The following is a 130634-nucleotide window of genomic DNA, read 5'->3' on the forward strand; positions in this document are numbered from 1 at the left end:
ACCGTGCTGGATGCTGATGTTGGAAGGATGGATGGATGATGGATGGATGAGTGAGATTTATTGTCATTGTCATTACAAGTGCAACAACAACGAGATTATGTCCACACTCACATTTCCACAGACAAACAGCAATTTATCCACAATTATTACTTTTTTACCGTAATAATGGCACACATCAGAATTAAGACAACACATATACATTTGACATTGTTTATGTGCACTAAACTTGAAACAGTCCATTATCCAAATTGAGGCAATGTGTGGTAGCCGCTGCAACTGGAGTCGCACCGCCGCCAGCTTGGAGGGAACGGGGACCTGCCAAGCTAAAACTGCGTAGCACCCAAAGGCGAAGGGGTGGCGTGAATGGTGGCCGGGATCGGGTGTATGATGGGGGACAGGAGGTGAGGTGAAAGGGAACAGTGGAGCATGTTTCAGTCTTTTGTCCATGTGTGAGTCTGTCTGTCCTTGTGTACTGGAGTAAGAAAGATAAGGAGACAGCCAATCTTCCCAAGGCCATAGAAGTTCTTCTGGAGGATAAACAATGGCATTTTATCCTTGACAGGCTGATAAGCCTGCCGTGTTTGAGCAGTGAAAACACTTTTCTCGCTTCACATGAACAAACCAAAACCCAATTATAAAAAATTCCCCGGCCTTTGAAATCTTCTCCTGCAAGGCACGCATTTGCTCCGAGATGTTGTCCAATTTGCGTCTGAGTTCAAGGGTTAATGCAGTCTGAGAATGCATCGCCTTGCCCCATTCATTAATTCATGACAGACAAGCGAGAGGTCGTGGTTTTGGCGGCAGCCGTCTTGCCAGTCTTCCGGTAGGTCAGGGCAGCACATAAGCCCTCCTACTATAAATCCAAATATGAATAAATCCTCGACTTCCTCCACAGAGAAAGGCGGAAAGCATGCGAACCGCCAAGTCTCCCAGGCGTCGAGAACATAGCCCACAGGGTAAGTTCCGTCTGGGCACGTAGGGTCCCCCGGCCCTGATCTTCTTGTATAAAAAAAAAAAAAATGGTGTCAATAGTGTTCAGAGACCAGCTGTAAATGGGGAGTCTTCTTCACGGACTAAGGTTAATTATGGAGTTCCACAAGGTTCCGTGCTAGGACTGATTTTATTCACTTTATACATGCTTCCCTTAGGCAGTATTATTAGAAAGCATTGCTTAAATTTTCATTGTTACGCAGATGATACCCAGCTTTATCTATCCATGAAGCCAGAGGACACACACCAATTAGTTAAACTGCAGGAATGTCTTTCAGACATAAAGACATGGATGACCTCTAATTTCCTGCATTTGCGCAGTATCTCTAAAATTAGAAAGGTCTTGTCTCAGAGTGATGCTGAAAAGCTAATTCATGCATTTATTTCTTCTAGGCTGGACTATTGTAATTCATTTTTATCAGGTTGTCCTAAAAGTTCCCTGAAAAGCCTTCAGTTAATTCAAAATGCTGCAGCTAGAGTACTGACAGGGACTAGAAAGAGAGAGCATATTTCACCCATATTGGCCTCTCTTCATTGGCTCCCTGTTAATTCCAGAATAGAATTTAAAATTCTTCTTCTTTGTTGTGTGGGCCACTGAAGAGGAGGTACTGCTGGCCCACCACCACCAGATGGCGCCCTGCTTGAAGTGCGGGCATCAAGCACGAGAGGGCGTCATAGCAACCGGGAGTGACAGCTGTCACTCGTCATCAGCACCAGCTGTCACTCATCCACATCACCACCACCTTAAAGGCCGGACTGCAACTCCACCTCCCCGCCGAGAAATCAGCTACCTTGGAGGTAATTTCTCTGCTACACTTAACTCTGACTTAGAGTCTGAACTTCTTTGCAGCCGTTTTCCTGTGGTGTGCCTTATCTGAGGGATTGCCGTTTGGTGTGATCAGCGACGGCTTCGCTTCACACCCCAAGCAGATAAGTGGTTAGACAGGAGCTGCACGAGTGTGTGGCTGGAGGTGGAGGTGCTCCCTCCCAAAAGAACACAGACTGTGGGATTACTGAATGTGCGTACTCACACTCACCTGTGCTGTTTCTGTTCTCTGCCAGCAGTGCCAGGTCTGACAGCTGGAGACGGTGACCACCTGGGGACTCAGGACTTGGCGGCTCCGGTGTTCTTCAGATCCGTTGGCAGTGAGGGCCGTGTGGGATCCGGCTCGGTTGTGGACGGGCGTCTCCTATCCTCAAGCCTGCCCACACGTCACCCAACGTGTAATTGACTGTAGTTCCAAACTTGTTGTTGTCTGTATTCCGTTGTGCACAATTTACAACATTAAATTGTTACTGTTTGGCTTATCCATTGCCCGTTCTTTTACGCCCCCTGTTGTGGGTCCGTGTTCCTACACTTTCACAACACTTCTTACTTATAAGGTTTTGAATAATCTTATCTTAGGGACCTCATAGTACCATATCACCCCAATAGAGCGCTTCGCTCTCAGACTGCGGGCTTACTTGTAGTTCCTAGGGTTTGTAAGAGTAGAATGGGAGGCAGAGCCTTCAGCTTTCAGGCTCCTCTCCTGTGGAACCAGCTCCCAATTTGGATTAGGGAGATAGACACCCTCTCTACTTTTAATATTAAGCTTAAAACTTTCCTTTTTGAAAAAGCTTATAGTTAGGGTTGGATCAGGTGACCCTGAACCATCCCTTAGTTATGCTATCTATTATATAGTTTGAAGAGGATTTGCAAATCATATTCTGTTTTTATTTACATTTTACACAAAGTCTCAACTACATTGGAGTTGGGGTTGTATTTCATGAAGCATAAGCGACAGTCAATGTTCTGCAGAGTATATGTGTTTGCACTCCTTGTTTCATTTCGATTTCTATTTAGTCCTGAGATTTTTGTGCAAGTTTTCACAGTCCATCAAATAAGGCATGGAGTTCTCCTATTCCATCTCTACCTACTCACACTTGCTCAAAATATCACAAACATTTGTGAAATGCCTACACTCAAAAAAAGTACTTATTGCATGAACTCAATTTAATTGCGAGCAGGATTTCCATCTAATAAATTCAGATGTTCTGCTCTGTGTATGCTTGATCGCGTCAGACCTCAGAGGCTAAGCACTGTTGGACCTGGTTAGTACTTGGATGGGAGACCTATGTCGAACACCAGCGGCTGTGTGTGTATCTCCAGGTAAAACTGGAGTTGTGCCAGAAGGGACATCCAGCATAAAGCTTGTGTGTTATGGTTGGCCCCGGCTCAGGGTTTAGGTATTAGTTAATTGATTTATTTCCTCTGTGGTTCTCTAGTTTTATTTCCCATATGTTCATACTTTGTCTTTTAAGTCTCTGTTCAGTTTTGTTTATTGCTTTCCTTTGTGTATACTGTAGTAACTGGTTCATGCATTGTTTATCTATTAATGGTGCAGTCACCGGTTGTATTTTCTGCTCAGCATTTATTATCTGTTTAACCAGTAATATGCTTTGCCACTTTTACTGTATTCACTTTTGTATAACAGGGCGATCTAGTTTTAGTTATAATAATTAGTTTTCTGGGTTTCCACTTTTTGACTCACCACTTTAGTTCTTAGTTTTGCCCTTTTGTTTTGTTCACATTTATTATGGTTTGTCAAGCATGTCAAGTTTTGCACCACTGGTTTTTCTGCCACTTAGTTATCTTGCCCTAGTTCACTTTTCTTTTGCCTCACTGCACTCTCTTGCACTTACCTTTGTCTTCCCCGGTCAAGCCCCGTTCCAGCACCTTCTGCACACCTGTTTCTCATTTCTCACCCTGATTATTCCACTAGTATTTAAGCCCTCACAGTCTCACAGTGCCTCACCAGATTGATGTATTTTTGCACTTTCCAGCCTCACGCTATAGTGCTGTTTTCTTGTGTTGTATTTCTGACCTTGCTTTTGTTATCGATCTCAGCCTCGTCTAATCCCTGAACACTGCTCGTTTTTTAACTCTGCCTCTGCCTTAGCCCTGTGAACCCCTTGACGCTGTGTATTTGGAACTTTGCTTGTTTTTGGACTTTTCCTCAGCTTGCTACCTGCCTGTAACTCCATTATGTTGACTGATATCTTGTGTACAGAACCTGTTTGCCTGCTTACCAGATATAATCCTACACCTGTGTCTGTGAGTCTCCATATTCCTCCTACAACCTTCGGGGACAAGCCACCACGAATCATGACATTGTGCCAAATACCAATGCGGATCTGGCTGTGTCCACTGTGGTGGACACAGCCCTAAACAAAATGGGAGCAGCTGAAAGGACAAGAACAATTTCAATCTAATAAGTATATTTATTATATGGCTGTGATGCTACTCGTGCTCAGTTTGGCTGATTACCAGTCTGAAATAGGAAAATATCAGACCGGTTTTCATGACGGTCAGTCTGCAACGCGTATTTTCTTTAAAAATCAGGAAGCTAACAACGCGATAAAAAAGCACATTGGACATGAATGTACTCCATAAATATCTAAACAGCACCTGAAAACAAACAGATTGAAAGCTTACCAGCTAACGACCGGACGATCTGTTAGCAAGTTCTTCATGGAGATGAAGAAAGCAAATGACCTCAACATTGTCAGTAGCATATTTGGGTGATACTGTAAGTTTGCATGTTTATATATATAACAGCCATATAATAAACAAATGATTAACCTCGCTTAGTCAGTCTGTATGGGGATATCAGACTGACGTCTTGTCAAACACAGATGTGAAAAACAAGGGCGTGCTTGGTTAATAATCCTTTAATATCCCAAACTCAAATAAAGCACATCCATGCAAGATAATTCAATTTAGTTTAGTTGGGACTACATATATTTTTTGATGAAAATCCAATTCAATGAGTCAGTTTTTTTAGTGTAGAGGTGGTGAAAGTAGATGAGTTTAAATACTTGGGGTCAACTGTCCAAAGTAATGGAGAGTGTGGTAGAGAGGTGAAGAAGAGAGTGCAGGCAGGGTGGAGTGGGTGGAGAAAGATGACGGGAGTGATTTGTGACGGAAGAATATCAGCATGAGTGAAGGGGAAAGTTTACAAGACAGTAGTGAGACCAGCTATGTTGTTCAGCTTAGAGACGGTGGCACTAACATAAAGACAGGAGGCAGAGCTGCAGGTGGCAGAGCTGAAGATGTGATTCACTTTGGGAGTGTCAAGAATGGACAGGATTAGAAATGAACATATCAGAGGGACACCTCAGGTGGAACGGTTTGGAGACAAAGACAGAGAGGTGAGACTGAGATGGTTTGGATGTGCAGAGGAAGGTCCCAGGATATATAGGGAGAAAGATGCTGAGGTTAGAACCACCAGGCAGGAGGAGAAGAGGGAGGCCAAAAACGAGGTTTATGGATGTGCTGAGAGAGGACATGCAGGTAGGTGGTTGGTGAAACAGAGGAAGATACAGAGGACAGGGTGAGATGGAAATGATAAAAACGTGAGACTGGGCTGCAATGTGTTGTTCTTAGACATTGCAGGACACCACCCACAGTCAATTACATATTTGTTTTAAAGGTCCCCTCCCTGACACCTTATTGTGGTGGAGATGTTGTGTGCTCCAGTGATCCTGGGTGCGGTGTTGTCTGGAGCATGATCTCCTGAGTGGGTAGGTATCCTTCGGCAAATTTGTCCCAGGTGAGGAGACAATGCACAATTTAAAAAGACCCTTCATCGTTGACTCGAAAACGTACCTCAGGTTGAAAGTCATAGGGCTTGTCAGGATCAGTCTGGAGAAATGTGGTGTCACCTCTGTGTGGGCTCATTACCTGCAAGGAGGGAATAAAAGTTCTACAGGCAGTGGACAGGGGCAAAAGTCCACACAAGCTGATATATGGTAATGGCACATGTCTCTTGGAGTGTGGAATATCACCTCTGTGGTAAGAAAGGAGTCCAAGCTGGTGCTATAAATCTTTGGGTTGAACTACACGCACAGCATGGGCTCTGGAACCAACTCATGGAGAGCGGTGGGACTCTTTTTCTCCAGAGTTGTCCAGGGTGAGAGGCTGAGTGCTGTGATTTTGGAGTTTTCTCTGGTGAGAGAGGGGGCTGCCTCAGTGCAACTTTGTCTCTCAGAGATGACTCCAAGTGCTTGTGCATCTGCACCAAACAACAGATAAGAGCCTTCTTATAGACCAGGGGTGGGCAGCGAGGGCCGAGACACTGCAGGTTTTCCTTGCAACCAGTCACCTCAGCAGGTGGATTGCTGATGAGCTTCTCCCCTGAACATAAACACCTGATCGTCAATGAAATCACCTGCTGAGGTGATTGGTTGTAAGGAAAATCTGCAGCGTCTCGGCCCTTCATGGCATGATTGCCCACCCCTGTTAGACTGTACTCGGAAAGACACAGGACAGGCCGGAGGGATTGTACAGTTGTGTTCAAATTAATAAGAGCGCGAAGCTCACTCATGGTACACTGAGTCCCAAGCAGGAAGTGCCAAATTTTGTGTCCACAGTGAAGCAGAAAATGTCAAATGTTGAACACTTCCTGGATTGACAGTAGACAAGATCTAGTGGAATCTCACAAGAATTCAGTGGCAATTTCACACTGAAACAGGACGTGTCAAACTTTAAGCCCACAGTGAAACAGGAAATGTCAAATGTTGAACACTTCCTGGATTGACAACACAGGAGATCTTGAGAATTGAGTGGCAAGTGGAGACTGAAAAAGGAAGTGCCAAATTTTGAGTCCACGGTGAAACAGGAAATGTCAAATGTGTTTAACTTTGGAAAGTTTATATATACTCAACAAAAATATAAATGCAACACTTTTGGTTTTGCTCCCATTTTGTATGAGATGAACTCAAAGATCTAAAACTTTTTCCACATACACAATATCACCATTTCCCTCAAATATTGTTCACAAACCAGTCTAAATCTGTGATAGTGAGCACTTCTCCTTTGCTGAGATAATCCATCCCACCTCACAGGTGTGCCATATCAAGATGCTGATTAGACACCATGATTAGTGCACAGGTGTGCCTTAGACTGCCCACAATAAAAGGCAACTCTGAAAGGTGCAGTTTTATCACACAGCACGATGCCACAGATGTCGCAAGATTTGAGGGAGCGTGCAATTGGCATGCTGACAGCAGGAATGTCAACCAGAGCTGTTGCTCGTGTATTGAATGTTCATTTCTCTACCATAAGCCGTCTCCAAAGGCGTTTCAGAGAATTTGGCAGTACATCCAACCAGCCTCACAACCGCAGACCACGTGTAACCACACCAGCCCAGGACCTCCACATCCAGCATGTTCACCTCCAAGATCGTCTGAGACCAGCCACTCGGACAGCTGCTGGAACAATCGGATTGCATAACCAAAGAATTTCTGCACAAACTGTCAGAAACCATCTCAGAGAAGCTCATCTGCATGCTCGTCATCCTCATCGGGGTCTCGACCTGACTCCAGTTCGTCGTCGTAACCGACTTGAGTGGGCAAATGCTCACATTCGCTGGCGTTTGGCACGATGGAGAGGTGTTCTCTTCACGGATGAATCCAGGTTCACACTGTCCAGGGCAGATGGCAGACAGCGTGTGTGGCGTCGTGTGGGTGAGCGGTCTTCTGATGTCAATGTTGTGGATCGAGTGGCCCATGGTGGCGGTGGGGTTATGGTATGGGCAGGCGTCTGTTATGGACGAAGAACACAGGTGCATTTTATTGATGGCATTTTGAATGCACAGAGATACCGTGACAAGATCCTGAGGCCCATTGTTGTGCCAATCCAAGAACATCACCTCATGTTGCAGCAGGATAATGCACGGCCCCATGTTGCAAGGATCTGTACACAATTCTTGGAAGCTGAAAATGTCCCAGCATACAGTCCCAGCCGGCATACTCACCGGACATGTCACCCATTGAGCATGTTTGGGATGCTCTGGACCGGCATATACGACAGTGTGTACCAGTTCCTGCCAATATCCAGCAACTTCGCACAGCCACTGAAGAGGAGTGGACCAACATTCCACAGGCCACAATTGACAACCTGATCAACTCTATGCGAAGGAGATGTGTTGCACTACATGAGGCAAATGGTGGTCACACCAGATACTGACTGGTATCCCCCCAATAAAACAAAACTGCACCTTTCAGAGTGTCCTTTTATTGTGGACAGTCTAAGGCACACCTGTGCACTAATCATGGTGTCTAATCAGCATCTTGATATGGCACACCTGTGAGGTGGGATGGATTATCTCAGCAAAGGAGAAGTGCTCATTATCACAGATTTAGACTGGTTTGTGAACAATATTTGAGGGAAATGGTGATATTGTGTATGTGGAAAAAGTGTTAGATCTTTGAGTTCATCTCATGCAAAATGGGAGCAAAACCAAAAGTGTTGCGTTTATATTTTTGTTGAGTGTATATATATATATATATATATATATATATATATATATATATATATATATATATATATATATATATATAATTCCTCCCTAGTTTTGATCTGTTTTTTAAATTAACCTGTTCTTTGGTATGTTGTTTTTGTTGTTGTATTTAATCCTCTGTAAGGTCTCTGTGTAACTTTTCGTTTGTCTCATTAAATAATTTTTAAAAAACTCAAATGTTGCACACTTCCTATTTGACAAAAAACAGAATCTCATGGGATCTTGCGGGAATTCAGTGGCAAATTGAGACTGAAACAGGAAGTGCAAATTTTGAGTTCACAGTAAAACAGGAAATGTCAAATGTTGAGCACTTCCTGGCATGGGTGTAGCTGAGTTGCACTGGACTCCCCTGAAATCTGATTGGACACCCCAGGTTCCACCCAGATGATTGACATGTCACAGCACCACACATCTGGTTGAAAAGAGCCAATTTGAAATTGGTGACACATATTGACTGCTAGGTTCCTCATGAACAGTAGTTGGTGCTGTGTTCCACAAAAAAAGTTCTAATCCACCTTAGAAGAAGAAGAAAAATGTTTCAGCGAGATTTGAACCTGAACACGTCATCTGAACCACAGACTCCTAATGACACCAGTTATATTAGTGAGTAAACGGATATATTTTATGCCAGAAATGAGGTCCAGGTTGTTATAAGCGGCATTTGTCCTTTAATTCGGGTTGTCTTATATATACGTGTTTCCCCTATGGTTTTAGATTAATAGTGGCAAAGCCCCCCAGAAGCTGAAGTTTGAAGGACCTAAATTACATGGTGAGGACTCTTTGCCAGGCATGTGAGATGCAAAAAAGCTTAAAATGAGAAGGGCAAAGAGGGCCATACTTGGGGGATCTGGGGAGCGAAGCTCCCCGCCCCCCCAAGAAGCTGAAGATTTTTAGCGATGCTAATGTTCCCCAGAAGCATTTACTGAAAAAAAAGTCTGAAGGACTTAAATGACACGGTGAGATGTTGCAGAGCTTTGCTCGTTCATGTCCGCGACATACGTATACATAAAGCAGTGTGCTTAAAAAAGTGAATAAAGCTCAAAATCCTTATAATAGCTTTTATTTCCATACACATAAATGCATTGGGAACATTGTACATTCTATTCCAAATCAAATCATGAAGAAAAAAATGATCAAATTTGTTATTACTTTACAAAAAGTGAATAAAAGGAATATTAGATTGTTCAAAAAAATAGTCTGCATTTTTCTTTACAAACTCACATATACTGTATAAAGTAAAAAATGGTTAAAGATTTATCTTTCCTGTGAATCAGTGAACTAATATTTACAGTGCATCTGGACAATTCACAGCACTTCACTTTTCCCACATTTTGTTATGTTACAACCTTAAATCAGATGAATTTTTTTTCCTCAAAAATTCTACACACAACACCCCATACTGACAACAAAAAACAGTTTTTAGACTTTTGCAAATTTATAAAAAAAAATAAATCACATCACACTGTGAATACTTTCCAGATGCACTGTACACAAGTGCACAATTGCAGATTCTAAAATAATCAGTTAATGTTTATAACATCAGATATAATGTATGTAACACAACAGGTGTGGCAGATCCTGAACAATTTCATTGTATCATCAGACAGACAGTTTGATTTGTCTTCAAAGAATTACAGTGCCAGTGCGCGCATGTGCACGCTTGTCAATATAAGTGTTCCACGTGCCATTCTGCCGGCGAAAAGTAACTGTTCTGACACCGAAAACATGGTCCAGCAACGACCTGAACCATGTGGCTGTCAGTAGCCTGTAAAAACCCATAAATTAATGGGACAATTAAGATAATGGTTCCGGAGCTGACGACACTTCCTCCTCCTTCTTGTCCAAAGTGAGCATGCTGGGAAGTTCCTGGTTTTTAGTGGCACGCAGTTCAAAATCCAAATATTTATCTCTTCAAGAACTGCAAACCAGGAAAGGATAAATTTTAAACTGTTGTTTTAGTCTTAAATGTTAATGAAAACATGGCATTACGTGTCACTTACACTTTAACTCCATTTCTTGGACTGTGGATTATATTTCTTTTACGATGTCAACTGATTCTTTACAATTTACTCCTGTACAGGAGTTTTAAGGTTAGTGGTCCAGACGTGACCGGACCGATTCAGGCAATGGACCCAAATGCTAGGGAGCAAGACACAGAGTGGTTTGCAAAAGAAAAGATTTTTATTCATAAGGACAAATAAGAGTACTGCACTGGGGGTGCCTGCAGAATGGAGAGTTAGCCTGTTCTGGGTGGTGAAATAGGGAGCTGCAGTTTCCCAAGCCAGTCTTGAAGGAGAACTGAGAGCTGGGGTTCAGGGACCAGGACCAGGTGGGATGCATGGATCAGAGACCAGGAACTGAGGGAACGAAGACATAGATGGTGAGTGATTGCACTCTGGAAGCCTTAAATGATTCACAGCTCTCAGAAGGCTTAAAAGAGAATAGTTCACAATTCTGAAAATAATGTTCTCTTCTTAGAAAATAAGGTTTACTGTTCAGAAAGAGTTTGCAGTTCATAAATTGTCTCAGGAGGTTAGAGGTCAAGTACTGCGTGTTTGTGATACAGTTCCAATAAGCAGGACTTCGACAGATGGGCTCTTAATCGTTCAATGTCAGAGTTCATACAGTTCTTAGAAAGAGATCTTGGAACAGTTCTTTGTCATAGCACAGTTACAGACAGGAATGAGTGAGAACAGAATCCCAATGAGACAAGAAGGAACTTAACTGGTGTGAAGCAGAGCCGCGCTCTGAGCCGAGAGCCGTAGAGTTCCAAAGTGGAGTTGCTGTGCAGATAGCTGGGAGCCAGGGCAGCGTGGGAGCCACACAGGATAGTGTCTGGAACACCAGGAAAGACAGTTCATGCTAATATGGGAATTAGAGAGCTGGCCAGGTTACCTTGAGTTAAGCTGTGGGAAGCTCCGACGTGTTAGGCACACAACTGTTGGGCAATTTTTTTCACGCAGTTGTTCACAAAGTGGTGATCCTCACCCCATCTTTGCTTGTCAATGGCTGAGCCTTTTCGGGATGCTCCTTTTATACCCAGTCATGACACTCACCTGTTTCAAATTAACCTAGTCACCTATGGAATGTTCCAAACAGGTGTTCTTTGTGCATTCATCAACTTTCCCAGTCTTTTGTTGCCCCGTCCCAGCTTTTTTGAAATGTGTTGCAGGCATCCATTTCAAAATGACCAAATATTTGCACAAAAACAAAAAAAGTGTGTCAGTTTGAACATTAAATATCTTGTCTTTGTGATGTATTCAATTGAATACAGGTTGAAGAGGCAAATCATTGTATTCTGTATTCTGCAGTAATTGATTTTGTGGAACATATTACGAATGCATCTGAATACAAGCAATATACTGTAGGGTTTTTTCCGACTTACAGAAAGCATTTGATACCATAGATCACACCTTATGACTGGACAAGTTATGGAAGGATGGTATCAGAGGTTTAGCTCACGATTGGATAGCAAGTTATCTGCACAACAGGTATCAATGTGTTCTCATATTGGTGAGATAAATTCTGAATTTTTGAAGTGCACTTGTGGGGTGCCCCAGGGCTCAGTCCTTGGGCCTGTGTTGTTAATTTTATATATTAATGACATATGTTTGGTTTCTAAGTTTGTGAGCTGCATTTTATTTGCTGATGACACAACTGTGTTTTGCAGTGGGGATCATTTGGGACAGGTTCTGGACATGGTGGAGAGGGAACTACGGAAGTATCAGACTTGTTCATCAAAAGAAGCTGGACACAATTGCAGGACGCACACACGCAGCTCTGTAGGATGAAATTGTTTACTGCGGACATTTGCTGGAGTCAGTACATGGTAAGGCAGTCAATAATGAGCAACAGTACAAAAAAAACATTAGGCTGGATGTGTGGTCAAGAAAAACAATGAGGCAAACAAGGAAAGGCAAAAAAATACAAAACAGAGCTGGAAGGAAGGCACAAGGCACATCGATCTGGCAAGAGACTACAGCAAACTGTGAACCTTAAACACGCCCAGGTGATGAGCTGCAAATTAGGAACAGGTGTGCACCACCAGGCACCAAGAGAAAGACAAGAGAGATAGAGACAGAGAAAACCCAAGCAGAAAAATACCAGCAGGAGAACAAACAAATGACAAAAGCAAACAATAAAAATAAAACAGAGCAAATACAAGGCAAAATCCCAAATCCTGACAAGAAGTTCAAACAATCGTTTGATTCAAATAAATTATTGCTTCATTTTGGTAAAACAAAGTGTATATTTGGAAATCAACCCAGGAAGTTATGTAGAAATTTTACTAGTACAAAATACTGAAATTGAATTTGTCAATGAATCTAAATTTCTTAGGGTTGTAATTGACGATAAATTGAGTTGGAAAACACATACAAATTATGTTAAATCAAAAATGTCAAAAGCCATTGCCATTTTGTATAAAGCACAAGTCTTCCTCCCCCAACATTCATTAGTTACCTTACAGCATTCCTTACTTGTTCAGTACATGACCTATTATATTGCAGTTTGGGGAACCACCTACAAAACAAATACAAATTCAGTATTTTTACTACAAAAGAAGGCCATAAGAATTATTAGTAATAAACCATATCCTACTGATCCTGCTAATCCATTGTTTGTTTGTTTACACATTTTAAAATTTTGGGGCCTGACTGATTATAGGATAATACAAATCATGTTTTAAGTAAAAAATAAACTTTGACCATTTGTCCAGGACCTGTTCAAAATGAGGGACTCCAATTATAATTTGCGAGGAACATTACTATTTCAAAGATCAAAGATTCGAACAACTGTAAAAAGTCACTGTGTTTCTGTTAAAGGTGTTAATATTTGGAATTTGTGCCCGGATAACATAAAACCACTCTGTAACTTGGTTAGCTTGAAAAGACTACAAAAATCATCTAATTACTTATTATGGAGTGATGAATTAGGCTTATCGATTTTGTTTTGTTTGGAGTCGGGGGGTTGTGCATGGTGCTCTGCTTTTTGCATGTTTTTGTTTTGAAATTTTAGTTCAGTGATTAATTTATATTTTGTATTAGTTATTGTGGGCATATGTATATTCTTATATACATATTTTTACTTTTTTGGTTAAAGAGGTGGGCGTTTATAAGCTTTTGCTTCTGCCTACACCCTTTCGGGCACATGAGTGTGTTGTTGGATTGTTTTCTTTGAGAGTTTACTTTATTTTGGGTCTGTGTGCTGGATAAATTCATTCATTCATTCATTCATACTCACTAGATGTTTAGCAAAAAGAAAAACTGTCACTGCATGAAATAGTTAACAGTGTTCACAAGTGCATCTAATGTGTTGATTTTATACTCCTCAAAGCACTGTATGTAAACCATGTGATTGTGTGAAGAAGGGGGAGGTGATGGTCTAGTGGTCTAGTGGTTAAGGTGTTGGGCTTGAGACCAGAAGATCCTGGGTTCAAATCCCCGCCTGACTGGAAAATCACTAAGGGCCCATGGGCAAGGCCTTTAATCCCCTATTGCTGCCGGTGTGTAGTGAGCACCTTGTATGGCAGCACCCTGACATCGGGGTGAATGTGAGGCATAATTGTAAAGCGCTTTGAGCGTCTGATGCAGATGGAAAAGTGCTATATAAATGCAGTCCATTTACCATTTAAGAAATACATTATTTAAAATTAAAAAAATTACGGCAAGCAAGACTTAAAACATCAAGGTAAAAATGAGAATAAAACTTGGTTTTTAAAAATAAGAATTTATACCAAACTAAAAGGAAAACTTAACGTGTATTTAATTAGAGGAAACTTTTTTAAAGGCCAAAGAGCTCAGAAATAATGGTGTAATTGGGAAAAGCCACAAGCTATAAAAAAAAAGTATGACCTGACATGAACTGTACAGATGCCATGAGCAGAGGGGTTTTAGAGGGATTAAGGCAAAAAAAAAAAAAGTCTTCTAACTGAAATTCTTTTCACGGCCAAATCTATATACGTGGAGTACTGATTTGGTGTTTCAAATATTCTTAATGTTCTGTTTAGTTATCTTCCAATAACCTGTTTAATAGGAATCCTTTTATTTTCATATAATTGATAATAAAACAATATGAAATACTATATTCAAATAATAATTAGCAGGCGGTGGTAATGGCAGAAAATATTTTTTTTTTTTTCAAATATGCTTACATCCACTTCAGAGATTGTGCATTGTGTAATTTGGGAGCTATTTCATATAGAAAGTGGGTGTCTACCATGACAAAAAAAAACCCCACCCCATACAAAAAGAAAACTGCAATATATACTGTAATTTTAACATCTTTCAAAATATTAGAATGTAATTGTTTTGACTTCATGATTAGTTTATGATATATAATGCTCCTGACTAGTACTTGTTTTAGAGAAGTCACAAAGCTACATAAGTACTATTATTATTACAGTGATCATGCAATTACACATGTAATTTCAAGTCACAGCATGGCAAGTAGTAGTAAATCAAGTGTCATGGCCAAGCCAAAAACAAGATCTCAGGTTAAAGAATTCAAGGGGTGGGGGGTTATTTTCAAGATATAGGATTAATTCTGATGCCAAAATGCTGGTATTAATATTGTGAATCATTTCACAAGTGGATGCATTGAAATTCTGACTTGTGATTTTACCACCTCCTGCTATAATAATATAACATAACATAAGCACACCTCTTTCTACATCCCACCTTCAAACACAGCCTCATACAACCATCCATGAGAAATCTACTTAAGCTCCCAATTTTCTATAGGAATACAAACTTCCTACAGGCACTGCAGTGGTACAAATTAAAAGCTCAGGCCTGTAGCTGGGGGGGTGGGGGGTGAATGGGTTTCCTTAGGACAGTGGCTGGTGTCTCCCTTAGAGATAAGGGGAGAAGCTCTGTCATTCGTGATTAATTTAGTGCTTTAGTGAGTGGTGTCCAAAAAATGAGGTGGGCTTCATAGATAATTGGCAAAGCTTCTGGGGAAAACCTGGTCTTGTTAGGAGAGACGGCATCCATCCCACTTTGGATGGAGCAGCTCTCATTTCTAGAAATCTGGCCAATTTTCTTAAATCCTCCAAACCGTGACTATCCAGGGTTGGGACCAGGAAGCAGAGTTCTAGTCTTACACACCTCTCTGCAGCTTCTCTCCCCCTGCCATCCCCTCATTACCCCATCCCCGTAGAGACGGTGCCTGCTCCCAGACCACCAATAACCAGCAAAAATCTATTTAAGCATAAAAATTCAAAAAGAAAAAATAATATAGCACCTTCAACTGCACCACAGACTAAAACAGTTAAATGTGGTCTATTAAACATTAGGTCTCTCTCTTCTAAGTCCCTGTTAGTAAATGATATAATAATTGATCAACATATTGATTTATTCTGCCTTACAGAAACCTGGTTACAGCAGGATGAGTATGTTAGTTTAAATGAGTCAACACCCCCGAGTCACACTAACTGCCAGAATGCTCGTAGGACAGGCCGAGGCGGAGGATTAGCAGCAATCTTCCATTCCAGCTTATTAATTAATCAAAAACCCAGACAGAGCTTTAATTCATTTGAAAGCTTGACTCTTAGTCTTGTCCATCCAATTGGAAGTCCCAAAAACCAGTTTTATTTGTTGTTATCTATCGTCCACCTGGTCGTTACTGTGAGTTTCTCTGTGAATTTTCCTTTTGTCTGACTTAGTGCTTAGCTCAGATAAGATAATTATAGTGGGCGATTTTAACATCCACACAGATGCTGAGAATGACAGCCTCAACACTGCATTTAATCTATTATTAGACTCAATTGGCTTTGCTCAAAATGTAAATGAGTCCACCCACCACTTTAATCATATCTTAGATCCTGTTCTGACTTATGGTATGGAAATTGAAGACTTAACAGTATTCCCTGAAAACTCCCTTCTGTCTGATCATTTCTTAATAACATTTACATTTACTCTGATGAACTACCCAGCAGTGGGGAATAAGTTTCACTACACTAGAAGTCTTTCAGAAAGCGCTGTAACTAGGTTTAAGGATATGATTCCTTCTTTATGTTCTCTAATGCCATATACCAACACAGTGCAGAGTAGCTACCTAAACTCTGTAAGTGAGATACAGTATCTCTTCAACAGTTTTACATCCTCATTGAAGACAACTTTGGATGCTGTAGCTCCTCTGAAAAAGAGAGCCTTAAATCAGAAGTGCCTGACTCCGTGGTATAACTCACAAACTCGCAGCTTAAAGCAGATAACCCGTAAGTTGGAGAGGAAATGGCGTCTCACTAATTTAGAAGATCTTCACTTAGCCTGGAAAAAGAGTCTGTTGCTCTATAAAAAAGCCCTCCATAAAGCTAGGACATCTTACTACTCATCACTAATTGTAGAAAATAAGAACAACCCCAGGTTTCTTTTCAGCACTGTAGCCAGGCTGACAAAGAGTCAGAGCTCTATTGAGCCGAGTATTCCTTTAACTTTAACTAGTAATGACTTCATGACTTTCTTTGCTAATAAAATTTTATTAGAGAAAAAATTACTCATAACCATCCCAAAGACGTATCGTTATCTGTGGCTGCTTTCAGTGATGCCGGTATTTGGTTAGACTCTTTCTCTCCAATTGTTCTGTCTGAGTTATTTTCATTAGTTACTTCCTCCAAACCATCAACATGTCTATTAGACCCCATTCCTACCAGGCTGCTCAAGGAAGCCCTACCAATATTTAATGCTTCGATCTTAAATATGATCAATCTATCTTTATTAGTTGGCTATGTACCACAGGCTTTTAAGGTGGCAGTAATTAAACCATTACTTAAAAAGCCATCACTTGACCCAGCTATCTTAGCTAATTATAGGCCAATCTCCAACCTTCCTTTTCTCTCAAAAATTCTTGAAAGGGTAGTTGTAAAACAGCTAACTGATCATCTGCAGAGGAATGGTCTATTTGAAGAGTTTCAGTCAGGGTTTAGAATTCATCATAGTACAGAAACAGCATTAGTGAAGGTTACAAATGATCTTCTTATGGCCTCAGACAGTGGACTCATCTCTGTGCTTGTTCTGTTAGACCTCAGTGCTGCTTTTGATACTGTTGACCATAAAATTTTATTACAGAGATTAGAGCATGCCATAGGTATTAAAGGCACTGCGCTGTGGTGGTTTGAATCATATTTATCTAATAGATTACAATTTGTTCATGTAAATGGGGAATCTTCTTCACAGACTAAGGTTAATTATGGAGTTCCACAAGGTTCTGTGCTAGAACCAATTTTATTCACTTTATACATGCTTCCCTTAGGCAGTATTATTAGACAGCATTGCTTAAATTTTCATTGTTACGCAGATGATACCCAGCTTTATCTATCCATGAAGCCAGAGGACACACACCAACTAGCTAAACTGCAGGATTGTCTTACAGACATAAAGACATGGATGACCTCTAATTTCCTGCTTTTAAACTCAGATAAAACTGAAGTAATTGTACTTGGCCCCACAAATCTTAGAAACATGGTGTCTAACCAGATCCTTACTCTGGATGGCATTACCCTGACCTCTAGTAATACTGTGAGAAATCTTGGAGTCATATTTGTTCAGGATATGTCATTCAATGCGCATATTAAACAAATATGTAGGACTGCTTTTTTGCATTTGCGCAATATCTCTAAAATTAGAAAGGTCTTGTCTCAGAGTGATGCTGAAAAAATAATTCATGCATTTATTTCCTCTAGGCTGGACTATTGTAATTCATTATTATCAGGTTGTCCAGTTAATTCAAAATGCTGCAGCTAGAGTACTAACGGGGACTAGAAGGAGATAGCATATCTCACCCATATTGGCCTCTCTTCATTGGCTTCCTGTTAATTCTAGAATAGAATTTAAAATTCTTCTTCTTACTTATAAGGTTTTGAATAATCAGGTCCCATCTTATCTTAGGGACCTCATAGTACCATATCACCCCAAATAGAGCGCTTCGCTCTCAGACTGCAGGCTTACTTGTAGTTCCTAGGGTTTGTAAGAGTAGAATTGGAGGCAGAGCCTTCAGCTTTCAGGCTCCTCTCCTCTGGAACCAGCTCCCAATTCGGATCAGGGAGACAGACACCCTCTCTACTTTTAAGATTAGGCTTAAAACTTTCCTTTTTGCTAAAGCTTATAGTTAGGGTTGGATCAGGTGACACTGAACCATCCCTTAGTTATGCTGCTATAGACTTAGACTGCTGGAGTGTTTCTTTCTCTTTTTGCTCTGTATGCACCACTCTGCATTTAATCATTAGTGATTGATCTCTGCTCCCCTCCACAGTATGTCTTTTTCCTGGTTCTCTCCCTCAGCCCCAACCAGTCCCAGCAGAAGACTGCCCCTCCCTGAGCCTGGTTCTGCTGGAGGTTTCTTCCTGTTAAAAGGGAGTTAACAAGCTGTCGCCAAGTGCTTGCTCACAGGGGGTCGTTTTGACCGTTGGGGTTTTTCCGTAATTATTGTATGGCCTTGCCTTACAATATAAAGCGCCTTGGGGCAACTGTTTGTTGTGATTTGGCGCTATATAAATAAAATTGATTTGATTTGATTCATCCAGAACAATGATACTTGGTCTTATTTTTCATTGGTGTTTGCCTGACAGAGACATGAGCTGGACTTTATCTTACTTATTTTTCTTCTTTCTGTATCTGCAGGAAATCTACAGTATAAATTTTACATCAGTTTTTGGACAACATCCTGCTATTTTGAAACTTTCTAGAGAATAAACCCATGCATCCAACAACCTACTGTGTTGAGATCTGTGTCTGATGTGTGATGTACTCAATGCACCATTACTCTGGCATTGGAAACGATATGGCACCTGTCACTCAGGAAAACACAAGGATGCCAATATCAGCACTCTTGGTAAATAATCACTCTATAAATCAGCCATTCTGTGATGCTGCAAATGAACAGTGAACAGAGTTATCAAGAAAATATGTTGGATCTGTCATAATAATTTGGAAAAAAAATACTGATATTAATATTGTACAAATAACATGAGAGGTCTTCAATTCATTTACCAGGTAAATAAATTCATGTTTACATCAGCCACTTGTCCTTCTCCTTGTTGAAGTTTTCAGCCCACTGCCGAGTGAGCTCCAAGTAGTAATCTGAGTGGTTGGGTTGGTAGTCGAGGTACAAACGGGTCACAGTTTTCTTGGGTACAGCCCTCTCTATCTGTGTGCCTTCGTGCCACTGGTTAAAGGAAGTAATGGTGACTATTTCGGGTCTGACAGACAGCGCTGCCTGCAGGGATGTCTCATAGTAACGGCCGTTGACCCGGTTCCTGGTGTTATGGTTGTTCCACGGCCGGACAGCAGTGTCCACATACCCTGGACCGACACTGGGGATGAACAGCAGATTATTTGTGTCACAAAAGGCCTTGATAGCCTTCCAGTTCTGGTGGGAGGAGCCAAAGGAGAACCCATTGGAGGCAAAGTAGGTGTATATGCCATCAAAGCCACTGGCCAGGATGTCATGTTTGTGGTGCTCTTCAACAATGAGTGCGACAAAAACCCCATCGTAAGGTGTGCCTCTGATGGTGTGAGAGCCTTTGGATGTCAGAAGTTCTGCCCAGGACTCTGGCGGGGTCAGGTACGAGTCATAGATATAAAACAGAGGCAGCACTTGTCCTGTGCTGGACCTGAATCTGTAGAAGGCATTGTGTTTTCCATATCTAAGAGAGAGAGAGAGAGAGAAAAAAATTCTGAGAATTAGAAGTTAGCATGCAGCAAACAAAGATAAATGCCAACAGTAACCATTTAAACCATACTAACCCTCCTCTAACTGCTCAACTGTTTTACTGTCTAAGGCAGGGGTGGGCAACAAGGGCTGGGACAGTGCAGGTTTTCCTTGCAACCAGTCACCTCAGCAGGTGGGTTGCTAATGAGCTTCTCCCCTGAACATAAACACCTGATGGTCAATGAAATCACCTGCTGAGACACCTGATCTTTAATGAAATCACCTGGTGAGGTGATTGGTAGAAAGGAAAACCTGAAGTGTTTCGGTGCCCACCCCTGGTCTAAGGAAACTAGGACACTGACATTTGTTTTATGTCCACCACTGCATGTGTGTGTGTGTGTGTGTGTGTGTGTGTGTGTGTGTGTGTGTGTGTGTGTGTGTGTGTGTGTGTGTGTGTGTGTGTGTGTGTGTATATATATATATATATACACACACACACACACACATGCAGTGGTGGGCACAGCTAACCAAAAAGTTGGCTTTGATAATTGCTAATAGGCTAACTGAAAAGTTAACTTTTATAACAATAAACCAATAAAACATTTTTTGCAGAAGCTACAGCTAACCAATAACCATTAACTGTTAGTATTACACTGTCAGCTACTGATAAGCCAGTTTTGAATTTAAGCAGTTTTAAGTAGAATCAAAGGCAAATCCAACACAATGAGTCAGAGCTTCTGTCTTTGTGTGGCCTGCCCATGCTGTAAGAAAGAGTCATTTTCATTCACAGCATACAGAGCCCCACACTTGTGGCAAAAGGCATAAACAGCAAAGCAAGTTTGACTTGTGGTTTGATTTAAAAACCAAACTAATTCCGGACCGTTTATTTATATTAAATTTAACTGTCATTTTTACAAAATGAAAATATCACAAATATCTTTAAGTTTTAAAGTAATGCACTGATTCTGATTGTTTTGAGCATTACAACTCACAGATGCGCAAAGGCATTATCGGAAACTGAGCCTCCTCATCACTGGATAGTTGTAAAAAAAAAACACACAAGTTACTGTAATGTGTGTGTTGGTTTTTACAAATAAATCTGTATTTGTAAATATGTTTTTTTTTTTCATTTGAAAAAAGGCATTTGCAAAATGGAAAACTGTTTAAGTCTGATACAGGAGCACACCGAATGGCGACTGTATGACAGTTGGATGCTATGTACACTTACACTGCCATCCAGTAGATGGCAGTGTTCTATGCATTTTGGGTCAAAATGTCATACGGTCACCATTCAGTGCACTGTATCAGTCAGACTTAAACAGAATTTTCAGTTTTGCAGATGCCAGGTAGAGGACCCAAGCTTGAGGAACACACATACCACCCTCCCCACTACTTATGGGATATGAAAATGTTCAAATCCCATAAGTGACTGGACAAAATAAATATTAATATTATTTTTAATACAAATGGTCACCTTTACTGTCCGTTTTCTTTAGACAATTTAAGGTATGGTAAATTAACATTTTCAAGTCCCTGAATATGCCTTGGGCTATAACTGAGTAGGCATAATGGTGTACTGTAGGCAAAAAAAAGCAGTATAACCAGCTTCATAATGCACCACACATTTTCAATGGGCAACAGGTCTGGACTGCAGACAGGCCAGTCTAGTACCAGCACTGTTTTACTAAGAAGCCATGCTATTGTAACATGTGCAGAATGTGGCTTGGCATTGTCTTGCTGAATAAGTAGGGACGTCCCTGAAAAAGACGTTGCTTGGATGGCAGCATGAAAATTCAGTAAGGTATATCTTATATATTATATTCCAATTCTAAGGTGGAACTATGCTGGTATACAAAGGTATATCTAAATATCTAAAAAGGAAGAGTAAAATAGAAGAGTAGAAAAGAGTAGAGTAGAGCCACTCAATGCCTGGTCTTGAGAACCAGGGATGGCAGGTTTAGGGATGGCAGCTTGTATTGCTCCAAAACCTGGATGGACCTTTCAGCATTGATGGTGCCATCACAGATGTGTAAGTTGCCCATGCCATGGGCACTAACACACCCCCATACCATTACAGATGCTGGCTTCTGAATTTTGCACTGGTAACAATCTGGATGATCTTCTTCCTCTTTTGTCCGGAGGACACGACATCCATGATTTCCAAAAACAATTTGAAATGTGGACTCATCAGACCACAGCACACTTTTCCACTTTGTGTCTGTCCATTGCAAATGGGCTCGGGCCCAGAGAAGGCGCGGCGGCGTTTCTGGATATTGTTGATGTATGGCTTTCACTTTGCATGGTAGAGTTTTAACTTGCAGTTGTAGATGTAGCAACAAGCTGTGTTAACTAACAGTGGTTTCTGAAGTGTTGCTGAGCCCACGTGGTAAGATCCTTTACTCGATGATGTCGGTTTTTAATGCAGTGCTGCCTGAGACATTGAAGGTCACGGGCATTCAATGTTGGTTTTCGGCCTTGCCGCATACGTGTAGAAAGTTCTCCAGAGTCTCTGAATCTTCTGATTATATTATGGACTGTAGATGATGGAATCCCTAAATTCCTTACAAGTGAATGTTGAGAAACATTGTTCTTAAACTGTTGGACTATTTTTTTCATGCAGTTGTTCACAAAGTGGTGATCCTCACCCCATCTTTGCTTGTGAACAGCTGAGTCTTTTGGGGATGCTTCTTTTATACCCAGTCATGACACTCACCTGTTTCCAAACAGGTGTTCTTTGAGCATTCATCAGCTTTCCCAGTCTTTTGTTGCCCCATCCCAAGTTTTTGGAAATGTATTGCAGGCATCCATTTCAAAATGAGCAAATATTTGTGCAAAAACAACAAAGTTTATCAGTTTGAACATTAAATATCTTGTCTTTGTGGTGTATTCAATTGAAGGTTGAAGAGGATTTGCAAATCATTGTATTCTGTTTTTATTTACATTTTACACAATGTCCCAACTTCATTGGAATTGGGGTTGTACAAATCTACATCATGAACCATTTAAAGTCTAATAGTAGTAGTGTGGCTTTCAGTCAGTGAGTTCGTCAATTTTGTGGAACAAACAGGTGTGAATCAGGTGTCCCCTATTTAAGGATGAAGCCAGCACCTGTTGAACATGCTTTTCTCTTTGAAAGCCTGAGGAAAATGGGACGTTCAAGACACTGTTCAGAAGAACAGCATAGTTTGATTAAAAAGTTGATTGGAGAGGGGAAATATGCAGGTGCAAAAAATTATAGGCTGTTCATCTACAATGATCTCCTATGCTTTAAAATGGACAAAAAAAACAGAGACGCGTGGAAGAAAACAGAAAACAACCACCAAAAGGGATAGAAGAATAACCAGAATGGCAAAGGCTCACCCATTGATCAGCTCCAGGATGATCAAAGACAGTCTGGAGTTACCTGTAAGTGCTGTGACAGTTAGAAGATGCCTGTGTGAAGCTAATTTATTTGCAAGAATCCCCCGCAAAGTCCCTCTGTTAAATAAAAGACGTGCAGAAGAGGTTACAATTTGCCAAAGAACACATCAACTGGCCTAAAGACAAAGGGAGGAATATATTGTGGACTGATGAGAGTAAAATTGTTCTTTTTGGGTCCAAGGGCCGCAGACAGTTTGTGAGACGACCCCCAAACTCTGAATTCAAGCCACAGTTCACAGTGAAGACAGTGAAGCATGGTGGTGCAAGCATCATGATATGGGCATGTTTCTCCTACTATGGTGTTGGGCCTATATATCGCATACCAGGTATCATGGATCAGTTTGGATATGTCAAAATACTTGAAGAGGTCATGTTGCCTTATGCTGAAGAGGACATGCCCTTGAAATGGATGTTTCAACAAGACAATGACCCCAAGCACACTAGTAAATGAGCAAAATCTTGGTTCCAAACCAACAAAATTAATGCCTCGCAGATATGAAGAAATCATGAAAAACTGTGGGTATACAACTAAATACTAGTTTAGTGATTCACATGATTGCTAAAAAGGCAGTTTGAACATAATAGTTTTGAGTTTGTAGCGTCAACAGCAGATGCTACTATTATTGTGAACACCCCCTTTTCTACCTTTTTTTACTAATAGCCCAATTTCATAGCCTTAAGAGTGTGCATATCATGAATGCTTGGTCTTGTTGGATTTGTAAGAATCTACTGAATCTACTGGTACCTTGTTTCCCATGTAACAATAAGAAATATACTCAAAACCTGGATTAATCTTTTTAGTCACATAGGACTACTACGACCCATCACTCAGGGTGACCACACTGGTAATTATTCATAACTTTATGGCTTAAAATAGTATAAACTGGTGAGTTATATTCAGATTCACCCCAGTACAGTTGATTTGAAGGAGAAACAAAACTTCTGTTTTTTAATGCAGGTTGTAAAATTGGTATTTCTGCTGTAAATTTGGCAGTGCTGGCAAAGTAACTTTGAAAAGTTACTTCATTAGTTACTTTTTACAGTTATATTTTACAGGTATTTTATACAGTTACTTCATTAACACCTGCGGACAACTTGTCGGCAGCTGCTGAATGTAATTAATAAAGTAACTCATAATCTAACTTGGTTATTTTTAAGATTTAGTTCTCAGAAAATTAACCATTAGTTACTTAGCTGATTAGTTATTTTGCTGATTGCTCAATCTTAAGAGTAACCAAGTTAGATTACTAGTTACCTTATTAGTTACATTAGTTATTAGTTGCAAGTTTTCGGCAGATTCTAATAAAGTAATTGCATAAAGCTGCTAATGAAGTAACTGTATAAGGCAACTAAAAAAGTAACTTGTCAAAGTTACTTTCACAACACTGAAAGTTGGACATTTTAACATGGGCTTCTGTAGGGGTGGAACTCACTTGTAGAGCCAGCTTCAGTTGGCCCTTCAAGGAACTGCAATATTTGGCATGTCCAGGTTGGCTTTATTCTTCTGCACTGGAGATTGGAGCTGTGCACTCATCCAGCACTGAGTGACATCAGAGCTAGAGAATCATTTTGCAGGCTATATTTTGCTACAGCTTCCTCTTTTGCCGTCATCACACTTCACGTTTCACAGGATGTGCAAACTCCTAACATCATCTTACATCACAGCAGACGGCATGACAGTTGAGAGAAAAAACAAAGAAACTACTTACTTGTCTATGATGTATCTGATGTTGTCATGCATGCTCTGATCGGTCCGTCCTTTGTATGGCTGGATATGAAAGGCCACCTGTGCAAATCACAGGTAAACACAGAGGATCAGCTCCCTCAGCACAACATCAATGTAATTACAACCTCAGAAAATAAAAGCTTCTGTGCTGAATTTCAGGTGATGGCTGATTATTATTCCAGCACATTAATTGTTTTGGTAGATGGCAAACATGCAGGAAACATTTAATGAGTGATCTGTGGAGCCTGGTAATTATTTGGCTGCTCTGTCTGTGAATCAGTGGGACTTGAAGAACCGTGGTGTGCTCAACCTAAAAAAAAACAAAATAAAAAGAAAAACTGAGCCACTTCACTTTGTAAGGACACTCAAACACATCTCTTGGTAAAATCATTATTGAGCGCTGCTGAAAAGATAAAATAAAATCAGACATTTGCAGCTTTTATTCTTTCAGTGTTTTCATGTAGGTGAACACTGCATGACAACAGAGTGTGCATTTAAAAAGTCTATAGTCCAGATCAGAGTTGGATCGAGCTTCAGGTGAAAAGGTAAAAGGCTGGGGATGTTGACTACTGAACTGCAACCAGGTGCAAGTGTGGCTGAAAGGTGGCTGAAAGCCCCTGAAGCTCTCCTCTGGATCTGCCACTGTCCAGAGGAGGGGTTCAAAGAGGGACGGTCGAGATCAACAAATTAATAATGTGGATTAAATATTCATGACCATCTTTTGGACCACTATAGCAAGATTCCATAAGCTCCAATGGTGTGTCTGACTGAACAAATGTGACTTAGAATCCTGTAATGAGTCTAAACCATTGAACACACTGGTGATGAAGACTAATGTCTGACTACAGTTTTCTTCGATATAAAGATACTATCAAGGATATTCTGAAACGTGGTGATGCACTCCACAAATGGAAGGATTTTGTAACTGAGAGGCCAAAATGGCAGAGGTGCATTTATGACATCTGTGAAAAGATGCAGAAAGGAGAATAGAAAGGAAGATAGTAGAAGGAAAAGAGCCAAGTGCCATGAGAGGAGGGCTTTGACAGAAGGGAATCAGTGAACTCTGTGCCACAAAAACACATTCACTGGAAACATTTACATTCATATTCACCAGGGCTGTTCACGTTACTATATATAGTAAGAAAATAAAAGTAGTGAGAGACTTTCGGGCCACATGTTTTTGTTCCACTTGGGGTTTTATAGGTGCAGACCAAATTTGAACTCAATCAGGTAAGATTCAGAGGTCCCCCAGAGTCAGAGGTCCCCCACATTTTCCTCTCCCTCTGCTGGCAAGGCAACGTTACCCTAATGGGAGAAGACTCTGAGGCCATTATTTTTCTTTTACAGGTATATGTGATGACTTCTAATTGCAAAAAGTGGTGGTTGATTGGTCACCCAGAGGACAACATTACTGGACTTACTACATTGTTGCTTTGTGGGGGAGCCCTAAATAATGTCCGATTACAATAAAATTTGGCACAGATCTTTTGTTTTATTAGTGGAACAAGAACAACATGTGGCTCAAAAGATTTTGTAACATTTGACATTTTGAACAGGTTTAATATTCACAGCCATATAATTATGATGATGTACAATTACCTCCAGATATCTCTCTTGTATTCTGTAACCCTCTCATGATTTGTGTTTGCCCGTATCAGGTCTTACGGCCCCTTCACACATAGCATGAATAAGTACGAATCAGGGCGAATCACAGCAAAACAGCCCGAATGAACGAACCACAAAAACACTGAGCCGACGTTGGGAGGGACACACGGACTGGCAGGCGTGAACGATCCCACTGCAACAGTTTTGTGCATGCGTGTGCACGAACACAGTGCGAGCAGCTGGAATGTGTTGCACCACATTCAGGCATCAACATTGTCCGATTCTCAGGGACAAGTGTAAAATGTGATCGAACAAGCAATATGCTCTAATTGTTGTCCGACTGGACAAGTGCCATTTTTTTTGGTTTAAAACGTTCAAATTCTTTATTTTCATCACTCGGAAAATACCTGACCGCCGCCTTTTTGTTTTTTTTATTTACATCACGTCTTGTCTCGTACCTCGTAAGAAAGTGTCTTCGGTTTTTCCCGCCACTAACCCCGCAGCGGACAACTCGGAAAACTGATAACAATGTTGTGCGCGAGACCATGTATGGAGTGTGCATTCGTAGTAGAGGCTGACATTTTTTCAGGCATTCCCACAGGATGGGAGTCAACTTTGCTATTTATCACGTGATTGGGACGGTACGGGATTAAAAATTCACGGGAGCAGACGGGAGCGGGAACCAAGGTTTTAGGCAGCGAGCTATCCTGCCATCATTTGAGTGGTCAATTTTCGAAAAAGACGCCGAAAAAATAGTGGGTGGCTTTGCTTAAAGCCGTCTAAAATTAAGACTGGGTCCAATCGCTGCAGCCGTCTGTGTGTGTGAATGGGTGTGTGCGCGCATGAGTCGGCTGGCTGCAAGCAGGGAGGGGGGATGGCGGGAGGGGCGCGTTGAGCGCAGAGTGAAACGCAACACAAACTAAACTGTGGCGCTGCCTTTATTTGTCTCTGGACTGTTCTGACATCCTGTTCACACCGTGTGCACGTGTCGGTGACAGTTATAGTGAAATTATCAGATGAATTAAATTGGTCAAAATTCCTTAAAATGAGAATATATGAATGAACAGAATAAAAATCACACACGTGTGTTTAAAAAAAAAAACTGATGTGGAGAAACTCTGCAGTGATATTCAGAAGCAGAAAATCACACAAAGGCAGCTGAGAACTCTGAACTTAACAGGCTGATATTTTACAAGATATTTATTTTAGATGACTTAATGTAGTTGTTTAATGTTCAAGCACAAAATGTGACTGAGGAGGAGAAAAAAGAGGAAATGAACTCTAGTCAGAATAAAAATACAAGCTGCTGATTTTTAGTTTTCAAAATTACTAGGCTGCAGCTCTGCATTTCATTTATTTCAAAGTAAGTTACCGCTTATAATTTTCAAAAATCACAAGTCAAATCGGTCTGCATTGTTCAGTTGTTCCTGCACGTTTGTGTATTTTTTCCTTCTTTATTAGAGTTTGTTTTTTGTGTTTGTTCTACTAAAAAGTAAAAAAAAAAAATAAATAAATAAAATGTTAACACTTTTCTTTATAGCAGTTCTTTAATTTCAGAAATGGAACAAAAACAACCACAAATAAAAACGTAGGGACTGCATGTAAAATGAAGATAAAAATAAAAATGTTGTTATATTCCCAGTTTCTCCACTCACACCCACAGAAGCCAAACATTTTTCCAAAGTTGTGTCTTGGTGGCTTCCCTCACTTGTCTTCTTCCAGCATGGACATTTCGTTTTTGAGAACTGCCTACCTGACACAGATTTACCATAAAGTACCACACTGTTTGTATTTCTGAATGATTGATGTAAATAAAGTCTAAGAAATATTCAGTGAGTTGGAAATGTTCATGTATTCATCCTCTGACATTTCCCAAGAAAACTGGCTGTAAATATTAACTAATTCTTCCATTAACAATAAACTGCCCTGTCCCAACCTTTTTTCTTGGAAAATGCTGCAGGCCTCAACTGTAGGAATGGATATATATTAACAAAAAATAAATAAAAAATAAAGCTGATCTCACAAAACATGAAATATGTTGGTTTCATACAGTCTGCACTTACAGAAATAGAAGACAAAGTAAATGTCAGGATCATTACGTGTCCATCACCACCACATTTTGAAAAACTATAAGACCACAGGCCATGCATTATTTATGTTTTGTGTCTTTTAGTGACAATTTTTTTTTTTTTAATTTGGATTAAGGCAATAAGTGCCTCCCTGTATTACCACAGATAAACTGTTTCTGTTGCCACATCTTCTGAAATAAAACTGCAAAATTTTACCACCCACAAAGGAGAGTGACAATATTAACTTTTTAACACTTGGCGCCACAATCAGGTGCTGCGGGGTGGAAGATGACTCATCGGCAGACCACATGGTAACGAACTTTGCAATGGAAACAACAACGATTCAAATGTTCAGCATGGCAGCAGCTCTGGCAGGACACAAGCTACAAAGCTGCATCTGTGGCTGGCAAAAGATAACATCAGAGAAGGGACTCAAGATCCATCAGGGTAGGAAAAAATGCTTGAGAGAGCTTGGCGAGGGGCCTCGCATTGACCACTACTTCCTTAGAGGTGGGGCAAATCAGTCGATTGAAGCCCAGCGGCAGGATAATCACCACAGACCACAGGGTATCAGAACCCCAGACGAAGCTCAACCAAGCATGGATCCACCTACGGAGGTGAGCCCGGAGCCCATCCAGCCACAGACGGCAGTAGAGAGGAAGATGGAGGGGCGAAAGCCTCAAATCTTGTGGCCTAAATCTAGCCAGAAAAAGGAGTGGGAAACCATCAACATAGACATAGTCCATCTCCTAGAGGGGCTGAAAGGAGGTGTAGAGAAGAAGCTGGACAAGATGGGAGAAATCATCTACAGCTATGGGGCAGAGAGATTTGGGGTGAAAAGCGAGCGCCATAAGATACCGAAGGAACCAGCTCATGCCGAGTCCAGGAGGCAAAGAGAGATTGAAAGGCTTGTGAAGGAAAGAAGGTGCCTGAGAAAACACTGGAAGAGGGCTGTGGAAGATGAGAGGAAAGGACTTGAGGCACTGCAAGGTGACATCAAGCAGCGGCTGGCAATGCTGAGAAGAGCTGAATGCCTGAGAAAGCAGCACAAGAAGAAGGAGAGAACGAGGAGTGCCTTCTATAGAGATCCCAACAAGTTCGTGAAAGCCCTCTTTGTCAATGAGAAATCTGGAACCCTCAAAGCACCCATAAGGGAACTAGAGGAGCACCTGAGGAAGACCTACTCCGACAACCAGAGGCGCGTGCCAGCCAGCATTCCGGGTGACATGCCACCAATCCAACCAGCTGAACCCAGATGGAAACCAAGGCCCCCTACATGGAGCGAAATTGAGAGCACAGTAAAGTGGGCAAGAGCAGCATCAGCCACTGGGCCCAATGGCGTTCCATATAGGCTCTATAAGAACATGCCAGGAGTCTTGAGGTACCTCTGGAAGCTGATGAGATTGGCATGGGAAAAAGGAATTATACCAAAGGCATGGCGAAGGGCGGGAGGGATCCTGATTCCCAAAGAGAAGAATTCCTCAACCATCGAACAATTCCGCCAGATTAGTCTCCTGAATGTGGAAGGAAAGATATTCTTCAGTGTTGTGGCTCAGAGGCTCTCAGCTTTCCTGCAGAAGAACAACTTTGTTGACACCTCAGTGCAGAAAGCAGGGATAAGTGGATTCTCAGGCTGTCTGGAACACACAAATGTCATCTGGCACCAGATACAAACGGCGAGGAAGGAGAAGAAAGACCTGCATGTGGTCTTCCTAGATCTCGCCAATGCCTTTGGATCCGTGCCTCATGAGATGTTGTGGGCAGCGTTCAACTTCTTCCAAGTACCAGAAGCCATCACAAGGCTGGTCAAAGCTTACTTCCAGGACCTTCAGTTTTGTGTCACAGCGCAGGCTAGCACAACTGCCTGGCAGCACCTCGAGGTTGGCATTATGGCGGGCTGCACCATTTCCCCATTGGCATTTACTATGGCAATGGAGCTCATCATCCGAGCATCGCGATGGGTGGTTGGAGGGGAACGATTAAAAAACGGGCTGCATCTTCCTCCAATCAGGGCTTACATGGATGACATGACAGTAACAACAACAATTGCATGCACCAAATGCTTACTGGATAAACTCCAGTAACTTCAGGCATATCTTGGTGGGTTGTAAGACCAGCCTGACTCAAGGAAAATACACTTGGCCCCACAATCAGGTGCTGAAATGCTTGGCTGCCAAACTTGAGGAAAAAAGGGTAACTACCAATGCCATGCCTCCAAATTCCCAGCCTGTTGTCCCATGGAAGACGCCCTTTGTCCGGGAAGGGGAGAAAAGGGGGACCAAGCCAGCTCCTCTGGAGGCGGGCCCACTGACCATAGCCCGGGACTGGGAAATGCCGGTGGGCCTCAGTCAGAGGCTTAGCTTTCTACCCGAAATCACAGTGACAAACTTGCAGCCAGACCTGGTCCTATGGTCTAATTCCTGCCAGCGCGTCTTCATTGTGGAGCTCACTGTCCCATGGGAGGATGCGATCGGGGAGGCATATGAGAGGAAGAGGCTGCGGTATGCCGACCTAGCAGCTGAAGCAGAGGGGCGGGGCTGGAATGTGAAGGTGTGGCCTGTGGAGGTGGGTTGCAGAGGCTTTGTGTCCAGAAGTACAACAGGACTGCTGAAGGAAGTTGGCATCAGAGGGCAGGCCCAACGGAGGGCAATAAAAGAACTGTCCGCGGCAGCTGAGCAAAGCAGCCACTGGTTGTGGCTCAAGCGCAGGGACACAACGTGGGCTGCCAGATGACCATGTGGTGCCGCCGTGCGACACACACCCAGGTCTGATCAGCCTGTGGTGGGCCAACCCTGGCAGAGGGTGTCTTGTGAGGAAATGGCCGAAACACCCGATGATGCCAGGGTACACAACTGATGATGTGTCGCACAGGTGGCGCCGCATGGTCATCAATGTCAAATCCCACTCCACCATCACCTATCATGAACATGGAGGGACTTAAACACCTAGTCCTATAACAAAGTCAAAGTTTTTCATGAAGTGATATGTCACAGCAAAGTAGATGTGATAAATATTTAATCTGAATCTCAGTCCCAGAAAATGTTGAAATGTAATGATCTTTCTATTTCAGATGCAATTCTTATGTTAGAATATTAAAGTTAAAGTACTTACAAACAAAAGAAGTATGACAGGTTTTTATTAAGTGACAAGTCAGAGCAAAGTATATGTGATAAATATTTAATTTGAATCTCACTCATGGGCTGTCCAGACAACCAGCTTTTCCTACAGGACAAGTAAACTGCCAGGGTTGCTTGTCCTATGTACAAGTACATGAAAAGCTTAATGTCAATGCCTGACATTGCACCGCTGCTGTGGAGAAAAAAAAGAAAGAAAACCACAAACCATATAAAACACGGCAATTTCCAATATTTAATCCCACTTATCGAGCAGAAAATACAAGTATGATCCCTCTGTATATATGACCCACAGTCACAGACGTACAGTCATGAAATGACATGAATGAAGCACTGCGTTTTTACTATGTTTTATTATGTCCATCTGGGTATAGAAATAATTACTACAGTAACTACATACACAATTACATGCCAAAATAACTAAAAAGAATGATGACATGAATCAGACACTTTGGTGTGTGCGCAGAATGGACAGGGGGCGTAGCTGCCAACAGCAGCAGCTGTTTAGATCTCTGGGCGTCACAGCTGTAGAACACATACCATGTTTTGAAGGACTGTCCACGTGACACACGTGTGTATGCTTGCTGTCGTCACATGGAAATACATAAAACATGCATCACTTTTGCGACAGGCTGGAGCACGCGCACAGTGCGCACATTGACAAGTTGTCCCAGGTGAAACGGACCATCAGATCATGTGGACACGCAGTAGGCGATCTCAATGTCACGTCACCCACGAGTTATGTTACACATGACGCGGTGTCTGTCCTGCGGTGTGCCACTCAAAGGACACGTGTCGGACGCATATCCTGTCAGACAGACGTGACTTTCAGATCGCCTGCTGCTGTTTCTGTGTTATGTGATAATTTTTTGTTATTTTGGCATGTCACTGTGTATGTAGTTAGTGTAGTACTTAATGTAGTACTTATTTATATACCTGCCCTGGCTGTGGCCTTCGTGTTTTTAATGTCGTGTGCACTGAGCCATCATTTCCAGCTGTTACTGAGTCTCTGACCGGCGATCAGCTGGGAGGCAGCTTTGCTGTGCTGTGTGCACTGAGACTGGCTGGCTGGTCCCCATCTGTACATACATATCAGCATTTTATGCAACTGTGCCCCCCCGCATGCCACATGTGTTGTGGGGGGGAGAGGGGGTACACACGTACGCCACATGTGTTGTGGGGGGAGGGGAACACACGCAAGGTACATATTGTGGGGGGGGGGGGGGGCATGGGTACCACATGAAACACACACACATATTGTGGGGGGAGGGGGGTAGCCCGGGGGGGAGAGCGCAACACAGGCGGGATACAGATGCATGCCAAATGCATGTGTTGAGAGGGAGCCGACACTCTGGCACGCCACGTGTTGCTTGGCAACGCCACAGTCATAGGCGCACTTAAACAAATTACACAGCCAGCTTGAAAGTGGTCGCCTGCTCACTATATTCATCCTGACTGTGTGATTGCCACCACATCTCCTAAGTGCTCAGCGAGTGGTATTGGATGTGCATGTGTGGTACCTGGAATTTGGCTGACACCTGCCAAGAGAGGGATCAAACAGACACTCACAGGACACTCTCTGTCTTTCAGCTGCTGGTGTGTGTGAATGGTTGTGGCGGCGGCTCTACAAGGCGGTGTGTGATGGGGCAGTCTGTCACAAGGCCACAAACACAATCACACCCACACACACACGGACAATTTAAAGATCCCATGCCTCTGGCAAAAGGCATAAACAGCAAAGCAGGTTTGACTTATGGTTTGACTTAAATGATTTTGACCCTAAATGCATGGAACACTGCCATCTACTGGATGGGAGTGTAAATAGCATCCAACTGTCACACGGTTGCTGGCTGAATCACACTTAAACAAAATTTTCAGTTTTGCAAATGCCTTTTTTTTTACAAATGAAAAAAAAGACATATTTACAAATACACATTTATCTGTAAAAACCAACACACATTACAGTAACTTGTGTGTGTGTTTTTTTTTTTTTTTTTTTACAAATAAATCCAACCAACCAGTGTGATATTTTCACTTTGTAAAAATGACAGAGCTAACATTATCAATAAACCAAATTAGTTTGGTTTTTAAATCAAAACATAAGTCAAACCTGCTCTGCTGTTTATGCCTTTAGCCACACTTCTGGAGCTCTGCATGCTGTGAATGTAAAGCCTGGGTCCCACTGAATAATAAAGGATGAAGAAGGAGCCACGCAGCATGTTTTTTTTTGCATTGAGAGGGTTTCTTCAACTATCGTGGGAGTTTCATGCCTCTGAGTGGCTCTTAGAGGCATTATCTTCAGTTAACGAGGCTCCCCTCTGAGCGTGGCGCTAATTTTAAGAAGTTCAAAATTTAGCAACAACACCATGGCGCAGTTTGTGTACAAGTTACTGCGACGGCTTAGAGGCACCTGTCCGTGCACCTGGCAGCTTCGCAGGACCTGAGAGGCTATTTTTGGAGCGGCTCTCCTCTTGCGCACACAATTCCACCTGCTCGGTGCACTGGACTCTATATAAAATAATTATTTTGTAGCGGATTAATCATTTTCTGCCAAACCTTGGATGCTGAAAACACCTCTAATCACTTATGGAATCACAGAGGACTGTTTCATCTGTATGCTTTTTTCCTCTCTTTCCTGCTCCATGTGGAACAGGAAACTATTTTTAATGTTTTTTATAGCTTGATAAAACAGTTCCTAGCTGTAAAAGTATGTCTGTTGTATGTTGATGTCTGTTGTATGTAAAAGTATGTTGATTTAGTATCTTGTTAATGGATCACATGAGCTCCGCTGTGTGTGCACACTGACGCACTGAGGCAGTGAATCATCATCACGCTTCAAACAAGCATTCAGGCAGAACGCCAGCTCGCAAAGAGTGAATTTTCAGTCAATATTTGAGAACACAAAGTTAAAATTTGGGTGACTGCGTGAAAGTGGATGTGTGTTTAAAGCCATGGAAGATAATAACTCAAGCAGAGCTGTGCAGCAACACAAGAGGAGAGCATGCAAAAGACCGATTTTGAAGACATAAAGTTAAAAGTTGTATCATGGTGACTTGTAAGCTGCGGAAGAAATAAAGAAATATATATGAGGTCTGTCCAAAAAGTAACGGACCTTTTTATTTTTTGCAAAAACCATATGGATTTCAATCATGTGTTATTTATTGCATCAGCCAAGCTTGAACCTTCGTGCACATGCGTGAGTTTTTTCATGCCTGTCGGTTGCGTCATTCGCCTGTGAGCAGGCTTTGTGTGAGCAGTGGTCCACCCCTCTCGTCGGATTTTTATTGCGAATAAATGTCTGAACGATTTGGAGCTTTGCTGCATCAATTTTTTCCAGAAACTGTGAGAGACCTCCAGGTGGACACCATTCGGAAAATTCAGATGGCTTTCAGGGACGATTTTATGGGGATTACACAGATTAAGGAGTGCTCCAGCCGGTTTAAAGACCGCCCACAGTATCGAGCGGTGATCGACAGGCTGAAACCCTGCTGAAACAACCAGATCATTTCCAAAGTGAAGGCTTTGTTGATCCGGGACGTTGTCTGACTACCAACTAGGAAGAAGACGTGGACATAGGCACTTTTTCGGCACATTCCACTGTTACAGGAGTTTTTGTCATGGAAAGAGGAGCGGAGGGATTTGCGCATCGGGACGGAGCCGCATGGCGCAAAGCAACGCTGTGATGAAGCCTCACAGGACATGTTCTGGCATGTCCAGCTCATCCACAATTTCTCGGATAGTCACACGACTGAAAAGCCACCGAAAGCCACAGAAATTCAGACGGTTTTCGGTGAAAAGTTTAACGGCTGATGAGAGATTAAGGAGTGTTACTATCGTTTTAAGGACAGCCCACGGCACCGGACAGCGCGCCGCGCCCCGAGCCGCCGTCGTCTGCCTGTTTCGAGCTGAAAACTTCCAAATTTAAGCCTCTGTTGACCCAGGACGTCGTGAGAGAGCAGAGAAGTTTCAGAAGAGGTCGGGATCAGCAGTTTATCCAAACATTCCACTGTTAAGGGAGATTTTGTAATGAAAGACGTGCGGACGGATTCGCGTGTCGGCACGCAGCCACTCATTGCGCGGCGCCACAGAAAAACACCTCTGTGTTGATAACCATTCGCAAGATTCAGGCGGTTTTCGATGGCTTTCAGTTGAGTGAGTAGCCGAGAAATTATTTAACAGCTGGGCATGTTCAAACTTGTCCTGTGAGACTTCCAACGGAGGTGTTTTGCTGTGGCGCCGCGCCATGAGCGGCTGGGTGCCGACGCACGAATCCATCCGCATGTCTTTCATTACAAAATCTCCCTTAACAGTGGAATGTCCGGATAAACTGCTGATCCCGACCTCTTCTGAAACTTCTCTGCTCTCTCACGACGTCCTGGGTCAACAGAGGCTTAAACGGCTTAAACAGACGGCAGCTCGGGGCGCGGTGCGCCGTCTGGCACCGTGGGCTGTCCTTAAAGCGACAGTAACACTCCTTAATCTCTCATCAGCCGTTAAAATTTTCACCGAAAACCGTCTGAATTTCTCGAATGGTGTCCACTTGGATGTGCCTTACAGTTTCTGAAAAATTTTGATCAAGCAAAGCGCCAGTCTCTCAGGAAGTTCTCAGACAAAGGAATTCCGACGGGAGGGGTGGACCAGTGCTGACTCAAAGCCTGCCCACAGGCGAATGACGCAAACCGACAGGCGTGAAAAAACTCACGCATGCGCACGAGGGTTCAAGCTTGTCTGATGTAATCGCATGTGATTCAAATCCATATAGTTTTTGAAAAAAATAAAAAGGTCAGTTTCTTTTCTAATAGACCTCGTAAATATGAAATTGGTCACTGGATCCTTGATCTCTGGACATAAACAGAAATAAACAAAATCTGTAGTTTTTCTCAAAAGCATTTCCTACCTAGGAAGCTAGCAATAGCTACAACGAGCTTACTGTCATGGTCATCTCTTAGCAGCTTGTGTCTTCTCGTCTTCCAAAAGTCTGCTGTACTTTTAAAGTGTGTGGCATCTCGCCGCCTGCAGCCGTCTCTTAAAAACCCACACAGCAAGACGTCATGGCAGTTTCCCGCAACCGTGCCCTGATGACCCCACCTACATTGAGGAGGTTCTCAGTTGTAATGGAAAATGACGTGCCTGGTACCACGCAGTCGAGTTAAGCAGTGCTAGAACTATATAATGGAAATGGGCCTTAATGTTGCCACCCATGTCAGTACCTTTCTCAAAATAATGTTATATGTATATCATATATACAGCATAAATAACTTTTTCCACACAATGTCTCCCACCATATTATTGAGGGAATACAACTGTTGGCGTCTCTCCTAAATCACCTGGAGCGTTCATAGTTAATGGAAAACTTCATAGTAAAAGATCCAAGTCTCAGTTCAGACAGGCATGTTTGAAATGTGCCCTTAATCACATTATATGTATCTTTAAAATCCATCAAAACCTTTAGCCATGAAATCTCCCAAACCTCAAAGCCCAGCGAACCACCTGAGCAACGAATGATGTCACACATAATAAATGATGCTCTTGTTGTTTGCTTTAGTCACGAATCAGAAAAAGGTCTCCTGCAGAGCAGCGGTACATCGACAGAGCTGCCAAACAACAAACACACAATGCAGAACACCCACTCCATCTTTCCAAAGAGACAGCAAGGTCTTTATCAACAGTTTCCATAGCAACACAAAGTGTTTAGTGTCCATTCTCAGGCTTGACAGTCGCCTTTGCTGATTGGGCATCATGAAGATGCTGTTCCTTCTGTTCCTGTTTGGATGACAAAAGCAGGGACGGATTATAACGGTTGTGTTTGTTCACAGTCCCACTGTGACGTTATGCTGGCCGAGTCATTTTTACATTCCAACCCTAAGGTGAATAGTTGCTTCCACAGCATAGACACCTCTCGTACACTTTTTTTTCACTACTGTTTGGTTTGTCAACAGAAACACTAACCTGAGGAAACATTACATCGTGTTATGTGCTGAATGTAAGCAGCTAATTATGTTAGTTAACAGGACAAAACATGCAAAATCCTACAGCAGACAAAAGAAATGTTGTTTTTGTAGATCTATATCAGAGGTGCCCAACCTTTTTTGAACGAGATCTACTTTTAAAGTTGACAGTGTATCGAGAGCCACCAAGCCATATCGAACGCCATAGCGTAGCTACAATTTATTGTGCACCAATATAATAACACAATTTCCTGGGACAAAGATAACGTTTTAACAATAATAACGCATTACTGAAGTAAATGTGCAAAGAATAAGCACAAGTATGCTTAGGACTGGCCTGTAACAACACAACAACGAACAACTCAAATGACACAACGCTTAATTAGGGGAGGTGATGGTCTAGTGGTTAAGGTGTTGGGCTTGAGACCAGAAGATCCTGGGTTCAAATCCCCGCCTGACTGGAAATCACTAAGGGCCCTTGGGCAAGGTCTTTAATCCCCTATTGCTCCCAGTGTGTAGTGAGCGCCTTGTATGGCAGCACCCTGACATCGGGGTGAATGTGAGGCATAATTGTAAAGCGCTTTGAGCGTCTGATGCAGATGGAAAAGCGCTATATAAATGCAGTCCATTTTAATTATTGTTAGAAAAGTTGTTCTCTACCTTAGTGGGACTTCTGGCACTGAGAGGAGTCAAGAAGTAAGAAAGGCTAAATCCAAAAGCTGTGCATATTCAGCATTGTTTGAATGTTTCAGAATTTTTTAAATTTTGGGCAACAATTCATTAAACCATTCCACAAATTTACCTCTGCTGAGCCACCTAACGTCTGTGTGCAGCAGTCCTCCAGCCGCACATGGAATAATGAAAAATAAATAAATAAAAATAAAACCCCACACACACTGTCATCTTTATCAAAAGCAGGAAATCACAGTATTAACAGTCACAGTTTATCTCTGTATTATATTTATAAACTGTGCCAGAAACGGCTCACCCATGTCACTTTTGTAAACATTACATAAAATGAATGCTTAAAAAAATAAAATAAAATAAAATAAAATCTCAAACACAGTCATCATCTTTAACAAAAGCAGTAAATCACAGAATAGGTACGGTCGGACATCCGGGTCCCTGATGCACGCGCACATAGCAACACACAGAGTAACCAGCGAGCCACTGAAAACAAACCGCTGTCACGCTCATTTCCTACTTAACATCCATCACGCTAGCAGCATTCTGCCACGGCCTTTTCTACTTAATATACACCAGTTTTCACAGAGAATGCCACGATCATGTGTTGTAGTTGGCTGTACCAACCATGGTAAGTTAAAAGATCAAAAAGTGTGTTTTTTTTCGAGCTCCCAAAGCGCCACATTCTGCTTCTCTCCTCATTCTGTTCGGCTCGCAGGAATGCATTCTGTCTTCATCTGTGAGTTCTCCACTTTCAGCCGTTCCAACTCTTCCTTTTAGGACACCTGTTCCATGTTAACGTAATCATGTGACGTTGGACAAGGCGAGTCCTCATGGTCACTCAGGTCAGCTGGAGGCAGGAACTCTCTGGGTGAGGTTACTGCTGTAGCAGGTTGACCAAGAGAGGCAGCTGCAGGAGGTGAGCCGAAATTAAGCTTCGGTACTCGCCCCAGGCCAATGAGGGCCTGGGGCGTGGCTGGTCGAGACGCTTCACATTTCTGCTTTGGCTGCGGCCGTGGCGTTCCACAGCCTTTGAAGCACTATTACTGCAGCACACGATCGTGGCATTCTCTGTGAAAACTGGTGTATATTAAGTAGAAAAAAAATGTGGCAGAATGATGCGAGCGCGATGGACGTCAAGTAGGAAATGACAGCGGTTTGTTTTCAGCGGCTCGCTGGTTACTATGCGTGTTGCTTGTATGTGCGCACACATCAAGGACACGGATATCCAACTGCACCTACGACATTTGGTATGACCAAATCGGCAGGGCTTTGCAAATAAACAGCAGTAAAGACGACTATATCAACAGTGGTTGTGAGTGCGCGTACAGTTTGTTTTCAGCGGCGACCCAAAATGGCGACCGTAACTACGCGGAAGTGACGTAGGCCCAACCGTAACTATTAATAGTCACAGTTTAACTGAGCTAATGGCTCACTATATTTGTGTTCACAAACACAACAAATGCAAAAAAAATTAATTAATAAAAATACTGACTTTTGAACTGTTTACATACCGTTTTTGTCCACAGTGTAACTTATTTCAGCTCTTTCAGCTGTTATGTTGTTTCAAAAAAATTTTTTTTCTCTTTTTTTTCTCCTCTGCATACTGTACCATAGAAGAAGAAGAAAAGAAGAAGAATAATAATAAGAAGAAGAGCCTTCTTCTTCTTTTATCATGTTTAACAGCAGCCGACATTCTTATTGGTGCAGTGCTGCCACCTTCTGCATCAATCCGTTATAGCAGCACTGTCCGTTTCAGCACCAGTGTCATGCGATCGACTGGAACTCAGCTGGCGATCGCGATTGACTGGATGGACATGCCAGATCTATATTATAATAGCCAAATGGCCTCTATGTGCGTGTCCATGCATGTGTATGGCTTTGATCACGCAGAAACTGGGGAGAGCTGACAGTTGCTGTTTGGTGTGTTTATGTATTTTCGTCAAGGATGAATGCTGCAAAAACAAAGTTGACAGGACAAATATTTTTGTCCTGTCAACCCCCAGTCAGTTGACCCTGACTGGGGATGTTGTTGGGCGGTGGAAGGAGTACTTCGAGGATCTCCTCAATCCCATCGTCACGTCTTCCGAAGAGGAAGCAGAGACTGGGGACTCGGAGGCGGACTCATCCATTACCCAGGCCGAAGTCACAGAGGTGGTTAGAAAGCTCCTCGGTGGCAAGGCTCCTGGGGTGGATGAAATCCGTCCTGAGTACCTTAGGTCTCTGGATGTTGTGGGGCTGTCTTGGCTGACACGTCTCTGCAACATCACGTGGCGATCGGGGACAGTGCCTCTGGATTGGCAGACCGGGGTGGTGGTCCCTCTGTTTAAGAAGGGGGACCGGAGGGTGTGTTCCAACTATAGGGGGATCACACTCCTCAGCCTCCCCGGTAAGGTCTATTCCAGAGTACTGGAGAGGAGAATTCGACCGATGGTCGAACCTCGGATTCAGGAGGAGCAGTGTGGTTTTCGTCCTGGTCGCGGCACACTGGACCAGCTCTACACGCTCCATCGGGTGCTCGAGGGTTCATGGGAGTTTGCCCAACCAGTCCACATGTGTTTTGTGGATCTGGAGAAGGCATTCGACCGTGTCCCTCGGCGCACCCTGTGGGGAGTGCTCCGGGAGTACGGGGTCCGGGGTCCTTTGCTAAGGGCTATCCGGTCCCTGTACGAACGCAGCAGGAGCTTGGTTCGCATTGCCGGTAGTAAGTCAAACCTGTTTCCAGTGCATGTTGGCCTCCGCCAGGGCTGCCCTTTGTCACCGGTTCTGTTCATTATTTTTATGGACAGAATTTCTAGGTGCAGCCAGGGTGTAGAGGGGGTCTGGTTTGGGAACCACAGAATCTCGTCTCTGCTGTTTGCGGACGATGTGGTTCTGTTGGCTTCGTCAAATCAGGACCTTCAGCGTGCACTGGGGCGGTTTGCAGCCGAGTGTGAAGCGTCCGGGATGAAAATCAGCACTTCCAAATCCGAGGCCATGGTTCTCGACCGGAAAAAGGTGCTTTGCCCTCTTCAGGTCGGTGGAGTGTCCTTGCCTCAAGTGGAGGAGTTTAAGTATCTCGGGGTCTTGTTCACAAGTGAGGGACGGATGGAGCGTGAGATCAATAGACGGATCGGTGCAGCATCTGCAGTGATGCGGTCACTGTATCAGACCGTCGTGGTGAAGAGAGAGCTGAGTAGGGGGGTAAAGCTCTCGATTTACCGATCGATCTACGTTCTGATCCTCACCTATGGTCATGAGATTTGGCTCATGACCGAAAGAACGAGATCGCGAGTACAAGCGGCTGAGATGAGTTTCCTCCGCAGGGTGGCTGGGCGCTCCCTTAGAGATAGGGTGAGGAGCTCTGTCACTCGGGAGGAGCTCGGAGTCGAGCCGCTGCTCCTCCACGTCGAAAGGAGTCAGTTGAGGTGGCTCGGGCATCTTTTCCGGATGCCCCCTGGACGCCTCGCTGGAGAGGTGTTCCGGGCACGTCCCACTGGGAGGAGGCCCCGGGGAAGACCCAGGACACGCTGGAGGGACTACATCTCTCGGCTGGCTTGGGAACGCCTTGGGGTTCCCCCGGAGGAGCTGGAGGAGGTGTGTGTGGATCGGGAGGTCTGGGCGGCTTTGCTTGAGCTGCTGCCCACGCGACCCGACTCCGGATAAAGCGGAAGAAAATGGATGGATGGATGGACAAATATTTTTGGAGAAATTAACAAATCAGTTTTAGCTAATCAGTAAACAATTGTGCTGCAATGCACTATGGGAGTTCTGGGTTTTGAATGTTGTTATAGTTGTTCATGTTAGTTTAACAGTGTTATTAGTGTTATTGACTTATTGTGTTTTTGTAGTTCATTTGATTTAGTCGGTTTAGTGTCATGTTGTTGTTACCATGAGTGAGTTAAGCGTCATGCTCACTGTACCATAAGTGAAAGTGTAGTGCTGTTGATGTCTTCCACCACTATCTCTGTTTGTGTATCAAATTAAAAGTACTTGCTTATAGCAGAATGCAGAAAAGACAAAAAAAACAAACTGTGTGCAATTTCAATTATGCACAAACTGTGGAGAGCTGACATCTGCTGTTTTGGTATGTTTATGTATTTTGGGTCAAAGATGAATACTGTCGAAACAGAATGTTGATAGGACTAATATTTTTGGAGAGACTACATATATTATCTAACAACACTGATCAATAGACATTGATATTTAAATTGTGGACTCACAGGCAATTCCAGCAGGGGGCAATAAATCATCTGTGTATTCAAAGCGTTCATGCGTGCGTGTATGATTTTATTTAGTAAGTTCAATGTAAACACATAATATAATTATAAATATGTTAAAAATACATGGATGACACAAGAAAGTGAAAAAACTTCATAATTTGTGCTTGAAAAAGCTTATCCAGCTAGCTAAACAATCAAACAAGCTCAGAGAAGACTCTCAGACTGAAGAAGATGCGTTGACTTTGAGTTTACTGAGGGACATGACTTGACGGTGAAACTGTAATACAAACAATACAGAAATAGCAATGAATGCAGAATCTTCAACATAATTTTACAACCATATTCTTATCAGACAAGCTAAGGTTGTTTGCTTCAGCTGTCTACCTCACTTCCCCTCCCCTCCTGTTTCTCTGGGCTGTGTCACAGAGCTGATTGGACACACCTGCCTGCAATCAACCTTCACCTGTATTTATACCTGACAGGCGGGTTGGTCAAAAACATCTGGACACAAATGCGAGGCTCACACAAACAGCTCTGGTTGGTAAAAGGCTTGAGTGAGGAGGATAGCAGAGGTCGGTACACAAAAAGGCAGTCCAAAAAAAACAGCAGTACAAAAATCATCAGGCTAAAGCGAGGTCGTTCAAACAGGCATGAGGTCATAAACACAACGAGGCAGGCAGGACTATGGAACACGAAGAACAGAGCCTTCTTGCCTTCTTGCTCTCGGTCGAGACGGTCGCATTTTTCCTCCCTCCTTATCTTTCCTGCTTCCTTAGCGTGTTGTCTGTGAGGCTGCCAGCTCTGCTCTTCTGGAACCTCCTTTGAAGAACACTTCTGTTGCCTCACCTCTCTGTCTTCCCCGCCCTTCAGTCTCCTCCCACTCCTGAGTTGTTGACTGTGGGACCTTGTGGACTGATTCAGGACTGGGAGCCCCCCTCCCCCCCCAGGATGGACAGATAAGGCTGTTGATGGCGCCAAGGGCGGCCTTCTGGGCTGTCTGTCTGAACACTGGACACATTCAAGTCTCGGCTGTCATCTGTGTTTGTGTGACTGTCATTGTTTATCTGTGCGATGGGTTTTTTTTTCTTCAGGGCTGCTGCGTGGTTCAACACAGCAACACTGGAGGTTTTTCTTTCCAATTTTTACCTTGTGTTTGCTTTTATATGTGTTCATGTACCGGGCCGGTTTATGTGTGTTGTGTGTGTTATGTGTGTGTTGTCTGTTTGTCATGAGGCCAGTCAAGGTTTGCTCAGCCCTGCTTGTGACCTAAGGCAGGGATGTACATCTGGAGCTGGTCCCCGGGCGCCATAAAGGCGACCTCTGCTCCTAACTGGCAATTAGAATGGGTAAAATGCAGTAAACACATTTCATTGTGCAGGGAACATGTTCCTATGTGCATATGACAATAAATTATCTTGAACAGAGCTGGAGAGAAGGCACAAGGTGCATCAATCTGGTGAGGAACAACAGCACCCACTGAGCTTATAAAACCCCAGGTGAGGAGCTGCAAATTAGGAACAGGTGTGCATGGAAAGCACCAGAACAAGGGTGTGGCCGGAGAGAGAAACACCCACCACCAAGAATCCAGGGACAGACAAGAGAGATAGACACATACAGACGCAAGCAGAAAAACCCAGCAAGAGAATAAACACACAGTAAACCAACTAATCAAAGAAAATAACACAAAATAAAACAATCAGACAAAATCTCAAACCCTGACAATACCCTCGGTTCTTCATCCACTCAGATGCTGGAAACTCAGTTTTCCTTCGGGCTCTTGAACTCACTCAGCACTGTCACCTGGTCCTGCTCTGGTTCAACTTTATGCTGCTGCTACCTGGTCTGGGAGTCAGGAGTTTCCGGCCACAACATAGACTCGGCAGGAGCACACCAGATTTGTAAGGCCCTCAGCTCACATTTTAAGCCAACAACAACAAGAACAACAACTTGCTGCTCTCTCAGACCAACAGCTTGCTCTCGCCTCTCAGGTATCGAAACTTTGCACCCAGTTCTCTGTGCTTACTGATCGCTTCCCTACTAGTCCCACACCCCCCACAGCCACAGCCGCTCAGTTAACCCCCTCACTAGCCTCTATGCCCCCAGCAGCTTCAGTGTCTCATTCTTAGGAACCGTTCATCTGTCTCCCCAAACCATCTGCTAGAGCAGTAGATAGATGTGCCTCCTTTCTGCTTCAATGCTCTTAATTTTGTTTTCCCAAAGATAAAATAGCCTACCTCATCAGCCTGCTTAGGGGAGAAGCTCTGGATTGGGCCACAACCTTGTGGGAACAGCAGTCTCTGGTTCTAACTTCATATCCATTGTTTAAACAGGTGTTCGATCATCCGATGTGGAGGCAGGTAACCTCCCAGTGGTTATTAACCATCAGACAGGAAGCCCGTAAGGTGGCAGCATATTCCATCAAATTTCATATGCTTGCTGTGGAGTCTGGCTGGGATGCCGCTGCACTACAGAGCGCATTTGTTAACGGCCTTTCAAAAATGCCTAAGGGTGAACTGTCGATCTGAGATCCACCAAATTCCCTATATAACCTAATTTCTCTGGCTATTAAATCTGATAACCGTCTCCACGAAAGACGGCGAGAGAGAAGCCAAAGGGCCAAGTGCGCGTCTTCCCCCCACCTCCAAGTGCGGACCCCAGTCCTTCTCCCTCACACTCCACCGGGAGTACAATCCCCGTGTCTGCAGCACCCCCTGCCGAGGAACTGATGTAGCTCGGCAGGGCCCGATTGACTCCAGAGGCTATTGCACGGTGTCTGTCAGTTGGGGAGTGTTTAAACTGCGGCAACCGGGGGCACATCACTCGTGAATGCCCAGTTCGACCAAAAGAGAACACTCGCCAATAGAACCCAATTCAGGGGTGATCGCTCTCATCCGTCCTTCCTCATTGCTCTTAGGGGCAGGGTTTTTTTGTGGGTAAGAAGGACAGGACACTATGCCACTGCATTAATTATCGTGGATTAAATGTCATTACAGTTCATAATAAGTATCCTCTCCTTCTGCTCGATTCTTCATTTGATTTACTGCAGGGTGCATCCATATTCACCAAACTTGACCTCAGAAATACCTACCACCTCCTCCGCATTAAGGGCCCCTTCACACATAGTGCAAAGTTTGGACAAAGTGCACACTTAGTGCGCAAGATGCAGGAATTGTGTGCAAACCATGTGAAACTGTCCCTGCCTTTAACGCCTCATACACCCATTGCTATAACTATTTGCACACACCAGCGGCTGAAAGACAAGTGTGCACTGTGCGAAGTCATCGCACCCTCTCACGGCAGGTGTCTGCCAAATTCCAGGTGACACGCACGAACATCTAACACCGCTCGCATGGCACTTAGAAAATGTGTGGCCAGTCGTGCTCTTCACATGACAGCAGACTGCAGACAACCACTGTCGTACTGGCAGAGAAATCTGTCTAAGTTCCACATGACTGTGGCTTTGGTGTGTGCACTGAGAACTGACAGGAGGTGTGGCTATGACAGAAGCAGTTGTGGTGATCTGTCATTCTGGACATTCCAGCTACACGACACCTACTGTGTTTGGACAGACATGGACTACCAACTGTCCAATGAGGCACGGCGCGTGTGTCTGATTGCTGTATTTCCGTGGACATAAATAAAAACATATACCACGGTGGCGACAAGCTGCAGCCAGGAAGCGCACACATGGAGCGGACATTGACAGCCTGCCAGGTTGAAATGGATCATCAGATCAGAACACGTAGCAAGCGATCTGACCATCATCTCACCCACGTGAGCTCTGTTCCACATGACGTGGTGTCTGTGCTGCGGTGCGCTGTCCACAAGACACGGGTGTCGGGCACGACTGACTAATACTTCCATGTCCTTCCTGATATGAGGCAGCTTCCCGCAGCTTTCAAAGAACAGCTCTGTAGCTCAGTGGTAAAGTTGCTGACTGGCAATCAGAGCTTTTGAAAGGTGCGAGTTTGTGTCCCGGGTGGTGTTTTTATCTTTTTTTATTATTCCACATAAGTGGTGCAATGTGGTCCCACAGGTACCGGCTGGTTTTTATTTTTCTTTGTTGTGATTTGGAACTATATAAATGAATTGAAATTGAAATTGAAATCTCGCATCATGGAGTAATGATGATTCTGAGAAAGCCCAGAACAACATGGGGGGACCTGGCCAATGACCTGAAGAGAGCTGGGACCTACGTCGCAAAGATTACATTAGTAACTTAAAATCCTCCAGGGCACACAAGCTCCCCCTACTCATGCCAGCACATTTCCAGGCCCGTTTGAAGTTTGCCAGTGCCCATCTCACCACAAGACATTTTTTTCAAGAAAACAGTTCAAAATTAATGTGTGTAAAATTAATAAAAAAGCACTCATTGAAATACAACAATAAATAAGCAAGATCAATACATGCATTCTTTCTTTCTTTCTTTCTTTCTTTCTTTCTTTCTTTCTTTCTTTTTCCAATTTATGGGCAACCAAGCAGCCACCTCTTCATCCAGGTGCTGTTTTTCCTCTCTTCTGCCTATGAAGTTGCAGGAAATAGCTTCCATTGGTATTTAAAAAGGCAGAATGTTACAGCTTCTCATCCATTTGAATGAAAAAAAAATCCTCTGCAATATTTTATATATATATATATATATATATATATATATACGAGGGCTGTCAATAAAGTAACGGTCCTTTTTATTTTTTTCAAAAACTATATGGATTTCATTCATATGTTTTTACGTCAGACATGCTTGAACCCTCGTGCGCATGCGTGAGTTTTTCCACGCCTGTCGGTGACGTCATTTGCCTGTGAGCACTCCTTGTGGGAGGAGTCGTCCAGCCCCTCGTCGGAATTCCTTTGTCTGAGAAGTTGCTGAGAGACTGGCGCGTTGTTTGATCAAAATTTTTTCTAAACCTGTGAGACACATCGAAGTGGACACGGTTCGAAAAATTAAGCTGGTTTTCAGTGAAAATTTTAACGGCTGATGAGAGATTTTGAGGTGATTCTGTCGCTTTAAGGACTTTTCACGGTGCGAGACGTCGCTCAGCGCTCTCAGCCGCCGTCGTCAGCCTGTTCAAGCTGAAAACCTCCACATTTCAGGCTCTATTGATCCAGGACGTCGTGAGAGAACAGAGAAGTTTCAGAAGAAGTCGGTTTCAGCATTTTATCCGGATATTCCACTGTTAAAGGAGATTTTTTTAATGAAAGACGTGCGGACGGGTCCGCGCGTCGGGACGCAGCCGACGCGACGCTCCGCCACAGGAAAAACACCTCTGTTGAAAGCCTTAAGGACAAGTTGGAACATGTCCTGCTGTTAAACAATTTCTCATATACTCACTCCACTGAAAGCCATCAAAAGCCGCCTGGATTTTACAAATGGTTATCAACACGGAGGTGTTTTTCCTGTGCCGCCGCACCGCGTCGGCTGCGTCCCGACACGCGGACCCGTCCGCACGTCTTTCATTAAAAAAATCTCCTTTAACAGTGGAATATCCGGATAAAATGCTGAAACCGACTTCTTCTGAAACTTCTCTGTTCTCTCACGACGTCCTGGATCAATAGAGCCTGAAATGTGGAGGTTTTCAGCTTGAACAGGCTGACGACGGCGGCTGAGAGCGCTGAGCGACGTCTCGCACCGTGAAAAGTCCTTAAAGCGACAGTATCACCTCAAAATCTCTCATCAGCCGTTAAAATTTTCACTGAAAACCAGCTTAATTTTTCGAACCGTGTCCACTTCGATGTGTCTCACAGGTTTAGAAAAAATTTTGATCAAACAACGCGCCAGTCTCTCAGCAACTTCTCAGACAAAGGAATTCCGACGAGGGGCTGGACGACTCCTCCCACAAGGAGTGCTCACAGGCGAATGACGTCACCGACAGGCGTGGAAAAACTCACGCATGCACACGAGGGTTCAAGCATGTCTGACGTAAAAACATATGAATGAAATCCATATAGTTTTTGAAAAAAAATAAAAAGGACCGTTGCTTTATTGACAGACCTCGTATATATATATATATATATATATATATATATATATATATATATACACATACGAGGTCTGTTAGAAAACTATCCGACCTTGTTATTTTTTTTTTTAAACTATATGGATTTGAATCATGTGCGCTTGCATCAGCCAAGCTTGAACCCTTGTGCGCATGCGTGAGTTTTTTCACGCCTGTCCGTTGTGTCATTCGCCTGTGGGCAGGCTTTGAGTGAGCACTGGTCCACCCCCCTCATCGGATTTTCATTGTCAGGGAAATGGCTGAGTGATTGGAGCAGCGCTGAATCAAATTTTTCCAGAAACTGTGAGAGACAGCCACGTGGAAACCATTCGGAAGATTCAGACAGCTTTCGGTGAGGATACTTTGGACGTCACACAGATTAAGGACCATTACAACCGGATTAAAGACGGCCCACAATGGCGGAGGGCGCGCCGCGCTCTGAGCGGCCATCGACAGGCTGAAACGACCATATCATTTCCAAAGTGAAGGCTGTGTTGATCCGGGACGTCGTCTGACTACCAGAGAAATTGTGGAAGAGGTGTACATCAGCACTTTTGCGGCACATTCCACTGTTACAGGAGATTTTGTAATGAAAGACGTGCGGAGGAATTCGCGCGTCGGGACGGAGCCGCTAATGGCGCACAATAAATAGCACGTCCGTGTTGGAAACCATTCGGAAGATTCAGATGGCTTTCGGTGGCTTTTCAGTCGAGTGAGTATCTGAGAAACTGTGTAACAGCTGGGCATGTCACAACTTGTCCTGTGAGACTTCCAACACGGACGTGCTTTTTGTTTTGCGCCATTAGCGGCTCCCTACCGACGCACGAATTCCTCCGCACGCCTTTCATTACAAAATCTCCTGTAACAGTGAAATGTGCCGCAAAAGTGCTGATGTCCAACTCTTCTGCAATTTCTCTGGTAGACAGACGACGTCCCGGGTCAACACAGCGTTCACTTTGAAAATGATCTGGTCGTTTCAGCCTGTCAATGGCCGCTCGGAGTGCGGCACGCCCTCCGCCGCTGTGGGCCGTCTTTAATCTGGTTGTAATGGTCCTTAATCTGTGTGACGCCCAGAGTATCCTTACCGAAAGCCGTCTGAATCTTCCGAATGGTTTCCACCTGGCTGTCTCTCACAGTTTCTGGAAAAATTTGATTCAGTGCTGCTCCAATCGCTCAGCCATTTCCCTGACAATGAAAATCCGACGTGGGGGGTGGACCAGTGCTCACTCAAAGCCTGCCCACAGGCGAATGACGCAACCGACAGGCGTGAAAAAACTCACATGCGCACGAAGGTTCAAGCTTGGCTGATGCAAGCGCACATGATTCAAATCCATATAGTTTTTTTTTTTTTTAAATAAAAAGGTCGGATAGTTTTCTAACAGACCCCGTATATATATACATATGCATATACATGTATATTCTGCTCAATTCTGGCTGTCAGCAGCCTGAGGCCATCTCCAACAGAGTCTCCAAAGTAGTTTGGACTGAGCTGTGCAGAGGATTGTGTGTTCTCCTGTCTGTCTTTTTGATGCCTTAGACGTCTGATATAGGTCAGATCCCTCCACAAACCTAAGGGCCCCTTCACACATAACACGACTGAAGCCGACTAGTGCATGAAGAAAGAATTGCATGCCATTTGTGACAAATCGGAGCCACCTCAAACGCCTCATACACCTGTTGCTACAACCATTCACACACACAAGCGGCCGAAAAATAGCGAATGCCCTGTGCATACTCATTCAATCCCCCTCTTGGCAGGTGTCAGGCAAACTCAAGGTGCCACACATGACGCTGGACACTTAAATGGTAAATAGACTGCCTTTATATAGCAGTTTTCCATTTGCATCAGACGCTCAAAGTGCTTTACACATCAATGCCTCACATTCACCCGGATGTCAGGCTGCTGTTATGCAAGGCGCTTAATACACACCGGGAGCAACTAGGGGATTAAGGACCTTGCCTGAGGGGCCTCGGGCAAGGACATCACCTCCCCAGCCACCGCCTTAGAATAGGTGGGGCTATTCACGCTACTGGTACGATAGTAGACAGCAGGCGACCACATTCGACCTGTCTGTGAAAATTGTCTATGTGCAACACGAGTGTTGGCATCACCTAGCAACACACATGGGTGTAACTGTGCTGAACCCCCTCCCCCCAAAACACACACACACAAATGTTTTGTGGAGTGTGTCATTTCCACCACATGCAGTGCACATGTGTGGGCGGGTGCTCACGACCTCATGAGGACTGGCCAGCATCTGAGTGCGCGGCACGGTGTGAAGCGGGCCCGGTCGGCTGATGTCACTTCCACCACGTAAATTGTAGTTTACATGACAGAAAGAGTGGAAATTAAATAAAACAAAAATAAGGGTGAAGGCGTGAACTCATTATTGTGTGATCGCTTTGCTCATACGCTTTGCTGTAGACATACAGCGTCTGTCAGCTGACCGCTGACTGACAGCTGGACATGACCGTGCATGCAAGGTGTTACATGACAACACAGACAGACAGATGCAGGACAATACATAATAATACATACATAAAATTAAAATCACAGAACAAAACAACAGAGAGTGAGCCTTTTTGTTCTGTGAGCTGCTGAGGTCTGCTGACAGAGGGGGCGTGTCCCTGCGACATGCAGCTGTTCAGATATCTGTGCTCACAAGTCATAGTTGGGGAAAACCTGTAGTGGCTTGTAGGATATAACCTCACATAACTGTACTGTGAGGCGCGGACCTCACATGCTGTCCTCACGTGGGAATAAATGAAAACATATTGTTTCAGGCAAACATCGCATCAGTGCACTGAAATGGTGATGAGTATTATGTCATGTGGGAAGTCACCCCACGGGACACCCCCGCGAGGCGCGTGTCACTGCGGGATTTCCCCACATTGTAATAATTACGACACAGATCACATTTGCAGTGGATCACTGCTGATGCGTTCATGACGCAAGAACCTGGCTCTTCATGAAACAGGAGCCGACTCTTCATGACACGAGCGCATCAGGTAATTCATGAAAGACATAAAAGGGAGGACAGAAATGCATGTCATTTCATTACTTCCTGGTGTACGTCTAGGTGGAAGCTAAATCTGTTCTTTATAACAGGAATTAAGTATTATATTTTAAGTTGTTTTATTTTTTTCCTCCGTTGCTGTGTGTCTGACTTTCCACGTGCTTGCATTATGTTAGCGCTCACCAACACAAGCGTGCACAAAACCGTCACCGTGGTATTGTGCACGCCTGTCTGACTGTGTGTCCCTCCCGACAGCAGGTGGAATGTTTTGCGGTTCCCCATTTCGTTTTTGGTTTGTGGATTTTCTTCCGGTTTCTGCGTCTTTCGTATTATATGTGAAGGTGCCCTAAAACACTACTTCAGTCGATATTTGTCATGCGTGGGATACAGTGTGCCATGTGAATGTAACAAGTGCAACACCTGCTGACATTTCTGGGTAATCATTAAAAATCTTACGTGTGCGACATGCATGACTTTAATATGGAAACAGATTCTCAGACTATCTACTGTGTAAAAACCAAAGATAAATGTTCCACCCTTATTTTCACTCGCTGTTCAAAAACAAAGCTAAAAAATATGTTGTGTATTAACGTGTACAGCATATAAAGAGCTAATGTATTATACAAATAATGAATGTTTATGACTTCAATGGTACAAACATTTAATTCAGTGATGGAACATACCATATGTTCCAGCTTTCACTGAATTAAATATTCATTCCATTGAAAGAATGTAAAAACTAGGGATGTCCCGATCAAGTTTTTTGGCCCCGATCCGATTCCGAGTCATCTGATTTTGAGTATCTGCCGATACAGAGTCCTGATCCGATACTTTAAAAAACAATGAATGAACAATGAACAAATGCTAAATATATAATAATTTCATTTTAATCACCTTATTTTATTATTTATTACTTAAACAGTGCACTTCTCCTTGAGGTAGCTTGAACAATCAAGTAATAATCTACCAGACTTAAAAAAATGTACAAATTTCCATGTTATTTTGTCTAAAAATAAATATCCAAGGTTCTATATGTTAAACAAGAAATTATCTAATCTGAAATAACAGGTGTTTTTAATTTATAGATGAAAGGTTTTTAAAGAACCGTTTATTGATTTAGCTATTTTTATTACAGGTGTCCTAAACTTTTTTAAACAGTAATCAGAAATTTTGAGGTAACAAACAACAACAACAAAAAACATTTCCAAGGATTTTTCTTCAGACATGTGGTTTCTGCACTGATCTGTGGTTCAAATCCCCGCCTGACTGGAAAATCACTAAGGGCCCTTGGGCAAGGTCTTTAATCCCCTATTGCTCCCGGTGTAGTGAGCGCCTTGTATGGCAGCACCCTGACATCAGAGTGAATGTGAGGCATAATTGTAAAGCGCTTTGAGCATCTGATGCAGATGGAAAACCGCTATATAAATGCAGTCCATTTACCATTTGTACAGATCAGTGGTTTCTGCCACTAGTCTTCTGTGTTTTGGCCCGACGTGTCATTCCTATTGGACAGCGCAAAACTACGTCACAGCTCACAGCGTCGAAAGTTCAAAAGTCAACTTGAAAAGTAAAAGGAAAAAAAAAAACAACTTACATTTGCGTCCTGACAGTCCTCAGTGCCCCTCTGATGCTTTATCAGTGTTCAACATGTTCAGAGCAGCGCAGTGAACGTGAATGAAGACGGAAACTCTTTAAGAGGCGCTCCTAAATGTGATGAGTGTGCACGTCGCTCGTGTGCACACCATCTCTCGCTACGTTTTGCAGACAAATGATCACAGGACAATTTTTTTTTTCTTTTTATTAATCAGATGACAGGTTGTCGTCCTGAGGACTTGGTCAGCACCAGGTCCTGCTGCGCACGGAAGGATGACTGAGCAAGAGTTTCGGTGGGAAAGTGTCCATCATCCTCTTGTCATTCCATCGAGGTGTCAGGCTGAGCGCGTAAACACACCAACAGCAGTTCTGCAAAAGAAACTTTGCGCGTGTAACTCCCCCCACTTCTGTCCGGGTTACAATTTCTTCTCTTCTTCTCAAATTCACTGCGCAACTCTTGCTCCCTTTTCTCCTCTGGAATCGGTTTCAGCCGCACACGTGTGCGAGAATGTCCGGTTGAACTTATGTTTTTCTTTTGTTCAATTAAAAAAAAAGATTGGGTTGAACCTTTCACCGCGTCAGCCTGCCGACAAGCGGCAATGCGTGCTCCTGTCAGAAGCGTTGCATCAAAAGCCTCTAAAAAGCAACGTGTCTCACGCCTCTGATGCTTCTGACGCATGAAAGGCCCATTAATCTGCAATAATGAGCTTGAAATAGCACTGATCAAAATAATGATAAACTCTATATCGGAGTCCTGATCGGGATGCAACGTCCGATTTCGATCAAGTCTGAAACCACGTGATCGGGCCCGATTTCCGATCACGTGATCGGATCGGGACATCCCTAGTAAAAACATTCATTATTTGTTTTACATAATGGCTAAAATAGATCCTTGTCATTTGATATTTTATTAATAAATTCATAAACAGAAAAGGGACTTACATTTTAGTGTTCCACTAATTTTGACGTGCAGCCACGCAGTAAACTGACTTCGGACTTCCATTAAAAAAAAGTTTAAAACAAAGACTTTGTGTAGTTCCCCAGTCCAGCCAAAAATCAGCTTTTTCAGCTTTTCATCTGAACAGCTCTTCATGCATCCAGATGGCTTACAGAGGAGTGGATTTCCCCAGGTTTCTTTTCAGCACTGTAGCCAGGCTGACAAAGAGTCAGAGCTCTATTGAGCTGAGTATTCCATTAACTTTAACTAGTAATGACTTCATGACTTTCTTTGTTAACAAAATTTTAACTATTAGAGAAAAAATTACTCATAACCATCCCAAAGACGTATCGTTATCTTTGGCTGCTTTCAGTGATGCCGGTATTTGGTTAGACTCTTTCTCTCCGATTGTTCTGTCTGAGTTATTTTCATTAGTTACTTCATCCAAACCATCAACATGTTTATTAGACCCCATTCCTACCAAGCTGCTCAAGGAAGCCCTACCATTATTTAATGCTTCGATCTTAAATATGATCAATCTATCTTTGTTAGTTGGCTATGTACCACAGGCTTTTAAGGTGGCAGTAATTAAACCATTACTTAAAAAGCCATCACTTGACCCAGCTATCTTAGCTAATTATAGGCCAATCTCCAACCTTCTTTTTCTCTCAAAATTCTTGAAAGGGTAGTTGTAAAACAGCTAACTGATCATCTGCAGAGGAATGGTCTATTTGAAGAGTTTCAGTCAGGTTTTAGAATTCATCATAGTACAGAAACAGCATTAGTGAAGGTTACAAATGATCTTCTTATGGCCTCGGACAGTGGACTCATCTCTGTGCTTGTTCCTTTAGACCTCAGTGCTGCTTTTGATACTGTTGACCATAAAATTTTATTACAGAGATTAGAGCATGCCATAGGTATTAAAGGCACTGCGCTGCGGTGGTTTGAATCATATTTGTCTAATAGATTACAATTTGTTCATGTAAATGGGGAATCTTCTTCACAGACTAAAGTTAATTATGGAGTTCCACAAGGTTCTGTGCTAGGACCAATTTTATTCACTTTATACATGCTTCCCTTAGGCAGTATTATTAGACGGTATTGCTTAAATTTTCATTGTTACGCAGATGATACCCAGCTTTATCTATCCATGAAGCCAGAGGACACACACCAATTAGCTAAACTGCAGGATTGTCTTACAGACATAAAGACATGGATGACCTCTAATTTCCTGCTTTTAAACTCACATAAAACTGAAGTTATTGTACTTGGCCCCACAAATCTTAGAAACATGGTGTCTAACCAGATCCTTACTCTGGATGGCATTACCCTGACCTCTAGTAATACTGTGAGAAATCTTGGAGTCATTTTTGATCAGGATATGTCATTCAAAGCGCATATTAAACAAATATGTAGGACTGCTTTTTTGCATTTACGCAATATCTCTAAAATCAGAAAGGTCTTGTCTCAGAGTGATGCTGAAAAAACTAATTCATGCATTTATTTCCTCTAGGCTGGACTATTGTAATTCATTATTATCAGGTTGTCCTAAAAGTTCCCTAAAAAGCCTTCAGTTAATTCAAAATGCTGCAGCTAGAGTACTGACGGGGACTAGCAGGAGAGAGCATATCTCACCCATATTGGCCTCTCTTCATTGGCTTCCTGTTAATTCTAGAATAGAATTTAAAATTCTTCTTCTTACTTATAAGGTTTTGAATAATCAGGTCCCATCTTATCTTAGGGACCTCGTAGTACCATATCACCCCAATAGAGCGCTTCGCTCTCAGACTGCAGGCTTACTTGTAGTTCCTAGGGTTTGTAAGAGTAGAATGGGAGGCAGAGCCTTCAGCTTTCAGGCTCCTCTCCTGTGGAACCAGCTCCCAATTCAGATCAGGGAGACAGACACCCTCTCTACTTTTAAGATTAGGCTTAAAACTTTCCTTTTTGCTAAAGCTTATAGTTAGGGCTGGATCAGGTGACCCTGAACCATCCCTTAGTTATGCTGCTATAGACGTAGACTGCTGGGGGGTTCCCATGATGCACTGTTTCTTTCTCTTTTTGCTCTGTATGCACCAATCTGCATTTAATCATTAGTGATCGATCTCTGCTCCCCTCCACAGCATGTCTTTTTCCTGGTTCTCTCCCTCAGCCCCAACCAGTCCCAGCAGAAGATTGCCCCTCCCTGAGCCTGGTTCTGCTGGAGGTTTCTTCCTGTTAAAAGGGAGTTTTTCCTTCCCACTGTAGCCAAGTGCTTGCTCACAGGGGGTCGTTTTGACCGTTGGGGTTTTACATAATTATTGTATGGCCTTGCCTTACAATATAAAGCGCCTTGGGGCAACTGTTTGTTGTGATTTGGCGCTATATAAAAAAATTGATTGATTGACTGATTTTGTGTTTGTGTTTGTGTGTGTGTGTGTGTGTGTTACAAAAATTGGCACAGTCAGTTAGCTCAATCAAATCGTCCTCTCACTTGTGTTGGTGTCCTGTGTGTGTGCGATCACACAACCGGACTGGCACTTGTGCGTGCGTGCACTACTAAAAAGAAAAAAGACTGTATACATCCTCAGTGCAGCGAAAAAAAAAAAATGTCAGAAATTAGTCCAGCTTTTCATTCTAACTTCCTGCTAACAGCCTCCAGAGAGTGCAGTGGATTTGTTTTGTTTGTGCGCACACGTGCATGTGTGTGCGTGTGTGCATGTGCATGTGTGTGTGTGCGTGTGCAATGGTACCAAACGTATGGAACCAAGTTTGCACTCTAAATGGAACCAAACTGCACTCTAAATGCAATGCAACACAAATGGGACAAATAATCTATGTCATGTGATATACAAAGCACCAATCAAATGACAAGGATCCACTTAGCCATTATATAAACAGTACTGTAATATGACTACATTTTACTGTCAGAATTTCTAAGTGAATGAACAATTACAGACAATATCAAGATAAACGTGCTGTAAGACACCCCATTTAAAAAAAACAGGTGAGACTTAAGTAGGTACACATGGAAAACTTGCAGAGCAGGGGCTCTCCAGGAACAGAGTTGGTGGCCCCTGGGCTTGGAGAATACAAAATATATATTTAAACCTTTGGCAGGAATTACAGCCTCAAGTCTTCTTGAGTATTGTTATTTCTTCCGCCAGTTCTTTCTGTAATACTGCCCCTTACAAAGTACAAACTCGAACTATTCCGCACTTTTAAATTTAATTAAAGTCACAATAATCAGGCCTGGGCCCTGCAAGAACTTCTCTTTCAGACAAGATCCGCTCTTACAGAACCAAGAACAATGGATACATATGCGTAACAAAGGCGGACCTTATTTCGCAAAATCCTTCTCTCATTGGCCCCCATGGGCATTCAAGGGAGGTCCATCCCCCTGCCCGATGCCCGCACAATAACAGGAAACATATCATTTATGATTTATAATTGTAACCTGACTCTCTTTATCCTAAGTGGTATAACCTGGTTAAATCCGATTCTACACATATCAAGAAAGAAGAAAGGAAAGTGAGAATAACACTGAATCTAAAAGTATAATCCTGAATAAAATAACGACCGTAATGCCAAAACAAGTACAGAAAACAAATAAAGAAAACCATAATTGAACACACAAATACATCTAACAGTATGATCCCACAACCTTGGTGCACCTATCTTTGAGCAGTTTTGCACATTCCTCTTTGCAGCACCTCTCAAGCTCCATCAGGTTGGATGGGGAGCGTCAGTGCACAGTCATTCTCAGATCTCTCCAGAGATGTTCAATCGGATTCAGGTCTGGGCTCTGGCTGGGCCACTCATGGACCTTCACAGAGTCCTGAAGTCACTCCTTTGATATCTTGGCTGTGTGCTTCGGGTCATTGTCCTGCTGAAAAATGAACCATTGCCTCAGTCTGAGGTCAAGAGCGCTCTGGAGCAGGTTTTCATCCAGGATGTCTCTGTACATTGCTGCATTCATCTTTCCCTCAATCCTGAAATGTCTCCCAGTTCCTGCCGCTGAAAAACATCCCCACAGCAAGATGCTGCCACCACCATGCTTCACTGTAGGGATGGTCACTGGCTTCCTCCAAACATGACACCTGGCATTCATGCCAACAAGTTCAGTCTTTGTCTCATTAGACCAGAGAATTTTGTTGCTCATGGTCTGAGTCCTTCAGGTGACTTTTGGCAAACTCCAGGTGAGCTGCCATGTGCCTTTTACTATGGAGTGGCTTCTGTCTGGCCACTCTACCATACAGGCCTGATCAGTGGATTGCTGCCGAGATGGTTGTCCTTCAGGAAGGTTCTTCTCTCTCCACAGAGGAATACTGGAGCTCACAGACAGACAGAGTGACCATCGGGTTCTTGGTACCTCCCTGACTAAGGCCCTTATCCCCCGATTGCTCAGTTTAGACAGGCAGGACTCTAGGAAGAGTCCTGTTGGATTGGACCTTCTTCCATTTACAAATGATGATCCACTGTGTTCATTGGGATCTTCAAAGCAGCAGAAATGTTTCTGTACCCTTCCCCAGATTGGTGCCTCGAGGCAATCCTTTCTGGAGGTCTACAGACAATTCCTTCGACTTCATGGTTGGTTTGTGCTCTGACATGCACTGTCAACTATGGGCAAGGTTGGGTAGGATTACTTTGAAAGAATACATGTGGATTACATGTATGTATGTACATACATTTGGATTACTTGTAATCTGATTACTTTTGGATTACATTTCAAAGTAATCCTACCCAACCTTGACTATGGGACCTTATATGTAGACAGATGTGTTATGTCTTTCCAAGTAATGTCCAATCAACTGAATTTACCCCAGGTGGACTCCAAATAAGCTGTAGAAGCATCTTAAGGGCCCTGTCCCACTGGCGTTTAGGAGGATTTGCGCATGAAATGAGGAGACAAAAGCTGAGCGTCCGCAACAAAGGTGGGCAGAAATGACAAATGTCTCAGGGTGGATCAGTGAATACATGAGGAAGAAAAGCAGATATAACAGGGAACAGAAGCGAAGGTGACCGCGGAGGCGCCCCCATGAGGGGAACAGCGGCCGTAATGCACTCGCTTCATCCGTGCCCACTCTGTCTGCATGCTCGACATACCATTAGTGACTGTGATGTGGCTGTGCTGGGCACGCATCATATCTGTTTTGTACGCTGTCCCGGTCCGCCGCCAAGCCGCGCCAACCCGTCGGTTGCGGATATCAACGGATGACAGGGGATATGCGGCGCGTTGGTTGTGTATGTCCTGCGTATGTCTTCAGTATGTGTTCAGGCAGTGATGTGGATTTCATCCGCAGCAGGATTTTTGAGCCGCTCAAAAATCCTGGCTGCGGACTTGCGTGCCTCTGCGGATGATCACGGACGTGTTCGGATGGCGGCCGACTCATACAGGAATGTTACACGGTTATTGCGGTTGTTTGGCGGGTGTGGACTTTTGTGCGCATTCCATCCGCAAATCCTCCTAAACGCCAGTGGGACAGGGCCCTAAAGATGATCACTAGAAACACGATGCACCTGAGCTCAATTTGAGTGCCATATAAAGGAAGGCAAAACAGGGGACCTAAGATGGATCCCTGTGGAACCCTATATTTCATGTTGACAAGGTTAGAGGTCGTGTTGTTGTAAGGGGCACAGTGACAGCGACAGGTTAGGTAAAATGTCAACCACGCAAGGACATTGTGACTAATCCCAAAATGATTCTCCAGCCTATCAAGTAGAATACAATGCTGCCACACAAGGTACTCACTACACCTACTAGTACTACTAAGGGACTAAGGATCTTGCCCAAGGCCCTTAGTGATTTTCCGGTTAGCTAGTGATGTGTTCCTTTGGCTGATTATTCTTGTACAATGTTGGAACCCTAAGGTGCAGTCTGTGCTATCTATGCAGCCTGTGTTATCTATGCAGTCTGTGTTATCTATGCAGTCTGTGTTATCTATGCAGCCTGTGTTATCTATGCAGCCTGTGTTATCTATGCAGCCTGTGTTATCTATGCAGCCTGTGTTATCTATGCAGTCTGTGTTATCTGTGCAGCCTGTGTTAACTATGCAGTCTGTGTTATCTATGCATCTGTTATCTGTGCAGCCTGTGTTATCTGTGCAGTCTGTGCTATTTATGCAGTCTGTGTTATCTATGCAGCCTGTGTTATCTATGCAGTCTGTGTTATCTGTGCAGCCTGTGTTAACTATGCAGTCTGTGTTATCTATGCAGTCTGTGTTATCTGTGCAGCCTGTGTTAACTATGCAGTCTGTGTTATCTATGCATCTGTTATCTGTGCAGCCTGTGTTATCTATGCAGTCTGTGCTATTTATGCAGTCTGTGTTACCTATGCAGTCTGTGTTACCTGTGCAGTCTGTGTTATCTGTGTAGTCTGTGTTATCTGTGCAGTCTGTGTTATCTATGCAGTCTGTGTTACCTGTGCAGCCTGTGTTATCTATGCAGCCTGTGTTATCTATGCAGTCTGTGTTATCTGTGCAGCCTGTGTTAACTATGCAGTCTGTGTTATCTATGCATCTGTTATCTGTGCAGCCTGTGTTATCTATGCAGTCTGTGCTATTTATGCAGTCTGTGTTACCTATGCAGTCTGTGTTACCTGTGCAGTCTGTGTTATCTGTGTAGTCTGTGTTATCTGTGCAGTCTGTGTTATCTATGCAGTCTGTGTTACCTGTGCAGTCTGTGTTATCTGTGCAGTCTGTGTTATCTGTGCAGTCTGTGCTATTTATGCAGTCTGTGTTACCTATGCAGTCTGTTACCTGTGCAGTCTGTGTTATCTGTGTAGTCTGTGTTATCTGTGCAGTCTGTGTTATCTGTGCAGTCTGTGTTATCTATGCAGTCTGTGTTACCTATGCAGTCTGTGTTATCTGTGTAGTCTGTGTTATCTATGCAGTCTGTGTTACCTGTGCAGTCTGTGTTAACTATGCAGGAAGAAGGAAGGAAGAAAAGAGAAAAAACACAGGAACTTGATCATAACTGGGGAGGGAACTCAAGAATAATTAACATATTTTCCTGTTGCATGCCACTGATTTGACGTGACTTTTTCCTTTTGGTAATGTATAGGCCATTTCCTTGGGAAAACCAATGGCATGGTACTTCGCTTCACAGCACTTCAGCAATAAAACAGCACATACAAATAAAGGTTCTTGAAAACATAGGCCAATGTCATGGTATAATCACTATGAATAATTCAGTCATTCACCATTTTCAATCCAGTATTTTAAGTTGCACACACTACACTCCCTGCTTACATAACCAGACAACACTATTCTTTTTAATGATGACAAGCGCACTAACCACTTGGCCACCACCCCTGACTCATAAAGGTGCATTTACACATAACGATGACAAGTCACGAATGTCACGAAGTATACATTCTTGGCCGCTGATCACAAATTTGATGATTCGGGGCAGAGGCGTCAGGTGTCCTCAGGAACTGCTGCAACCTGGTACCACGTGTTACAATTAATGGCATGTGTTGCTGGAGAATTATCAGGAACCATTACGCACGGTCAATAATAAGTTGCTGCGCTGTTGAGGGCTATCACGCGTAACAGTGCATCGTTAAGTTCTGTCACGTTGTGAACGAGGTGAATTGTCTCCACACACACACCCAATTTCATCCATCAGCTGCTGAGATCGGTCCAGTTTGCTCCACAGAAGAAGAACTTTGTGACTGTATGTTTAGTTGGGCTCTGTGCCATGGAGGGAAGCAGAGAGGAGGAGGAGACGGAGAGAGCCAGATGTGTGGCTCCACGCGGCTCTCGTCTCGCTCGTTTTCCAAAAACAGGCACATGCAGCAGCAGGTGGAACACCTGCAGGAGCGTGCTGAGGAGCATTGGAACAAAACTTGGCATCACTGTCCTCCTTCAGCATACTGCAGCAATGAAACTGAATGCGGTGCAGCAGGGTTTAATTGTGCACACGTCAGAGAAGAATGCTGTCACACTCTATTAAGGATCACCACCTATCAAGACGGATCAACACGCTCAGTTGCGACCTCCATGACATGAGGTAAAATGAGGGTGGTGCGTGACATTCGTGGAAGATTTTTTGACAGCCAAAAACATGCTCCATGAAAATCACGAATATCACGCACTATTAAGAAACCTATTCAGATGCGTTAAGTCACATTAACAATGTCAGGAATGTGCCAAGAATGATGCAAATATGACATTCGTAACGTGTCTTGCCTATGTGTAAACGCAGCATTAACTCCTGTTATTAGGCAAGATGTCTAATAATCCAGTATAAAAATATGTATCTAGTATTTACATACTGTATCCAAAAATAATCAAAATTCTTTTCTAGCAATTCTAAAAGCTGCCACCATTTTTTATGTATTTTGTAACCAATGCATTACGTTACTTGTGCTTTAAAAGAAAACGTTTTACTTCAAACCTTTCACGCCTTCAAAATGACAAGGAAATGTACATTAATATAAAAATCAAAGGAAAGTTTGCAGAGCACTCAAAGGAGGAAAATGTTATCAGCTGAAGAACAGGAAGAAGAACTGACAAAATGAAGGAAAAGACTGCAAAAGTCATATCACCAAAAACCTGAGAAAAAAAGAGGAGCTCCTGCAGGACAAAAGAGAAAGAGCATCCAAGCTGAGGAAAGAAAAGGTTAATTCAAGAAGTACCACATAAGATAAAATAAGATAAGAGGAAATTCAAGTATCACATAGCATCCATAAAAATACAAAAACAAATACACAACCTAAAATATCTGAATACACACATACACACAATAAAAAATTGTGTGTATGGGTGTTTCTGTTTGAGTGACAAATAGCTATTGAGACAATGGAACAAAAAATATTGTATATAAAGAGACTTTAACAGGACAACATACACAGTAAAATCACCAGTGTAAATCTAACACTGACAGTGTAAATCTAACACTGTCAGAGTTAGATTTACACTGACAGTGAACTTATGGTCCAACTCTGGCCAGAGTGGGACCATATGAATTTAACACTGGTGATTTTATTGTGTAACTGCTCATTCTCTTTTTAATACATAGTATGATCAAAAGTAGCATTAACTGTCAATATAGTGACGGGTCAACATGCTAGTCTCTAAAATAATCATATATTTGCCACAGCCGGGCGTGCCTTTGGCCTTCTCCGGGCACTCGGGTTCCTGTGTGCTGGTTCATGGACAGAGAAACATGCCACATGGCCAAAATGTCGAAGCTGAAGCCCCCTCACACAAAGCAAGTGATGCTCCTCATCTTAGTCTCTTGAATTGACCGCTCATTTGACTGGTCACTTGACACAAAGTCATTCCAGTGGTATCTATCCAAGGATCTGTCAAAAACACATCCAGTCATCATCTTAAGCCCATGGGTAGCATCAAAGTCTCACAACCATACAGTGAGACAGAAATCACTAGGGGCCTCATGTACAAAGCGTGCTTACGCACAAAAACCTGGTGTATGTCCGTCTCCATGGCAATGTTCAGATGTGAAATGATTGTTGAAATGTGCAGTGCATCACACTAAAATCCTGGCTGGCGTACCCACGTTTCTACAGCTGTTGTTCCACTGTGGACATGTAAAGGTGATGCTGGGATCAGTTACTAGTGTGAAAACAAGAAGTCATCAGAGTGATGTGCACACCAGAGACACAGGGATGACCAATTAACACACCCACGTGTTTGCAATTATATGGATGGATATAAAAGCATTCGCAAAGTGATGCGTAAAATGGCACTAACAATGGCTGCGTTAGCATTGTTAAAACACCTTGCAAATGGTGCAATCTGACATGAGTGTGTACTCAGGGAACACAAGGATCTTCTGTGTTATAGTATGATCAAAAGTAGCATTGACTGTCACATAATGATGGGTCAACATGCTAGTCTCTAAAGCCATTGTGGGGTAAGAGATGATGGCTCTGAAACCGATTTCTATTACCAAGGCCACTGTTACTGGGGTTATGCACAGAACTGCAGCCAGCCCAGAGTGCCATATGGCGAGGAGCCAGGGGTTGTCTGTGCCCACACAGTGTTGACTAGTCTGGGCATCCTGGCATCAGGGGCATTCCAGTGTGAGCTGGCTGATTGGTCAGACGTGTGCCAGTCAACCTTGCACGGAGCCACCAGCTGTGTGGAACGCAATCATCCGAATCTTATCCAGGTACATCACATTCCAACATTTTGCTGTGAGAGCCAGTTTCCCGAATGCAATCGGAGCTATTTTGTAACTGCACACATATTGCTATGAAGATGCCATCACATGATGAATTTGTTTTTGTTAATAGGAAACATTTTCATTCCATCAATGTTCAAATCACGTGTGGTGTGCAAATGCACGTCAGGCTGGAGGCGCGGTGCGAGATGGGCTGCTGCTTTATTGGTTAAATAATTTATTTGTGTAATTGTTCCGAACGAAAACCAGCACAGACACATCTGGGCATGTGCACATTCAAAAAAAATTTTTTTTATATTATTATTATTATTATTAATGTTTTCTTTTCTTGATGGTGGAACTAGAGATGAGCTTCTTAACAAAGCCCTGACTGTCTTCAGTACTTGTCAATAAAAGCGTGTGTAATGTTAATGTCACACACCGCCGTGCACCTAAGGGCCCTGTCCCACTGGCGTTTAGGCGGATTTGCGTGTGGATTGCGCACAAAACTGGCTCATATTCACTTAACATCCGCAATATGCGTGAAACATGCTTGTATGAGTCGACTGACACCCGCACACGTCCGCAATTATCCACAGAGGCACGTTTTTCCGTTACCAGGATTTTTGAACTGCACAAAATTTTGGCTGTGGATGACATCCGCCTTACATACTCAATACATACACAAACATACTCATAATCTATGCGCTGTATATTCACCGTCATCTGCTGATATCCGCAACTGACGGATTTGCGGCTTGGCAGCGGATTGGGACAGTGTGTAAAACAGATATTTTGCGTGTCTATCATGTCCACATCACAAACTAAAATAAGTTGTAGCGACTGCATACAGATTGGCCATAAATAAAGCATTTTTATTACGTCTGCTTTGCATCTGATTTGCGGTGGATGCAAATCAGATGCGCTGTGTTCACAGCTGGACACCATTCTTTGTTCTGCCAGCTGCCACGTGCTCTGCGCTGTATAAAATAATTATTTTGTGGCGGATTAATCGAACGGCTCCAGAATGCATTTTGAGCCGTCTAAAAAGGTAATTATTTGACTTGTTTACATTGTCAAGGCTTGATAAAACAGTTGTGTGTTTTTTCCTTCTTGTCTGCAGCTGTTACAGTATTTATTCCTATGTTTATAACAGATTTAACTTCTTGTTATAATCATTGAGACGAGTTGCGCTCTGATGCGTTCCGATGCCGTCACCACTCACCCTGTTCACTGCTTGTTTACTCCAATCAACTTGTCCAAGTCCAGCAAATGCTCCAGAGCCTGTATTGTTGGTGTGAATAGTGATGCTGAAAGGAGCGAGTGCACTTCATTTATGACCACAATGCAGATGCCGTGCACACGCAACACGTGCGCGATGCATTCATAATACACCCATAATGCTGCCGTTATAATCTCAATGCGTCGGATCCGTTTCCTCACTACATGCGTTATACAACCGTGATTGTTCATCATATATTTGCTATATATTATTAATATATCAGTAATTCATACTGGGACATTTGTCATTTTTGGCCATTTTTGTTGCGGACGACAACGAATGCCCGTAATTTGTATACTCAATTCATGCGCAATTAATCCTCTCCCCAGTGGGACAGAGCCCTAATATCTTTTTACTTCAGTGTGTGTGCGCAGCTCAGTTCAGCATTTACACACAAATATACTTATTTAATTTCCGTTTTACATCACAGCAAGCTGAGAGAAGAACGATCTAACCTCAGCTTTCATTGATTTTGCACATTGTGACTGCAAGTTCTTTCATTTTTATACACAACAACATGGAGATGATAGCAGATGTCATCAAACACACAATACTCTACACTTATGGTGTTGTCTGCACAACACAACCAAACAATTTGAATACATTTGCATATTCAGATAAAGGTGTGGCCAGGGAGGAGTTTGCTGCGTGTGCACATGTGCTAAATTCCACGTTCAGTGGGATGTACAAACCGAATGTGCGTGGATTCATGCCTACACACACTTTGATACATCTGAATATATTTGTGCTTACTTCTGATTCAGGGTTTTGGCGTACGCCAACTTTTAGTAGAAAGTCAAAGCAAGTCTTTGTACATGAGGTGCCTGGACCCTAAAGACTTGGACCTTCATTCTCTTGCAGAGACATCAGCTTTGCCAAATAACTGACTACTGACCTCATGACCTCATAAGCTCTACATCAATAATTAAGAAATGAAAACAGGATGGTACTATTTGGTAAATCTGTCTTGCGTAAGCACCTCTCAAAAACTGAAGAAAAAAGTGAAGAAAGCCACCAAGACATCCATGAAAACTCTATAAAAGCTACAGGTTCTTGTGGCTGTTTTTGAAGAAACTACAGTGGAGAAAATAAGTATTTGATCCCCTGTCAGTTTTGCAGGTTTTCCCACCTACAAAGAATGGAAGAGGTCTGTAATTTTTATTGTAGGTACACTTCAACTGTGAGAGACAGAATCTAAAAAAAACAAAAACAATCCAGAATATCACATTGTATGATTTTTAAATAATTAATTTGCATTTTATTGCATGAAATAATTATTTGACCCCCCTATCAACCAGCAAGAATTCTGGCTATCACAGACCTGTTAATTTTTCTTTAAGAAGTCCTCTTATTCTGCACTCTTTACCTGTATTAACTGCACCTGGTTGAACTTGTTACCTGTATAAAAGACACCACTCAATCAATCACGCTCCAACCTGTCCACCATAGCCAAGACCAAAGAGCTGTCTAAGGACACCAGGGACAAAACTGTAGACCTGCACAAGGCTGGGATGGACTACAGGACAACAGGCAAGCAGCTTGGTAGAAGACAACAACTGTTATGATTGTTTAGTAAAAAGTGGAAGAAACACAAGATGACTGTCAATCTCCCTCGGTCTGGGATTCCATGCAAGATCTCACTTCGTGGGGTAAGGATGATTCTGAGAAAGCTCAGAACTACACAGGAGGACCTGGTCAATGACCTGAAGAGAACTGGGACCACAGTCACAAAGATTACATTAGTAACACATGATGCTGTCATGGTTTAAAATCCTGCAGGGCAGCAAGGTCTCCCTGCTAAAGCCAGCACATGTCCAGGCCTGTTTGAAGTTCACCAGTGACCATCTGGATGATCCAGAGGAGGCATGGGAGAAGGTCATGTGATCAGATGAGACCAAAATAGAGCTTTTTGAAATCAACTCCACTTACCATGTTTAGAGGATAACAACCCCAAGAAAACCATCCCAACCATGAAGCATGGGGGTGGAAACATCATACTCTGGGGGTGCTCTTCTGCAAAGGGGGCAGGACGACTGCACCGTATTGAAGGATGATGGATGGGGTCATGTAATGTGAGATTTTGGCAAACAACCTCCTTCCCTCAGTAAGAGCACTGAAGATGGGTCATGGCTGGGTCTTCCAGCATGACAATGACCCCAAACACACAGCCAGGGCAACTAAGGAGGGGCACCGTAAGAAGCATTTCAAGGTCCTGGAGTGGCCTGGCCAGTCTCTAGACCTGAACTCTATAGAAAATCTTTGGAGGGAGCTGAAACTCAAAACATGAAAGATTTGGAGAAGATCTGTATGGAGGAATGGACCAAAATCCCTGTTGCAGTGTGTGAAAACAAGAAGTCAAGAACTACAGGAAATGTCTGACCTTTGTAATGGCAGACAAATGTTTCTGCACCAATTGTTAAGCTCTGTTTTTCTAGGGGGTCAAATACTTATTCCATGAAATAAAAATGCAAATTCATTATTTAAAAATCATACAATGTGATTTACTGGATTTTTTTTTTTTTAGATTCTGTCTCTCACAGTTGAAGTGTACCTACAATAAAAATTACAGACCTCTCCATTCTTTGTAGGTGGGAAAACCTGCAAAACTGACAGGGGATCAAATACTTATTTCCCCCACTGTATATATTGCAACTTTTTCCAGTTGTATCACTAGTGAGATATTTCCATAGGTTCAAGGATCTTGTTAAAATGAAGATTTTTGAACCTTAATAAGAAGATCCTTAAGATTTCAGCTACAATGCACATTGGAGACTTGAGCCTAGATTTACTGATGAAGAAACCCGTAATTAACCAGCCATGCCTTTTTTGCCAAATTAACAAAAAGTTACTGCAATGGCCGCTGATTTAAAAACAAAAAACAGATGAATGTGACAAGCCTGTAGGTCAGGAGGTGTCTGGTCGACCCTCTCCACTGCCGACCCGCGCTGGCCGACTCGCTCCAGTTTTCTGGACGACCAGCTCCACTCGCAAAGCAGAGCGGGTCATCCTAGATATTGGAGTGAGTCATCCTGGGAAGGGGAGCGAGTTTCAAATACGAGAGTCACATTATACTAAAGGAGAAATAAAGTTATTGTCATTGTAATCACTCTGCTCTGGTTGTCACCATAGCAACGTGCAAATCAGTTGGCACAGATCAGCTGTGTTTTGACAGGTGAATAACAGAAATGCAATAAAACATGGATTTCCAAGTGAATTTTAATATTTTTGGCCAAAATAAAACATATGAGGAACGGAAAGAGGAGGAGAGCAAACGAGAAGAACAGCAAAAGCAATGGCATAAAGATTTAACATCAGACGAACTGGACAAGACTGAAGATGGGAAAGAAGAAGAGACCAGTTCTATCCTTGCGGGCTGCTGGGGCGCTCCGCATCAAAACAGCGAGTGTAGTTTCTGGACCTGTTGCCAGAGTTGGCCGCAGCTCCATACACCAGACAGGGGCGCGGTGCCGGAGTTGGCCGCAGCTCCACACAGCAGAGAGTGGGGCGGTGTAAGTGGCCTGCTGCGGCGCTTACTGAGCCTGCAGACTCGGTAAGCGCATCAGAGGCAAAATATCTTGAGAATGGCATAAAATAGTCCCAAATACTTATGCATTTTTATCAAGTTCTGTTAACTTAAATAAATATCTGTGTGTTAGCTCACTGTGTGGGACCATGGTATAAGCGGATTAAACAACTTGAAGCCGTGCATTATACGGTTTGAAAGCACTTCGTGGAGTAACACCACTCCGTTCCACGTCGTGCATTCAAATCGTATAATGCACGGCTTTGAGTTGTTTAATCCTTACATATAAAAACGTCATCTGCAGCACACAATGTCACGTTCACTCAGTCATGCTGGTTAGTAAGTGTTATTCCTTCTACATTTATATCATTAAATAAGAGATTCTTTCAACTGAGAAGTAGAGCGGGTTGCCTTGAGGCAGTGGAGTGGGTCGTCCTAGAAAGTGGAGCGGGTCGGTCAGCGCGGATCGGCAGTGGAGCGGGCCGTCTAGAAATCGGTCAGCATGGATTCACTGGGAAGCCGTTTGTATTAAGTCTTAAGTATTAAGTAGTATTAAGGAGCAGATAATATGATGAATGATAAATAAGCTGTGCCTTGTTGAATGGAACATTCCATCTTTCACCTATGAAATATTCTTTCCATTGTATGAATGAAAAAGCATTCATTACTTGTTTTATATGACACCTAAATAGATCCTTGTCATTTGATATTTTATTTATAAACAATTAAACAAGAGAAAAGAGACTCACATTATGGGGTGCGTCACTGGTCCTTTGAGGTCAACAGGTTCCAAACTGTCCAACACAAACCTATCAGAGTCCAATCCAATCCAAAATTGTTGACAGTCAACTTGCAAAAACAGTCAGATAGTTCAAAAACAATCCTGACGATGTAGTCCATACCTGATGCCATGCATTAACTTCTTTGTGCACAACCTGCCACCTGCTTTCCTCAGTCCAGTGAAAATTGCAACAAAAATGTGTTGAGCTCTTCATCTGACAGCGAATACAGCAAATGCCTCCAGATGCCGTATGTCGTGGTGGATTAATTTTTTTTGTGTTAGATGAATGAGCATTGTCTGTCATCAACACAAGCCCCACCATGTTTGTTTTTTAAGCTAAGCAGCATCGCTGCTTGTGTGAGCGTGCAATGGTACAAAATGTGTGGAACCAAATTTGCATGCTAAATGTAACAAAATAGGCACGGTAAATAGTACACAATGGCAAATGGAACGAATAGTCAGTATCACGTGACATACAAACCACCAATCAAATGACAAGGTTCTATTTAGGAGTTATATAATGGGAGATAATACACATAGTGCTAAGTGATTGAGCACCTTGGAAGGGTTCATGTGTTCATCCCCTGACTTGTCTCAAGTAAACTGGCTGTAAAAATGATGATTTAATCATTACATTTAAAGGTACGTATGTTTGTCCAGTTACTGCTGGTTGCTGAAAATGCAGAGATCATGTACAGTAGCTGTATTTCCTAAATTCCTTGATTTAAAGCTGAACATTGACACTACAAGAACTTTTTAACTGTTTCATTTCAGCTCCATTGTGATGACGTACAGAGACAAAATGAAGATCAAAATGGTGTCACTGTCCAAATACTCATGAACCAAACTGAATAAGTGGTTTCATTATTATTATTTTATTGTTGTTTTTGATGTTAGTTTTGTAGTAAATGTTTTGTAGATTAAGTAAATTTACTGTTGGGACTGAAGAGGAAATGTAAGAACAAACAGCAGACTGGTTTTCCTGACTGAACTACTTTTCAGAAGCCGTGCGATCTGTGATGACACTAAAGATTCTCTGTCCATCAGAAAAAAATAATTAGCAGCATGAGGCAGACGCTAAATGCATCAATAAAAATAATCAGATCATTGTTGGCCTTGGTTTAGTTTGTACAGACCCCCTGCACCATTAGTCACACAATGGGGGAGGTGATGGTCTAGTGGTTAAGGCGTTGGGCTTGAGACCAGAAGATCATCGGTTCAAATCCCAGCCTGACTGGAAAATCACTAAGGGCCCTTAGGCAAGGTCTTGAATTCCCTATTGCTCCCGGTGTGTAAGTGAGTGCCTTGTATGGCAGCACCCTCACATCGGGGTGAATGTGAGGCATTATTTTTAAAGCGCTTTGAGCGTCTGATACAGATGGAAAAGCGCTATAGAAATGCAGTCCATTTACCATTTACAATGTTATGCAGGAAAATATCAAAAGGGAAAAACATACCAGTTGTCTCACCAGTTACCTTGATGCTGTGCCTGTGAGCGGCATCCATGACCGCAGGAACCAGGTCCTCCGTGGGCTCGCCATGGTCATCAGCCAGCCCGGGAGGATACCAGGACAGCACCAGAACCCCTGCAACACCAAAGAGTTCAGGACTGATCCCAGGCTATCTGCCACAGTGTCCATGAGCAAAGAACTGAATAATACAGAATAATTCTTAGCGTCTTTCATGAAGCTTCCGATGCTGGAGCAACTGTGATTGTACCAGAAATAGCATAATAATGTTGTTTTATATTTGAACAAAGGCTTCGTTCCTCACGAGATGAACTATGACTGATTTCCAAACGACTTCCTATTCATTTTGTTACATTATAATAGCTAAAATTTTTCACTTAAAATCTCAAAACATGTAATGTGCTTTTCGTGGGTTTCATGTGGATCTAAGGAGGCTTCTGCTCACAGAACGTTCAGTCTCAACTGTCACATATTGCACTCAGATGTCCGCTCCAACATAGTTTTACAAAAGATTAGACCTTCATTTACACAATTTAAATTTAACATTTTTTGGATCACGATTTATCTTGCTATCACAATTTTTTTTTTTATGTTTAAAACTTTCCCGATTACTCATAAAGTTGTACAGTGCTACTTTTACCACTGATGACACACAATTTCAAGCCCCAGTCTGTGTATCTGGTTTTATTTATTAGACAACTGAATCAAAAATGGAAATCATTTACTTGGAGATCAAATTGAGCTGTATATGAAAATTAATTGTTTGGTGTTACTGATTAAATATTTGATTATTTGGCTGATTAGCCTCCCCAGGACAGGTTTGATTCAGAGACTGAAATGAAAACTTCATCTTGATTTTTTAATTTAAATTTTTTTTCATTTATACAGTGGTGGGCACAGATAACCAAAAAAATTAACTTCGATAACAGATAATAAGATAACTGAAAAGTTATCTTTGATAAAGATAAACCGATAAACCACCCAAAAATGTATCGGAAGTTACAGATAATCAATAACCGATAAATTCTGGCATTGTCTATGGGACATTTGCAGTTACTAAAGAGCTGAAATTGATTTTTAACACAATTGCTTTCAAAAGCGGTAAACGACCTAAAGAATAAGCAAGAATGTTTGACCATACTGCCCCTTGCAGGAAGCAGCACAGATAAATTCTGAGAACACCCATGAAATCAACTCTTTACTAATCATAATCATTTTTCTTTCAACATCCTGCCCCTGCTGAAAGCTCTTGTTTACAACAGCGCTCCCACAACAGAGGCACACCAAGACCAACCACAAAGCCAACTCCCTATCAATTTCAACACTCCTGTCAGGCGGAGGTCTTGAAAAATAAAGTCATACTAACTTATGGTTTTTTGAAAATACTGATAGAATAACTCCATTAATGTCAATTCTGTCATTTGTACAAAGTTAAAATATAACATATATCTTTTAATGTTGAATAAGGCACTAATTCTGAGGTTTTGTAACAAACACAGACCGCAAAGCATTCTGGGTAAAAGTGCTAAACAGTGATTGGTTCAGTAATCCATTATGTAAACCAACACGTTAATCAATCAATCAATCTATTTTTTTTTTATATAGCGCCAAATCACAACAAACAGTTGCCCCAAGGCGCCTTATATTGTAAGGCAAGGCCATACAATAATGATGTAAAACCCCAACGGTCAAAACGACCCCCTGTGAGCAAGCACTTGGCTACAGTGGGAAGGAAAAACTCCCTTTTAACAGGAAGAAACCTCCAGCAGAACCAGGCTCAGGGAGGGGCAGTCTTCTGCTGGGACTGGTTGGGGCTGAGGGAGAGAACCAGGAAAAAGATATGCTGTGGAGGGGAGCAGAGATCGATCACTAATGATTAAATGCAGAGTGGTACATACAGAGCAAAAAGAGAAAGAAACAGTGCATCATGGGAACCCCCCAGCAGTCTACGTCTATAGCAGCATAACTAAGGGATGGTTCAGGGTCACCTGATCCAGCCCTAACTATAAGCTTTAGCAAAAAGGAAAGTTTTAAGCCTAATCTTAAAAGTAGAGAGGGTGTCTGTCTCCCTGATCTGAATTGGGAGCTGGTTCCACAGGAGAGGAGCCTGAAAGCTGAAGGCTCTGCCTCCCATTCTACTCTTACAAACCCTAGGAACTACAAGTAAGCCTGCAGTCTGAGAGCGAAGCGCTCTATTGGGGTGATATGGTACTACGAGGTCCCTAAGATAAGATGGGACCTGATTATTCAAAACCTTATAAGTAAGAAGAAGAATTTTAAATTCTATTCTAGAATTAACAGGAAGCCAATGAAGAGAGGCCAATATGGGTAAGATATGCTCTCTCCTTCTAGTCCCCGTCAGCACTCTAGCTGCAGCATTTTGAATTAACTGAAGGCTTTTTAGGGAACTTTTAGGACAACCTGATAATAATGAATTACAATAGTCCAGCCTAGAGGAAATAAATGCATGAATTAGTTTTTCAGCATCACTCTGAGACAAGACCTTTCTGATTTTAGAGATATTGCGTAAATGCAAAAAAGCAGTCCTACATATTTGTTTAATATGCGCTTTGAATGACATATCCTGATCAAAAATGACTCCAAGATTTCTCACAGTATTACTAGAGGTCAGGGTAATGCCATCCAGAGTAAGGATCTGGTTAGACACCATGTTTCTAAGATTTGTGGGGCCAAGTACAATAACTTCAGTTTTATCTGAGTTTAAAAGCAGGAAATTAGAGGTCATCCATGTCTTTATGTCTGTAAGACAATCCTGCAGTTTAGCTAATTGGTGTGTGTCCTCTGGCTTCATGGATAGATAAAGCTGGGTATCATCTGCGTAACAATGAAAATTTAAGCAATACCGTCTAATAATACTGCCTAAGGGAAGCATATATAAAGTGAATAAAATTGGTCCTAGCACAGAACCTTGTGGAACTCCATAATTAACTTTAGTCTGTGAAGAAGATTCCCCATTTACATGAACAAATTGTAATCTATTAGACAAATATGATTCAAACCACCGCAGCGCAGTGCCTTTAATACCTATGGCATGCTCTAATCTCTGTAATAAAATTTTATGGTCAACAGTATCAAAAGCAGCACTGAGGTCTAACAGAACAAGCACAGAGATGAGTCCACTGTCCGAGGCCATAAGAAGATCATTTGTAACCTTCACTAATGCTGTTTCTGTACTATGATGAATTCTAAACCTGACTGAAACTCTTCAAATAGACCATTCCTCTGCAGATGATCAGTTAGCTGTTTTACAACTACCCTTTCAAGAATTTTTGAGAGATAAGGAAGGTTGGAGATTGGCCTATAATTAGCTAAGATAGCTGGGTCAAGTGATGGCTTTTTAAGTAATGGTTTAATTACTGCCACCTTAAAAGCCTGTGGTACATAGCCAACTAACAAAGATAGATTGATCATATTTAAGATCGAAGCATTAAATAATGGTAGGGCTTCCTTGAGCAGCCTGGTAGGAATGGGGTCTAATAAACATGTTGATGGTTTGGATGAAGTAACTAATGAAAATAACTCAGACAGAACAATCGGAGAGAAAGAGTCTAACCAAATACCGGCATCACTGAAAGCAGCCAAAGATAACAATACGTCTTTGGGATGGTTATGAGTAATTTTTTCTCTAATAGTTAAAATTTTGTTAGCAAAGAAAGTCATGAACTCATTACTAGTTAAAGATAATGGAATACTCAGCTCAATAGAGCTCTGACTCTTTGTCAGCCTGGCTACAGTGCTGAAAAGAAACCTGGGGTTGTTCTTATTTTCTTCAATTAGTGATGAGTAGAAAGATGTCCTAGCTTTACGGAGGGCTTTTTTATAGAGCAACAGACTCTTTTTCCAGGCTAAGTGAAGATCTTCTAAATTAGTGAGACGCCATTTCCTCTCCAACTTACGGGTTATCTGCTTTAAGCTACGAGTTTGAGAGTTATACCATGGAGTCAGACACTTCTGATTTAAAGCTCTCTTTTTCAGAGGAGCTACAGCATCCAAAGTTGTCTTCAATGAGGATGTAAAACTATTGACGAGATACTCTATCTCCCTTACAGAGTTTAGGTAGCTACTCTGCACTGTGTTGTTATATGGCATTAGAGAACATAAAGAAGGAATCATATCCTTAAACCTAGTTACAGCGCTTTCTGAAAGACTTCTAGTGTAATGAAACTTATTCCCTACTGCTGGGTAGTCCATCAGAGTAAATGTAAATGTTATTAAAAAATGATCAGACAGAAGGGAGTTTTCAGGGAATACTGTTAAGTCTTCTATTTCCATACCATAAGTCAGAACAAGATCTAAGATATGATTAAAGTGGTGGGTGGACTCATTTACTTTTGAGCAAAGCCAATAGAGTCTAATAATAGATTAAATGCAGTGTTGAGGCTGTCATTCTCAGCATCTGTGTGGATGTTAAAATCGCCCACTATAATTATCTTATCTGAGCTAAGCACTAAGTCAGACAAAAGGTCTGAAAATTCACAGAGAAACTCACAGTAACGACCAGGTGGACGATAGATAATAACAAATAAAACTGGTTTTTGGGACTTCCAATTTGGATGGACAAGACTAAGAGACAAGCTTTCAAATGAATTAAAGCTCTGTCTGGGTTTTTGATTAATTAATAAGCTGGAATGGAAGATTGCTGCTAATCCTCCGCCCCGGCCCGTGCTACGAGCATTCTGACAGTTAGTGTGACTCGGGGGTGTTGACTCATTTAAACTAACATATTCATCCTGCTGTAACCAGGTTTCTGTTAGGCAGAATAAATCAATATGTTGATCAATTATTATATCATTTACCAACAGGGACTTAGAAGAGAGAGACCTAATGTTTAATAGACCACATTTAACTGTTTTAGTCTGTGGTGCAGTTGAAGGTGCTATATTATTTTTTCTTTTTGAATTTTTATGCTTAAATAGATTTTTGCTGGTTATTGGTAGTCTGGGAGCAGGCACCGTCTCTACGGGGATGGGGTAATGAGGGGATGGCAGGGGGAGAGAAGCTGCAGAGAGGTGTGTAAGACTACAACTCTGCTTCCTGGTCCCAACCCTGGATAGTCACGGTTTGGAGGATTTAGAAAATTAGCCAGATTTCTAGAAATGAGAGCTGCTCCATCCAAAGTGGGATGGATGCCGTCTCTCCTAACAAGACCAGGTTTTCCCCAGAAGCTTTGCCAATTATCTATGAAGCCCACCTCATTTTTTGGACACCACTCAGACAGCCAGCAATTCAAGGAGAACATGCGGCTAAACATGTCACTCCCGGTCTGATTGGGGAGGGGCCCAGAGAAAACTACAGAGTCCGACATTGTTTTTGCAAAGTTACACACCGATTTAATGTTAATTTTAGTGACCTCCGATTGGCGTAACCGGGTGTCATTACTGCCGACGTGAATTACAATCTTACCAAATTTACGCTTAGCCTTAACCAGCAGTTTCAAATTTCCTTCAATGTCGCCTGCTCTGGCCCCCGGAAGACAATTGACTATGGTTGCTGGTGTCGCTAACTTCACATTTCTCAAAACAGAGTCGCCAATAACCAGAGTTTGATCCTCGGCGGGTGTGTCGTCGAGTGGGGAAAAACGGTTAGAAATGTGAACGGGTTGGCGGTGTACACGGGGCTTCTGTTTAGGGCTACGCTTCCTCCTCACAGTCACCCAGTCAGCCTGCTTTCCCGGCTGCTCGGGATCTGCCAGGGGGGAACTAACGGCGGCTAAGCTACCTTGGTCCGCACCGACTACAGGGGCCTGGCTAGCTGTAGAATTTTCCACGGTGCGGAGCCGAGTCTCCAATTCGCCCAGCCTGGCCTCCAAAGCTACGAATAAGCTACACTTATTACAAGTACCATTACTGCTAAAGGAGGCCGAGGAATAACTAAACATTTCACACCCAGAGCAGAAAAGTGCGGGAGAGACAGGAGAAGCCGCCATGCTAAATCGGCTAAGAGCTAGTAGCTACGCTAAGCTAGCGGATTCCTAAAAACACGCAAAGTGAATAATGTGTAAATAATTTAGAGGTGATTCAGCAGAATGAGTGCTTTAGTTAAGGCACGTAAAGATTACACTGGGAAACAAATCGTAATCTAGATAACTAGATCAATCTAACTGCGCAGATTAAACAGCTAACAGATACAGAAAAACACCGCTGTGCTCCGGAACAGGAAGTGATACAATACCGGAGTGAGAGCCAACCACCAGACGTTAATGTGACGTGTGTTGGTTTAAAGATAAATGTGCTTTTGTAAATATTCCATTTTATTTGTAAAAACAAGCATTTTTACGGAGCACTGGAAGTGTCATCACAATTGCATGTTTTAAAACTTTTATGATGTTGTAAAACGTGCACTCAATATTAGTAAGTAAGTAAGTACATTTATTTATATAGTGCCTTTCACAGACATAAGGCCATGTACACACGTTGTCGGGTATTTGTAAAACCGAATAGCTTACCCTTTCAGTTTGGGGAAAAAACTTAATCCACACTACGTCGTTTAAAAAAAAAAATCCATCCACATCGAACCGTATAAATGTGTTGTAATTAGTCTGCCAAACCTTTGGGTGGCGGTACTGATTAAAATTCTATCCAATCAGGAGCCTTATTCTCTTGTCGTCACTTCCACAAAAACTAAAAACATGGCGCCAACCTCGTTCATGTGGACCAATAAGGAGTCGGAATTACTTCTAACCGTAGTTTTAGAATACAAAGTTAACAAATATATGCACACAAAAAGCGCCTGGACAATGGACAATACCAACACTTTGAGAGCAGCCATGTACCCAGACGTTTAATACTGCCATGAACACTCCTGGCCAGTAGATGGCAGTAGTGGCCTTGAAAAAATGTCAAACAAAATTCCAGATAATCCGTGTCTGCTACATTTAAGATGCGTGGAATTTAACAAACGCAAATACACTAATGTCTATAAACCCAAAGAATATATTCACGAGAGTTTTAGGCACTAGAGTTTAATGCTGTTATCTGTGGACCCTGAACAGAGTGTCTGAATTGCATTTGTCCTGTCGTGAACGTCTGAGATTACCTTATGCTACCCATAATGCATTGCTGCCTGGCACAGCATGTGTTCACAAAACCTTAAAAATCAGCACATTACTTTAAAACGAAAACATATATCTGATATTTTCACTTTATAAACTTCAGACATGACAATAATTTTAAATAACTTGTCTAAAATGAGTGGTTAAAATTTGAACCATAAGTTAAACATGTATGCCTCTGGATGACTTGGTGACATTGCGATTATATTAGCATGGTGTTAAAGAAAATTTTTTTTGGTCACCAGTTCTCCTTTGCTTAGAACAACATGCCTATTAGGAAACTTTTAACAGATAGGTCTCAACAGTTTTAAAAATGTTTTTCACTGTTCACCTTAGTTTAGTACGTTATTGGTCTAAAAGTTATCGGACGGTAATTCATCGGAAGATAATTAGTCCGATGATGGTTTTTACATTTATCTAAAAAGATAATCCGATAATGAAAACATTATCTTCGGTAATTATCTGTTATCGGATTATCGGAAGTGTGCCCACCACTGCATTTATATAGTGCCAAATCACAACAAAACTGCCTCAAGGTGCTTCACACGAGTAAGGTCTCATCTTACAAACCCCTAGAACAAGCACACAGGTGAAAGTAAAAACTCCTGCTCATGATACTGAGGAAGAAACCTCAAGCAGGCCAGACTCATAGGAGGGACCCACTGCTTAGGCCATTCTAAAAGTTACAAGGCTTTAACAAAGTTTTACAAAGCTAAAGAAACAGAAAACAGGAAATTAAAACAACATTAAAAAAACATAAATACAATATGCATTTGATTAGAAGACCATGCAGGCATTCATGCCACAGGCAGGGGTCATCCAGCAGTCTTCATGCGGATGAGGAAGTGGGCCTGTTCCCATGGCAACATCCATTCCAAACGCGGAGCGCAGTGTGCTGCATCAGCTTCAGCCATGGCATCTCGCAGTCAGTCCAGCAAGCACCCTGTGGTCTGCAGCCGTCACTCCTATGTGATGTTATTCATACCTTGGATAAAGAGAAAAAGAGCAGAATCAGTAGGCCAGAAAAACTGCACCTAAGGTATAATTCATCAGTAGTAAATTGACAGGAAAGCAGCGAAAATATTAAGGTGATCGCCAGCCGCTAGCCCTAAGTTTCACTAACAGACCCAGAATTTAGATGAAGCTGAGGTCAGGACCCATTCTATTGCTAATAAAATTAATTTAAAAGGATAGGAAGCATAGTACCATATGACGCCAGTTTGCTAGCCATATGAAATGGAGAATAAATGCGTATTAAGTCTGGACTTGAATGTCTCTACAGAATCAGAGTGTTTTATAGGGAGATCATTTCACAAAACAGGGGCACAGGTGCAGAGAAGGCTCTGTGGCCTACAGACTATTCACCACACGGAGCCTGGGCCGGTATGTAGGATTTGATTAGGTCAACTAAGTAGGGATCAACAAACCTCCACAGAACTGTTAGCGTGTGATTAAAGCTGCCTCAAGAAGAGACAGCTTGTTGTGTGGGCCGCTGAAGAGGAGGTACTGCTGGCCCACCACCACCAGATGGCGCAATGCTTGAAGTGCGGGCTTCAAGCAGGAGAGGGCGTCATAGCAACCGGGAGTGACAGCTGTTACTCGTCATCAGCATCAGCTGTCACTCATCCACATCATCACCACCACCTTAAAGGCCGGACTGCAACTCCACCTCCCCGCCGAGAAATCAACTACCAATCAGGTAATTTTCTCTGCTGACTCAAACATTGAGTAATAATCTGAACTTCTTTGCAGCCGTTTTTCCTGTGGTGATTGCCTTATCTGTGGGATTGGCGTTTGGTGTGATCAGCGACGGCTTCGCTTCACACCCCAACCAGATAAGTGGTTAGACAGGAGCTGCACGAGTGTGTGATTGGAGGTGGAGGTTCTCCCTCCTTACTGAATACAGACTGTGGGATTACTGAGTGTGCGACCTCACACTCATCAGGACTGTCTCTGTTCTCTGCCAGCAGTACCGGGTTTGACTGCTGAAGACAGCGGCCACCTGGGGCGCAGGGCTTGGTGGCTCCGGTGTTCTTCAGCTCCGTTGGCAGTGGAAGCTGTGTGGGATCGGCTCTTCTCTCGCCAGGCGTCTTCTATCGTCGAGCCTGCCCACACGTCACCTGGTGTATGACTGACAGTCACTATATGTTATTGTCTGTACGTCGTTGTGCGATTCATAACATTAAATTGTTACTTTTGGCTTATCCATTGTCCGTTCATTTACGCCCCCTGTTGTGGGTCCGTGTCACGACACTTTCACAACACAGCTGTTACTAATCTACTACTACGACTACTACTACTACTACTATGTTACTGCTACTGTTACTTGCAAACATGAAGAGGTAAAATGTTCAAAGGACAAAGAAGAGAATACATAAGTATGACACCAACCTTGCTGATGATGATGTAGCACAAAAATTTCTCTCCCCTTAACTACTACAACCCCAATTCCAATGACGTTGGGAGGGTGTGTAAAATGTACATAAAACAGAATACAATGATTTGCAAATCCTCTTCAACTATATTCAATTGAATCCACCACAAAGACAAGATATTTAAAACTTTATAAACTTTACTGTTACTGATAAACTTTACTGTTTTTGTGCAAATATTTGCTCATTTTGAATGGATGCCTGCAACACGTTTCAAAAACGTTGTGACAGTGGTATGTTTACCACTGTGTTACATCACCTTTCCTTCTAACAACACTCAATAAGTGTTTGGGAACTGAGGACACTAATTGTTGACGCTTTGTAAGTGGAATTCTTTCTCATTCTTGCTTGATGTACGACTTCAGTTGCTCAACAGTCCGGGGTCTCCGTTGTCATATTTTGAGCTTCATAATGCGTCACACATTTTCAATGGGCGACAGATCTGGACTGCAGGCAGGCCAGTCTAGTACCTGCACTCTTTTACTACAAAGCCACGCTGTTTGTAACACGTGCATAATGTGGCTTGGCATTGTCTTGCTGAAATAAGCAGAGACGTCCCTGAAAAGACGTTGCTTGGATGGCATCATGTGTTGCTCCAAAACCTGGATGTGCCTGTCAGTATTGATGGTGCCATTACAGACGTGTAAGTTGCCCATGTCATGGGCACTAACATACCCCCATACCATCACAGATACTGGCTTTTGTACTTTGTGCTGGTAACAATCTGGATGGTTGTTTCCTTTTTTGTCCGGAGGACAAAACATCCATGATTTCCAAAAACAATTTGAAACGTGGACTGTGTCCATTTCAAATGAGCTCGAGCCCAGAGAATGCGGTGGTGTTTCTGGATGTTGTTGATGTATGGCTTTCACTTTGCATGATAGAGTTTTAACTTGCACTTGTAGATGTAGCGATGAACTGTGTTAATTGACAATGGTTTTCTGAAATGTTCCTGAGCCCAAGCGGTAAGATCCTTTACACAATGATGTCGGTTTTTACTGCAGTGCCGTCCTGAGGGATTGAAGGTCATGGGCATTCAATGTTGGTTTTCCACCTTGCCGCTTACATGTAGAAAGTTCTCCAGATTCTCTGAATCTTCTGATTATATTATGGACTGTAGATGATGGAATCCCTAAATTCCTTGCAATTGGACATTGAGAAACATTGTTCATAAACTGTTGGACTATTTTTTCATGCAGCTGTTCACAAAGTGGTGATCCTTGCCCCATCTTTGCTTGTGAATGGCTGAGCCTTTGGGGATGCTCCTTTTATACCCAATCATGACACTCACCTGTTTCCAATTAGGTGTTCTTTGAACACATCATCAACTTTCCCAGTCTTTTGTTACCTCATCCCAACTTTTTTGAAATGTGTTGCAGGTATCCATTTCAAGTAGCTTAGTAGCTCAGGCTCAAGACCACCAAGGGTCTTGATCCCGGTGCCTAATACCACATTTTTAACGATGAGGAATGCAGTGGTACTGTTTATATCCCCAAATGATGAGTCAGTGATTTTATGGTTTTTCGTGGACTGCCACCATCTCTGCCACTGCAGAGTTTTCACATTAGTGTGTTAACTCCAAGAGCTTTCATCTCATTCTTTTCAAATTTTCTGGAAAGATTCATGGCCCCCTGATGAAGGTCCTAGACTCACCAAAATCTATTGATTTTGGTGAGTCTAGGACCTTCCTTCTAACGCCACCATTAGGTCAAATATTTGAATTAGGATTAGTGTATCTTTAAAAGCTATTCTAAATCAATGAAATCTAATGTTTTTTCAGTTGTTTTTTTTCTTTAATGACAACAAGAAAAGAGGTCACATAGTTACAGCGAATGCTGAAATGCAATGCTAGCTTTGAAAACACAACTGCAGTGGCATAGTGACAACAAAACAGAGGTCACAATTATAGTTAAATGCAACGTTACTTCTAAAAACACAAGAAGCCATCACAGTGGTAAAGCGCAGTGCACTTAAGCTCTGCCTTGAAACAGTTGCACTTTCCACTGTATCCCTTTCTTGCATCCACAGCAGAGGAGTTCATGACAGGCTCTGGTACCTTCTGGTGATACAAGAAGTTCAGCTATGGTCTTGTATCCTTCCCATCTCTGCCACATGTTGAATTAGCTGACATTTCAGTATCTCATCTCTATCTTCCTGACACAGAACACATTTATTCCAGTCTGTGGTCAGGCACTGTGTATCTGACATTCCAGACTCAGTAGGGTCCACTAACTTTAATAGTTTGGCCATTGTCTCACAAAATGACTAGCTACTTAAAGAACAGTATGTACTATCTCTAGTACCACCAATCAGCATCAGCTGAAACCACCAGAAGGTACGTCAGCTGCCAGCACAATCACTCTTTTGGTCTCAGTCTAATAGAGTAAAATACCTCTATTATAGAGTGATATCAGCTCTACCATCTTGACAAACCAAGTGTTTATGCTTGAGTTGATTTTACATCGTGATAGAATTAATTTAGCACTGTGATAGAGCATTTTTAACTGTATTTGGAGTGGGACCAAATGTTATCCCAGCAGAGTAAATTTTACTCTGCAAAATTTACTGTGTACAGTTAGTTGCATCAGGCCAGTCAAGGTCAGCTGAAAGCATACAAATGTATATACAGATTACTCCCAAAAATTGAGATTGGCATAGGACCCAAACCAATTGAATACCGATGTTTTGACCAATGAAGTACCATTTTCAAATCAGTCTGAAAAATGCTGCATATGTACTCACAGCTAGATTGCTGATGTTTGCCAAATATGTTAACTAGCTAGCTTGCTTAATAATGAGGATTAATAAACATAGTGTTTGTATAAATGCATTTAAAACTTTCACATGTTCATCTGTGCGAACGTGCTCATACATTTCTTGCAGCAATCAAACTGCACCAACAAGTCTTGCTGCTGAGAACAGTGGATGACAAAAAGCTGCTGCAGGTCAGGCTGTTTTTAGGGTCTACTGGATAATTCTAGTCAATACCAATTAATGAAACATTGGGAAGTAGGGTACCATGTTGTACTCTCATTAGTCACAGTTCGATAGCATGTATAAAATCACCAATATTACATACTTTAATGGTTTCACAATTATTTAGTAACCTGGATGCTAGCCATATGTTGTTATGCAGGTTCTTGCATGTTGTAAATAGTAATACTGCATTCTCATCCTTGAATATGTAGGATTAGACAGCAAAATCAAGAGCCTTGGTGGTCTAGAGCCTGAGCAACTGATAAAACAACCTGTGGCAGCCATCTTGGAAAATGGCCGGCTCTGCAATGCCCCATAGCCAAAAATTAGCCATTTGGTATGCTGTAACTGTGTGCTAAATTTCATGCTTTAATCGTCAAAGTCACGATTCCCCCAAATATTGCGCATATCTGCTCCTCTATTCATTAAGGCTGCAACATTCAACATTTTTGCTTGTTCTAATCGAAAAAAGGATTTTTCTGACCCAAGCACGTAAAACAGTGAAACAAAGCCATGTTGAATGAATGTCAATTTTGTGACATTCACATGAATTTAATAAAATTTTATGAATTATATTTGCATTAGGGCATCACTGTGGCTTCATGGATAGCACTGTTGCCTCAGCAAGAAGATCGGGGGATCGCTCCCCACCTGGTCCATTCTGTGTGGAGTACATATGTTCTTCCTGTGTTCATGTGGATTTCTTCTGGGTGGCCCAACTTCTTCTCACTTCCACAGACATGCAGGTTAGGTGACCTGGTGACTCTGAACTGACCGTAATTCTGCTGGCCGTGTTTACTTTCCAACTCCAACAGACAGACATAGAACTACACTGGTTTTAGCAGTTTGATCAGCTTCACAAAGGCAGCGCTTAAACACCAAAACTCTGTGTGTAGTGCATTTGAAAACATTTGATGAAGATCGAGTTTATTTGCAGATGGATGAGTAGAGCAAACAGGAGACCAGCGTTCACAACGAGAGGGTCAAGAAGAGCCACTACATCTTGAAGGGTCTTATTGACTGTGTCATCTTTTTGGGACAACAAGAACTGTCTTTCTGAGGACATGATGAATCCAGAGATTCCCTAAACTGTGGGAATTATTTGGAATTATTGACAATGCTGGTAGACCACGATAGCAACTTGAGACATCATCTTGACCAGCCACTGTTTTTACAGGCACGTTAGAGAAATTCCAGAATGACCTCGTCAAGGCAGTCGGCGAGTTACTGAAAGAACACATCGCCGAGGAGATTAAACAATGTGTGTCGCGGTTATGTTTGATGAAACAACTGATTTCAGTAATGTGGTGTAGCTCTCCTATGTTCTCAGGTATGTGACTGAAACAGGAGTGAAAGAAAGATTTCTCAAATTTGATGACATTACTAAGAAGAAACGAGCACAGGATCTAGCAGGACTTGTTTTTGATTTACTGGACAACTACAACTGCAAAGTTAGTTGCTCAATGTTACGATGGAGCAGCTGCGATGGCATCGGGGCTAAATGAAGTGGAGGCACGCGTAAAAGACGCAGTTCCCCTGACTCTCTTTGTGCACTGTTATGCGCACACTTTAAATCTGGTCATGTCCAGGAAGCATCAAAGATAAAAGAATGCAAAATATGTTTTGCAAATTTCGGTGAATTGTCAGCGTTCTTTACACGTTCTCCAAAATGCACTAAACTACCGGATGAATTTTGACATAGGTGGCTGCCGTGCGTGGCACAGGTGAAGTGGAACTTCAGCAGCTGCCTGGTGTGTCCACAAGAGAGCGGAGCTTGTTGAAGTTTTTCAGAACATCCTCGATCACACTGGGGAGTCTGATCAGGAAACAGTTCACTGTGCGTCAGGACACTTGACACAGTTAAAAAGTTGTGAAAGGTTTTTTGCCTTCTGTGAGATTGTTGACATTGCAGACGTGCTGTTTGGTATTTTACAAAATAATACTTTGGATGTCCAGTTCAGTCTGGCCAGAATTGATGAATTTTGCCAAAGTGTTAAGAGAGACAAAAAAAATTTAGGGACATTTTCGAGGACACCACGTGAGCCGTAGGTGCGCCAAGCGTTCCCCGTGGGAAGCTTGACGCGCGGGCACACTACAAACAGCTTCACCTGCCCGTGACTGATATCATTCTCACACAAATCAGGAACAGACTTGAAGATCATAATAAAATGAAGTTTGCTGGATTTTTGGATGCGAAGCGGTTTAACGCCTTTAAGCAGACATTTCCCGAGACACAGCTCCGAAGTTTGACAGACAGTTAAATGGATAAAAACATATGCAAGGAACTCCTCAGCCAGCTGAAGCAGCAAGGACACCTGCATGATGGCGTTATTGAACGCTTCGTAAGAAAGGACAGACGCCTGGATTTTATTTACAAGTAACGGGTGAGTGTTACTTTTCTATTACATTCTCATAGAGACTATAATGAGCATTTTTTTTTTCTTTTAATTGTTCACATGTGCTCTTTGAAAGTACTGATTGACACTGAGCTTAATTGGGGCACCTGGAATAGTTTTGCTAAAGGTTTTGCTTTGCAGCTGTTCAATTATGTGCGCAGCGTGTATTGTGGCAAATTGTGCATTGATATTTGATTAATTGATTGATATACTCATTGAGATGCATTGTTGCTTTACTTGGTGTATTTTAATTATTTGCATGTTGTTGGATGCCTGTGGCATGGTGTGAAGCGCAGCCGTTGCGTTGTCCTGCACAACGTGTGCATTGTTTACATAGGTTATAGTTGACTGATGTCTACTGAAGGCGCTGACTGAAACCCCACAGCACGCCACTGTCCATCTGTGGTTTTTGCCTTTGTCCACTGGAGGAGCATCTGCAAAGCTGAACATGAAGCCACACTGACATAATGGCATTGTCCCTCCAGGGGTTCTGGGTTAAGGATGCCAGAAAAAAGAATGTGATTACTACAAGTTGGAGCTTGTTTCACCGAGACAACATTAAGAGAGTAAGAGAGCAATATTCTTTTATATTTGTATTAAAATGTTCATAAATGAGCTACTGGCAGGTTAGCGGGCAGCTGCTAGTGGCCTTTTGGCTTCTGGATGCTTGCTGTCACTCAAATTGACCTTTATGGCTTAAAACAGCCTAAACCACTGTTACATTGAGGAAAAAACCTCACCTCCCCGTCCGCCATGTACATTTGTTATGAGCATGAAACAAAACAAACAAAAAAAATCACTATTGTATTTTTTAAAGAAACCTCTTTCAATGTATTCATTCAACTAATCCCATCTGGGGTGGAGTCTTTTGGAGCGCCTTGGGGCAACTGTTTGTTGTGATTTGGCGCTATATAAGAAAAAAGTTGATTGATTGATTGAACTAATGCATTTTTTCTAAAATGTAACTGAGTTGTTTATATTATTTCAACAAATAATGTGTTTTGGCAGATTAGGTCATTTTTGTTGCGTCAACACAAGATTCTGGGGTAAAACACAGTAGCTTCTCCCTTTAATAATGACTGTGTTTACTTAAGACAGTTGTGTGGAACCATGTAACGGAACACTTTAAGTGAATACTGTGAAAACTGTGATGGGTGGAAAAAGACAAGACAATTTCCCACACTGACAACGCAACGACATGTTATTTATTTTGTCTGACAGGTTCAAAAACTCACTAACTTCAAAACCAGCTCGGCACCGCCCATCAACAACACAGGAGGGTGCAAAATCATCAAAGAGGCCATGTCTCTATGGCTGTGAAGGACACACACATTGGTGTACACCACACGCACCTCAGCACATTGCCAAATGCACAACACAGAACAAACTAACCACAAATGACAACCATGTATGGTGAATTATGTCCACAACGTCTATTACATGTTGAATTATGTCCGCCACATACATCCCACAGAATTCACCATTAACGAAAATAACAAAGGTTATTGAGGAAGCAGTGAATAACCTGGCTGCAATGGCTCCTCTGCACCCAATTGTCAGAAAGACTGTGGTGTACGCCCCCTGGTAAGGAAACCCTAGGCCCGTGGAGAAGGATGGGCAAGCCCCCATGGGTCTGTCCAGATATACAAACAAGAAAGACAGGTCACGTAGCACAAAGTACATGAGGCACTGGAATGACCGGGCGTCGTTCTTAAGGCCAAACGGTATTCTCAGGAACTCAAACAGTCCAAAAGGGGTGAGCACTGCTGTTTTGGAGATGGCAAGGGGGTAGACAAGCACTTGGTGGCATCCACGGAGAAGATCCATCTTAGAGAAGATCACCTTACCTGCCAAGAGCACTACAAAATCCTGGATGTGTGGTACTGGGTAGCTGTCTGATGTAGCATTGTTAATTTGGCAGTAAACAACACAGGGGTGACACCCGCCGCTGGGCTTGGGAATCATGTGGAGGAGCGATGCCCATTGGCTGTTGGAGTGACTAATGCCAAGTGTTCCATGTTGTCGAACTCAGCTCTAGCAAATGAGATTCGCTGGGTCGAGATGCCTTGCCCGGGAATATACAGGTGGGCCCGTAGTGGTGATGTGGTTTCATCCTCCATGCTTGGCAGCAGAGGATGAAAAGGTCGGCTGTGTGAGCACAGGACATTCTCAGAGCAGGCGGTGAAACACGTCAGCATGCACGCTAGGCAGTCTGATGAAGTCCACACACCACTGCAGGTGCAGCTGCATGAACAAAAGGTGGTGGCATTAATCAAGTGATGTTTTTGACATCCATTAGTAGTCTGTACAGATAATCCGCACCCAGGAGGGAACAGCGACTTTAGCTGTGATGACGTTTCAGCTAAACCTCTGGCCACTAAAGCACAAGTTAACATGTCGGGTACCATAAGTGCTTATGGGGCTGCCGTTGGCAGCTTCAAGGGGGGGCCAAGCCCATTCGCTAGGATGTCCAGTCTGGACGTGAGTGGAAGGCTCCTGTGTGCACAGGTGTCCACATGAAATAACACCCAGAGATGGTGTCCTAGATGAACAGCAGCCTGCCAGTGTGGCCGCCACTCATGGCCACTACTGAGTGCCGGCCCCGACGTTTCCCTTCCAGCTAAAAGTGCAAGGTGATTGGCAATGCTTGTCTCTGGATCCAAATTTAGCATGATAGAAACAGAGGCAGGGCTGAGGACACTACCGAGGCAAAATAGGTGCTGTTGCTATGAGTGCTGCGTCACCTGGGAGTGGTGCACATGTGTGAAGGGCATGAGCTGATGCGATTGTGGCAGAGTGGGCAGTGGTGAGCGTCGCAGCAGTCATGCCGTGGTGTTGATCACCCAGAAAAAAACTTGTCTGCTTCTTTAGCCAAGAGCAAGCCAGTCAGGGATATGTTGGCCAAAGCTGCACGCACCTGAGGAGTTGCCGTAAGAAGATGTGGACAAACAAGAAATCAGGTCTGTGCTCCCCCAGGAGCTGTAACATTCCGTCTATAAGCTCAGAGGGTTTGCTGTCCCTAAGCCGTGCAGAGAAAAAAGCCTGCTGGCCCTCACAAAGTTCAAATGTCTTTAACAGGTGAGACTTGAGAGCTGCACTGCGGGGGGATTTGTCAGGAGACTAACCAGTCTTGTCACTGTAGAACTGCTGAGGACCGGCATGACATAATAGTATTTTCTGTTTAACGTTGCTTTATGTCCCCCTCAATCCTAAAAGACTATTGTTTTTGAGTGTATTGAGACCAGAACTTTTTTGTATCAGGCTTTAAATGTATATTTATCCCATAAAGTTGGACATTTTAACATAGAGTTCTATGGGAAATGATGCACTTTTACAGCCAGCATCAAGTGGCCATTAGAGGACCCACAGCTTTTGACACTTCTGCCTTGGCACCATGTTTTAACATTGGAGGTTGCAGCTTGGTTTCTAATAGCGCTGTAATGATGAACTGATGATTAACCATCTATTAAATTAATCAAGAACTATTTTGAATATCAATTAATCAGTTTGAGTCATGTTTTTAAAGTCCAAATTCTTTTATTTCAGCTTCTTAAATGTGAGTATTTCTTATTTTACTACCTACTTTACTCCTATCTGGCAGTAAGAATATCTTTCTCCTGTGGACATTTAAAGGTGTCATCTTGGGCTCTGGATAACATTGATCAACATTTATTTCACTATTTTTTGGGCATTTTATGGGCCTAACAACTAATCGAATAATGGAGAAAAACAATCATTTCTTCAACCCTCCTGTAAGCATGTATATTTCTGCAGTTTAGTTGGACATTTTAACATGGGGTTCTATGGGACTGATCAAAATTGATTTAAAATCCATCAATCACTTTTGTAATTGGTTGATCCATTGGTTACTTTTTCAATTAATTGTTTAATCAAGTCTATTGATATATATTTTTTGTACTGGACAAACCCTGTGTGATGTCACCCACATGTTTTCTACAGAGACCTGGAAGAGCTGTCTTAAAGCCCAAAAATTGCTGCTCTGGGTTTCATCCACTTGTGTCCTGTGTAGGACCCGAGCTCTGAGCTTTGCTTACAAGCAGCAACACACTGGCTGCCACTCAAAAAGGCCACACCCCTAATTATGCATACCTTGGGTGTCTTTAAACATTTTAAACTAAGGAATTAGAAGTAAAATATATGCTACCCTTACAGTTATCATGGGAGGAAAACCATTTTGCTTTGTTTGTTTGTTTTATTTGTACCAGGCTGTAAACATTTTCATTTCTCCTCTAAAGTTGGACATTTTAACATGGGCTTCTGCTTCATGGGCATGTGCTCCCTTTTGAAGTCAGCTTCAAGTAGCCATTTAAGGAACTTCAGCGTTTTTCATCTTTCACGTTGCTTCATTCTGAATTGATGCTTACCATCTGGGATTGGCTCGTTTTTGGGCCAGGCCTCAAGGGCCATCGACTGCAACTTTTGGGACTTCTGCCCTGGCATCATTTTTCAGCACTGGAGGATGCAACTTGGTTTCTAAGCAATATGACCTCCTCTGTCTGTCACTAGGTGACCACGTAAACTACAATAATCCCATTTAGTCCGATGTGTGGAGCCAGAAATGACAGTCAAACGTAAAAGAGCAATATCTGAATGTTTACCTGCTGCAGCTGCTTCTATCTGGGTCATGTGGGACTCCAGCACCTCCGGCTCTTTGGAACTGTAAGGTCCCCTCGGGGTAAAAACTGGAGGCGATGTCTTCTGGAGGTGTGTGTCTTCCTTGAGCGTGACTGGCTGCGATCTTCGGGTCCCAGTGCGGCACCAGGACGTGGTCCCAGTGCACGTACTTCCCGTCCACGCTTGGAGATCCGTACCACAGGTAGTAAAAGATGTGCACGTCGTAGAAAATGCTCAGCTCTCGGTCTAACCGGGTGAAAACCACCTTGGTGTCGCTGTTGGCCACGCGGTACTGGCCCTGTGACACCGCCACGTCTTTCACGTCCGGACGCCTTATTTCGGGTCTGTCCCCGACGAAGTCCATCCCAGGAGCCAGATCCGAGAAGCCGTCGCTGGGTTTGAGAGTCCTGAGACCCATCATGGTGCCGAAAATGAAAAGCGTGAAGAGGAAGAGCGCCACAAAAGCTTTCCTGCGCAGCCGAGTCATGGTCGCTGTCCGTGGTGCTGATCCACGCCGGAAGAAAACACGGACTCCTGCGGGTGCGAGCCGCGGCTGATCCTGTCCATCAATGCGGCCCTGGTCCTTCAGCAAGGCATCAATCAGGAAAAGAAACCAGGCCTGAAGCACAGACGGAATCAGTCATTTCACTTCCATCACCTCTGAAGTCTCCTCAGAAGCTCGCGGTCCGTCCACGCTCCAATCCGATGTTCTGAGGAAAAAACTGAAAACCGTGATATCATCATATGCCCATTCCATTGAAATAAAAACCGATCTGACCAAAACCTCTGATTCCGTCACCTTCCTGCGGCTTCTGTCTCATCTGTCCGCCGTCATTTTTTTCAGCAAACACGGTCCCACAGCCGTGGACACGCCGTTTTCCTGCAGATCACAAAACCACAGAATGAAGCGTTTGTCTCTGCGGTGGGCGGGGCGCTGGGCGGGACTAACACTAACTCCGAGCACAGAGAGCCGTAAGAGGTGTGATCAGCGCCACCTGGAGGCAGGAGGTGGAACCTTTGCGCATGCGCCTTCAGAATCAGAATTTCTTTATTGTCCCGTAAAGGGAAATTGATGTTGCAGCAGGAGCACACAAAGGACAAGGTACACAAAGATAACAATATCAACAGTGAAAATAAGACCCAATTAAAAGTCTAAAATCAAACAAGGAAGGAACAAAGGAATAAACTTAATAATAATAACTAACTAAGTAACCTTTATCACTAAACTTAGTAATAAAAGTAAAACTTAATAATAATAATAATATAATAGTAATAAAAAAAAAATAAACAATAAAAACAATACCCATACAATGTCAAATATTCAATCCAGAGTCCATGCCGAAAACAAAATATTGCAAAAATGCAATATGTGGATGTGCAAATAAGCAATAGTAGTGCTAAATAAAATCATCAAAGGCTAATTGCCATTGAGTAATAAAATTGCACTAGGAATAAACGAGACCTGAAATCTTTTAGTCCTCCTCATAGGAGCCCTAAAACGACGGCCTGAGGGCAAAAGCTCACACTCTTTTTTCAGTGGATGATTAGAACAATCCAGAACAGCATTAGCCTTTCTCAGGACCTGTCTGTTATAGATGGACGTTACCCCCCTGCTGACTGCCTGAGATTTTTCCAGCAGTTTTAACAAGACTGCCAAGACTTTGCAGTCTTCTCCTTAATTTCCGTCACGAATCACCCTCTATACTGCTGAGATAGGCCCCACCCGATATGAAGAAGTGTATGTGTGTGTGTGTGTGTGTTGTGTGTGTTGTCACTATTTTTATTTGACTAAAGGACAACCTAAATTATCATACGAAATAACCATTTTCTTCAGACTTTTTTGAGTAAATGCTTCAGGGGAGCATTAGCATGGCTAAAACCTTTCAGCTTCTGCTCCCACCTTTTTAAGCATTTTTCTTTATTTGCATGATTCTGAGAAAGCTCAGAACTACACAGGAGGACCTGGTCAATGACCTGAAGAGAACTGGGACCACAGTCACAAAGATTACATTAGTAAACATGATGCTGTCATGGTTTAAAATCCTGCAGGGCAGCAAGGTCTCCCTGCTAAAGCCAGCACATGTCCAGGCCTGTTTGAAGTTCACCAGTGACCATCTGGATGATCCAGAGGAGGCATGGGAGAAGGTCATGTGATCAGATGAGACCAAAATAGAGCTTTTTGAAATCAACTCCACTTACCATGTTTAGAGGATAACAACCCCAAGAAAACCATCCCAACCATGAAGCATGGGGGTGGAAACATCATACTCTGGGGGTGCTCTTCTGCAAAGGGGGCAGGACGACTGCACCGTATTGAAGGATGATGGATGGGGTCATGTAATGTGAGATTTTGGCAAACAACCTCCTTCCCTCAGTAAGAGCACTGAAGATGGGTCATGGCTGGGTCTTCCAGCATGACAATGACCCCAAACACACAGCCAGGGCAACTAAGGAGGGGCACCGTAAGAAGCATTTCAAGGTCCTGGAGTGGCCTGGCCAGTCTCTAGACCTGAACTCTATAGAAAATCTTTGGAGGGAGCTGAAACTCAAAACATGAAAGATTTGGAGAAGATCTGTATGGAGGAATGGACCAAAATCCCTGTTGCAGTGTGTGAAAACAAGAAGTCAAGAACTACAGGAAATGTCTGACCTTTGTAATGGCAGACAAATGTTTCTGCACCAATTGTTAAGCTCTGTTTTTCTAGGGGGTCAAATATATTCCATGAAATAAAAATGCAAATTCATTATTTAAAAATCATACAATGTGATTTACTGGATTTTTTTTTTTTTAGATTCTGTCTCTCACAGTTGAAGTGTACCTACAATAAAAATTACAGACCTCTCCATTCTTTGTAGGTGGGAAAACCTGCAAAACTGACAGGGGATCAAATACTTATTTCCCCCACTGTATATATTGCAACTTTTTCCAGTTGTATCACTAGTGAGATATTTCCATAGGTTCAAGGATCTTGTTAAAATGAAGATTTTGAACCTTAATAAGAAGATCCTTAAGATTTCAGCTACAATGCACATTGGAGACTTGAGCCTAGATTTACTGATGAAGAAACCCGTAATTAACCAGCCATGCCTTTTTTGCCAAATTAACAAAAAGTTACTGCAATGGCCGCTGATTTAAAAACAAAAAACAGATGAATGTGACAAGCCTGTAGGTCAGGAGGTGTCTGGTCGACCCTCTCCACTGCCGACCCGCGCTGGCCGACTCGCTCCAGTTTTCTGGACGACCAGCTCCACTCGCAAAGCAGAGCGGGTCATCCTAGATATTGGAGTGAGTCATCCTGGGAAGGGGAGCGAGTTTCAAATACGAGAGTCACATTATACTAAAGGAGAAATAAAGTTATTGTCATTGTAATCACTCTGCTCTGGTTGTCACCATAGCAACGTGCAAATCAGTTGGCACAGATCAGCTGTTTTGACAGGTGAATAACAGAAATGCAATAAAACATGGATTTCCAAGTGAATTTTAATATTTTTGGCCAAAATAAAACATATGAGGAACGGAAAGAGGAGGAGAGCAAACGAGAAGAACAGCAAAAGCAATGGCATAAAGATTTAACATCAGACGAACTGGACAAGACTGAAGATGGGAAAGAAGAAGAGACCAGTTCTATCCTTGCGGGCTGCTGGGGCGCTCCGCATCAAAACAGCGAGTGTAGTTTCTGGACCTGTTGCCAGAGTTGGCAGCTCCATACACCAGACAGGGGCGCGGTGCCGGAGTTGGCCGCAGCTCCACACAGCAGAGAGTGGGGCGGTGTAAGTGGCCTGCTGCGGCGCTTACTGAGCCTGCAGACTCGGTAAGCGCATCAGAGGCAAAATATCTTGAGAATGGCATAAAATAGTCCCAAATACTTATGCATTTTTATCAAGTTCTGTTAACTTAAATAAATATCTGTGTGTTAGCTCACTGTGTGGGACCATGGTATAAGCGGATTAAACAACTTGAAGCCGTGCATTATACGGTTTGAAAGCACTTCGTGGAGTAACACCACTCCGTTCCACGTCGTGCATTCAAATCGTATAATGCACGGCTTTGAGTTGTTTAATCCTTACATATAAAAACGTCATCTGCAGCACACAATGTCACGTTCACTCAGTCATGCTGGTTAGTAAGTGTTATTCCTTCTACATTTATATCATTAAATAAGAGATTCTTTCAACTGAGAAGTAGAGCGGGTTGCCTTGAGGCAGTGGAGTGGGTCGTCCTAGAAAGTGGAGCGGGTCGGTCAGCGCGGATCGGCAGTGGAGCGGGCCGTCTAGAAATCGGTCAGCATGGATTCACTGGGAAGCCGTTTGTATTAAGTCTTAAGTATTAAGTAGTATTAAGGAGCAGATAATATGATGAATGATAAATAAGCTGTGCCTTGTTGAATGGAACATTCCATCTTTCACCTATGAAATTTCTTTCCATTGTATGAATGAAAAAGCATTCATTACTTGTTTTATATGACACCTAAATAGATCCTTGTCATTTGATATTTTATTTATAAACAATTAAACAGAGAAAAGAGACTCACATTATGGGGTGCGTCACTGGTCCTTTGAGGTCAACAGGTTCCAAACTGTCCAACACAAACCTATCAGAGTCCAATCCAATCCAAAATTGTTGACAGTCAACTTGCAAAAACAGTCAGATAGTTCAAAAACAATCCTGACGATGTAGTCCATACCTGATGCCATGCATTAACTTCTTTGTGCACAACCTGCCACCTGCTTTCCTCAGTCCAGTGAAAATTGCAACAAAAATGTGTTGAGCTCTTCATCTGACAGCGAATACAGCAAATGCCTCCAGATGCCGTATGTCGTGGTGGATTAATTTTTTTGTGTTAGATGAATGAGCATTGTCTGTCATCAACACAAGCCCCACCATGTTTGTTTTTTAAGCTAAGCAGCATCGCTGCTTGTGTGAGCGTGCAATGGTACAAAATGTGTGGAACCAAATTTGCATGCTAAATGTAACAAAATAGGCACGGTAAATAGTACACAATGGCAAATGGAACGAATAGTCAGTATCACGTGACATACAAACCACCAATCAAATGACAAGGTTCTATTTAGGAGTTATATAATGGGAGATAATACACATAGTGCTAAGTGATTGAGCACCTTGGAAGGGTTCATGTGTTCATCCCCTGACTTGTCTCAAGTAAACTGGCTGTAAAAATGATGATTTAATCATTACATTTAAAGGTACGTATGTTTGTCCAGTTACTGCTGGTTGCTGAAAATGCAGAGATCATGTACAGTAGCTGTATTTCCTAAATTCCTTGATTTAAAGCTGAACATTGACACTACAAGAACTTTTTAACTGTTTCATTTCAGCTCCATTGTGATGACGTACAGACAAAATGAAGATCAAAATGGTGTCACTGTCCAAATACTCATGAACCAAACTGAATAAGTGGTTTCATTATTATTATTTTATTGTTGTTTTTGATGTTAGTTTTGTAGTAAATGTTTTGTAGATTAAGTAAATTTACTGTTGGGACTGAAGAGGAAATGTAAGAACAAACAGCAGACTGGTTTTCCTGACTGAACTACTTTTCAGAAGCCGTGCGATCTGTGATGACACTAAAGATTCTCTGTCCATCAGAAAAAAATAATTAGCAGCATGAGGCAGACGCTAAATGCATCAATAAAATAATCAGATCATTGTTGGCCTTGGTTTAGTTTGTACAGACCCCCTGCACCATTAGTCACACAATGGGGGAGGTGATGGTCTAGTGGTTAAGGCGTTGGGCTTGAGACCAGAAGATCATCGGTTCAAATCCCAGCCTGACTGGAAAATCACTAAGGGCCCTTAGGCAAGGTCTTGAATTCCCTATTGCTCCCGGTGTGTAAGTGAGTGCCTTGTATGGCAGCACCCTCACATCGGGGTGAATGTGAGGCATTATTTTTAAAGCGCTTTGAGCGTCTGATACAGATGGAAAAGCGCTATAGAAATGCAGTCCATTTACCATTTACAATGTTATGCAGGAAAATATCAAAAGGGAAAAACATACCAGTTGTCTCACCAGTTACCTTGATGCTGTGCCTGTGAGCGGCATACATGACCGCAGGAACCAGGTCCTCCGTGGGCTCGCCATGGTCATCAGCCAGCCCGGGAGGATACCAGGACAGCACCAGAACCCCTGCAACACCAAAGAGTTCAGGACTGATCCCAGGCTATCTGCCACAGTGTCCATGAGCAAAGAACTGAATAATACAGAATAATTCTTAGCGTCTTTCATGAAGCTTCCGATGCTGGAGCAACTGTGATTGTACCAGAAATAGCATATAATGTTGTTTTATATTTGAACAAAGGCTTCGTTCCTCACGAGATGAACTATGACTGATTTCCAAACGACTTCCTATTCATTTTGTTACATTATAATAGCTAAAATTTTTCACTTAAAATCTCAAAACATGTAATGTGCTTTCGTGGGTTTCATGTGGATCTAAGGAGGCTTCTGCTCACAGAACGTTCAGTCTCAACTGTCACATATTGCACTCAGATGTCCGCTCCAACATAGTTTTACAAAAGATTAGACCTTCATTTACACAATTTAAATTTAACATTTTTGGATCACGATTTATCTTGCTATCACAATTTTTTTTTTATGTTTAAAACTTTCCCGATTACTCATAAAGTTGTACAGTGCTACTTTTACCACTGATGACACACAATTTCAAGCCCCAGTCTGTGTATCTGGTTTTATTTATTAGACAACTGAATCAAAAATGGAAATCATTTACTTGGAGATCAAATTGAGCTGTATATGAAAATTAATTGTTTGGTGTTACTGATTAAATATTTGATTATTTGGCTGATTAGCCTCCCCAGGACAGGTTTGATTCAGAGACTGAAATGAAAACTTCATCTTGATTTTTTAATTTAAATTTTTTTCATTTATACAGTGGTGGGCACAGATAACCAAAAAAATTAACTTCGATAACAGATAATAAAGATAACTGAAAAGTTATCTTTGATAAAGATAAACCGATAAACCACCCAAAAATGTATCGGAAGTTACAGATAATCAATAACCGATAAATTCTGGCATTGTCTATGGGACATTTGCAGTTACTAAAGAGCTGAAATTGATTTTTAACACAATTGCTTTCAAAAGCGGTAAACGACCTAAAGAATAAGCAAGAATGTTTGACCATACTGCCCCTTGCAGGAAGCAGCACAGATAAATTCTGAGAACACCCATGAAATCAACTCTTTACTAATCATAATCATTTTTCTTTCAACATCCTGCCCCTGCTGAAAGCTCTTGTTTACAACAGCGCTCCCACAACAGAGGCACACCAAGACCAACCACAAAGCCAACTCCCTATCAATTTCAACACTCCTGTCAGGCGGAGGTCTTGAAAAATAAAGTCATACTAACTTATGGTTTTTTGAAAATACTGATAGAATAACTCCATTAATGTCAATTCTGTCATTTGTACAAAGTTAAAATATAACATATCTTTTAATGTTGAATAAGGCACTAATTCTGAGGTTTTGTAACAAACACAGACCGCAAAGCATTCTGGGTAAAAGTGCTAAACAGTGATTGGTTCAGTAATCCATTATGTAAACCAACACGTTAATCAATCAATCAATCTATTTTTTTTTTATATAGCGCCAAATCACAACAAACAGTTGCCCCAAGGCGCCTTATATTGTAAGGCAAGGCCATACAATAATGATGTAAAACCCCAACGGTCAAAACGACCCCCTGTGAGCAAGCACTTGGCTACAGTGGGAAGGAAAAACTCCCTTTTAACAGGAAGAAACCTCCAGCAGAACCAGGCTCAGGGAGGGGCAGTCTTCTGCTGGGACTGGTTGGGGCTGAGGGAGAGAACCAGGAAAAAGATATGCTGTGGAGGGGAGCAGAGATCGATCACTAATGATTAAATGCAGAGTGGTACATACAGAGCAAAAAGAGAAAGAAACAGTGCATCATGGGAACCCCCCAGCAGTCTACGTCTATAGCAGCATAACTAAGGGATGGTTCAGGGTCACCTGATCCAGCCCTAACTATAAGCTTTAGCAAAAAGGAAAGTTTTAAGCCTAATCTTAAAAGTAGAGAGGGTGTCTGTCTCCCTGATCTGAATTGGGAGCTGGTTCCACAGGAGAGGAGCCTGAAAGCTGAAGGCTCTGCCTCACATTCTACTCTTACAAACCCTAGGAACTACAAGTAAGCCTGCAGTCTGAGAGCGAAGCGCTCTATTGGGGTGATATGGTACTACGAGGTCCCTAAGATAAGATGGGACCTGATTATTCAAAACCTTATAAGTAAGAAGAAGAATTTTAAATTCTATTCTAGAATTAACAGGAAGCCAATGAAGAGAGGCCAATATGGGTAAGATATGCTCTCTCCTTCTAGTCCCCGTCAGCACTCTAGCTGCAGCATTTTGAATTAACTGAAGGCTTTTTAGGGAACTTTTAGGACAACCTGATATAATGAATTACAATAGTCCAGCCTAGAGGAAATAAATGCATGAATTAGTTTTTCAGCATCACTCTGAGACAAGACCTTTCTGATTTTAGAGATATTGCGTAAATGCAAAAAAGCAGTCCTACATATTTGTTTAATATGCGCTTTGAATGACATATCCTGATCAAAAATGACTCCAAGATTTCTCACAGTATTACTAGAGGTCAGGGTAATGCCATCCAGAGTAAGGATCTGGTTAGACACCATGTTTCTAAGATTTGTGGGGCCAAGTACAATAACTTCAGTTTTATCTGAGTTTAAAAGCAGGAAATTAGAGGTCATCCATGTCTTTATGTCTGTAAGACAATCCTGCAGTTTAGCTAATTGGTGTGTGTCCTCTGGCTTCATGGATAGATCTAAGCTGGGTATCATCTGCGTAACAATGAAAATTTAAGCAATACCGTCTAATAATACTGCCTAAGGGAAGCATATATAAAGTGAATAAAATTGGTCCTAGCACAGAACCTTGTGGAACTCCATAATTAACTTTAGTCTGTGAAGAAGATTCCCCATTTACATGAACAAATTGTAATCTATTAGACAAATATGATTCAAACCACCGCAGCGCAGTGCCTTTAATACCTATGGCATGCTCTAATCTCTGTAATAAAATTTTATGGTCAACAGTATCAAAAGCAGCACTGAGGTCTAACAGAACAAGCACAGAGATGAGTCCACTGTCCGAGGCCATAAGAAGATCATTTGTAACCTTCACTAATGCTGTTTCTGTACTATGATGAATTCTAAACCTGACTGAAACTCTTCAAATAGACCATTCCTCTGCAGATGATCAGTTAGCTGTTTTACAACTACCCTTTCAAGAATTTTTGAGAGATAAGGAAGGTTGGAGATTGGCCTATAATTAGCTAAGATAGCTGGGTCAAGTGATGGCTTTTTAAGTAATGGTTTAATTACTGCCACCTTAAAAGCCTGTGGTACATAGCCAACTAACAAAGATAGATTGATCATATTTAAGATCGAAGCATTAAATAATGGTAGGGCTTCCTTGAGCAGCCTGGTAGGAATGGGGTCTAATAAACATGTTGATGGTTTGGATGAAGTAACTAATGAAAATAACTCAGACAGAACAATCGGAGAGAAAGAGTCTAACCAAATACCGGCATCACTGAAAGCAGCCAAAGATAACAATACGTCTTTGGGATGGTTATGAGTAATTTTTTCTCTAATAGTTAAAATTTTGTTAGCAAAGAAAGTCATGAACTCATTACTAGTTAAAGATAATGGATACTCAGCTCAATAGAGCTCTGACCTCTTTGTCAGCCTGGCTACAGTGCTGAAAAGAAACTGGGGTTGTTCTATTTTCTTCAATAGTGCTGAGTAGAAAGATGTCCTAGCTTTACGGAGGGCTTTTTATAGAGCAACAGACCTCTTTTTCCAGGCTAAGTGAAGATCTTCTAAATTAGTGAGACGCCATTTCCTCTCCAACTTACGGGTTATCTGCTTTAAGCTACGAGTTTGAGAGTTATACCATGGAGTCAGACACTTCTGATTTAAAGCTCTCTTTTTCAGAGGAGCTACAGCATCCAAAGTTGTCTTCAATGAGGATGTAAAACTATTGACGAGATACTCTATCTCCCTTACAGAGTTTAGGTAGCTACTCTGCACTGTGTTGTTATATGGCATTAGGAGAACATAAAGAAGGAATCATATCCTTAAACCTAGTTTACAGCGCTTTCTGAAAGACTTCTAGTGTAATGCAAACTTATTCCTACTGCTGGTAGTCCATCAGAGTAAATGTAAATGTTATTAAAAAATGATCAGACAGAAGGGAGTTTTCAGGGAATACTGTTAAGTCTTCTATTTCCATACCATAAGTCAGAACAAGATCTAAGATATGATTAAAGTGGTGGGTGGACTCATTTACTTTTTGAGCAAAGCCAATAGAGTCTAATAATAGATTAATGCAGTGTTGAGGCTGTCATTCTCAGCATCTGTGTGGATGTTAAAATCGCCCACTATAATTATCTTATCTGAGCTAAGCACTAAGTCAGACAAAAGGTCTGAAAATTCACAGAGAAACTCACAGTAACGACCAGGTGGACGTAGATAATAACAAATAAACTGGTTTTTGGGACTTCCAATTTGGATGGACAAGACTAAGAGACAAGCTTTCAAATGAATTAAAGCTCTGTCTGGGTTTTTTGATTAATTAATAAGCTGGAATGGAAGATTGCTGCTAATCCTCCGCCCCGGCCCGTGCTACGAGCATTCTGACAGTTAGTGTGACTCGGGGGTGTTGACTCATTTAAACTAACATATTCATCCTGCTGTAACCAGGTTTCTGTTAGGCAGAATAAATCAATATGTTGATTCAATTATTATCATTTACCACAGGGACTTAGAAGAGAGAGACCTAATGTTTAATAGACCACATTTAACTGTTTTAGTCTGTGGTGCAGTTGAAGGTGCTATATTATTTTTTCTTTTGAATTTTTATGCTTAAATAGATTTTTGCTGGTTATTGGTAGTCTGGGAGCAGGCACCGTCTCTACGGGGATGGGGTAATGAGGGGATGGCAGGGGGAGAGAAGCTGCAGAGAGGTGTGTAAGACTACAACTCTGCTTCCTGGTCCCAACCCTGGATAGTCACGGTTTGGAGGATTTAAGAAAATTAGCCAGATTTCTAGAAATGGAGCTGCTCCATCCAAAGTGGGATGGATGCCGTCTCTCCTAACAAGACCAGGTTTTCCCCAGAAGCTTTGCCAATTATCTATGAAGCCCACCTCATTTTTTGGACACCACTCAGACAGCCAGCAATTCAAAGAGAACATGCGGCTAAACATGTCACTCCCGGTCTGATTGGGGAGGGGCCCAGAGAAAACTACAGAGTCCGACATTGTTTTGCAAGTTACACACCGATTTAATGTTAATTTAGTGACCTCCGATTGGCGTAACCGGGTGTCATTACTGCCGACGTGAATTACAATCTTACCAAATTTACGCTTAGCCTTAACCAGCAGGTTTCAAATTTCCTTCAATGTCCGCCTGCTCTGGCCCCCGAAGACAATTGACTATGGTTGCTGGTGTCGCTACACTTCACATTTCTCAAAACAGAGTCGCCAATAACCAGAGTTTGATCCTCGGCGGGTGTGTCGTCGGGGGGAGTGGGGAAAAACGGTTAGAAATGTGAACGGTTGGCGGTGTACACGGGGCTTCTGTTTAGGGCTACGCTTCCTCCTCACAGTCACCCAGTCAGCCTGCTTTCCCGGCTGCTCGGGATCTGCCAGGGGGGAACTAACGGCGGCTAAGCTACCTTGGTCCGCACCGACTACAGGGGCCTGGCTAGCTGTAGAATTTTCCACGGTGCGGAGCCGAGTCCCCAATTCGCCCAGCCTGGCCTCCAAAGCTACGAATAAGCTACACTTATTACAAGTACCATTACTGCTAAAGGAGGCCGAGGAATAACTAAACATTTCACACCCAGAGCAGAAAGTGCGGGGAGAGACAGGAGAAGCCGCCATGCTAAATCGGCTAAGAGCTAGTAGCTACGCTAAGCTAGCGGATTCCTAAAAACACGCAAAGTGAATAATGTGTAAATAATTTAGAGGTGATTCAGCAGAATGAGTGCTTTAGTTAAGGCACGTAAAGATTACACTGGGAAACAAATCGTAATCTAGATAACTAGATCAATCTAACTGCGCAGATTAAACAGCTAACAGATACAGAAAAACACCGCTGTGCTCCGGAACAGGAAGTGATACAATACCGGAGTGAGAGCCAACCACCAGACGTTAATGTGACGTGTGTTGGTTTAAAGATAAATGTGCTTTTGTAAAATATTCCATTTTTATTTGTAAAAACAAGCATTTTTACGGAGCACTGGAAGTGTCATCACAATTGCATGTTTTAAAACTTTTATGATGTTGTAAAACGTGCACTCAATATTAGTAAGTAAGTAAGTACATTTATTTATATAGTGCCTTTCACAGACATAAGGCCATGTACACACGTTGTCGGGTATTTGTAAAACCGAATAGCTTACCCTTTCAGTTTGGGGAAAAACTTAATCCACACTACGTCGTTTAAAAAAAAAAATCCATCCACATCGAACCGTATAAATGTGTTGTAATTAGTCTGCCAAACCTTTGGGTGGCTGGTACTGATTAAAATTCTATCCAATCAGGAGCCTTATTCTCTTGTCGTCACTTCCACAAAAACTAAAAACATGGCGCCAACCTCGTTCATGTGGACCAATAAGGAGTCGGAATTACTTCTAACCGTAGTTTTTAGAATACAAAGTTAACAAATATATGCACACAAAAGCGCCTGGACAATGGACAATACCACACTTTGAGAGCAGCCATGTACCCAGACGTTTAATACTGCCATGAACACTCCTGGCCAGTAGATGGCAGTAGTGGCCTTGAAAAAATGTCAAACAAAATTCCAGATAATCCGTGTCTGCTACATTTAAGATGCGTGGAATTTAACAAACGCAATACACTAATGTCTATAAACCCAAAGAATATATTCACGAGAGTTTTAGGCACTAGAGTTTAATGCTGTTATCTGTGGACCCTGAACAGAGTGTCTGAATTGCATTTGTCCTGTCGTGAACGTCTGAGATTACCTTATGCTACCCATAATGCATTGCTGCCTGGCACAGCATGTGTTCACAAAACCTTAAAAATCAGCACATTACTTTAAAACGAAAACATATATCTGATATTTTCACTTTATAAACTTCAGACATGACAATAATTTTAAATAACTTGTCTAAAAATGAGTGGTTAAATTTGAACCATAAGTTAAACATGTATGCCTCTGGATGACTTGGTGACATTGCGATTATATTAGCATGGTGTTAAAGAAAATTTTTTTTGGTCACCAGTTCTCCTTTGCTTAGAACAACATGCCTATTAGGAAACTTTTAACAGATAGGTCTCAACAGTTTTAAAAATGTTTTTCACTGTTCACCTTAGTTTAGTACGTTATTGGTCTAAAAGTTATCGGACGGTAATTCATCGGAAGATAATTAGTCCGATGATGGTTTTTACATTTATCTAAAAAGATAATCCGATAATGAAAACATTATCTTCGGTAATTATCTGTTATCGATTATCGGAATGTGCCCACCACTGCATTTATATAGTGCCAAATCACAACAAAACTGCCTCAAGGTGCTTCACACGAGTAAGGTCTCATCTTACAAACCCCTAGAACAAGCACACAGGTGAAAGTAAAAACTCCTGCTCATGATACTGAGGAAGAAACCTCAAGCAGGCCAGACTCATAGGAGGGACCCACTGCTTAGGCCATTCTAAAAGTTACAAGGCTTTAACAAAGTTTTACAAAGCGCTAAGAAACAGAAACAGGAAATTAAACAACATAAAAAAAACATAAATACAATATGCATTGATTAGAAGACCATGCAGGCATTCATGCCACAGGCAGGGGTCATCCAGCAGTCTTCATGCGGATGAGGAAGTGGGCCTGTTCCCATGGCAACATCCATTCCAAACGCGGAGCGCAGTGTGCTGCATCAGCTTCAGCCATGGCATCTCGCAGTCAGTCCAGCAAGCACCCTGTGGTCTGCAGCCGTCACTCCTATGTGATGTTATTCATACCTTGGATAAAGAGAAAAAGAGCAGAATCAGTAGGCCAGAAAAACTGCACCTAAGGTATAATTCATCAGTAGTAAATTGACAGGAAAGCAGCGAAAATATTAAGGTGATCGCCAGCCGCTAGCCCTAAGTTTCACTAACAGACCCAGATTTAGATGAAGCTGAGGTCAGGACCCATTCTATTGCTAATAAAATTAATTTAAAAGGATAGGAAGCATAGTACCATATGACGCCAGTTTGCTAGCCATATGAAATGGAGAATAAATGCGTATTAAGTCTGGACTTGAATGTCTCTACAGAATCAGAGTGTTTTATAGGGAGATCATTTCACAAAACAGGGGCACAGGTGCAGAGAAGGCTCTGTGGCCTACAGACTATTCACCACACGGAGCCTGGGCCGGTATGTAGGATTTGATTAGGTCAACTAAGTAGGGATCAACAAACCTCCACAGAACTGTTAGCGTGTGATTAAAGCTGCCTCAAGAAGAGACAGCTTGTTGTGTGGGCCGCTGAAGAGGAGGTACTGCTGGCCCACCACCACCAGATGGCGCAATGCTTGAAGTGCGGGCTTCAAGCAGGAGAGGGCGTCATAGCAACCGGGAGTGACAGCTGTTACTCGTCATCAGCATCAGCTGTCACTCATCCACATCATCACCACCACCTTAAAGGCCGGACTGCAACTCCACCTCCCCGCCGAGAAATCAACTACCAATCAGGTAATTTTCTCTGCTGACTCAAAACATTGAGTAATAATCTGAACTTCTTTGCAGCCGTTTTCCTGTGGTGATTGCCTTATCTGTGGGATTGGCGTTTGGTGTGATCAGCGACGGCTTCGCTTCACACCCCAACCAGATAAGTGGTTAGACAGGAGCTGCACGAGTGTGTGATTGGAGGTGGAGGTTCTCCCTCCTTACTGAATACAGACTGTGGGATTACTGAGTGTGCGACCTCACACTCATCAGGACTGTCTCTGTTCTCTGCCAGCAGTACCGGGTTTGACTGCTGAAGACAGCGGCCACCTGGGGCGCAGGGCTTGGTGGCTCCGGTGTTCTTCAGCTCCGTTGGCAGTGGAAGCTGTGTGGGATCGGCTCTTCTCTCGCCAGGCGTCTTCTATCGTCGAGCCTGCCCACACGTCACCTGGTGTATGACTGACAGTCACTATATTGTTATTGTCTGTACGTCGTTGTGCGATTCATAACATTAAATTGTTACTTTTGGCTTATCCATTGTCCGTTCATTTACGCCCCCTGTTGTGGGTCCGTGTCACGACACTTTCACAACACAGCTGTTACTAATCTACTACTACGACTACTACTACTACTACTATGTTACTGCTACTGTTACTTGCAAACATGAAGAGGTAAAATGTTCAAAGGACAAAGAAGAGAATACATAAGTATGACACCAACCTTGCTGATGATGATGTAGCACAAAAATTTCTCTCCCCTTAACTACTACAACCCCAATTCCAATGACGTTGGGAGGGTGTGTAAAATGTACATAAAAACAGAATACAATGATTTGCAAATCCTCTTCAACTATATTCAATTGAATCCACCACAAAGACAAGATATTTAAAACTTTATAAACTTTACTGTTACTGATAAACTTTACTGTTTTTGTGCAAATATTTGCTCATTTTGAAATGGATGCCTGCAACACGTTTCAAAAACGTTGTGACAGTGGTATGTTTACCACTGTGTTACATCACCTTTCCTTCTAACAACACTCAATAAGTGTTTGGGAACTGAGGACACTAATTGTTGACGCTTTGTAAGTGGAATTCTTTCTCATTCTTGCTTGATGTACGACTTCAGTTGCTCAACAGTCCGGGGTCTCCGTTGTCATATTTTGAGCTTCATAATGCGTCACACATTTTCAATGGGCGACAGATCTGGACTGCAGGCAGGCCAGTCTAGTACCTGCACTCTTTTACTACAAAGCCACGCTGTTGTAACACGTGCATAATGTGGCTTGGCATTGTCTTGCTGAAATAAGCAGAGACGTCCCTGAAAAAGACGTTGCTTGGATGGCATCATGTGTTGCTCCAAAACCTGGATGTGCCTGTCAGTATTGATGGTGCCATTACAGACGTGTAAGTTGCCCATGTCATGGGCACTAACATACCCCCATACCATCACAGATACTGGCTTTTGTACTTTGTGCTGGTAACAATCTGGATGGTTGTTTTCCTTTTTTGTCCGGAGGACAAAACATCCATGATTTCCAAAAACAATTTGAAACGTGGACTGTGTCCATTTCAAATGAGCTCGAGCCCAGAGAATGCGGTGGTGTTTCTGGATGTTGTTGATGTATGGCTTTCACTTTGCATGATAGAGTTTTAACTTGCACTTGTAGATGTAGCGATGAACTGTGTTAATTGACAATGGTTTTCTGAAATGTTCCTGAGCCCAAGCGGTAAGATCCTTTACACAATGATGTCGGTTTTTACTGCAGTGCCGTCTGAGGGATTGAAGGTCATGGGCATTCAATGTTGGTTTTCCACCTTGCCGCTTACATGTAGAAAGTTCTCCAGATTCTCTGAATCTTCTGATTATATTATGGACTGTAGATGATGGAATCCCTAAATTCCTTGCAATTGGACATTGAGAAACATTGTTCATAAACTGTTGGACTATTTTTTCATGCAGCTGTTCACAAAGTGGTGATCCTTGCCCCATCTTTGCTTGTGAATGGCTGAGCCTTTTGGGGATGCTCCTTTTATACCCAATCATGACACTCACCTGTTTCCAATTAGGTGTTCTTTGAACACTCATCAACTTTCCCAGTCTTTTGTTACCTCATCCCAACTTTTTTGAAATGTGTTGCAGGTATCCATTTCAAGTAGCTTAGTAGCTCAGGCTCAAGACCACCAAGGGTCTTGATCCCGGTGCCTAATACCACATTTTTAACGATGAGGAATGCAGTGGTACTGTTATATCCCCAAATGATGAGTCAGTGATTTTATGGTTTTTTCGTGGACTGCCACCATCTCTGCCACTGCAGAGTTTTCACATTAGTGTGTTAACTCCAAGAGCTTCATCTCATTCTTTTCAAATTTTCTGGAAAGATTCATGGCCCCCTGATGAAGGTCCTAGACTCACCAAAATCTATTGATTTTGGTGAGTCTAGGACCTTCCTTCTAACGCCACCATTAGGTCAAATATTGAATTAGGATTAGTGTATCTTTAAAGCTATTCTAAATCAATGGAAATCTAATGTTTTTTTCAGTTGTTTTTTTTCTTTAATGACAACAAGAAAAGAGGTCACATAGTTACAGCGAATGCTGAAATGCAATGCTAGCTTTGAAAACACAACTGCAGTGGCATAGTGACAACAAAACAGAGGTCACAATTTAGTAAATGCAACGTTACTTCTAAAAAACACAAGAAGCCATCACAGTGGTAAAGCGCAGTGCACTTAAGCTCTGCCTTGAAACAGTTGCACTTTCCACTGTATCCCTTTCTTGCATCCACAGCAGAGGAGTTCATGACAGGCTCTGGTACCTTCTGGTGATACAAGAAGTTCAGCTATGGTCTTGTATCCTTCCCCATCTCTGCCACATGTTGAATTAGCTGGACATTTCAGTATCTCATCTCTATCTTCCTGACACAGAACACATTTATTCCAGTCTGTGGTCAGGCACTGTGTATCTGACATTCCAGACTCAGTAGGGTCCACTAACTTTAATAGTTTGGCCATTGTCTCACAAATGACTAGGCTACTTAAAGAACAGTATGTACTATCTCTAGTACCACCAATCCAGCATCAGCTGAAACCACCAGGAAGGTACGTCAGCTGCCAGCACAATCACTCTTTTGGTCTCAGTCTAAATAGAGTAAAATACACTCTATTATAGAGTGATATCAGCTCTACCATCTTGACAAACCAAGTGTTTATGCTTGAGTTGATTTTACATCGTGATAGAATTAATTTAGCACTGTGATAGAGCATTTTTAACTGTATTTGGAGTGGGACCAAATGTTATCCCAGCAGAGTAAATTTTACTCTGCAAAATTTACTGTGTACAGTTAGTTGCATCAGGCAGTCAAGGTCAGCTGAAAGCATACAAATGTATATACAGATTACTCCCCAAAAAATTGAGATTGGCATAGGACCCAAACCAATTGAATACCGATGTTTTGACCAATGAAGTACCATTTTCAAATCAGTCTGAAAAATGCTGCATATGTACTCACAGCTAGATTGCTGATGTTTGCCAAATATGTTTAACTAGCTAGCTTGCTTAATAATGAGGATTAATAACATAGTGTTTGTATAAATGCATTTAAAACTTTCACATGTTTCATCTGTGCGGAACGTGCTCATACATTTCTTGCAGCAATCAAACTGCACCAACAAGTCTGCTGCTGAGAACAGTGGATGACAAAAAAGCTGCTGCAGGTCAGGCTGTTTTAGGGTCTACTGGATAATTCTAGTCAATACCAATTAATGAAACATTGGGAAAGTAGGGTACCATGTTGTACTCTCATTAGTCACAGTTCGATAGGCATGTATAAAATCACCAATATTACATACTTTAATGGTTTCACAATTATTTAGTAACCTGGATGCTAGCCATATGTTGTTATGCAGGTTTCTTGCATGTTGTAAATAGTAATACTGCATTCTCATCCTTGAATATGTAGGATTAGACAGCAAAATCAAGAGCCTTGGTGGTCTAGAGCCTGAGCAACTGATAAAACAACCTGGTGGCAGCCATCTTGGAAAATGGCCGGCTCTGCAATGCCCCATAGCCAAAAATTAGCCATTTGGTATGCTGTAACTGTGTGCTAAATTTCATGCTTTAATCGTCAAAGTCACGATTCCCCCAAATATTGCGCATATCTGCTCCTCTATTCATTAAGGCTGCAACATTCAACATTTTTGCTTGTTCTAATCGAAAAAAAGGATTTTTCTGACCCAAGCACGTAAAACAGTGAAACAAAGCCATGTTGAATGAATGTCAATTTTGTGACATTCACATGAATTTAATAAATTTTATGAATTATATTTGCATTAGGGCATCACTGTGGCTTCATGGATAGCACTGTTGCCTCAGCAAGAAGATCGGGGGATCGCTCCCCACCTGGTCCATTCTGTGTGGAGTACATATGTTCTTCCTGTGTTCATGTGGATTTCTTCTGGGTGGCCCAACTTCTTCTCACTTCCACAGACATGCAGGTTAGGTGACCTGGTGACTCTGAACTGACCGTAATTCTGCTGGCCGTGTTTACTTTCCAACTCCAACAGACAGACATAGAACTACACTGGTTTTAGCAGTTTGATCAGCTTCACAAAGGCAGCGCTTAAACACCAAAACTCTGTGTGTAGTGCATTTGAAACATTTGATGAAGATCGAGTTTATTTGCAGATGGATGAGTAGAGCAAACAGGAGACCAGCGTTCACAACGAGAGGGTCAAGAAGAGCCACTACATCTTGAAGGGTCTTATTGACTGTGTCATCTTTTTGGGACAACAAGAACTGTCTTTCTGAGACATGATGAATCCAGAGATTCCCTAAACTGTGGGAATTATTTGGAATTATTGACAATGCTGGTAGACCACGATAGCAACTTGAGACATCATCTTGACCAGCCACTGTTTTTACAGGCACGTTAGAGAAATTCCAGAATGACCTCGTCAAGGCAGTCGGCGAGTTACTGAAAGAACACATCGCCGAGGAGATTAAACAATGTGTGTCGCGGTTATGTTTGATGAAACAACTGATTTCAGTAATGTGGTGTAGCTCTCCTATGTTCTCAGGTATGTGACTGAAACAGGAGTGAAAGAAAGATTTCTCAAATTTGATGACATTACTAAGAAGAAACGAGCACAGGATCTAGCAGGACTTGTTTTTGATTTACTGGCAACTACAACTGCAAAGTTAGTTGCTCAATGTTACGATGGAGCAGCTGCGATGGCATCGGGGCTAAATGAAGTGGAGGCACGCGTAAAAGACGCAGTTCCCCTGACTCTCTTTGTGCACTGTTATGCGCACACTTTAAATCTGGTCATGTCCAGGAGCATCAAAGATAAAAGAATGCAAAATATGTTTTGCAAATTTCGGTGAATTGTCAGCGTTCTTTACACGTTCTCCAAATGCACTAAACTACCGGATGAATTTTGACATAGGTGGCTGCCGTGCGTGGCACAGGTGAAGTGGAACTTCAGCAGCTGCCTGGTGTGTCCACAAGAGAGCGGAGCTTGTTGAAGTTTTTCAGAACATCCTCGATCACACTGGGGAGTCTGATCAGGAAACAGTTCACTGTGCGTCAGGACATTGACACAGTTAAAAAGTTGTGAAAGGTTTTTTGCCTTCTGTGAGATTGTTGACATTGCAGACGTGCCTGGTTTGGTATTTTACAAAATAATACTTTGGATGTCCAGTTCAGTCTGGCCAGAATTGATGAATTTTGCCAACGTGTTAAGAGAGACAAAAAAATTTAGGGACATTTTCGAGGACACCACGTGAGCCGTAGGTGCGCCAAGCGTTCCCGTGGGAAGCTTGACGCGCGGGCACACTACAAACAGCTTCACCTGCCCGTGACTGATATCATTCCACACAAATCAGGAACAGACTTGAAGATCATAATAAAATGAAGTTTGCTGGATTTTTGGATGCGAAGCGGTTTAACGCCTTTAAGCAGACATTTCCCGAGACACAGCCTCCGAAGTTTGACAGACAGGTTAAATGGATAAAAAACATATGCAAGGAACTCCTCAGCCAGCTGAAGCAGCAAGGACACCTGCATGATGGCGTTATTGAACGCTTCGTAAGAAAGGACAGACGCCCTGGATTTTATTTACAAGTAACGGGTGAGTGTTACTTTTCTATTACATTCTCATAGAGACTATAATGAGCATTTTTTTTTTCTTTTAATTGTTCACATGTGCTCTTGAAAGTACTGATTGACACTGAGCTTAATTGGGGCACCTGGAATAGTTTGCTAAGGTTTTGCTTTGCAGCTGTTCAATTATGTGCGCAGCGTGTATTGTGGCAAATTGTGCATTGATATTTGATTAATTGATTGATATACTCATTGAGATGCATTGTTGCTTTACTTGGTGTATTTTAATTATTTGCATGTTGTTGGATGCCTGTGGCATGGTGTGAAGCGCAGCCGTTGCGTTGTCCTGCACAACGTGTGCATTGTTTACATAGGTTATAGTTGACTGATGTCTACTGAAGGCGCTGAATGAAAACCCACAGCACGCCACTGTCCATCTGTGGTTTTTGCCTTTGTCCACTGGAGGAGCATCTGCAAAGCTGAACATGAAGCCACACTGACATAATGGCATTGTCCCTCCAGGGGTTCTGGGTTAAGGATGCCAGAAAAAAGAATGTGATTACTACAAGTTGGAGCTTGTTTCACCCGAGACAACCATTAAGAGAGTAAGAGAGCAATATTCTTTTATATTTGTATTAAAATGTTCATAAATTGAGCTACTGGCAGGTTAGCGGGCAGCTGCTAGTGGCCTTTTGGCTTCTGGATGCTTGCTGTCACTCAAATTGACCTTTATGGCTTAAAACAGCCTAAACCACTGTTACATTGAGGAAAAAACCTCACCTCCCCGTCCGCCATGTACATTTGTTATGAGCATGAAACAAAACAAACAAAAAAAATCACTATTGTATTTTTAAAGAAACCTCTTTCAATGTATTCATTCAACTAATCCCATCTGGGGTGGAGTCTTTTGGAGCGCCTTGGGGCAACTGTTTGTTGTGATTTGGCGCTATATAAGAAAAAAGTTGATTGATTGATTGAACTAATGCATTTTTTCTAAAATGTAACTGAGTTGTTTATATTATTTCAACAAATAATGTGTTTTGGCAGATTAGGTCATTTTTGTTGCGTCAACACAAGATTCTGGGGTAAAACACAGTAGCTTCTCCCTTTAATAATGACTGTCACTCTGTTGAGTTACTTAAGACAGTTGTGTGGAACCATGTAACGGAACACTTTAAGTGAATACTGTGAAAACTGTGATGGGTGGAAAAAGACAAGACAATTTCCCACACTGACAACGCAACGACATGTTATTTATTTTGTCTGACAGGTTCAAAAACTCACTAACTTCAAAACCAGCTCGGCACCGCCCATCAACAACACAGGAGGGTGCAAAATCATCAAAGAGGCCATGTCTCTATGGCTGTGAAGGACACACACATTGGTGTACACCACACGCACCTCAGCACATTGCCAAATGCACAACACAGAACAAACTAACCACAAATGACAACCATGTATGGTGAATTATGTCCACAACGTCTATTACATGTTGAATTATGTCCGCCACATACATCCCCACAGAATTCACCATTAACGAAAATAACAAAGGTTATTGAGGAAGCAGGTGAATAACCTGGCTGCAATGGCTCCTCTGCACCCAATTGTCAGAAAGACTGTGGTGTACGCCCCCTGGTAAGGAAACCCTAGGCCCGTGGAGAAGGATGGGCAAGCCCCCATGGGTCTGTCCAGATATACAAACAAGAAAGACAGGTCACGTAGCACAAAGTACATGAGGCACTGGAATGACCGGGCGTCGTTCTTAAGGCCAAACGGTATTCTCAGGAACTCAAACAGTCCAAAAGGGGTGAGCACTGCTGTTTTGGAGATGGCAAGGGGGTAGACAAGCACTTGGTGGCATCCACGGAGAAGATCCATCTTAGAGAAGATCACCTTACCTGCCAAGAGCACTACAAAATCCTGGATGTGTGGTACTGGGTAGCTGTCTGATGTAGCATTGTTAATTTGGCAGTAAACAACACAGGGGTGACACCCGCCGCTGGGCTTGGGAATCATGTGGAGGAGCGATGCCCATTGGCTGTTGGAGTGACAGCTAATGCCAAGTGTTCCATGTTGTCGAACTCAGCTCTAGCAAATGAGGAGATTCGCTGGGTCGAGATGCCTTGCCCGGGAATATACAGGTGGGCCCGTAGTGGTGATGTGGTTTCATCCTCCATGCTTGGCAGCAGAGGATGAAAAGGTCGGCTGTGTGAGCACAGGACATTCTCAGAGCAGGCGGTGAAACACGTCAGCATGCACGCTAGGCAGTCTGATGAAGTCCACACACCACTGCAGGTGCAGCTGCATGAACAAAAGGTGGTGGCATTAATCAAGTGATGGTTTTTGACATCCATTAGTAGTCTGTACAGATAATCCGCACCCAGGAGGGAGACAGCGACTTTAGCTGTGATGACGTTTCAGCTAAACCTCTGGCCACTAAAGCACAAGTTAACATGTCGGGTACCATAAGTGCTTATGGGGCTGCCGTTGGCAGCTTCAAGGGGGGGCCAAGCCCATTCGCTAGGATGTCCAGTCTGGACGTGAGTGGAAGGCTCCTGTGTGCACAGGTGTCACACATGAAATAACACCCAGAGATGGTGTCCTAGATGAACAGCAGCCTGCCAGTGTGGCCGCCACTCATGGCCACTACTGAGTGCCGGCCCCGACGTTTCCCTTCCAGCTAAAAGTGCAAGGTGATTGGCAATGCTTGTCTCTGGATCCAAATTTAGCATGATAGAAACAGAGGCAGGGCTGAGGACACTACCGAGGCAAAATAGGTGCTGTTGCTATGAGTGCTGCGTCACCTGGGAGTGGTGCACATGTGTGAAGGGCATGAGCTGATGCGATTGTGGCAGAGTGGGCAGTGGTGAGCGTCGCAGCAGTCATGCCGTGGTGTTGATCACCCAGAAAAAAAACTTGTCTGCTTCTTTAGCCAAGAGCAAGCCAGTCAGGGATAGAAGTGTTGGCCAAAGCTGCACGCACCTGAGGAGGGAGTTGCCGTAAGAAGATGTGGACAAACAAGAAATCAGGTCTGTGCTCCCCAGGAGCTGTAACATTCCGTCTATAAGCTCAGAGGGTTTGCTGTCCCTAAGCCGTGCAGAGAAAAAAGCCTGCTGGCCCTCACAAAGTTCAAATGTCTTTAACAGGTGAGACTTGAGAGCTGCACTGCGGGGGGATTTGTCAGGAGACTAACCAGTCTTGTCACTGTAGAACTGCTGAGGACCGGCATGACATAATAGTATTTTCTGTTTAACGTTGCTTTATGTCCCCCTCAATCCTAAAAGACTATTGTTTTTGAGTGTATTGAGACCAGAACTTTTTTGTATCAGGCTTTAAATGTATATTTATCCCATAAAGTTGGACATTTTAACATAGAGTTCTATGGGAAATGATGCACTTTTACAGCCAGCATCAAGTGGCCATTAGAGGACCCACAGCTTTTGACACTTCTGCCTTGGCACCATGTTTTAACATTGGAGGTTGCAGCTTGGTTTCTAATAGCGCTGTAATGATGAACTGATGATTAACCATCTATTAAATTAATCAAGAACTATTTGAATATCAATTAATCAGTTTGAGTCATGTTTTTAAAGTCCAAATTCTTTTATTTCAGCTTCTTAATGTGAGTATTTCTTATTTTACTACCCTACTTTACTCCTATCTGGCAGTAAGAATATCTTTCTCCTGTGGACATTTAAAGGTGTCATCTTGGGCTCTGGATAACATTGATCAACATTTATTTCACTATTTTTTGGGCATTTTATGGGCCTAACAACTAATCGAATAATGGAGAAAAACAATCATTTCTTCAACCCTCCTGTAAGCATGTATATTTCTGCAGTTTAGTTGGACATTTTAACATGGGGTTCTATGGGACTGATCAAAATTGATTTAAAATCCATCAATCACTTTTGTAATTGGTTGATCCATTGGTTACTTTTTCAATTAATTGTTTAATCAAGTCTATTGATATATATTTTTTGTACTGGACAAACCCTGTGTGATGTCACCCACATGTTTTCTACAGAGACCTGGAAGAGCTGTCTTAAAGCCCAAAAATTGCTGCTCTGGGTTTCATCCACTTGTGTCCTGTGTAGGACCCGAGCTCTGAGCTTTGCTTACAAGCAGCAACACACTGGCTGCCACTCAAAAAGGCCACACCCCTAATTATGCATACCTTGGGTGTCTTTAAACATTTTAAACTAAGGAATTAGAAGTAAAATATATGCTACCCTTACAGTTATCATGGGAGGAAAACCATTTTGCTTTGTTTGTTTGTTTTATTTGTACCAGGCTGTAAACATTTTCATTTCTCCTCTAAAGTTGGACATTTTAACATGGGCTTCTGCTTCATGGGCATGTGCTCCCTTTTGAAGTCAGCTTCAAGTAGCCATTTAAGGAACTTCAGCGTTTTTCATCTTTCACGTTGCTTCATTCTGAATTGATGCTTACCATCTGGGATTGGCTCGTTTTTGGGCCAGGCCTCAAGGGCCATCGAGGAACTGCAACTTTTGGGACTTCTGCCCTGGCATCATTTTTCAGCACTGGAGGATGCAACTTGGTTTCTAAGCAATATGACCTCCTCTGTCTGTCACTAGGTGACCACGTAAACTACAATAATCCCATTTAGTCCGATGTGTGGAGCCAGAAATGACAGTCAAACGTAAAAGAGCAATATCTGAATGTTTACCTGCTGCAGCTGCTTCTATCTGGGTCATGTGGGACTCCAGCACCTCCGGCTCTTTGGAACTGTAAGGTCCCAGCTCGGGGTAAAAACTGGAGGCGATGTCTTCTGGAGGTGTGTGTCTTCCTTGAGCGTGACTGGCTGCGATCTTCGGGTCCCAGTGCGGCACCAGGACGTGGTCCCAGTGCACGTACTTCCCGTCCACGCTTGGAGATCCGTACCACAGGTAGTAAAAGATGTGCACGTCGTAGAAAATGCTCAGCTCTCGGTCTAACCGGGTGAAAACCACCTTGGTGTCGCTGTTGGCCACGCGGTACTGGCCCTGTGACACCGCCACGTCTTTCACGTCCGGACGCCTTATTTCGGGTCTGTCCCCGACGAAGTCCATCCCAGGAGCCAGATCCGAGAAGCCGTCGCTGGGTTTGAGAGTCCTGAGACCCATCATGGTGCCGAAAATGAAAAGCGTGAAGAGGAAGAGCGCCACAAAAGCTTTCCTGCGCAGCCGAGTCATGGTCGCTGTCCGTGGTGCTGATCCACGCCGGAAGAAAACACGGACTCCTGCGGGTGCGAGCCGCGGCTGATCCTGTCCATCATGCGGCCCTGGTCCTTCAGCAAGGCATCAATCAGGAAAAGAAACCAGGCCTGAAGCACAGACGGAATCAGTCATTTCACTTCCATCACCTCTGAAGTCTCCTCAGAAGCTCGCGGTCCGTCCACGCTCCAATCCGATGTTCTGAGGAAAAAACTGAAAACCGTGATATCATCATATGCCCATTCCATTGAAATAAAAACCGATCTGACCAAAACCTCTGATTCCGTCACCTTCCTGCGGCTTCTGTCTCATCTGTCCGCCGTCATTTTTTTCAGCAAACACGGTCCCACAGCCGTGGACACGCCGTTTTCCTGCAGATCACAAAACCACAGAATGAAGCGTTTGTCTCTGCGGTGGGCGGGGCGCTGGGCGGGACTAACACTAACTCCGAGCACAGAGAGCCGTAAGAGGTGTGATCAGCGCCACCTGGAGGCAGGAGGTGGAACCTTTGCGCATGCGCCTTCAGAATCAGAATTTCTTTATTGTCCCGTAAAGGGAAATTGATGTTGCAGCAGGAGCACACAAAGGACAAGGTACACAAAGATAACAATATCAACAGTGAAAATAAGACCCAATTAAAAGTCTAAAATCAAACAAGGAAGGAAACAAAGGAATAAACTTAATAATAATAACTAACTAAGTAACCTTTATCACTAAACTTAGTAATAAAAGTAAAACTTAATAATAATAATAATAATAATAGTAATAAAATAAAATAAAATAAAAACAATAAAAACAATACCCATACAATGTCAAATATTCAATCCAGAGTCCATGCCGAAAACAAAAAGTATTGCAAAAATGCAATATGTGGATGTGCAAATAAGCAATAGTAGTGCTAAATAAAATCATCAAAGGCTAATTGCCATTGAGTAATAAAATTGCACTAGGAATAAACGAGACCTGAAATCTTTTAGTCCTCCTCATAGGAGCCCTAAAACGACGGCCTGAGGGCAAAAGCTCACACTCTTTTTTCAGTGGATGATTAGAACAATCCAGAACAGCATTAGCCTTTCTCAGGACCTGTCTGTTATAGATGGACGTTACCCCGGCCTGCTGACTGCCTGAGATTTTTCCAGCAGTTTTAACAAGACTGCCAAGACTTTGCAGTCTTCTCCTTAATTTCCGTCACGAATCACCCTCTATACTGCTGAGATAGGCCCCACCCGATATGAAGAAGTGTATGTGTGTGTGTGTGTGTGTGTTGTGTTGTGTTGTCACTATTTTTATTTGACTAAAGGACAACCTAAATTATCATACGAAATAACCATTTTCTTCAGACTTTTTTGAGTAAATGCTTCAGGGGAGCATTAGCATGGCTAAAACCTTTCAGCTTCTGCTCCCACCTTTTTAAGCATTTTTCTTTATTTGCGTCTCACATGCATGGAAGCTCCTCACCATCTAACCATGTCATTTAGGTCCTTCAGACTTTTTTCAGTAAAATGGTTCTTGGAAGCATGAGCATGGCTAAAACCTTTCAGCTCTGCCCCCCCGCCCCCCAGACTCCCTGCCTTTTTAAACATTTTTCTTTTTTGTTTTTTAGTATGTGGCCATTATTGTAAGTATTTGCAAGTGTGTATTTCGATCTGTGTGTATGTAACCACCTCCACAAAAATAAATAAATAAATAAATAAATCTGTGTGTGTATTTCAGTTTGAGCGTGTGTAACCAGATCTGCAAATGTGGAAAAAAAATCTGGGAAAAAAATCTGTGTGTATTGGCTGTGTTCTTACATGCGACTTTTGTCACACTCCTGCCACATTAGATCTGTAAATGCATGCAGCGATTGGTGTGTGTGTGTGTGTGTGTGTGTGTGTGTGTGTGTGTGTGTGTGTGTGTGTGTGTGTGTGTGTGTGTGTGTGTGTGTGTGTAGAGACTTGTCTGTGCCACCATGGCTATTCAGCATCACACCACCAGGGGGCACAAGCACCAATAATATCGGTCACCCCTCCAATATTAAGCCTGGCCACCACTTCAACTTGGATGCAATCCATTCTGGGTAAAATGAACTGATAAATAAATGTGTCTTTATTCTGCAGATTGCAGTGCTTTATGCTACTGTTGATGTTTATTCGAGCTTTATGTTAGTTTAAATAACTTAAGATAATGTATTACTCCATAAAAGAAATGAAAACTGTTTTATCAAGTAATAACTTTAAACAAACTTGAAATGAAGGTAACTAATGTATCACTCCATAATTAACACTATATGAAAACACAAAGTTATTTTAAATAACTTATCACTCCAGAAAAGAAATTAAAACTTTTTTTAGGATGTGATATTTTAGTTTAAAGATTGAAACACAAAAGAAGTCAGACTCCAGAAAAAAAAAACAATAATAATTGTTAAATTGTCTGATTTGGGGAACAAATAGGAGAAATTCACATTCATCACTACATTCAAACAGCACAAAGTTCGGCCGTTTAAACAACCCGACCACTCACTTATGGTGTCATGTTGTTTCATAATTTAGACATCAAAACCACCTATGGATATAATTTTAACAAACTTGAATAAACGTCAACATGTTCACCACAGCAGTGGCATAAAGCACTGCAATGTGCAGAATAATTGATTGATTGAATGTGTGCACAGGTGTCTTTTATACAGGTAACAAGTTCAAACAGGTGCCATTAATACAGGTAACGAGTGCAAAAAAAGGAGGGTTTCTTAAAGAAAAACTAACAGGTCTGTGAGAGCCAGACTTTTTGCTGGTTGGTAGGTGATCAAATACTTCATGCAATAAAATGGTAATTAATTATTTAAAAATCAAACAATGTAATTTTTCAGATTTTTGTTTTTAGATTCTGTCTCTTACAGTTGAAGTGTACCTGTGATAAAAATTACAGACCTCTCTATTATTTGAAGGTGGGAAAACTTGCAAAATTGACAGTGGATCAAATACTTATTTGCCCCACTGTATACTGCCTCTAAGAGCCTCTCAGAGCCACTATTCTCCCACGATATTTGTGTTAATATTTTCTTATTATTACCCATTTTATTCTTGTGTTTACTTAAAATTAAAAGACCCAAGGAAATCCATCCATGTCTCCAAAACACAGGAAAAACAAGAAAGGAAACATGCCCTCAAAGATGTTCTTCAAGGGCCCGAGCAGGCTTAAAACGGTAGCGGTGACTGGCATCATTGGTCACGTGTAAGAACGTGTAAGAAAAGTCACGTGTAAAAACACATCCAATGGAGTGGCCCGATTTTCACAGACACGGTTGCACATGCACAGATTTTTTTTTTTTTACACATTTGTGTATCTGGTTACACACACATTTTTTTTTACATATTTGTGGATGTGGTTACACACTCTAGAGATGCACCAATCCACAATTTTTCACTTCCGATCCAATCCAGATACCTCAATTTGGATATCTGCCAATACCGATACTTTTCTGATCCGATACCAGAACTCTGTTTGCTTTAATATTATTGATTATTTTTGTTTTTATATGAGGATTTTTTTAAAAGGGAGACCTAAAGGTTCAGCTACAGTTTGCCAGAAGGTGCATGTAAGATGAAAGTCTAGATTTTGATGTTTTGGTATTTGGAGGTTGTTCTCATCCTCTAAATACGGTGAGTGGAGTTGATACCAAAAAGCTCTATTTTGGTCTCATCTGACCACATGACCTTCTTCCGTGCCTCTTCTGGATCATCCAGATGGTCACTGGTGAACTTCCAACGGGCCTGGACATGTGCTGGCTTGAGCAGGGGGAACTTGCTGCCCTGCAGGATTTTAAACCATGATGGCGTCGTGTGTTAATAATATAATCTTTGTGACTGTGGTCCCAGCTCTCTTCAGGTCATTGATCAGGTCTTCCCGTGTAGTTCTGGGCTTTCTCAGAATCATCCTTACCTCACGTGGAGAGATCTTACATGGAATCCCAGACTGAGGAAGATTGATAGTCATCTTGTGTTTGTTCCATTTTCTAATAATTACGCCAACAGTTGTTGTCTGCTCATCAAGCTGCTTGCCTATTGTCCTGTAGCCCATCCCAGCCTTGTGCAGGTCTACAGTTTTGTCCCTGGTGTCCTTAGGGAGCTCTTTGGTCTTGGCCATGGTGGATAGGATGGAGTGTGATTGATTGTGTGAACAGGTGTCTTTTATACAGGTAACAAGAACACCTTTGTGAGTTTTCACTCTAATCTTTAGGAGGTACTTCTTTGTCTCTACGTGGACCTTCATTCTGCCGACACCACGGATGACGAAAGTGACCTCCTTGCTTCTGTGGTTTAGCCTGCTTGCAGCCTTGCGGGTGATGTAATTTGTGTCTGATGCCAGGTCGATTAAGGTCACAAGGCTTTGTCCAATGCTGGCTATGACCTCAAGAAGCATCACGATCACAGGCAAATCTTGTAGACTGCTTCCCATGAGGAGGCCTGACTGCTCTGTCACTATGTCGAGGGTTCTTGAGGGTACCTTTTCCTTCCTTCCCCAGAACCGTGCTTCTTTTTTGGCCTTGTACTGACTTTTGTGTCAGTGTTGGGGCACAGATAATAATGATGTTTGGGGCCACGTCCCTCCTTGCAGTCTGGATGTTTGCAGAGGTAGGTCGGTTTGCAGAATGCCAGACCACTATGGACTTCAAAACACCGCTCACATGCCACCAGCTTTCTCACTGTAGCCTTTCTCTCCACTCGCTTTAGCACTTGAAACTGCTTGCAGAAATAGAGCATTCTTCTGTGAAGTGCAGGAGGATGCTCTATCCATCGCCACATCACCACAAACTGCATCTGAATGGTATCAGACTTGTTGGCCTTTGACCTCACGTCTTGACTCGGGTCTTGCTTCTCTTTTTGCCTCCTTATCCCTCAGTTGCTCAAGTTGTTCAGAAATGCTCTCTTGCTCCTTCAGGAATGTAAAGACACTACCAAATATATTCCTGTTGGGGAGGTGATGGTCTAGTGGTTAAGCAGTGAGCTTTAGACCAGAGGATCCTCCATTCAAAGCCCAGCCTGAATGGAAAATCACTAAGGGCCCTTGGGCAAGGCCCTTAATCCCCAAGCTGCTCCCGGTGTGTAGTGAGCACCTTGCATGGCAGCACCTTGACATTGGTGTGCGAGTGTGTCTGTGTGCCTGTGTGAATGGGAGGCATCATTGTAAAGCACTTTGAGCTTCTGACATGCATCTATGTCCCCAAAACAAATGGTAAATGGACTGCATCTATGTAGCACTTTTCCATTTCAACCATCAGCCACGTAGATAAGCCATTCTTTCTTCAGAGATTCTAAGATCTTACTTTTGATGGATTACCAGAGGATTTTTAATGTCTCCTGTAGTCTTGTAGTGCCTTCTTCACAGCCTTGTTTGCACTCGGGGTTGCCACAGCAAATCCAAGGTGGATCTGTTGAATTGGCACAGGTTTTATGCCGGATGCCCTTCCTGACGCAACTCCACATTACATGGAGAAATGTGGCAGGGGTGGGATTTGAACCTGGAACCTTCTGCACTGAAACCAAGCGCATTAACCACTTGGCCACCACCCCTCTGGCTTCACAGCCTGAATTATTTCCACAAATTTTCCTGGTTGATGACTCCTCACAGCTGGCATTTTCTGTAGCTTTTCCACAGTCTCCATGGCAATGGCAATTTGGTTTACATGGTGGTTTTCAAGGACACAGAAAACATCCTCTGCTGTATTGTAGGCGGCAAATTTTTTGATTTTTTTTCATCCAGGCTGTGTAATAATTGGAATGTTCTCACCTCCTTTGAGCCTGCTGGCTGACCTTTCTTCTGCAGTGCTCCCCAGTCCTTTCTCCACCTATCACATCAGAACTTGGGCAGGGCTTTTAGCTTCAACTTGACAGATGGCACAGAAGATTTGTGGGGATGATTTGGACTTCTGTCTTCTTCCTTCTGCTTTTCCTGACTTTCTTCGGGAAGGATACAAGCTTGGGGATCGTGAGGTGAAGGTCCTTTAGCTAGTCATGGATGTCTCTCTTCTGGTCAGAGGGGTCCCATCACTTCCATCAGTCATGTACATCCTTTTTATATTTTGTGAGTTGCGGGTGGGTGAGCATGAAGTCATACACCTCATCTTTGCCACTGAGATCAACTGCGTACATGTGCCTGTATTAGGGCTTTTCATGAGATCGTTATTACATTTATATAATACAATACACCCTGATTTGTAGTTTATACACCCTGCACATAGAGCAGGTATCTGCATGGATAAGGACCTGGCCTGCCAATATGTAGACTTATGTTTGAATCCTGCTCATCATGCTCACGCTACGGAATCTGGAGATAAGCACGGGCACCAGTGTGCCCCTGCATTCGACATTCAGTTGGTGCATAATCAGAATATAACAGTGACTGAGGGAACAAACAAAGTGTTGTCTTCGCTGAGACCTCCAGATGTGAGATTACTTCAGTGAATGTCCTGTTGGTTTTAAAGTTTCCTTCTATTTTAGCCTGACAACCACTGCTCCCTCCACCTCCCCCAATGGCTCCAAAACAATTTGAAAGCCTTGGCAGCATATATGTATGTAGTCAGATAATTCAGTGTTCCAGATCTCTTTTTTTTTGGAAGAATTGGACGATCTGTGCTCTGGACCAAAGATGAAATGCACCATCTAGTAAGCATGTGGAGTGCATTTGGAATCTTTGTGATCAGACACATACTGTGGTATAGCTTTCAATATGATTGTAGCATTTTTAAATTTTGACACCTGTGTAATTCTTCATTGACCCCGACCTGGCTGCCATATTGGATTTTCAAGTTGCCAACACTTTTTTTTCTCAAACACTGACTTATGAAGAACATTCATGCCAAATCTGATGATTGTATCACCATGTGAAGGATTGTTTCAGTTATCTGCTGCATGAGTTTGCAGGAGGAGTGGGGCAAAGTTGTACCTGGCTGGTAGTGAATTTGATATGTTTTATGTTTGTAGACTGATACCAAGCCAACACTAGTTTCCACAGGCTAATGTGTAATGTGGTCACACTGCAAGGCCTCTATTTGGATACAAATCCTGCAGGTGTTTAGCCACATTATGCTTGATCATGAAGCTACAGTATATAAATGAGGGTAATTAATTTAAGGCTGGCAACTGTTTTCAAACTGGTCCAAATTAAATAACTTATAATGTTCCAGGTGTATTTTTTCCAGATTTTCCAGGTGTATTTTTTTCCAGGTTTTCCAGGTGTATTTTTTTCCAGGTTTTCCAGGTGTATTTTTTTTCCAGGTTTTCCACGTGTATTTTTCCAACTTCTAAAGAAATAAGTTTTTGTTTTTCTGTTTCTGCTCCAAGTAGTCAGACAATTTCTATTCTTTTAACAGCTTTTTAAACTTCCTAGCAGTGATTCACCAATGGAACATGAAACTAAACACAGGCACTGAGTAACCAGAATACGCTTCTGCAGTGTGTTATTCTTTGACAAGTGGTTTCAGAGAGCCACTTGAACCCCTCACACAATCAATCACATTCACCAACTCCACATAGGTTTGATGACATCTCACAGAGCCCACGTGGGTCTGTGTGTGTTGTGTAGGAGTGGTCCGTTCCTCTTGAACAGCTATAAAGTAGACCAGTTGCTACGGTAATCTGAGGGGACCCAAGCTCTCAGAGTGGCCCTTTAGCTGGTTGCTCTGCTGCCTTCCCACATACACACTCTATGCCAGTCAACAGCAGGGGTCAGGGTGCACGGCTGACCAATGAAATTACACGGCGATAACAGGGGCTGCGACACACTTTGTGCTTGTTCAAGCTTCATTCTGCTGAAAGGAGACACGGCGTACACATTAGCTTCAATGTGTTTGTGTCAACTGACTGTTTGTGTAACCTTCTTAAGTGTTTGAGTGTAGAGGTTTACCTGAATACACACACACACACACACACACACACACACACACACACACACACACACACACACACACACACACACACACACACACACACACACACACACACACACACACACACACACACACACACAGTGAATCAGTCTATTTATTGGTGCTCACGCTTAACAGACTGTTGCAAACTTCTGCACTTAAGCTAAAGAGTAAAAGCATTAAAGACGTCACATTGTACATTTATTTTTAATCTTTTTTTTTTTACATTTTAATAAGGATGTGGTTTCATGTTGAACATCCACACAATCTTACTGTTCCAACCATCCCCTGGTTTAAGCAAAACTGAGACTCAAAAATGTTCATTTTAGACCTCTGTGACATGTGTTGTATGTCCATAGACAGAGCTGCCACCAGGGATTTTGGGTCCACCAGGCCAGCGGGAAATTTTGATACCGTTGCGTATGCATAGTTTTATGTGAAATATTTTATGTGACTATCATTCCCATATTTGTGAAAAGAAAAACGTGATTTGTCAAATTGTCAGTGACTTGGTAGGGGCACTATAAATACAATAAAATTCATTTAGATTCAATTATTTGCTGCAAGACTGATAATACACTCAACAAAAATATAAATGCAACACTTTTGGTTTTGCTCCCATTTTGTATGAGATGAACTCAAAGATCTAAAAATGTTTCCACATACACAATATCACCATTTCCCTCAAATATTGTTCACAAACCAGTCTAAATCTGTGATAGTGAGCACTTCTCCTTTGCTGAGATAATCCATCCCACCTCACAGGTGTGCCATATCAAGATGCTGATTAGACACCATGATTAGTGCACAGGTGTGCCTTAGACTGCCCACAATAAAAGGCCACTCTGAAAGGTGCAGTTTTGTTTTATTGGGGGGGGGTACCAGTCAGTATCTGGTGTGACCACCATTTGCCTCATGCAGTGCAACACATCTCCTTCGCATAGAGTTGATCAGGTTGTCAATTGTGGCCTGTGGAATGTTGGTCCACTCCTCTTCAATGGCTGTGCGAAGTTGCTGGATATTGGCAGGAACTGGTACACGCTGTCGTATACGCCGGTCCAGAGCATCCCAAACATGCTCAATGGGTGACATGTCCGGTGAGTATGCCGGCCATGCAAGAACTGGGACATTTTCAGCTTCCAAGAATTGTGTACAGATCCTTGCAACATGGGGCCGTGCATTATCCTGCTGCAACATGAGGTGATGTTCTTGGATGTATGGCACAACAATGGGCCTCAGGATCTCGTCACGGTATCTCTGTGCATTCAAAATGCCATCAATAAAATGCACCTGTGTTCTTCGTCCATAACAGACGCCTGCCCATACCATAACCCCACCGCCACCATGGGCCACTCGATCCACAACATTGACATCAGAAAACCGCTCACCCACACGACGCCACACACGCTGTCTGCCATCTGCCCTGGACAGTGTGAACCGGGATTCATCCGTGAAGAGAACACCTCTCCAACGTGCCAAACGCCAGCGAATGTGAGCATTTGCCCACTCAAGTCGGTTACGACGACGAAATGGAGTCAGGTCGAGATCCCAATGAGGACGACAAGCATGCAGATGAGCTTCTCTGAGACGGTTTCTGACAGTTTGTGCAGAAATTCTTTGGTTATGCAAACCGATTGTTTCAGCAGCTGTCCGAGTGGCTGGTCTCAGACGATCTTGGAGGTGAACATGCTGGATCTGGAGGTCCTGGGCTGGTGTGGTTACACGTGGTCGGCGGTTGTGAGGCTGGTTGGATGTACTGCCAAATTCTCTGAAACGCCTTTGGAGACGGCTTATGGTAGAGAAATGAACATTCAATACACGAGCAGCAGCTCTGGTTGACATTCTTGCTGTCAGCATGCCAATTGCACGCTCCCTCAAATCTTGCGACATCTGTGGCATTGTGCTGTGTGATAAAACTGCACCTTTCAGAGTGGCCTTTTATTGTGGGCAGTCTAAGGCACACCTGCACACTAATCATGGTGTCTAATCAGCATCTTGATATGGCACACCTGTGAGGTGGGATGGATTATCTCAGCAAAGGAGAAGTGCTCACTATCACAGATTTAGACTGGTTTGTGAACAATATTTCAATTCAATTCAATTCAATTTTATTTATATGGCGCCAAATCACAACAAACAGTTGCCCCAAGGCGCTTTATATTGTAAGGCAAGGCCATACAATAATTACGTAAAAACCCGAAAGGTCAAAACGACCCCCTGTGAGCAAGCACTTGGCGACAGTGGGAAGGAAAAACTCCCTTTTAACAGGAAGAAACCTCCAGCAGAACCAGGCTCAGGGAGGGGCAGTCTTCTGTTGGGACTGGTTGGGGCTGAGGGAGAGAACCAGGAAAAAGACATGCTGTGGAGGGGAGCAGAGATCAATCACTAATGATTAAATGCAGAGTGGTGCATACAGAGCAAAAAGAGAAAGAAACACTCAGTGCATTATGGGAACCCCCCAGCAGTCTAAGTCTATAGCAGCATAACTAAGGGATGGTTCAGGGTCACCTGATCCAGCCCTAACTATAAGCTTTAGCAAAAAGGAAAGTTTTAAGCCTAATCTTAAAAGTAGAGAGGGTGTCTGTCTCCCTGATCCGAATTGGGAGCTGGTTCCACAGGAGAGGAGCCTGAAAGCTGAAGGCTCTGCCTCCCATTCTACTCTTACAAACCCTAGGAACTACAAGTAACCCTGCAGTCTGAGAGCGAAGCGCTCTATTGGGGTGATATGGTACTATGAGGTCCCTAAGATAAGAAGGGACCTGATTATTCAAAACCTTATAAGTAAGAAGAAGAATTTTAAATTATATTCTAGAATTAACAGGAAGCCAATGAAGAGAGGCCAATATGGGTGAGATATGCTCTCTCCTTCTAGTCCCCGTCAGTACTCTAGTTGCAGCATTTTGAATTAACTGAAGGCTTTTCAGGGAACTTTTAGGACAACCTGATAATAATGAATTACAATAGTCCAGCCTAGAGGAAATAAATGCATGCAGTCTTACATATTTGTTTAATATGCGCTTTGAAGGACATATCCTGATCAAAAAAATGACTCCAAGATTTCTCACAGTATTACTAGAGGTCAGGGTAATGCCATCCAGAGTAAGGATCTGGTTAGACACCATGTTTCTAAGATTTGTGGGGCCAAGTACAATAACTTCAGTTTTATCTGAGTTTAAAAGCAGGAAATTAGAGGTCATCCATGTCCTTATGTCTGTAAGACAATCCTGCAGTTTAGCTAAATGGTGTGTGTCCTCTGGCTTCATGGATAGATAAAGCTGGGTATCATCTGCGTAACAATGAAAATTTAAGCAATGCCGTCTAATAATACTGCCTAAGGGAAGCATGTATAAAGTGAATAAAATTGGTCCTAGCACAGAACCTTGTGGAACTCCATAATTAACGTTAGTCTGTGAAGAAGATTCCCCATTTACATGAGGGCTTCCTTGAGCAGCCTGGTAGGAATGGGGTCCAATAGACATGTTGATGGTTTGGATGAAGTAACTAATGAAAATAACTCAGACAGAACAATCTGAGAGAAAGAGTCTAACCAAATACTGGCATCACTGAAAGCAGCCAAAGACAATGATACGTCTTTGGGATGGTTATGAGTATTTTTTCTCTAATAGTTAAAATTTTATTAGTAAAGGAAGTCATGAAGTCATTACTAGTTAAAGTTAAAGGAATACTCGGCTCAATAGAGCTCTGACTCTTTGTCAGCCTGGCTACAGTGCTGAAAAGAAACCTGGGGTTGTTCTTATTTTCTTCAATTAGTGATGAGTAGTAAGATGTCCTAGCTTTACGGAGGGCTTTTTTATAGAGCAACAAACTCTTTTTCCAGGCTAAGTGAAGATCTTCTAAATTAGTGAGACGCCATTTCCTCTCCAACTTACGGGTTATCTGCTTTAAGCTGCGAGTTTGTGAGTTATACCACGGAGTCAGGCACTTCTGATTTAAAGCTCTCTTTTTCAGAGGAGCTACAGCATCCAAAGTTGTCTTCAATGAGGATGTAAAACTATTGACGAGATACTCTATCTCACTTACAGAGTTTAGGTAGCTACTCTGCACTGTGTTGGTATATGGCATTAGGGAACATAAAGAAGGAAACATATCCTTAAACCTAGTTACAGCGCTTTCTGAAAGACTTCTAGTATAATGAAACTTATTCCCCACTGCTGGGTAGTCCATCAGAGTAAATGTAAATGTTATTAAGAAATGATCAGACAGAAGGGAGTTTTCAGGGAATACTGTTAATTCTTCAATTTCCATACCATAAGTCAGAACAAGATCTAAGATACTTGAGGGAAATGGTGATATTGTGTATGTGGAAAAAGTTTTAGCTCTTTGAGTTCATCTCATACAAATTGGGAGCAAAACCAAAAGTGGTGCGTTCATATTTTTGTTGAGTGTATATATATATATATAATTTTTTTTAAATTTAGGCTATTTATATATTCATTATTGATAATAATAATGCCCAAAACTTTATTTTGGATGTGATGTGAAGTGTATTTGGCATTATGCAGCCCATTTAATTTTTTATCAACAACCACTGTCATGTTGTGCAAAGAATTCTAAAATAGCTAGAAAGTTTCCTTGGTTAGGATCACTTTCAGTCTCCCTGCGGCCTCTTTGTGATATATTCTGAGTGGCAGTTAACAATAACACTTCAACAACACATTTAATGTAATGACAAGTTTTTTTGTACCAAATTTGTGTACTCTTGTGACATTGATTTCATCTGATTTTCTCAAAATCTTTACAAACTGACGTGGCATTGATGTGCACCTCAGATTTAGCATGAGCAGCAAAGCCTCCATCTGTGAACATTGCCTTCTTCCAGTTGTTGTAGCCTGCATGTGTGAAAGTCTTAACTGTGTTTGGAAGGTTTAAGTGTCTGCAGGCGTAACAATAAACAGCATCCTTGCACTGGGAGTTCTCAGTCCACGTGTGCTGAGTGGACCACGAGGCACTGAAATTTCTTCGCCTGTCTCCAAAAGCTGTCCTTGGGAAAAACTTGAGTCGTGGCTGGACAGGTGCATCAGCCCTTGATCTGGAGATGTCTAAAACAAGAAAAAAAGAAAAAAACTATAAGACATTTAAACCATGTCATCAAATATTTCAGTGTACATAGATCAGTGTCTATATGTATTTCTTGCAAACTGCCATAAAATACCATAGAAGAAAAGCAAAGAGTATTAGTAGGGCCCTGGTAGTTTCAAACATTATCTGTCAAACGTGGGTACTTTGATAGATAATGACAACACTTTCTCTCCACTGTATTGTCTTGATACCTGTAAATAAAGTGATGTTATGGACAAAGATGTCTATTACAAGTAATTCTAGACCACTCTTGGTCATTTTTGATGTTTAAAAACTGGAAAATATGCAAGATTGCAAAGTTTAACACCTATACCTAAAAAACCGATGTGTCCAAATCCACACAAGACCGTGAACGCAGCGCAGCATCGCTGCATAAAAATGAGGCAGGTCGCTCATTTTACAGGCTGCCAGCAGTTATTGTCCATCAAGCAGTGAAGTGTTACGAGCTTTCTAAGTGACACACAGAGGGACCTGGCTCAGCAGATCTGAAGGAAGCTTTAATATGGCCAGAACCAAGCAGACCGCCCGTAAATCCAAATCCAAAGCCGCCCGGAAGAGCGCTCCGGCTACC

At 42.5% G+C, this 130634-nt stretch overlaps 2 protein-coding genes and 1 long non-coding RNA gene across 3 annotated transcripts; 1 reads left to right on the forward strand and 2 right to left on the reverse strand.

The window, feature by feature from the left end:
* Positions 1–19095: 19095 nt before the first annotated feature.
* LOC117523657 (glycoprotein endo-alpha-1,2-mannosidase-like protein) lies at positions 19096–91517 on the reverse strand. The gene is given in 5 exon segments (XM_034185229.1): positions 19096–19974; positions 25109–25185; positions 71474–71583; positions 90962–91032; positions 91034–91517. Coding segments are annotated over 5 exon segments (1326 nt in total). The 5' UTR covers positions 91465–91517; the 3' UTR covers positions 19096–19337.
* LOC117523667 lies at positions 42677–54392 on the forward strand. The gene is made up of 3 exons (XR_004564576.1): positions 42677–42799; positions 52997–53000; positions 54381–54392. It is a non-coding gene; the product is annotated as an uncharacterized LOC117523667 (long non-coding RNA).
* Positions 91518–91631: 114 nt separating the features above from the next.
* LOC117522993 (glycoprotein endo-alpha-1,2-mannosidase-like protein) lies at positions 91632–117086 on the reverse strand. The gene is made up of 4 exons (XM_034184412.1): positions 116529–117086; positions 97007–97123; positions 91777–91857; positions 91632–91687 (listed from the first exon to the last, which is right to left on the reverse strand). The coding sequence occupies exons 1-4, from the start codon at positions 117031–117033 to the stop codon at positions 91632–91634; spliced, it is 759 nt and encodes a 252-aa protein (XP_034040303.1). The 5' UTR covers positions 117034–117086.
* Between the last annotated feature and the right edge of the window lie 13548 nt (positions 117087–130634).

Source organism: Thalassophryne amazonica, chromosome 13 (genome assembly GCF_902500255.1).
Source record: "Thalassophryne amazonica chromosome 13, fThaAma1.1, whole genome shotgun sequence".
Taxonomy (NCBI): Eukaryota; Metazoa; Chordata; class Actinopteri; order Batrachoidiformes; family Batrachoididae; genus Thalassophryne; species Thalassophryne amazonica.

Bases quoted from the DNA above. Each gene is read 5' to 3' on its own strand.
- LOC117522993 (XM_034184412.1), bottom strand. From the start codon at position 117,033: ATGACTCGGCTGCGCAGGAAAGCTTTTGTGGCGCTCTTCCTCTTCACG. The intron at 91,858-97,006 runs GTGAGACAACTG...TGTGATCTGCAG, and splicing joins GCACAGCATCAAGGTAACTG to GAAAACGGCGTGTCCACGGC. The intron at 91,688-91,776 runs GTGACGGAATCA...TTTTTTCCTCAG, and splicing joins GAGACAGAAGCCGCAGGAAG to AACATCGGATTGGAGCGTGG.